We start from the raw sequence: 138,029 nt of genomic DNA, 5'->3' as shown, positions 1-138,029 counted from the left end.
CTATGGTGCATATAGTTACAGAAAATAACTAACAACCACCCGAATTGGGGATTTGGACATCATGCATTTTATGTTTCCGCTGCACACAATGAAAAAAGCTGCCTTGAAATAGTACACTGTTAACAGATAAGATGCATTTCCAGGCTACGTAAATAAATTAACTCCTAGTTCTCTCCATCAAAGGTTTGTTTGCCTGATAAAACTTGTATTCTATTTCAGTGTCAAACGTCCGTTTAATTCAATTAATTTTAATCGACTTACGCCAGTTCTGGGGCACACCGCTTACGTTGTCGTCGAGGTGTAGCATACACAGCTGAGCGTGTCACTTATCTTACACCAACAGTACGTGCAGCTTAAACCAACAATTAAGGTCGCTTTCTCTAAATTTCGTAATCCTTTTTAATCCTTAATAACGTATCATGTTTTAGTGTCTACAACTTCCGCAATACATACATGTAGGTAACACAGCGCCTCATTTAAATGTAGAACGTCTTCCATTAGGGCCTGCTTGAAGCACTATTGCATATAGAAGGTGACAACACCGCCGGTTTGTGCATGCAAAGGTTGGTTACTTGTGTGCAGGTAGGGCATAGGCAGCTAGCCGACTTCACTGTGAGTTAATCGCGGTCAGATCTGTGTAGGGTGTGAGTAAACAGGGCTGTGTGGTGTTGTCATACAATCAGCACGTAGATCAGTCATCAGTTAAACTGTGCCTAACCACAGGTGAACTATATATAATATTCAACCAATATAAAGTATTTGTGTTTAGTTCTAACTTCACAGATGCACTGTTTGTTACCTAATGTAATCTTTTGAAGTGAGTTCGGATCCCAGGTCGGTAACTTTGGTCTCGGTAACTAACATGTACTCCCTGGCTGGATCACCGAGTTTCCCATCTTGAATCCCACATAGTGCTAACCTACCGCCCTGGCTGGATCACCGAGTTTCCCATCTTGAATCCCACATAGTGCTAGCCTACCGCCCTGGCTGGATCACCGAGTTTCCCATCTTGAATCCCACATAGTGCTAACCTACCACCCTGGCTGGATCACCGAGTTTCCCATCTTGAATCCCACATAGTGCTAGCCTACCACCCTGGCTGGATCACCGAGTTTCCCATCTTGAATCCCACATAGTGCTAACCTACCACCCTGGCTGGATCACCGAGTTTCCCATCTTGAATCCCACATAGTGCTAACCTACCACCCTGGCTGGATCACCGAGTTTCCCATCTTGAATCCCACATAGTGCTAACCTACCGCCCTGGCTGGATCACCGAGTTTCCCATCTTGAATCCCACATAGTGCTAGCCTATCACCCTGGCTGGATCACCGAGTTTCCCATCTTGAATCCCACATAGTGCTAACCTACCGCCCTGGCTGGATCACCGAGTTTCCCATCTTGAATCCCACATAGTGCTAACCTACCACCCTGGCTGGATCACCGAGTTTCCCATCTTGAATCCCACATAGTGCTAACCTACCACCCTGGCTGGATCACCGAGTTTCCCATCTTGAATCCCACATAGTGCTAACCTACCACCCTGGCTGGATCACCGAGTTTCCCATCTTGAATCCCACATAGTGCTAGCCTACCGCCCTGGCTGGATCACCGAGTTTCCCATCTTGAATCCCACATAGTGCTAACCTACCACCCTGGCTGGATCACCGAGTTTCCCATCTTGAATCCCACATAGTGCTAACCTACCGCCCTGGCTGGATCACCGAGTTTCCCATCTTGAATCCCATAGTGCTAACCTATCACCCTGGCTGGATCACCGAGTTTCCCATCTTGAATCCCACATAGTGCTAGCCTACCGCCCTGGCTGGATCACCGAGTTTCCCATCTTGAATCCCACATAGTGCTAGCCTACCACCCTGGCTGGATCACCGAGTTTCCCATCTTGAATCCCACATAGTGCTAGCCTATCACCCTGGCTGGATCACCGAGTTTCCCATCTTGAATCCCACATAGTGCTAACCCGAGTACCGCCCTGGCTGGATCACCGAGTTTCCCATCTTGAATCCCACATAGTGCTAGCCTACCACCCTGGCTGGATCACCGAGTTTCCATCTTGAATCCCACATAGTGCTAACCTACCACCCTGGCTGGATCACCGAGTTTCCCATCTTGAATCCCACATAGTGCTAACCTACCGCCCTGGCTGGATCACCGAGTTTCCCATCTTGAATCCCACATAGTGCTAACCTACCGCCCTGGCTGGATCACCGAGTTTCCCATCTTGAATCCCACATAGTGCTAGCCTACCACCCTGGCTGGATCACCGAGTTTCCCATCTTGAATCCCACATAGTGCTAGCCTACCACCCTGGCTGGATCACCGAGTTTCCCATCTTGAATCCCACATAGTGCTAACCTACCGCCCTGGCTGGATCACCGAGTTTCCCATCTTGAATCCCACATAGTGCTAACCTACCATCCTGGCTGGATCACCGAGTTTCGCATCTTGAATCCCACATAGTGCTAGCCTACCATCCTGGCTGGATCACCGAGTTTCGCATCTTGAATCCCACATAGTGCTAACCTACCGCCCTGGCTGGATCACCGAGTTTCCCATCTTGAATCCCACATAGTGCTAGCCTACCACCCTGGCTGGATCACCGAGTTTCCCATCTTGAATCCCACATAGTGCTAACCTACCGCCCTGGCTGGATCACCGAGTTTCCCATCTTGAATCCCACATAGTGTTAACCTACCGCCCTGGCTGGATCACCGAGTTTCCCATCTTGAATCCCACATAGTGCTAACCTACCGCCCTGGCTGGATCACCGAGTTTCCCATCTTGAATCCCACATAGTGCTAATCTACCGCCCTGGCTGGATCACCGAGTTTCCCATCTTGAATCCCACATAGTGCTAACCTACCGCCCTGGCTGGATCACCGAGTTTCCATCTTGAATCCCACATAGTGCTTACTTACCGCCCTGGCTGGATCACCGAGTTTCCCATCTTGAATCCCACATAGTGCTTACTTACCGCCCTGGCTGGATCACCGAGTTTCCCATCTTGAATCCCACATAGTGCTTATCACCAGCCCAGGCTGGATCACCGAGTTTCCCATCTTGAATCACCACATAGTGCTTGAATCACCATACACCCACTGGCTGGATTGCATTTCACACATCACACTGTGCTACAGATATCTGTGGATCACCGAGTTCCATGAGACGGGCATGTCTGGAGCAAGGTGACTGAGTTTAGTTTTTACGCCGCACTCAGCAATATTCACGCTGTATGGCGGCAGTCTGTAAATAATCGGATCTGGACCAGATAATCCAGGGATCAACAGCATGAACATCACTCTACGCAGTTGGGATACGATGACATGTGTCAATCAAGTCAGCGAGCCTGACCACCCGATCCCGTTAGTCGCCTCTTACGACACGGATGGGTTACTGAAGATCCATTCTAACCTGGATCTTCACGGATCTGGAGCAGGGAAGGGTTTAGCGAGGTCGACCCACTGCCTGACCCAAACATGATCCAAACCACATTGTGTGGCGTTCATTACAACTTCACTGCAGATTATTAACGAGAAGGGCGTTTGCATGTAAGCATCCTGCATATAATGATGTCCCCGTAGGTTCATCTTAACTTGAAAACTCTGCATCCTTCATAGAGATCCGCCACGGATCATGTGGTGATAGCATGGTGCAGTGATAGATGATGACAAGATAGAAGATAGTAACGTGTTGACCAATTCCACCATGGATGTACGAATGACACTAGCCAAGTACACCCGCATGGAGTTGTTTGAGTAGATTGTGGCACGACACAGCTGAAGTAACAAATGGTGGACTGAACACATGACAGTGTTCATGGAGAATTACTTGGAAAGACGCCACAGATATCTACAGTTCTACCACACTTGTCTGACAACAGATATCTACAGTTCTACCACAACTGTCTGACAACAGATATCTACAGTTCTACCACCCTTGTCTGACAACAGATATCTACAGTTCTACCACACTGACAACAGATATCTACGGTTCTATCACACTTGTCTGACAATAGATATCTACAGTTATACCACACTTGTCTGACAACAGATATCTACAGTTTTACCACACTTGTCTGACAACAGATATCTACAGTTCTACCACACTTGTCTGACAACAGATATCTACAGTTTTGCCACACTTGTCTGACAACAGATATCTACAGTTCTATCACACTTGTCTGACAACAGATATCTACAGTTCTACCACACTTCTCTGACAACAGATATCTACAGTTCTACCACACTTGTCTGACAACAGATATCTACAGTTCTACCACACTTATCTGACAACAGATATCTACAGTTTTACCACACTTGTCTGACAACAGATATCTACGGTTCTACCACACTTGTCTGACAAACAGATATCTACAGTTCTACCACACTTGTCTGACAACAGATATCTACAGTTCTACCACACTTGTCTGACAACAGATATCTACAGTTCTACCACACTTGTCTGACAACTGATATCTACGGTTCTACCACACTTGTCTGACAACAGATATCTACGGTTCTACCACACTTGTCTGACAACATATATCTACAGTTCAACCACACTTGTCTGACAACAGATATCTACAGTTCTACCACACTTGTCTGACAACAGATATCTACGGTTCTACCACACTTGTCTGACAACAGATATCTACAGTTCTACCACACTGACAACAAAAAACAGACACGTGTTCCGTGTCTTCATCTACTTTCTCAGAATCTACAGGAGCTGTTATTGTTGTAGTCTTCACAACGTTTACAACACGGCGTCGTCGCGGACGTTGACATGGAGGAGCATAGCGCTGTAGATATGACTGACGGCCTGTCTGTAGCTACACAGCCCTGAGCGTGACGATGTTCTCCTGTGTGGGATTGTCGAGACAGATTGTTTTCACTTGCCCAATTAGCACCCTAACACTGGAATGTCTCCTGCCCTTACCTGTCTTCCATCGTGACATTTGACCTGGTAACCTTGCAGAATTGCAAGATGTTACCTGTCTCTGAGCTGTAATAGGTCAGTATGTTTTGGTCAAGTCACATTCTTCTCATATTCCTACCTGATGTAGCACCTTCCTACAGACACCTGGGCCATACATTCACCTCTTAAATAATAAAGCATTAAATAGAACAGGTCACAACAACGTTAGTACATGATCATCAGATATATAACCAGTGTGATTGTATTGAATAACAAGCCATCCCAGGGTTGTGTATAACTGATGTGATACTGTGTTGACCAAATGGAGGGACTTTTAAGCGTCTTAATCTACTGTGGACATACAAACATTTCCCAGTGAATTATTTTAAGCTGTTCTAATGCATAACCTCCTGGTTACATATACCTTGGGGACACATGTATGCTTTATCTCACCTAGTTACATAAGCATGGGGTTGGGGCGGGGGCACATCTTCGCTTTATCTCTCCTAGTTACATATTCATAGGGAATACATCTTCGCTCTATCTCTCCTAGTAACATATTCATGAGGGGACACATCTATGCTTTATCTCTCCTAGTAACATATTCTTTTGGGGACACATCTTAGCTTTATCTCTCGTTACATATTCATGGGGAACACAGCTATGCTTTATCTCTCCTAGTTACATATTCATGGGGGACACATCTATGCTTTATCTCTCCTAGTTACATATTCATGGGGAACACATCTATGCTTTATCTCTCCTGGTTACATATTCATGGGGGACACATCTATGCTTTATCTCTCCTGGTTACATATTCATGGGGACACATCTACGCTTTATCTCTCCTGGTTACATATTCATGGGGAACACATCTATGCTTTATCTCTCCTGGTTACATATTCATGGGGGACACATCTATGCTTTATCTCTCCTGGTTACATATTCATGGGGAACACATCTATGCTTTATCTCTCCTGGTTACATATTCATGGGGAACACATCTATGCTTTATCTCTCCTGGTTACATATTCATGGGGATGGGGACACATCTATGCTTTATCTCTCCTGGTTACATATTCATGGGGGGGACACATCTATGCTTTATCTCTCCTGGTTACATATTCATGGGGGACACATCTATCTATCTCTTTTATCTCTCCTGGTTACATATTCATGGGGGACACATCTATGCTTTATCTCTCCTGGTTACATATTGATGGGGGACACATCTATGCTTTATCTCTCCTGGTTACATATTCATGGGGAACACATCTATGCTTTATCTCTCCTGGTTACATATTCATGGGGAGACACATCTATGCTTTATCTCTCCTGGTTACATATTCATGGGGACACATCTATGCTTTATCTCTCCTGGTTACATATTCATGGGGGACACATCTATGCTTTATCTCTCCTGGTTACATATTCATGGGGAACACATCTATGCTTTATCTCTCCTGGTTACATATTCATGGGGACACATCTATGCTTTATCTCTCCTGGTTACATATTCATGGGGACACATCTATGCTTTATCTCTCCTGGTTACATATTCATGGGGAACACATCTATGCTTTATCTCTCCTGGTTACATATTCATGGGGAACACATCTATGCTTTATCTCTCCTGGTTACATATTCATGGGGAACACATCTATGCTTTATCTCTCCTGGTTACATATTCATGGGGACACATCTATGCTTTATCTCTCCTGGTTACATATTCATGGGGACACATCTATGCTTTATCTCTCCTGGTTACATATTCATGGGGACACATCTATGCTTTATCTCTCCTGGTTACATATTCATGGGGGACACATCTATGCTTTATCTCTCCTGGTTACATATTCATGGGGACACATCTATGCTTTATCTCTCCTGGTTACATATTCATGGGGACACATCTATGCTTTATCTCTCCTGGTTACATATTCATGGGGGACACATCTATGCTTTATCTCTCCTGGTTACATATTCATGGGGACACATCTATGCTTTATCTCTCCTGGTTACATATTCATGGGGGGACACATCTATGCTTTATCTCTCCTGGTTACATATTCATGGGGACACATCTATGCTTTATCTCTCCTGGTTACATATTCATGGGGACACATCTATGCTTTATCTCTCCTGGTTACATATTCATGGGGACACATCTATGCTTTATCTCTCCTGGTTACATATTCATGGGGACACACATCTATGCTTTATCTCTCCTGGTTACATATTCATGGGGACACATCTATGCTTTATCTCTCCTGGTTACATATTCATGGGGACACATCTATGCTTTATCTCTCCTGGTTACATATTCATGGGGACACATCTACATATTGCTTTATCTCTCCTGGTTACATATTCATGGGGGACACATCTATGCTTTATCTCTCCTGGTTACATATTCATGGGGGACACATCTATGCTTTATCTCTCCTGGTTACATATTCATGGGGAACACATCTATGCTTTATCTCTCCTGGTTACATATTCATGGGGACACATCTATGCTTTATCTCTCCTGGTTACATATTCATGGGGAACACATCTATGCTATGTTACTTTATCTCTCTGGTTACATATTCATGGGGGACACATCTATGCTTTATCTCTCCTGGTTACATATTGATGGGGGACACATCTATGCTTTACACATCTACGCTTTATCTCTCCTGGTTACATATTCATTGGGGACACATCTATGCTTTATCTCTCCTGGTTACATATTCATGGGGAACACATCTACGCTTTATCTCTCCTAGTGCTTTATCTCTCCTAGTTAACCTATTCATGGAGAACACATTATGCTTTATCTCTCCTAGTTACATATTCATGGAGAACACATTATGCTTTATCTCTCCTAGTTACAACTATGGGTACTGTTACAGCATTTATCGTTGGAGATGTTGCATCACCTGGTGAATCCAAAGCTGGGAGCTTCACCAGAGTGAGTGAGTGAGTTTATCTTTAACAGTTTGGCATATCGCAGCCATGCAGACAGACAAGACAGACCAAATAGTTTATTTATGTGTCACGTGAATGTACATGTCAAAATGGCAGTGGTAAAAGAACATAGAAAAATACAAACACCCTGCCAGATGGCCAATGAGACACACAAGACAATATGTTCATAAAATGTATAAAATATATAATTAAAACATGAAGGAGTATCACACATATGAAAAAAAAGTCATTGGGATGATAGCTTACGCCGATACATACGGTTAACTAAAGCGGCCAGTGGATTAACAATAGTTTCTGTTTGTAACAGGAATGTAGCTCGTTCAGTGTTTGATAACTGAGCAAAATTTGGGTGTAAGATACTAGATTTTCTAAACAAATCATACCGAACATCAGAATAATAATGACAGATAACTAAGAAATGGACTTCGTCTTCGACAGCCTGATCACTACAGTGACGACAAGGCCTGTCTGCAAGTGGCGTCGCAGGACGAGAAAATCTACCACGTTCTATTTCTAATGGAAGTGTACCACAGCGAAGTTTACCTAGAACGCTACGGTGCCATCAGGGCAGTATAGGAGTTACGTATGGTTCTGGAGTAACAGTGTACTTAAACTGTCTATATGTGCGTAGACAGCAGGTTTTGTCTTGAAATCACAATATAACTACACACTGAGATTAGCGGCGTGTTGGACCGACCTATAGCGTCTCACATTGCGTGTTTCCTGAACATGGTGTACTTTACATACCCCGACACCTATGTGATAAGATGGAGTTGACTTTCTGAAGCAACGTACACGTTCAACTAACGTGCACCAAACTCGCATCTATGAATGATAGATTAGTTCTACAATGTTGTTATTTAGTATTTATGTTCTGCAATGTTGTTATTTAGTATATATGTTCTACAATGTTGTTATTTAGTATATATGTAGTCGGCCATATATGTACAGGTTTACCAGCATGGGAATACCGAGCGCTGGTTGTACGTCGGCATTAAGCAGATCATATCAGTACTGTTATAGTCATCATATCGAACAACATCTCATGTTGACTGTGAAAGTTAGATCTTAAAGGATTGCTTATTAGTAATATTTACGAAACTACAACAAAAGGTAACTGGTTAAGTAAGGCAAGAGAGTGGAGATAAGTTCAGGTCACAGGAGCTTCACACAGCCAGGCCTATAACAAGTGTACGTCTCGGTATATCTCAACTGTGCACACATAATTAGGAGTAAAGTTAATTTTTGTAAAGTTTGTGTTTAACAAAACCCCAGTTTCACCGACTATTCAATGAGAACTCAATTAGAGACAGTTCATGATCATGTTACCATCATGTTAAATCAGTCTAATTATTTTGTTCCATAATTTGGTATGAATAAGTCGGGCAAATTACCCAAAACTATTTTCATCTCACAATAAACGTATGTATATGAAAACAATGCTACCTAATTATTCATTTTGACTGGTCATTTGTTTGTGTAGCGCTGTGTCCACACAGCTGAAGACTGCCACCACCAAACAAACATTTGCTTCAAATTACCACCGCCTTCATCGCCCAGGATGAAGTACAATATCCTTCAATACCGTTCTGTTACAACACGGTCAGCGCAGGACAAAGGTGGCAACACCAGCGGCGGACATGAAAGACTTCAAGCTTTATTGCCCTCCATTGATTGGTTGTAGAGGTTCCTGTAGGCATCGCCTGGGTGTGAACCACGACAAGCCCCCGAGGGTGTAACACTGTTCCAGACACCACGGAATCTACTTACCACTTATTGAACTCTTTAACCAGATTGTACGTCTTGAGAACAAAGGGGGGATCACAGTAGACCTCGAGGCCATTCTCACCACCGTCAGTTATGAAAAGTGCACGCCAAATGTTATTGTTTTACTTTGTGTATAATTTACAGCTCAGGACAACACGGAACTGTGTAGCGATCCAGTTTCTATTCATATACACAATGCCTTCAGAAAGTGGTCAAATGCAACATATGTTATATTTGGGATAATATCTCGGTAAAATACAGATTCTCGTTCGTTTTCGGTTTTAGTCACATCTGTGATTCGAATGCAAATTCTCAGATTCAGGAACCTAATCGCCAAGGACTATTTTACTGGTACTTTTTTTAGCGAGGATTTCTTTTACCGAACACCATGATGAATAGGACTGGCAAGTCACTGGCTTCAGTATTTCTACACATTTTATTGATATGTATTTCGTACATTTCGTAACTGCGAAACAGATTCCGGTACAACTTCCTTAAGTGGCATTTAGAAGCTGGGGTGATGAAGAGGAACACTTTTTATGGATAGACAACCTTTTTATTGCAACAGATGCGACGTTTCGGTGTAGATGCGACGTTTCGGTGTCGCATCCACCCCAATAAAGAAGTTGTCTGACAATAAAGTGTTCTTCATCTTCATGGATTCCGGTACAGTTGTCAAGCCTGAATGTTCAGTCGCTGCAACCTAATACGAGGCGGGGATGTATTGCTGCAATACTGCTGAAACAAATATATGCTGAAACAAATATATGCTGAAACAAATATATGCTAGAACACATATATGCTGAAACAAATATATGCTGAAACAAATATATGCTCATGATATGGCTACAATTGTTAAATCGACTCTGCTTTTAGCAGATATTTCTTATGAATGTGGAAAGCGATTTGTCTCTTTTATTAACAGAATCTTTTTAATTTTTTTATATCAAATGCACATTTATGTCTTAATATCATGTTGATCTCGACGTTACGTTAGCTTTTATATTCGGCTTTTCAGTCAAATCAATCCCGTATATTTTCTCCAGCCCCACAGTGTTTATGGTGAATAGAGAGAGCTGAAGTACTGTAGTGTGTTGATCATGTCATGTGTATAATGTTTCATACAGTAAGGGACGAGTCCTGACCGGCTGTCTGGAAGGATCATGCCCGACAACAGGGCCAACCACCCTCCTTCCTCTCTTCGTGATTGGCGTAGGGTTCTATTCAGTGATGGGAGTAGATTTTGTTTATACCATAACGACGGTAGAACACGTGTGTATCGCCGTCGTGGTGAACGTCATGCCCCGTCATGCGTTGTGGAGGTATAGGCTCATGGCGTTGGAAGTGTTATGGTTTGGGGAGGTATCTGTGGCGAAATGAAGACGCAATTGGTTACAGTTCAAGGCAACCTTGGCCGTCTCGTTCCCCTGACCTCTCATCCATAGAGCACCTCTGAGACTTTCTGGGCAGGAAAATCAGAATGACACTTAACCCTCCAGCAAACCTGAGACAAATGGAACAGGCCATTCATGAGGAATGGAGGAATATCCCAAATGCCTTCATCAGACGTCTCACAACGTCATTGAGACGTCGAGTAATTGCATGTATCAATGCAGAAGGAGGACACACAAGATACTAAGTAATGCACACCTAAACGTTGACAAATGCGTTTTAATCTGGAGTTCACAGATAGTGTTCAACACAACTGAAAACATGTAACTTTGCCTTTTGATACCAGTGTCATTTAATTCAATTTTGCTTGAACATTACTTCGTGTTTGACGTTGTAATAACCTCTAGATGTTTAGCAAGTGGCCTTACTATCAACAGAAACAGATATGAAGTCAATGTTTTGTCTGTGTTGATTTTTATTGAGATTTTTAGCACGGGCCACTTTCTTTTGGCCTTGAGTGTATATTGCAATATGTATTGCAATATATTGCAAGAAGTTTTTTTAACTAAAAACTAATTATCATCGAGTTAATGCTTGATTTATAAAGCAAAAAGACATCAAAATCACTGTGCTGGATTAAGTTTTAAAAATAAAACCTTTTAATCATGACAAAATAAAAATGTAAATAACATTTGGCACAAATGAAACAAGGAAATATCAGAAGATTTCCGAGTGTTACGAAGTTTCCGAATGCATGTCAAAATACCGGTTTTTGATCAGCGTATCGCAATAAGTATCGTTTTCATGTCTGAACCGGTAAATACCGGTAAACCGGTTATATTGCGCAGCCCTAGTAAAGGGTACTGACACAAGGGATGGAAGGGATTGACAGTGGAACCACATGAACGTGCCTTTAGTATGCTTCAAGTTGGCATGTCAAGTAGAGTTGTTGCGCAGCGGTTTCAATGCCACCATTCAACCCTCCCCAGACAGCAGATCAGACACCAGCAGACAGGAACAACCAGATATCGAATACGTCAACTGCGTGTAACGACAACTCGCCATGATCGCCATATGGTTCGTCGCCAACTTTCGGATGGAATGCTATCTCCCAGAACACTATTCATAGAACACTATTCAAAGACTCATTGGCTCAATGGGAAGACATTGCATGGCATGTGTTGCTGCCAATGGTCGACATACCCGATATTGACTTTTCATTTTCACACCATGTGTCTGCCATACACTAATGACGTAAATGTAATCAGTGTGTGGTATTATTTTGCCCCTTATCTTTCTTAATTATCCATATATTCCTGTTCTAAATAAAACTGGTTATTGCGCAAGCCGTTTTTGTGATATTTCAAGATTTCTTACTGGTGCGTTTTCAATGGTGTTCAGTATATTTATGTGATGTTGATGCATGTCAAGACTCACGATCAAAGCAAGGATTTACACAGCCATTTCAAGCGTGCCAAGGTTGCTGGACAGAATCTGAAGTTGATGTTGTTAATGGCGATGTACTGCGGTACAGCAATAGGAGTAAATTTAGGTGAAGTCCAAGTCTGCCAATAGTCATTTAGGTATAGGCTTTATGAGGTGCCTCTGCATCGTGTATATATGCAGTGTGTGGAATGCAAAAGCCATCCATCCGACCCCAGAATCGGTTGGTCTTAAAAGTGAAACAGAGGATTTTCCTGTTTGCTACAAGGACCAGTCATTTCCCACTCAACATGTGAACCATAAGGATGATGTTAACATGACATGTCGACTGCGTAATGAATTCAATGAGCCTGTTCAACTAGTCAGGTCCCTTTTCAGTATATCAATGTTGTTTGGGTTTTTGTTGTTGTTTGGGTTTTTGTTGTTGTTTGGGTTTTTGTTGTTGTTGTGTGTAAGCGTTTGTGCGTGCTCTCTCTCTCTCTCTCTCTCTCTCTCTCTCTCTCTCTCTCTCTCTCTCTCTCTCTGCGCTCGGTGCGTGCGTGCGTGCGTGCGTGTGTGCGTGTGTGTGTGTGTGTGTGTGTGTGTGTGTGTGTGTGTGTGTGTGTGTGAGAGACAAGTGTTCACGCCTCAGCACCTCGATGTGGTGTCAGAGCATGTGAGTCATTAAACTGTCATTGAACATTGACCAGTGGCCCCCCTGTCATACACTTCATTCACCATTCCTCGACCTTATACGTTGATTGAGTCTTTTATATTCTTGACCTGATCTTATCTAAGCTGGTGTCTTATGAAGGCAGGCTTGACCTTCAGCGTTCACCTTTGTCTACACAAGTAACATTTGTAGGACTGAGAGAGAAATGAGCCACACTTTCAAGTATGTTCACATGCATGAGAATAAATACTTGACATGTCAAACACTGTAGCATATGTTACATTTGGGATTACACTTTCTGAGTAAAATACAGATTCTAGACATTTTGGGCGGTTAAGTTCCATCACACAAATGAGGGGCGGTGGGGTAGCCTAGTGATTAAAGCGTCCGTTCGTCACGCCGAAGACCCGAGTTCGATTCCCCACTGTGTACAGTGTGTGAAGGCCATTTCTGGTGTCCCCCGCAGTGATATTGCTGGAATATTGCTAAATGCTGAAACTAAATCTCACTCCACTCACTCCAGACACGAAAGCCTAACAACTACTTGTCCAGACCTCGGACTTTATGTACCCCTCTGACAAGTGTAAAGTGGCACAGCTTCCACGGCCGAAAGTCATCAATGCACAAGCCATTTTAGAAAGTGGTCTAATGTAACCTTTAATTTCAGATACAACATATGTGAGATCTGACCACTTTCTGAGTGGCACTTTGTTTTCATAGCCAAGTTGGTATCTCAAATATAACATCTGTTATATTTGACCAAAATTTATACAATGGCCGTATGCATTCATTTCAAACACTTCCGGTTACACTGTGCCGATGTTTCCTGATTCGATGGGAGTGGCGCTGGTTATCAGTGTTAATCAGTTACCATGTGGCCTGATCTAAACGACCTCGTCACTCTCACGAAGTGACAGGTGACCAACACATGCATGTTGTCATTCTTGTTGTTACGTCACGCGATGTCACCTACATTGTGATGACCTAACGCCAGCTGACCCAACTGACCTTCCAGCGAGTCAGTAGATTAGTGCTGATCCCCAGTGTATGATGACAAATGTCCTCGTCTGGAGGACCCACGGCGTGCTGCAGCTGGTCATCAGAAGGTCACAGGGTCACAGCATCCAGGATTCTACACATATATACTGCAGGACACAGTATCACAGCATCCAGGATCCTACACATATATACTGCAGGACACAGGGACACAGCATCCAGGATCCTACACATATATACTGCAGGACACAGTATCACAGCATCCACGATCCTACACATATATACTGCAGGACACAGGGACACAGCAACCAGGATCCTAAACATATATACCGCAGGGCACAGGGACACAGCATCCAGGATCCTACACATATATACTGCAGGACACAGTATCACAGCATCCACGATCCTACACAGATCCTGCAGGACACAGGGACATCCACGATCCTGCACATACAGGACAGGGACACAGCATCCAGGATCCTACACATATATACTGCAGGACAAAGGGACACAGCATCGAGGATCCTACACATATATACTGCAGAACACAGTATCACAGCTTCCAGTATCCTACACATATATACTGCAGCACTAAGGGACACAGCATCCACGATCCTACACATATATACTGCAGGACACAGGGACACAGCATCCAGGATCCTATACAGATATACTGCAGGACACAGTATCACAGCATCCAGGATCCTACACATATATACTGCAGGACACAGGGACACAGCATCCAGGATTCTACACATATATACTGCAGGACACAGGGACACAGCAACCAGGATCCTACACATATATACTGCAGGACACAGGGACACAGCATCCAGGATCCTATACATATATACTGCAGGACACAGTATCACAGCATCCACGATCCTACACATATATACTGCAGGACACAGTATCACAGCATCCACGATCCTACACATATATACTGCAGGACACAGGGACACAGCATCCACGATCCTACACATATATACTGCAGGACACAGGGACACAGCATCCAGGATCCTACACATATATACTGCAGGACACAGTATCACAGCATCCAGGATCCTACACATATATACTGCAGGACACAGGGACACAGCATCCAGGATCCTACACATATATACTGCAGGACACAGTATCACAGCATCCAGGATCCTACACATATATACTGCAGGACACAGGGACACAGCATCCAGGATCCTACACATATATCCTGCAGGACACAGTATCACTGCAGGATCACAGTATCACAGCATCCAGCATCCAGGATCCTACACATATATACTGCAGGACACAGGGATCACAGCATCCAGGATCAGGGACACAGCATCCACGATCCTATATATACTGCAGGACACAGTATCACAGCATCCAGGATCCTACACATATATACTGCAGGACACAGTATCACAGCATCCAGGATCCTACACATATATACTGCAGGACACAGGGACACAGCATCCAGGATCCTACACAGATATACTGCAGGACACAGTATCACAGCATCCAGGATCCTATATATACTGCAGGACACAGGGACACAGCATCCAGGATCCTACACATATATACTGCAGGACACAGGGACACAGCATCCAGGATCCTACACATATATACTGCAGGACACAGTATCACAGCATCCAGGATCCTACACATATATACTGCAGGACACAGGGACACAGCATCCAGGATCCTACACATATATACTGCAGGACACAGTATCACAGCATCCAGGATCCTACACACATATACTGCACAGCATCCAGGATCCTACACATAGGGACACAGTATCACAGCATCCAGGATCCTACACATATATACTGCAGGACACAGGGACACAGCATCCAGGATCCTACACATATATACAGGACACAGTATCATAGCATCCAGGATCCTACACATATATACTGCAGGACACAGGGACACAGCATCCAGGATCCTACACATATATACTGCAGGACACAGTATCACAGCATCCAGGATCCTACACATATATACTGCAGGACACAGTATCACAGCATCCTCGATCCTACACATATATACTGCAGGACACAGGGACACAGCATCCAGGATCCTACACATATATACTGCAGGACACAGTATCACAGCATCCACGATCCTACACATATATGCTGCAGGACACAGGGACACAGCATCCAGGATCCTACACATATATACTGCAGGGCACAGGGACACAGCATCCAGGATCCTACACATATATACTGCAGGACACAGTATCACAGCATCCAGGATCCTACACAGATATACTGCAGGACACAGGGACACAGCATCCACGATCCTACACATATATACTGCAGGACACAGTATCACAGCATCCACGATCCTACACATATATACTGCAGGACACAGGGACACAGCATCCAGGATCCTACACATATATACTGCAGGACACAGGGACACAGCATCCAGGATCCTACACATATATACTGCAGAACACAGTATCACAGCATCCAGGATCCTACACATATATACTGCAGGACACAGGGACACAGCATCCAGGATCCTACACATATATACTGCAGGACACAGTATCACAGCATCCAGGATCCTACACATATATACTGCAGGACACAGTATCACAGCATCCAAGATCCTACACATATATACTGCAGGACACAGTATCACAGCATCCACGATCCTACACATATATACTGCAGGACACAGGGACACAGCATCCAGGATCCTACACATATATACTGCAGGACACAGTATCACAGCATCCACGATCCTACACATATATACTGCAGGACACAGTATCACAGCATCCAGGATCCTACACACATATACTGCAGGACACAGGGACACAGCATCCAGGATCCTACACATATATACTGCAGGACACAGTATCACAGCATCCAGGATCCTACACATATATACTGCAGGACACAGTACACAGCATCCAGGATCCTACACATATACTGCAGGACACAGGGACACAGCATCCAGGATCCTACACATATATACTGCAGGACACAGTATCACAGCATCCAGGATCCTACACATATATACTGCAGGACACAGTATCACAGCATCCAGGATCCTACACATATATACTGCAGGACACAGGGACACAGCATCCAGGATTCTACACATATATACTGCAGGACACAGGGACACAGCATCGAGGATCCTACACATATATACCGCAGGACACAGTATCACAGCATCCAGGATCCTACACATATATACTGCAGGACACAGTATCACAGCATCCACGATCCTACACATATATACTGCAGGACACAGTATCACAGCATCCAGGATCCTACACATATATACTGCAGGACACAGTATCACAGCATCCACGATCCTACACATATATACTGCAGGACACAGTATCACAGCATCCACGATCCTACACATATATCCTGCAGGACACAGTATCACAGCATCCAGGATCCTACACATATTTACTGCAGGACACAGTATCACAGCATCCAGGATCCTACACAGATATACTGCAGGACACAGCATCCATGATCCTATACAGATATACTGCAGGACACAGGGTCACAGCATCCAGGATCCTACACAGATATACTGCATGACACAGGGTTACTGCATCCAGGATCCTATACAGATATACTGCAGGACACAGCATCCAGGATGCTTTATAGATATACTGCATGACACAGCGTCACAGCATTCAGGATCCTAAACAGATATACTGCAGGACACAGGGTCACAGCATCCAGGATCCTATACAGATATACTGCAGGATACAGGGTCACAGCATCCAGGATGCTATACATATATACTGCAGGACACAGCATCCAGGATCCTATACAGACATACTGCAGGATACAGGGTCACAGCATTTCAGGATGCTATACAGATATACTGCAGGAGACAGTGGGGGAATGGTTTGGGTGTGTGAGAAACTGAATGTAGTATGGATGAATGGATGGATGGATGGGTGGATGTATTGGATAGGGTATAATAACTAGGTGCGTGAGTGATGTGGTCCAATAGAACTCTTGGAGGAACTGGGGTATATATTGTCCTGGAACCCCACAGGGAGACAAGCATGGACTATTGGGATGTTTCACAAAACGATGAAATCCTTCACCATAACACTGATTGGTATTGGGTGGTTGCAGTGCTTAAGTCTTTGGTCAGTCTCCGGCCTCACCCTCTGATTTCAATCTCTGGTCTCACCCTCTGGTCTCAATCTCTGGTCTCACCCTTTGGTCTCAACCTCGGATCTCAATCTCTGGTCTCCCTCGTCATACCCTCTGGTCTCACTCTCTGGTCTCACCTCTGGTCTCAATCTCTGGTTTCACCCTCTGGTGTCACCCTCTGGTCTCACCCTCTGGTCTCAGTCTCTGGTCTCACCCTCTGGTCTTCCCACATAACTGTGGAATATGAACTGACGCATAAAAGAACATTGGTGCACAGTAATGTCAGGGTGATATACAAGCACGTGCTAGGACGGAGCACATGCTGACAATATGGAACAGAGGGTATTTACTCACTTAGTATGTTGTTGTATCCTTTGTACAAAGTACAAAAGGTCTTTATTCCATCCGTTCCGTAGACTCCGCGTACACTGTACATTACATATATTTACATACCCTCGTTCATGCCGTGCGGCCACAAGACATGATTTACAGTGAAAACAAAAAACTGATCCGCTTGATCCGACCCCTGTCATGGTGAACACCGCTCATCCGGGTATTGTGCCAGTCAGGCGCATGCGTGCCGATATACATGGTGTCTGGTGATGGTGTCGTGTTCACAAACATTTACCGACGTCTGGCTGTGCTACCCCGTCAGTGATGTTATTGACGTGTTTGGGTTGTTTGGTTCGTAAAGTACAAATTGATGATGTACCGTAAAGAGTCATACACTTATAGTATCTGTAGACAGATTTGGAAATAGTCGACGATGTCAAGATCACAGATGACTTTGTCTATATTAAGCAGCTTATGGTATTTAAAATGGATGGAATGTGGTTTTGTTAAAGTGGGTTATTAAACTTTGAGGGTTTGGCGTTAGATTATATCCGGTAATACTATGGGAACAGGGTTGTATTTAGAGAAGCGTGACCAGGTATGACCGGAGAGCTGGGGAGTTAATTGATCAATAATGGGGAGTTGTAGAGTAGATTGGGTATGGGAGGTCAGTATATATTGTGGGATAGGGCAGTAATCGGTACAGCCAGCCAGAAGCACCTGTTCACCTGCATGGGTTCAAGTACTATATGCTGGATGCTAAATACAATTCTAAAAATTTATCCTTCTGCTGGGTTACTTTGGTATGTGACAGACGACAAATACACCGATAATATATGTTCATTAAGAATTTTTATTGATTTTAAATATTTGTCAAAACAAGAAAGATGATGTCTCCATTGTCAGCATGATGCTGACGTCGCCATGGTTACCCTGGCATCCCGCCAATCTTGACGTCACCATTAGCCTTTTCTGTGATCTGTTAATCGTTGATGATTCGATTCACCAGTAAACATGCTATCATCCATTGATGCAAACATCGTCCTAACTTGTTGCCTAGCCCGCCATAACGTCAACCGTCTCTGGACAGCGTCCGTCATCCATCTCGTCATCCATCTCGTCATCCATCTCGTCATCCATCTCCAGCCGGGTTGCTGGTTTGTGACTGTAGAGGTTGGCATTCCCCCTCCTGACAATGTATGGATCTCTCTAGTGTTAACAGATCTCAGTCTGTTGCCGGGAGCAAGTCATGTACTGATACGATCTTGTCTACTTGTTGTTTTTTGTAGACGTGCACCGTTTGATGTGAAATATCATTGGACTTAGATCTTGCCGTTAGATGCAACGCCATATATTTTAAACGGGCGTTGGGATGACCGATGCTCATGAAGTCAGTCACTGGATTGTCTGGGCCAGCCTCGAGACTTACAGGCCTTCGTCACATGGCTCTAGGTGAACAAGTAAACACTCCTGTAGACTGCGGCGACAAGTCTGTGAACCGTCAAACAATATCCGCCATCAACATGTGTGCCTAGAAAGCATACCTCCATCTGGTGACGTCAGACATTCCTACCACATAGAATGATGCAGGAAATTCACATACACAACCCATCATTTATCTTTATCTTGCATAAAACATTTTCTACGTCATGTTATCTTTTCATGTACTTCAATGTTTACATCAACTGCAGAATTTCTGTAAGCCTCCCCGTCGCGTGTAATGGGTGTATAAGAGCATCAAACGATATCGCCGTGTTCATCGAATCGGCGACAGTTGTTCCATTGCTTGGATCGGGGTAGTGCCAGCAGGGAATATCTTCATGAACACCTGGTGTTCTTCTTACAGCACAGAGGTGGGTAGCGTGGTGATTAACCTCGTGTTTTATATGATTAAATATATTCTAGTAAAGTACTAAGTCTAATTGAGTGTTGTTTTTGTGCGTGTGCGTGCGTGTGTGTTCCTGTATCTGATGAGTGTGTATTCTTTCTTTGTGTCTGTTCCAGAGTATGATCCACTATCTATATTCCCTCTTTACAGAGAACACACATCTCTAATGTAGACACAATACACGTATGTCCAGTGCCGTCCTCCACACAGACTACTATCCATACCAATGGTATACAAGATAGGGACCTGCCAAACAAGTCTCGTACATCATCAGTCACCCGGGTACCTGTAACTCTACCCGTGTCTGTGACCACCCCGGGGACCTGACTGGCCTTCACCCTGGACATGGGTGAGTGGAATGTACTTCATACAAGACAGAGTCAGCGTCGGAGGTTGGGGTGGATGACTGGGTAAATGGGGTCGTGGCCTAGTTTACATATACAGGACAATGTTTCAGTCTACGTTGTGTAAGCAGCTAAATAACAGTTGATACAAGATATGAGAACAGATTGTTTACTGATCGCTTCTGTTTACGAATATCACGCATGGTTTCAAACAACCTGTGCAGATCATGTTGACCTACATGTTTACTCTGGATCACGCATCCTGTGAGTGATCGAACAGTTATGGTTATGACAGCACCTGCACAAGTCAATGTCAACGTACCTCAGTTTATAAATAAGAGAGTTTTAAGAACAGTATGGTGTAATATCTTAGATTGAAACCTTTGTAATTTACTAGATTTTGTAAGTAACACGATCTGTTTCAAGAATTTTATACGTTTTAAAATGTTCCATCTGTTGAAATACTCACCCTTTATACCTCTACGAGAAGTGTGTTACAGCGTGGATCTGTTTGTTCTCGCTCCATTGTAAATCCAGGTTTTAGCACCTATGATAGCTACACCCCCTGTCACTTCTACATGAACTAACACTACAGTTGGGTGAACCCCATTCTTCCCGGACTCATGGTTCCAAGTGTAATGTAAAGAGTATGTCTTGTAAACAATAACGGTGTCCTCACTTTTGTTTAAGGTAAGTTAACATTTCTCTTCACTTACATTTATCACGATAATTTTTATTGTATCAACGATTGTCTGTACAGTCTCAAGTCTACGGAAACAAAAGCATTTCTAGTAACAAGGTAAATGTTTAAAATGAAACCTTAAATACAGCCCCTTATTGAACTGATTGATGTTGTTCCTCTGGCTGTAGAGGTGGGCTGGCGGGTGTGATTCAGGGTCTGTACACACGCACGCACGATCAGATGCGTCCTCAGGATAAATAATTACCATTCGAGTATAAAATGTCCTTGTATATTCGGCGGGAAATGGTGCCACAACAGGGCTTGGTACTTTAACGTCTGAGGCTAATGTAATTGAAACTATATATATATATAACACTTAGCGTTATCAGCTTGCATGCGTAACTGGTTTCAAAGTTGTATATTGTTGTGATAATCACGATATATTGCAGACACAATTTACACCGAACGCCCTGATCTGCATAGAAAACAGACAATATGACCAAGATTATCCGGGCAGGCCATGCATGCAAGACGTGATTAGGGGAGATAACTCTAGTCGTGTCAGACATGCAGCTAGGTGTATCATTACATCGAAGTCCTGAGCTCTATTTCTAAGTTGAGTGTTCATTTAAGATGTCTTCACTGACATTTCTGTCACAGCTCGTCCCGCTAGAAAGGCAGGTCACGTTTGCCAAAACATTTACCTCTGCATCTTAGATCATCTAAAATCATATATTTTAACTCTATCGTACAATCTCTTCCTAAATCCCGAAACTGATTCTTGAATTACCTTTCCAGATTGAAAACAAAACCCAGTTGTAATTTCTTAGGGTAAGCCATGTTGTTTTCCATTAGCCATTACAACAAAACCGTAGTTGTACAAATAAATCCCCCTGGACATTCCGATAGATCAGTTGCTGTCAGTACTGGTAGAGAGATCAGCTGTTATTAGACCGCGGAAGCACCCAGGGTTTGTTCATCCGGACGTTTGCTAACACGAAATACTCGAAGTCTTGTCTAAAATCACAAGAAATTGTTTTGAGCACAATGCCCGTCAAACGTGATCAATGGTAGAGCATGTAGAGCAATGGTAGAGCATGTAGAGTGGAAACCTGCTTCAGTTCTGATATATGGCTATTATTGTTATTCAAATCTTAAGACGTTTAATAGAAAGACCTTCCCTGAGTCTTATGATCCCTCTTAATTCCACTTTTGAATAATTGTAATATGATCCCTAGGTCCCTACCAAAAGTAACATTTTGCTGTCAGAGGTTTGTTAAATATTAAGAAAAGAAATAGTCGAAAATGATTTTTAGTGCACGGGCACTTGTACCTGTATCATCTCAATTGAAATATCGCTCGTCCCGATTGATCTTTACACCTGTTTATGTTGTCCATACACTGTATTCAACAACCTTTTCATCACCACCCGTGCATGGGACAGGTATCTGTTACAAAGCTGAAGTTTATGAAGAGATGAAGAATAACAAGTTTTGAGTTGTCCTTGGTTACAAACATGTATCCCGCAGCTGACACGGCGATGTATGATATACCGAGATGGCTGAAACTGAGGACGATAGGTACATATATGTTTACAGCTACTTTCAAAGGCGGGCGTTCCGCTTGAAGGCCATTTCTACCTTTGGAGAGTGATAGACTAGAGCTATATATTACTGTGTTTGAAATGAAAACCCTACAAGCATGTCAGTAAGGAGGTTTGTCTTAAGGGAGGGGCAGGACTTGGAGTGTGGAAGGCACAGTGAAATGTACATGGCAATATCTTGGTAAATATTAATGTTTGTTCTGTAGTATGACCAGAAATTATTGAGAAGTTTAGGAATATGTTTAATTGGATTTCTAGTATAAACAACCTTGACCAGCTATCAAGTGCTTGGTTTCATTCAAGAGAGACAACTCCGTTAATCCTTTTCATTAGTTTGTAAAGAGTTATCCCCATTGTTTACTTGCTAGCAGACGACATTTTCAGTGATCCTCAGTGTGGATGATTTAGTAAAGAGGAAGTTGATTTTAGAGTATTATAACAAGGACATCAGATCAGCTAAAGTGATTTCAAGTAGAACAGGCATCCCTTTGTCCACTGTTTATCGTGTTTTGAAAAATATTACAAATGGATATGGCACTGAGCACCAGGGAGGCGCAGGTAGGCCCAGAAAATTGACTGTCGGTGACAGGAGGCGGCTTGGTATTCTTGTTTCTACAAACAAACGAAGGCGTTTAGAAAACCTAAGGCTGGATATGATTGATAGAGGAACTGTGGCTGTCTGTAAGGAGACACTTAGAACTGAGCTGCATGCAATGGGTTGGCAGAAAAGTTGAGGAATTCCATCACCGATCATGAAACCTGAACAAAAGGAGCGAAGGTTGAACTGGTGCTTACAGCATAGAAATTTTAACTGGGACAATGTGATTTTCTCAGATGAAAGTTCTGTGTGGCTGTTCCTAAAACACTGAAATTCTGGACCAAACAAACTGAAAACCTTTGTATCAGCGCCCAAAGTACAGTGCGAAATTTAACGTGGGGGTGGCATATCTGTGTTAGGGGCAACTCCCCTCTGTGTATTTGGGAATATGAACAGTGAGCGGAACACAGATATTCTCGAGGGAAATTTACTTCCATCTGCTCACGTGTTCCATGGAAATTTTTTGATTTTCCAGCAGGACAACGACCCAAAACATCGTTCAAAGCATTCACAAGCCAGGTTTCGGACCCAAAATATGACATTATTAGATTGGCCAAGCTATAGCCCTGACCTAAATCCAATAGAAAATGTTTGGGGACTTATGAAGGAAAGTGTCAATAAGAAAAATCTGAGAAATATTGCCGAAATGAAAGAAGAGGTGGTCCGATATTGGGACAGCATGGACCACGACTTTCTAACTTCTTTGATCAGTAGTATGCCCCGCCGCATTGAAGCCTGCATTGCTGCCCATGGTGACTTGCCAAAATACTAACTGTTCCCCTGTCTTTGAATCTGGAGTTATGTTCTGCTAACATCCACATTTAATACGTGAGTAATGAGTGAAAAAAAAAAAAATACGATCTTTAAATTCTCAATAATTTCTGGTTGTACTGTATATCTGTGCTTTTATATGTGTGTACGAGGACGGCCATTGAGCAACGTTCTTCTACCGTACCGTACGGCATGCCGTACGAATACCCGATACGGGTGTTCGTATACGTACGTCTTGTCGAGACGCACCCAGTAGATACGTACTTGATTCCCCGGTTGCTGTGACGTAGTGAACGTATACCACTAGTGACAGTCAGTGACGTATCCAAACTAAACGCACAATGTCCATGCCTTACTGACACATATCAAACAAATAGTCTTTCAGTGGATGCTATAGTGTGTGGTGATGGTGTGTGGTGTGTTATGTGTGTGTGTGTGGTGTGGGGTGATATTGTGGGATGTGTCTATATCTACACGTCTATGAGTTCACGGATAGGTAGTAGTGTGTCTATATCCACAAGTGTATGTCTTTATAGATAGGTATTAGTGTGTGTATATCTACACGTGTATGTGTTCATGTATAGGTAGTAGTGTGTCTATATCTACACGTGTATGTGTTCATGTATAGGTAGTAGTGTCTCTATATCTACACGTGTATGTGTTCATGGATCAGTAGTAGTGTGTCTATATCTACACGTGTATGTGTTCATGGATAAGTAGTAGTGTGTGTATATCTACACGTGTATGTGTTCATGGATAGGTAGTAGTGTGTGTATATCTACACGTGTATGTGTTCATGGATAGGTATTAGTGTGTCTATATCTACACGTGTATGTGTTCATGGATAGGTAGTAGTGTGTGTATATCTACACGTGTATGTGTTCATGGATAGGTATTAGTGTGTCTATATCTACACGTGTATGTGTTCATGGATAGGTAGTAGTGTGTTTATATCTACAAGTGTATGTGTTCATGGATATGCATTAGTGTGTGTATATCTACACGTGTATGTGTTTATGGGTAGGTAGTAGTGTGTGTATATCTACACGTGTATGTGTGTATGGATAGGTATTAGTGTGTGTATATCTACAAGTGTATGTGTTCATGGATAGGTATTAGTGTGTCTATATCTACACGTGTATGTGTTCTTGGATAGGTATTAGTGTGTTTATATCTACAAGTGTATGTGTTCATGGATATGCATTAGTGTGTGTATATCTACACGTGTATGTGTTCATGGATAGGTAGTAGTGTGTGTATATCTACACGTGTATGTGTTCATGGATAGGTAGTAGTGTGTGTATATCTACACGTGTATGTGTTCATGGATAGGTAGTAGTGTGTGTATATCTACACGTGTATGTGTTCATGGATAGGTAGTAGTGTGTGTATATCTACACGTGTATGTGTTTATGGATAGGTAGTAGTGTGTCTATATCTACACGTGTATGTGTTCATGGATAGGTAGTAGTGTGTGTATATCTACACGTGTATGTGTTCATGGATAGGTAGTAGTGTGTGTATATCTACACGTGTATGTGTTTATGGGTAGGTAGTAGTGTATATATCTATCTACGTGTATGTGTTTATGGGTAGGTAGTAGTGTGAATATCTACACACGTATGTGTTTATGGGTAGGTAGTAGTGTGTGTATATCTACACGTGTATGTGTTTATGGGTAGGTAGTAGTGTGTGTATATCTACACGTGTATGTGTTTATGGGTAGGTAGTAGTGTGTGAATATCTACACGTGTATGTGTTTATGGGTAGGTAGTAGTGTGTGTATATCTACACGTGTATGTGTTTATGGGTAGGTAGTAGTGCGTATATATCTACACGTGTATGTGTGTTTATGGGTAGGTAGTAGTGTGTGTATATCTACACGTGTATGTGTTTATGGGTAGGTAGTAGTGTGTGTATATCTACACGTGTATGTGTTTATGGGTAGGTAGTAGTGTGTGTATATCTACACGTGTATGTGTGTATGGGTAGGTAGTAGTGTGTGTATATCTACACGTGTATGTGTGTATGGGTAGGTAGTAGTGTGTGTATATCTACACGTGTATGTGTTTATGGGTAGGTAGTAATAAGGTGAACCTTCTGTCGCTACAGGTAGGCTACGCGGAACTAAAATACACCACACCACAAGTACTCTTCCCTTATCACTCAGCAGGAAACACCGTTCATGTGAAGGAAGTTGAAAAAGGATCTGAAAGGAAATGTAGAAATTCAAACGCGATCGATAGACACACCCCGACACATACATCTCCCAACTTGCCCCATCGCTGTCAGCCTTTACTACCTGTACTTTTTACCTGTAAACTTTACGTGTAATAACAGGTGTGTGTGGTGTTCCTGTACTAATAGACATGCACTGTCTACATGCAATCACATAATAGGCGTGTGACGTAGTCCTGTAATAACAGGACTGCAGGATAGGCCTACCTGTAATAACAGGACTGCAGGATAGGCCTACCTGTAATAACAGGACTGCAGGATAGGCCTACCTGTAATACCAGGGTGCCGTTCCACTAACCGATCTTATCTAAGATCAATCTTAGCAAGTTACGCCAATTTTACAATCGTCTTAGCTAAAAGTTACACCCGTTCCACTAACCGATCTTAGGCCGATCGTAGCCGGTCCCGAGCTTACGATCCGATCCAAGCTTAGATCGAGACTCTTTCGTGCAAGAGATACAGGAATGCGAGGCACGAGTTATCTCCCTTTGCATAGTCTAGCAAATGATAGAAAGTAGTTTACGAAGTGAGTTTAGATTTACGCCGTACTCAGCAATAGTCCAGCTATATGGCGGTGGTCTGTAAATAATCTAGCGAAGATGCATAGCGTTCACTAACATGAGCGAAGACATGTGTCAACCAAGTCAGCGAGCCTGACCACCCGATCCCGTTAGTGGCCTCTTACGACAGGCATGGGTTATTGAAGTTCAATATTCTAACCCGGGCCTTCATGGGTATTTTTCCAACCAAGTGTAAACGTGGAGAAAAAACCTAGAGCAAAATATTAGGCTAGTGAGCACTTTGGTTTCAGGTGCAAGTGCGTGTGAACGCTGGGTATCAAGCATAATATAATAATAATAAATGCATATTTTTAGTGCGCCTATTCCACACCCTTGGGCATGCTCAAAGCGCTGTGTACAGATAATTTACTCGAGAATATTTACAGCCGAGATTATAAGTAATATACAGAGAACAGGTTTTAAGTCTGGACTTTAAAAATGTCAATTGTGTCAGAGCTTTTAATATGTGCCTTAACCTTGTCAATCAGAATAAACAAGGCGTGACGAGGCTATAACGTATGTAGAATCTGTCAGTGGTCTTGAATAACACGCGGCCTGCCTTTAGAATCCCCACCAAATATGCGCAGTGAAATCAAACACCAGGACTGTAAAGAATCGAATGTGTGAAGCCCATGTACATTGCCAACATTGTCTAAGTGTAAGAGGATATTGTCGGTATTGTTGGTAGACGTTGTTTATGCATGTCTTACAATTTTTAGCCAGAAATGAAAGCATCTAATTTGTGAAGCAATATATAGTGGATATCTACCACATTCACCATAAACCATAGAATTCGGCGTAGAGGGCCCGACCCAAAGGTATTGTTTACATGCCAAAAGGTGGTTGTGTTTGTAGTCTAAGAACAGGGTCTGATACTAACATTACATAATCAGCAAAGAGAAGTATTAGAAGTTCTGCTCAATTAGGGAACATTTGTACACCATATTCACCACAATTAAGAATTTGAAAGTACATTGATGAAAAAGGAAAACAGAATAGGACTAAACATGCAAACGCAGCCCATCAGGAAAATCTAAATAGTCTGTGATTTAACATTTGCGTGTATAGCGTTCAAGATGGAAGACATTTTACCCCCCAGGCCACCTTTTGTGATACACTGCCACAATTTAGAACGATCAACAGAGTTAAATGCTTCTTGTAAATCTACAAACGATACATGTATTTTATGGGGAGTTTTAATAACTGTTTGTAATCAATGCATATAAAGTAAAGATGTTGTCAGATGTGGTTTTGTAAAAGCCTTTCCCAAAATACTGATCAGTGATATACCCCTCTAGCTGTTTGGCCTTTTAGGGGCCATACTGAGCGACTGTGCTCACCATGGAAGAAGGCGCTTTTCATTAATGCTGTGTAAATCGCACCCAAATGGGTTTAGATTAGATGGATAATTATATAGATTTTGAAACTAAAAGCAACTGATGTCGCAACGAACTAAGAGGGTAAAGACTGTCTCAGATGTCGAGGGCTTCATCATGGTGGACCATCCTGAGAGAGACCCTAACTGGAGTATATTATACAGGCACGTCTGAGGCAGTTAGGATTAAAACTAAGAGACCTGGAAATCAGGGAAATGTTAGCTCTTCCATCAGGCCAATGCCCCAGACAACAAATCAGTCACCGCAATGGCTCCAATCCTAGTGTGGCATTGACCTCCTGTAGCACCCATGCTATTCTCCAGATGTGGCTCCGTGACACTTCCATCTGTTCCCCGACATGAGGGAATGATGTAACCGAACCCAGTGACTTCATCATAGCTACAGTGACATCATCATAGCTACAGTGACATCATCATAGCTACAGTGACATCATCATAGCTACAGTGACTTCATCATAGCTACAGTGACATCATCATAGCTACAGTGACATCATCATAGCTACAGTGACATCATCATAGCTACAGTGACATCATCATAGCTACAGTGACATCATCATAGCTACAGTGACATCATCATAGCTACAGTGACATCATCATAGCTACAGTGACATCATCATCATAGCTACAGTGACATCATCATAGCTACAGTGACATCATCATAGCTACAGTGACATCATCATAGCTACAGTGACATCATCATAGCTACAGTGACATCATCATAGCTACAGTGACATCATCATAGCTACAGTGACATCATCATAGCTACAGTGACATCATCATAGCTACAGTGACATCATCATAGCTACAGTGACATCATCATAGCTACAGTGACATCATCATAGCTACAGTGACATCATCATAGCTACAGTGACATCATCATAGCTACAGTGACATCATCATAGTAGCAGAAGGTCGTGTCGGAAAGCCAGAAGGACAACGAAATTGGAATGTAATCCCTCCAACATCGCTCGTATAAAGGGCATCAGTATGAACTATATTACAATGTCTTCATGTCAAGCCTGCCTGTCTGTGAACCTATGTTTTAACCTATTATCCAGTCGAAGCAGTCCTCGAACATTGTAAGAAATTCTGTTACTTGAGTGAAGAGATTGAGGACTGGCAGCAGCCACGGCCCGACTGCACGAAACCAAGTTAGCTCTGCGACTACTGGAGAGCAGAGAGACAAACACAATCATAAGACATCTGTGTAAAACCCAGCACCCACTGTGCGACACCGACTACATGCTAACAGCGTATTAATCATCACTTAATAGTGATGGCACAAGCTGTTGGTGAAAAGGGTCCCTTTCTGGGTTCTGACACATGATACTACAACAACGTATTCCTGTCCCGATTACGTCGAAAGTTAAACTGAAGTGAACGTCATCACCGTCCACGACCCACCCTGATTATCCACAGTAATATATTTCTATTCACATATTACAAATACAAATGACTATTTTCTCCTACATTCCTTTGGAGCCGATTAGAAAGCCACACTCAAACCGTTGGAGAATGTAGGAAACCTAAGACGGGATGGGTTAACGGTATTTATGGTAACAGAGACCCGTGAAGATCCGGGTTAGAATTGATCTTCAGTAAGCCATGATTGTCATAAGAGGCGACTAACGGGATCGGGTGGTCAGGCTCGCTGGCATGGTTGACACTTGTCATCGTATCCCAATTGCGTAGATCAATGCTCACGCTATTGATCACTAGACTGTCTGGTCCATGCTCGATTATTTACAGACCGCCGCCATATAGCTGTAATGTTGCTGAGTGCGGCCTAAAACTAAACTCACTCACTCATTGTCGTTATATAATTGGTTCGTGGTATTGGTTCGTGGTATTTGTCGTAATGTAATGGGAACATAAGACAGTAAATAAGCGAGGTTGGCCACGACCTCATTATAACAGATTATGTATGAACACCCTACCATACCTGCCATGATAAACAACTGCCATTCATCACTCCTCCACAGCCGTTCATCACAGTTACCCTACATCAACAGCGATTCCGCTGGTCCTCCACCATTACCCCTGCAGCTAGGGCCGAGTCACAACAGTAGGAGACACGATCTACATGGTCAGTTCTCGGTCAGGGGTGGTCACTGATCTGAGGGAGGTGTTTTCACCCTTGGCCCCACTGTTCACCTGTAGCACACGCCCACATTTACCCTCGTAAGTTACGAATAATGACCATTGGCCGTGACAATGGTGGTTTGACGACCTGTCCGGCCTCGGTGACCGCTGGGCGACATGCGTCGACCACGGTGACCGCTGTGCGGCATGTCGCTACAACAATGTCCTGACAATGTTTGATGTAGTTAAAGTGTTACCAAAGTGGGTGTACATATAACACTGGTTGCTTTACGACTGTTTGACAACAAATTAATGTTCCCTGAGCGTTACGCCAGGCTGTATGAGCTAGTAATAAGAGTGTCAGGAAGATTAACACTTGCATTGGGATTTACACTTCAGGACCTACACTTGGTGCGCAGAGTCACCCAGTTGAACGGTAGTTAAAACACCAGAACCAACGCTGTACTCGAGGCTTGATTGGGCCTTTTATAGTTATTAAATATCACATCAATATTATCTAGGATGTTTTCCAGAATCTTCTGCCTCTTCTTACACTAGAAAGCTAGTAAATATGATACTTTAACAACAGAAGCCTGGTTCAAACTGCCACACATTCTATAGATAGGTCTAACCAGTAGCCTGATACAACCTGCCACAAACTCGATAGACAGGTCTAACTAGTAGCCTCATGCAACCTACCACACTCTCGATAGACAGGTCCAACCAGTAGCCTCATACAACCTGCCACACCTCGATAGACAGGTCTAACCAGTAGCCTGATACAACCTGCCACACCCTCGATAGACAGGTCTAACCAGTAGCCTGATACAACCTGCCACACTCTCGATAGACAGGTCTAACCAGTAGCCTGATACAACCTGCCACACTCTCGATAGACAGGTCTAACCAGTAGCCTGATACAACCTGCCACACTCTCGATTGACAGGTCTAACCAGTAGCCTCATACAACCTGCCACGCTCTCGATAGACAGGTCTAACCAGTAGCCTGATACAACCTGCTACACTCTCGATAGACAGGTCTAACCAGTAGCCAGACACAACCTGCCACTCTCTCGATAGACAGGTCTAACCAGTAGCCTGATACAACCTGCCACACTCTCGATAGACAGGTCTAACCAGTAGCCTGATACAACCTGCCACACCCTCGATAGACAGGTCTAACCAGTAGCCTGATACAACCTGCTACACTCTCGATAGACAGGTCTAACCAGTAGCCTGATACAACCTGCCACACTCTCGATAGACAGGTCTAACCAGTAGCCTCATACAACCTGCCACACCCTCGATAGACAGGTCTAACCAGTAGCCTGATACAACCTGCCACACTCTCGATAGACAGGTCTAACCAGTAGCCTCATACAACCTGCTACACTCTCGATAGACAGGTCTAACTAGTAGCCTGATACAACCTGCTACGCTCTCGACAGACATGTCTAACTAGTAGCCTGATACAACCTGCTACACTCTCGATAGACAGGTCTAACTAGTAGCCTGATACAACCTGCTACACTCTCGATAGACAGGTCTAACCAGTAGCCTGATACAACCTGCCACACTCTCGATAGACAGGTCTAACCAGTAGCCTGATACAACCTGCCACACTCTCGATAGACAGGTCTAACCAGTAGCCTCATACAACCTGCCACACTCTCGATAGACAGGTCTAACCAGTAGCCTCATACAACCTGCCACACTCTCGATAGACAGGTCTAACCAGTAGCCTGATACAACCTGCCACACTCTCGATAGACAGGTCTAACCAGTAGCCTGATACAACCTGCCACACCCTCGATAGACAGGTCTAACCAGTAGCCTGATACAACCTGCCACACTCTCGATAGACAGGTCTAACCAGTAGCCTGATACAACCTGCCACACTCTCGATAGACAGGTCTAACCAGTAGCCTGATACAACCTGCCACACTCTCGATAGACAGGTCTAACCAGTAGCCTGATACAACCTGCCACACTCTCGATAGACAGGTCTAACTAGTAGCCAGATACAACCTGCCACACCCTCGATAGACAGGTCTAACCAGTAGCCAGACACAACCTGCCACTCTCTCGATAGACAGGTCTAACCAGTAGCCAGAAACAACCTGCCACACTCTCGATAGACAGGTCCAACCAGTAGCCAGATACAACCTGCCACACCCTCGATAGACAGGTCTAACCAGTAGCCTGATACAACCTGCTTCAACACAGCCTCAACACAACTTTAACACAGCTTCAACACAACTTAACCCGTGAAGATCCGGGTTAGAATATAGATCTTCAGTAACCCGTGCTTGTCTTAAGAGGCGACAATTGGTGGTAAGGCTTGCTGACTTGGTTGACACATGTCATCGGTTCCCAGTTGCATAGATCGATGCTCATGCTGTTGATCACTGGATTGTCTGGTTCAGACTTGATTATTTACAGACCGCCGCCATATAGCTTGAATATTGCTGTGTGCGGCGTAAAACTAAACTCACTCACTCAACACAGCTTAAACAGGGCCTCAACAGAGCTTCAACTCAGCTTTAACACGGCCTCAACACAAGTTGGGAAGTACAATATAAACTGTCTGTATTTCGTGAGTGAGACGCTTCCAGACAGATTATTTGACCGTCGTCGGGCAGGATGTGAGTCATGCGTTGCCCATAACGTTTGTCTATAATGTGACACAATCAACTAAGAGACATGGTTTGTTTTTGCCTCAGAATATAATGCCCGTTGAGTGAAATATATGTGTCATGGTTTTGACACTAAACACATCGACAGCGGGAGACTTGACGATGACACTGCCAGCTATACTGTCAGGTTAATGTACGTTGACTGGTGTGAGGATAGTCAGATGCAGATCTGGGTGTATTAATGGCGGTTTTATTTATCCACCCCGATGTGTGATGGTGGTGCTGGTGTCCAAGTTGTCCCCGACACAGACTGTTCAGGAGATAACACTGAGGGGAGTCAGCCCTCAAGCTGCTGGGTAGCTGTCATCTTCACGTACACTTGGGGACAGTGGTGTGCACAGTTTAGCCTATCATTTAAGGTGTAAGTGACTTTGGTTGATGCCTCTGATTGATTGAAACATATTTTATTCAATTAAGAAACGGATTGGGAACAAGTTATCCAACTTAAATAAGCCCTCTCCACATAGTTACAAGTGTATATTACAAAAAGGTTCAACAAGACGCAGACAAAGGGTATAGATATGTACAGACAGAGTTATTTAAATCGTTTAGTGTTATGGATGTAGATATGTACACTTTTAAAAACATTCTGATTTTCACTAAGCGAGAGACCTGCATTGCCATTTAAGATGAGATTAATATCAATACATGCTCTATTATTCACTATATTTTCTAAAGAGGTTAATATTTGTTCTCTTTGAATTATATACGGAGTCAAAAAAGAAACTTCACAAAATGTAATTTTTAAAAATAATGAAAAAAATTTCTCTGATGATACATCTATGTATCCGAAATGGGATCCATATCTTTCGACTCAAGAAAAACGTTAGCAAAACCCACTCAAACCCATCCATTCGTCGTGCAAATGACGTTAGTGCCAAATCAGGTTTTGCACGTGCAGTCGATCACGTGATCTTCGCATCGAAGTTTTCTTCATATGCACGTGTTTACATTGGCCTCAAGAATTGAAAAAACACTTTTAAACCACAGTTCTAACGGTACTTTAAATGCCACGATTGTCAAATGTGCAACGTGAACGTGCCGTTGGCATGTTGCAAGCTGGAAGATCAGTTATTGATGCCGCAAGAGCAATGGGATGCAGCCGTTGTACTGTTTATGACTTGCGAGGTCGTCTACAACAAACTGGCACCACTTCTGATCGCCCACGGTCGGGTCGTCCACGTGTGACGTCACGAGCAGAAGACCGTCAAATCGTCCTACGTCACCTACGTGACAGATTTCTGCCGGCTACACGAACCAGGGCTGAGATGTTTAGAGGTCGACTGTCCTCACAGACCATTCGAAATCGGTTGCGGGCTGCCAATCTCCATTCTTGACGTCCATATCGTGGGCCAATATTGACGCCGTTTCATCAACGTCAACGTCTGCTGTGGGCCCAACGTCACCTCCGATGGACCCAGAGAGACTGGAATCGAGTCGTCTTTAGCGATGAATCCTGGTTTACCCTCAGATTCGCGGACGGCAGGCATAGAGTCTGGAGACGACGTCTAGAACGGTATGCCCAATGTTGTGTACAGGATGTCGACAGATTCGTGGGCAAAAGTTGCATGGTGTGGGGTGCTTTCTGTGGCAACAACCGTTCCCGACTTCTGGTCATCCGTGGAAACCTCACAGCTGCTGCTTACCGCGACCAGATGCTCACCCCTGAACTCGTTCCTTTCATGGCGGCTCATGGCCCAGGTCTACAGTTCCAGCATGATAATGCTCGGCCGCATACCGCGATGTTGACACGAAATTTCCTTCAAAACGCTGGAATCAACGTCATGGACTGGCCATCGAGGTCCCCTGACCTTAATCCAATAGAGCACGTTTGGGATGCACTTGGGAGAAGGCTTCGTGGTCTTAGGAACCAACCTCAGAATTTGCAGGAACTTGGCGCTGCCTTGCAAGAGCAATGGCGCAGAATCCCCAACCACGTGTTCACAAGCATCAGGCAGTCGATCAGGAGACTGTGTTTGGCAGTGGTGAATGCGCGGGGCGGCCATACACAATATTGAACTGAGAAATTTCGAATTTTTATTCTTGTGACTTGACATTCTGTATACCCATGTTTTGGAACGGCGGTGTAGCCTAATGGAACTGATTATGGCACTGTCAGTGTATCGAGTACATCACACATATCTCAGCAATGAAATAATAACAATTTAACCATCTTACCATCTCTTGTTCTTTTATAGTGCCCTGAAGAAAGAATGTGAAGTTTCTTTTTTGACTCAGTATATATAATGGACATTCAAGAAGATAATGAAAAGCATTTTCACAATTATGGCCACACTGACAAAGTGCATCATTTCTAACATTAATTCTGAATAAATCATAATTAAGTGTACTTGTCATATATCTTAATCTTGTATGCAAAACATTTAGAGAAATATACGGGTGCACATTTTTGTTTCACATGAACTGCAGTTTTAAAAGACACAACAGATTTACAGTTTTTGATAGCTAAGGGGATGTTATTCCACAGTTTAATTGTTGATGGAAAAAAGGATAGAGTCGAATATCGTAGTCTTGTTCAGGGTTGATTGTAATTACTGGAATTTCTTAATTCATAATTCGTTCGACCACCTACTACAGGAGGGAGTAAATCATAAAGGAAACTTGGAGCAAGGCCTGTCTTATAAAATAACGATAATTTTTTCACCCTTCTTCTCTCAGATCCTGCATTGCCATGCCATCATGTACAACTATATTCATTGACATGCCTGCAAATAACCCGATCTTGTATCCGCACATTACCATCTATCAACACGAAGTAAACAAACCATATGGGTAATGACGTAACGCAATACCGTGCGGCGATCGGGTTGTTCAGACATCTCAAATGCTCTAGAAATCTCAAGAAATGTTTCAAAATCAGTATCCTACTTGTTAACAAAAATGTACTTTTCAGTTTACTACGTGTTGAAGCAGAGGCTATGTGCAATTTTATATTGTTAGAATTGAAAGCTTGCTGTGCGCTTACGTTTCTGTGTCTGCTTCAATCACAAGTTACAAATGTCAACATAACCTTGACTGTTCTATTGTTACTTCAGCTTGCTGGTGACGTAGAGCCTAACCCAGGTCCTATAGTACAGAAAGACAACATTTTTCACTTGAATGCACGAAGTATATGTAATAAGCAATCTTATCTGTCCGAATTTTTATCAGAATATGACATAGTATGCTTCTCTGAGACCCATCTACATGTACATATAAGTGTTGATAATGAAACTTAGCTTGGGAAAATTTTCACGACCCGATACGATGAGACAGAAATTCTTTTGGGGGTGGGGTGGGGGGGTGTAATGATGTATATCTCTAAGAATCTAAGCTTTGATATAATTTACAATCTAGAAAACATATTTGATGAGTCCATTTGGGTTAAATTATCGCTTCCACAAAAACCACTCGTCTTATGTACAGTTTATAGACCAGAAAGTAATACATCTAATTTTTGGGGCACCCTTGAAGAGCAACCTCCTCGTGGTGGGTGCTGGGTAACGCCAATGGCTCTTCGCCCCCGTGTGGACCCGAGGTCGAATAGGTCCTCAGCACCCCATTGCTGGTCGTAAGAGGCGACCAAATTGCCGTGGGTTGCATCCCTGTGTCGGCAGAGGAAGGGACTCTGGTGGTTGAGGATGACGGAACCGGCAATAGTGTTCAATAATCCAACACACCACTTCGACCCTAACTTTGCCTAGACGGGTGGTAGAATAGGCCCGATTCTACCAATCGGCTGGTCACGCCTTGCCCTGTGCATGGAATGTCTATACAAAATTTGGTATTACATAACACTTTTGGCCATGTTCAAAATGTTAACTAATATTCTACCAAAACAAATTAGCCTCGCAGACCCATGCACAGACGGCAGTGGCTCATGCGCCAATCTGGTGATGCTGACCTCCGATTTCTGTACGTCTCCAATTGATTGTCATGGACAGAACCATCCTGACCTTTAATCTGGTAGGCAGCTACAGCATTTCATGTCAAATTCGCTGGAGTATAACATCCCCTTATCCCTGGTCTTTGCAGCTTGGAGATCCGCTGCAATATAACATCCTCGTTGACACTCCACGGAGGGTGGGGAGAGGAGATGCCGAACCACATTACTCACGACATGGCTTCCCAATACCCCGGTTCAAAACGAAGACACATGGATACTGACAACTCCTCGTCTGACGAGAGTACGCCCCTCCGACCTGACTACTGGCCACGCTTCCTGATCATTGAGGCTTGTGACAAGCAACCTTTGCAATTGAATCCTTTTGCAATCTCCAAAGGTATCGCTGGTATCTGCGGAGAGGTTGCCAATGTTACAAAGCTCCGATCTGGCTCTCTCCTGATAGAATGTACCCGGAAACAACAATCCTTGAATCTCCTCAAAATACAAGAATTTGTCAATATCAAGGTCGCTGTCTCAGCACACAAAACACTTAACTCGTGTAGAGGCATTGTACGGGACAGAGCTCGATGCCTGTCTGACATGACTGAAGAACAAATTGTCAAGGAACTCTCTCAGCAATCCGTCACAGCCGTAAAACGATTCACCTTCAAAAAGGACGGTGTTGTTCAACCAACGAACACCTATCTCTTCACATTCGCGCGAGCAAACATTCCTGACTCGATTAGAGCTGGTTATTGTAGCATTGGTGTGGAGGTGTATGTCCCCAATCCACTCCGGTGCTACAACTGCCAAAAGTTCGGACATGGATCCAAGTCCTGTCGTTCCTCTGCTGTTTGTTATCGCTGTGGTGACAAGCATGAGGGCAACGACTGTACTAAGGAAGTGAAGTGCACAAACTGCGGGGGTAACCATATGGCCTCTTCCAAGTTTTGCCCAGTGTGGCAACGCGAATCCGAGATCCTAAAGATCAAGCACAAAGAAAATATCTCCTTTCATGAAGCAAAGAAGAGGGTTGCAAGTTTAACTGCAGCCCCTTCAACCATCACCTACTCTTCTGCTGTCTCCAGTCCTTCTATCACTACTGCAACTATCTCATGTCAGACCGACCTGACATGGATCATGTCTTCTCAGCCAACTCAACTCAACACAACTCAGCCCATCTCAGCCACTCCATCTCCAACGCCAAAAGTCAAAACCCCTGAATCACAAACACCAGAACAAATGCCAAAACCAGAAACAGAAACTGCGCGCAGAAAAAGGGAAAAAAAGAGGCTAGAGAGACTAAAGCAACTTGAACAAACGCCAAACACAAAATCAAAGGCCACCTCTCCCTCAGAGGTCCCCATCGAGGTCCATAACTCCTTTGGCCCTCTGGATATGGAGGTAACTCCATCTCCACAAGACACCAATAGGAGTTCATCAAACGCTTTCTCACGTTCACGTGACATGTCACCAGTGGAAGCACCATGAATCCACAAAACATGATCCAATGGAATTGCAGAGGACTTAAGAATAATTATAATGAATTACAGTTATTGATTCAAGACTTCAAACCATCCGCGATTTGTCTCCAAGAAACCTACCTAAAAAGGACTGATAAATTTGACATCCGTCGGTACAGTTCTTACCACTCCTTTTCTCCTCCCGGTGTAAAAGCTACAGGAGGCACTTCTATCCTGGTGAGGCAGGGCATCCTCCATAGCCCTGTTCCACTGAACACCAACCTACAAACTGTCGCTGTCCGCATGACTCTGAACATAGGGTTTACACTATGTTCCCTCTATCTCCCTCCCACCTCAACTTTTCGCCTATCAGATCTTCAGAACTTATACGATCAACTCCCAAAGCCCTGCATAATCATGGGCGACTTCAACGGCCATAACCCCCTATGGGGGAGTACTGATACAAATAGTAAGGGAAAGGTCCTTGAAGAGTTTCTCTCCAATTATGATGTATGCATCTTCAACGATGGATCAAACACCTACCTCCATCCTGCCACTGGATCATACTCTGCTCTCGATCTATCACTTACAGATTCTAATCTTTTAAATGAGTTTGAATGGTCGGTTTGAATTGTGGAAGCGACCACTTCCCAACAATTCTTACTCCTATCAACCCCACGGATGAACCACCATCAACAAGATGGAATTTTACTAAGGCCAACTGGCCTTTATTCCAAACCCTATGTTCAGAAAAACTTAAGCCAGACAACTTCAGGAATGTTCCTGACCCCATGGAACTATTTTCAGACGTCCTAAATGCCATCGGAGACAAAACTATTCCTAAGTCCTCTGCAAACCCGCACATACGCAAACCATGGTTTGATACAAACTGCAAACCAGCTAGGAAAAATAGGAAGAAGGCGGAAAATATTTCCGACAACATCCTACAGTGCATAACCTGAATGCTGTTAAAATGGCAAATGCCAGGGCAAAACGTACCTTCAAACAAACTAAACGCCGGTCATGGAGGAAATATGTGTCAAAAATCATCTCCCGCACACCCATGTCCAAGGTGTGGAACATGATTCAAAAGATTAAGGGCAAAGGGTCAAAATCAGGAGTTCACCACCTGAAAGATGGTGACTCTCTCCTAACAAATAAATCCGAAATTGCAAACAAACTTGGCGAAACTTTGGCAAACCACTCCGCCTCATCAAATTATAACCCTCAGTTCCAGAAATACCAAACCCAACAAGAAAAGAAATCAGTCAATTTTAACTCTGATAATGGGGAGGATTACAACGAAACGTTTTCCCTCCGTGAATTACGTACTGCCCTAGGACTGGCTCACGACACTCCGGCAGGAGCTGATGAAGTCCATTATCAAAACCATGGCAAAACCATGGGGCGCATGGTCAACAATCGATTAATCTGGTACTTGGAGACCAATAATCTCCTCAGTGACCTCCAATGTGGTTTCCGAAAAAACCGAAGTACCATTGACCATCTCGTGCGTCTGGAATCATTCATCAAAAACTCCATTGTCAACAAACAACATACAGTATCTATCTTTTTCGACTTAGAAAAAGCATATGATACAACGTGGAAACATGGTATCCTAAAAGATTTACACGAGTTTGGATTGAGGGGTAGACTACCTCAATTCATATCTCAGTTTTTAAACAACAGACAATTTCAAGTTCGGTTTGGTTCCACACTGTCTGACTATTTCCACCAAGATCAGGGCGTCCCCTAAGGCAGCATCCTGTCTGTCACACTTTTTAGCATAAAAATTAACAGCCTCACTAACGTTCTGAACAGTTGCGTTGATGGGTCCCTTTTCGTGGATGACTTCAATATTTCATGTCGTGGTAAGAACATGCACACAATAGAAAGGCAGCTACAACTCTGCCTTAACAAAATCCAAAAATGGGCCAATGAAAATGGTTTTAACTTTTCAAAATCCAAAACAAATTGTATTCACTTTTGTCGTAAATACAAACCACACAAGGATCCAGACCTAACTTTAGATGGTACTCCCATCAAGGTAGTAGAAGAGGCCAAATTCCTTGGACTCATATTCGACCGCCACCTGACATTCTTACCACACATAAAATATTTGAAAACAAAGTGCTTGAAGGCTCTAGACTTGCTAAAAGTAGTCTCAAATACAGAGTGGGAAGGGGATCAGACCACGTGCACCCTCCTTCACTTGTACAGATCATTAGTTCGCAGTAAACTAGATTATGGCTCCATTGTCTACGGTTGAGCCTGCAAAAGCAATTTAGAAAAATTAGACTCTATCCACCACCAAGGGCTGAGGCTCTGCCTGGGAGCTTTTAGGACCTCTCCGGTAGACAGTCTATATGCGGAGGCCAATGAACCTTCCCTTGAACAACGCCGCATTAAACTCTCACTGCAGTATATCACTAAATTACGTCCAAATGAGTCCAATCCAGCATACAATTGTGTTTTCAACCCGCTCTATGAAAACTTGTTTCCTAAACTGCCAAGCCTGGTTCCACCACTTGGAATCAGGATCAAACCACACATATCTGCAGCTAAAATTGATCTCAACATCATCGCACCTTACCGACTTCTGTCCTCACCACCATGGCAAATGGTGAAACCACAGGTCGATCTTACCCTCACCAAACTCAAAAAGTCTGAAACAAATCCTTTGGTGTTCCAACAGGAATACAACCAGTTACGTTCGAAGTATAACACCCATAGATCCATTTTCACAGACGGATCCAAGGACGATGGCCAAGTTGCCAGCGCTACAGTCATTGGATCCAAGACTGTTTCCTCTAGGATCCCCGACAACAGTTCCATTTTCACCGCTGAAGCCAAAGCTATCTTCTCAGCTTTGGCCTACATTCAACAATGTAACAACAATGTAACAACCATAAATTGTAACTATGAAATGTGACTAACAAATTGCCTGCCTTTAAATTTGATGCTATGAATTTCTCTGCTTTTAAATGACAATGTAATCAATATATGTCTTTGAAATAAAACTCATTCCGAGTATGTACTTACAATGTTTACTAATGCAAACTTGTTCTCGTCACTATATGGCTGGAAAAATGCCGATGTGACGTAAAGCCCAACTCAACTCAACTCAACTCAACTCAACTCAACTTTTTTGGGAAGATTTGATAATAGTATCGAGGGTGCTTTAGATATTTCAAGTAAAGTTACTATTGTTGGTGATTTGAATGAAAATCTACTTTCTGTATCTAAACTTAATTGATGCCTCTTTCAACCCTATGACAGTTAGATCACGTCGTGTTGGCCTGGTGCTGCAGCCCGAGGTGACACCGCTCAACTCGGGTATGGCTCTGACAAACCCACAGATACACAGTCAAACAGGACGACGCAGGCAGTGAAAACAAATAGCATTGGTTGGGGCAGCTTCGCACAGCGTACAGCCAGGCTGAGCCACGCCAGATTCCCCCAAACTATGACGCATCACAGTAATGGGGAGGTGGTTTTCTGTCTTCAGGGAACTATACACTTTGCTCTCTGCACTGTACTTTAGCTGTACCACAGTGGGCTGTACAAAACTAATCTGGGTCATATAAACACATGATTGATAGCATGACCACCAAGAGTGCACCAACGCAGTCACCTGACACATTGTAACCAATCAACATCGCAGTCTAGCTTGGGTTGTCCAATGTTCATGATGTCCAATATCATATGTTACGAGGAGATTGTCTCAATGAACGTACATCTTATTCAGAAATCGGTAAATAACAACACAAAGTCAGTTTATACTCAGCAAGATATGTTCATATACTCAGTGTTAGATTAACTGTGAAACAAGGCGATGCTGTGTGTCAGCAGGAAATACTTGTAATAACTTGTCACTGTCGACTGTGTTGAACAGGTCTATTTCCGTTCCTGATTCCTAAATAGTGTCGGAAGACAACAACAATGGTGAGTTTTTACTTGGCAAGTTGGATCAGGCTTCGAACTGTCCTCATTCAACACTCTTTAGAAACTCTCAAGCCTGAAACTTCTCTAGCCTGCCATGTTTGTTTACAACCACAAGGAGCAGGTAGCTTTAATCACTTCATGTCAACATCTGGCCACTACTGCACTCAACATTCAGCTGGTATTACAATGACGTGCTGTCGCTGACATTGACTAGATCTAAACATAGTACATTTTCTCTTGACACGAACATTACTTGCACAATACATACACATGGAAAGGGTATTTGAACTAGTAGTATTAAGATCGCACGTCACGGGTAACGGGTTTTCAATGATGTTATCTGTATGAAGCATGACGAAGCAGTACTGTCTACGACCTACCGCCATGGCAGGTGAGGTCTCCACAAGCTACAGATGACGTAGGCACTTTCCACGCTGAAACTCCGGCAGCGCAGTGATATCTCGTCAGAGGCACTTTAGAGGTTTCTTTATTCCCAGAGCATGTTTAATAGGTTTTCGGGAAGATATGATCAGATGGTTTGAGACATAAACGTTCCTTAGAGATTGTTTTATCTGTAGTGTGAAAGTGAAGTGGCTAGAGTTGCTACACTGATGGGTGTTATATGGTGTACTATAATTGACATCGCGTGGCGCGTAAAAAAAGACTACGTCGACAACGACGTCGTCCACGACGTCGTACAGAAATACACAAGAATGATCTACGACAAAAAAAACAAAATCGACGTCGCCAACGACCTGACATTGATGGAGAACCTGGACAATGCCGACTATTGTGTGAAGTTGTTGAGCTCGTGATTTTGGGTTCTGGTATATGTGTGTTGCCTGTATATTTTGCTTTCACCATATATGATTTGTATATATTTTATATTTTAAATCATAAGGAAATGGTCACTTTGTAGTGCTATTGTATGTTATGTTATTTAAAGTTGCTTATTTTAGTGCTATAAACCTTTTATGTATATATTATGTTATATGAATGTGTATTACCTATTATGTAGACAACAGAAATTACCGTCAGAATGAATGTTTAAATAAGAATGACATTTTACAGCGTCCACTTATTTTCGGTGAACATTTAAGCATTACACCCCGGCAAACCTACCAGTTTGTTTTACACCCATCCAAAGGTCGCACTTACGGGACCTAACCCTTTAGACTTACAGCTGATAAGGACATCTCTCCTGGGTCAGATGGTCTTAATTACTCTTATTCTGTTGTGGCAATATATAAGCGTGCCTGTCCCAGCTGTTTTCAGGGTTTGTTTCACACTAGCCATGGTTAGGTTATTTTGACCATTGGGAGAGGAGCTATTGTCAAAAGTGTGTGTGTTTGTATTCGGAAGGTTTACAGAACGGAAATCTCACTGAAACATTACAGATAAGTCATATCTGTAAATAGTAAATAAGTACTTGATAAATAACTCTTAAATATAGCACACATGAGATTTGCTGTGAGTATAAAAGTTATTTGGCAGCACTATTTAAAATTGAAACTAAATTGATTTAATTATTGAGTGTTATTATGATCAAATCTGGTTTTAGGTGTATGCAAGATGACTGAATTATGGTCCAACGCAGATGAAGATGAATTATTTTAATCTGACTTTGCCACATCTACAAGATGCCACTGATATATCAGACCATTCTAATTCTATTACACATAAACCAAACCCATGTGGGGTGTTCCTGGATACCCCAGCACAATCTGATACACCATGGGATATACCAATACAGTAGGACGCAAATGATGAAGAGGATGAGTGGATATACTAGCACCGGGTCATACCACTGAGGATAATCAAACCCAGTTTGTCAATACAGCCTGATGTGCCCTTGATTTATAGATACCGTCCAGGTATTTACCCAGTTTGACACGCCAGTACAACTGATGCGCCTATAGAAATACCTACAGACTGATGCCTCTTACCAGTACAGATTTACATACCAGGACAGACTGATGCGCCTAGAAACTACGTCCACGTATTTACCACAACAGATGGACACGCCAGTACAGACTGATGCGCATATGGACATACCAGTACAGACTGATGCGCCTATAGACAAATCAGTACAGACTGATGCGCCTATAGACATACCAGTACAGACTGATGCGCCTATAGACATACCAGTACAGACTGATGCGCCTATAGACATACCAGTACAGACTGATGCGCCTATAGACATACCAGTACAGACTGATGCGCCTATAGACATACCAGTACAGACTGATGCGCCTATAGACATACCAGTACAGACTGATGCGCCTATAGACATACCAGTACAGACTGATGCGCCTACAGACTTATTAGTACAGTCTTATGGGCGCGGAGGAACATCATCTCTGAGGTATAGTGTCAGTGACTTTGACAGTTCAGATAATGAACTATTGTCAACACTAAGGAGTAGAAAAGGACTGGTCCCTGACAACAACCCAGCATCATCTTCAGGTGAAGAATATGATCCAGATACAACCACACTCGACTCACCAGGCTACACTATACAACAGTGCATCGCGATGGTGACTGCTTCTTTACTGCGTCAGCGCTCCAACTATCAGGATGTATGACTGCCACTCAGCTGATAAAACAACTTTGTGATCATTTAGAAGAAAGGATGAATGAATACATTGACTTTTTCCTATCAAGGAGGACAGTAATCTAGAAAAATGGCATGATTATTTACTGGAAGTAGAAAAGTTGCGTGAGGCTGGCTACTTCTCCAACAGAGTTGCAGACTTCCTCTGGCTGTCACTGGCAAACTGGTCGGGCCAATGTGTTCGAATATTTTGCAGCAAAGCATCTATCCCTCTCATAGACATTACGCCAACAACCCAAGGAATTGAGAATACAAAAACGAATTATCTTGGCATATACATCGATTACAGGACTTCCCGACCACTCTAATTCATGTATGACTCCAGCAATGCCATCTACATCATCAACACACATTTGCCACGACAGTACTGCATTGACGTCAGCAACATCAGGTCACTCATTCGCCAATTCAGTCGCCAATTCTGACGACTCGTTACATTAAATTCTGAGAACGATGTTTTTGCTATATCACAATGTACTTCCATAAACGATTCTGATATTCCAACACCCACTCTTAACATTTCCAAACCACCAACACCAAGAAAGTCAGCAGCTTTCAACACGCCTCCAAATTAAAGAAGACATTATTCAGGATACGTCGGGCAAATCCTGAAACCTGGATTAAAAATCAAAGGAAGCAATTAAGACTCTCTGGACAAGAATATATGAATCAGGAAGAGAAAATTATGTGAGCTAGATCTGTACAAGCAGTCGACTGTTCTAACTGTAGGTACAAATGTTCTGCAAACATATCTGAAGAAACCCACCAAAGTATTTTCAAACCTTTTGGAACTTATCCTCATACACAAGACAGAAAGACTTCGTTTGCTCAAACACAACAGAAAAGAAGACTCGCACATACTTGGATGAAGAAGAAAATGTTGTACAGAAAATACGCCAAGTTCACCGAACGTACACTTTTCAACTTGATGGGGAACCACACAATGTCTGTAAAACATTTTTCAGAAAAATCTGTGGATGTTGGTGAATCCTATATCAATCATGCTCTACGAAATAAGAACCAGGGAATGTGTGCTGGAACTGAAAAGAGGGGACACCACGAGCCACATAACAAGACTGCCACCAGTACACTGAAAATGGTTCAAGACCACATAGAATTATTCCCAGCCGTTGATGCTTATTACACCCGTCGAGATACGAACAGAATGCGACATTAAATGTAAAGAAATGTACGAACTGTACAATGACAAGTGCACCAGTGATGCTACCAAAGCAGTGTTATCATCACTTTACAGGAAGGTGTTCACAGAGGAGTTTAACTGTTCTTTTCACGTACCAAAGAAGGATCAGTGTTCATTGTGCTAGAAGTACTACAGGGAAAAGGAGAGTGGGTCAGTTCAGCAAGAACTTGAAAGGAGCACACCCAACACCAAGAGAGAAAAATGAGAGCCCATGAAGAAAGGATAAAGGTAAAAGCCCTTGCTCTGATGGACAAATCCATTTTGTGGCAACATTTGATCTGCGGGCTGCATTATATACACCATGCTCACTTGTCAGTGAACGTTTCTACATGAAGAAATTGAACTGTTACAATTTTACTGCATACGATTTAGCCACGAAAGGAGGTACATGCTTTGTATGTCCGGAAGTGGATGCCCAGAGAGGATCATGTGAAGTTGGTACATGCTTTGAATGTCCGGAAGTGGATGCCCAGAGAAGATCATGTGAAGTTGGTACATGCTGTGTAAGTCCGGAAGTGGATGCCCAGAGAGGATCATGTGAAGTTGGTACATGCTTTGTATGTCCGGAAGTGGATGCCCAGAGAAGATCATGTGAATTTGGTACATGCTGTGTGTGTCCGGAAGTGGATGCCCAGAGAAGATCATGTGAATTTGGTACATGCTGTGTATGTCCGGAAGTGAATGCCCAGAGAAGATCATGTGAAGTTTGTACATGCTGTGTATGTCCGGAAGTGGATGCCGAGAGAAGATCATGTGAAGTTGGTACATGCTGTGTATGTCCGGAAGTGGATGCCCAGAGAGGATCATGTGAAGTTGGTACATGCTGTGTATGTCCGGAAGTGGATGCCCAGAGAGGATCATGTGAAGTTGGTACATGCTTTGTTTGTCCGGAAGGGGATGCCCAGAGAAGATCATGTGAAGTTGGTACATGCTTTGTATGTCCGGAAGTGGATGCCCAGAGAGGATCATGTGAAGTTGGTACATGCTGTGTATGTCCGGAAGTGGATGCCCAGAGAGGATCATGTGAAGTTGGTACATGCTTTGTTTGTCCGGAAGGGGATGCCCAGAGAAGATCATGTGAAGTTGGTACATGCTTTGTATGTCCGGAAGTGGATGCCCAGAGAGGATCATGTGAAGTTGGTACATGCTGTGTATGTCCGGAAGTGGATGCCCAGAGAGGATCATGTGAAGTTGGTACATGCTTTGTATGTCCGGAAGGGGATGCCCAGAGAAGATCATGTGAAGTTGGTACATGCTGTGTATGTCCAGAGAGGATCATGGGAAGTTGCGTCATGTCTGCAAGTTACCACCAACCGTCAAGCATGTACTTCTACTTCTGTGTTCAGGACAGAACAGGAACCAGTATGTCGCAGCCTCCATATGTGTGACCACTACTGAACACATCAATACAATTGACCACACATTTCTAGAGCCAAGCCACGTCTGTACACCCGCATTCAGTCGAAAATGCATGGAATTATGACAAAAATACTCTTTCTGTTTAAAGGGATTAGCATCAACACAGTACTATGAGGATGTGCATCGCTCACTAGCAATGATCTACACAAATTATTAAAATCTATTTCTGATTACATAATAAAATCTGATCGATTTGATGTTTCATAAATACTTTTTTATTGACTGGCAAACAAACAAATCGATATTCATGCATTACCCTTATCTTGATTGTTGATTGTTGAAGAATTGTGTCAGCACTGTGTCATCTGTTTCTGCATGTACTTGCACATGCAGTTGCATATGGGAGCGGCCTTCAAATAGGCTCCTCGGAGCTTGTTGGTCAATCCATTCATAACGCATATTTTCATGAATAAAATATGTTTAAATCAAGCATGTTAGATGTCACACAGGGAAGAATTTTCGAAGGTATAGTGACAAGATCCCTGTCAGGAGTCAAGTTCGCCTCATCTCCTCTGGGACAAGGGGAGGTTTAAGGTAGGAAACATCTTCATACTATATAACTGTTGAAGAAAGAAGAATCCCCCTTGAATGGGGATTGTTTCACGCACGAAGTCGTTATATACCCATCATAGTGGATGTGGCATGTTGTAAAACGTATTTTATGATTTGATTGCCCTAATCGGGTCAGCTCTGAATATTATCAGTTTTTTATCAAGTTTTGTGCACCCATTATAAACTGTGAAGCACAGTCTGACATGTGCGTGTAAACAAACAATTGCAAAGTAAGGTCACGTATACTCCAAAGCATTGTCAGAGGATATATTATTTTTGAGTTATTTCTATTTTCAGTTTTCAGCGGTTGGGAAAAGAATTGATGGATGCACATAATGTTTATATACTATGTTTGCACGGGGATGTTGTCCTTCTATCTGGTGTCACCCCACGGTACCGAAATAGATGGCAACAAGGCCGTGCAAACCATGATGCCCTGAACAAGAAGGCCTACACCCAGAACCAGAAACTGAAACACCTCTGCGCAGGGAATGGACTGACCTATGTAGACCATCCTCATTTCATGTATTCTTGGAGAGTAAGGCAGGACTTCATTGCATATGATGGGGTTCATCTGAGACCAGCAGGACAGAAACACCTGGCTTCAGATATTATCTGTGCTCTTTTGGTGGCATGTTATTCAGAAAGGAGTTATTGTTAAATACGTTTGCATTCATTCAATACAGCTTGTTCAGCTTGACCTGAGCTACTCTACATATGCATGACCCGGGAGGTCAAATGGCACAAAGGACAGGTCGAGTTAACTTCATTAAATAGGGGAGCAGAGAATGTTATTAATGTTGCGTTCGTGCGAAGCATGCATACATGGATTCGTTACAGAACTTGTCCCGGAAAACAACACTTCCGAAAAAACAATCATTTCATGTTTTAATTGAATTGTTTCTACAGTCATATGTTATCTAGTTTGGTTTGCTAACTTCACAACATACAGACGTCAGTTACTTTCACAATCTGATTCACTCTCGCTAGTTGCTGTTACTCGCTGCCTAAAAGCCCGAATAGGAAACATTAAACCATCTGTAGCTTGTTTTTTAAAGAAAGTTAGGACATTGCTGACGATTTCTCGACACTGAGATGTCAAACGGCGACCTTGTCTCGTCTGTTCGTACTGTTGACAATCAACTAACAAAGGTGCACCCCTTCACAATAATAGACCCAACCAGTTGTGACACGGTCACGCAATTCATTAGTATGCACTTGATCAGGTCAAGCTGAACAAGCTGTACGTACATCAGGTCTTGGCTCCGGTTTAATGCAGAACCTTCATTTACCGTTTACTTTGCATTAAAATCGGTACCTGCTCTTTTTTTTAATATTAATACTGTGTTATGTTGTTTCAGTTGTAACCCGTTATCTTTACATGTGGCATTTTGTAACATCACAATGTGGCGTTTAGGTAGACATGATACTCATCTATGGATTCAATCAAAATTCAGATACATATGTGAGGTGTAGATTGAGGTTGAGCCGGACCAAACGCTTGTGATATAGCAACTCTGTTGAGAATATAGAAAAGCGGGCTTCACTTTGAGCAACGTGTTTGCTTCAAATTCTACGTTTTGGAACTCTTTCAGTGACATGTAGGTAGATATAATGCTAATCTATGAATCTGGACACATTTCATGATACATGTGTGAGGTTTAAGTTGCTTTTGACAGCCCGGGCCAAGTGGGGCCAACAGAGACTTAACACTTTTGATTGAGGCTATGTTGAAAATGGAGAGAGAAAAGGGCTGGAAAAGTTATATATAGGGAGATATAATACTAATCTGTGAATTAAAACACAATTCAAGATACATGTGTGAGGTTTAAGCTGCTTTTGACGGCCCGAGGTATGCCGGACCGAGCAATAGAGGCGGTGATTATGTTGAGAGTGTGGGGAAGAGATCGTTTCATTTGCAGATGGGTATGCCTTACATACAATGAACAGTGGCCTTCTAGGGTGGTATTTGATTGGATATAGGTGTAAAAACATTTTCGGGTCGACAGAAAAGTTTATCGGGAGTGACTGAAGCATTTTTGCGTTTTAAATCCTGTTTCGTTTAACGATTCTTCTTTTAGACGTAACCTTGGTCAGCCACGTTCAGAGGCCGATAACCCCTCGATATTGTCAGACGTCACCCGTTATTTTTGTAGCCAAAAAATATTTACAAAGCGACGTCGCGCAAGACGTCGCGTTGTTTATGCGACGTCGTGGTCGACGTAGTTATTTTTTCACGCGCCACGCGATGGCAATTATAGGACACCATAGTGTTATGTATACACGCACTGGGGAGGGTGAACCTGGGGAGAAATATGCTTTCCTCTGCCACAAATCCTGAACCGGACAAGTTCCGGACTCCTGTTCTCCGTCCCTCTAGGCCAGTTTGTGTCTTTCCAGTCAGAATGGTTTGCATATTTTTTACGCGTTTCAACCAAGCAGGGCTGATGGAGTTATCTCCCTTGCCCTACGTCACTTGTCCTGTCCCTAGGGGGGTCACCCATTTTGATCTGGGGAGATAGGGGGGGTCATCAATTTTGTACACATGTTTGTAGGGGGTCAGCAATTTTGTACATAAAATATTTAAAACTTATGCTTAAAAAAATATTGGAAGGGAGGGGGGTCATTGATTTTGTACATGACATGCATGGGGGTCACTTACTTTGTACATCAATTTTTTTATTATTTTTATTTTTTTGGGGGTCATTCACATTGTACATGCTTCTCCATAAAAATCATCATTACCCTTCCTCTCCCCCTCCCCACCCCGGGGGCCATAAACTATGAACCACCCCCTAGTTGTCAAATGTTGTTCATTATCGACTTCGTGTTGGAAACGATAGGTTTACCCGGACACTTGTAGGCAAAACAATTCAGTGTGAAACTAACAGCCAATAAAGAAATGATTGACCCTGTTTACACATCAATACAGATAACTGGAAAATATACACAATGGCTTTACACGATAGAGTGGCAGTACAATATTCAGTTGCTATGTACAGGCAATATATCATACAAGTGGTACTAGCCAGAAATAATCATGTTCACCAGCATCAGATTTCAAGCCTACGAAATATGCCTAAGTTGGTTACCATGGTGACGATCCTCACCGCTGGTCTTGATGTAATGTGGGATGAAATGTGGTTTAAACATTTATATTTCATTAAAAAATTAAAAATTGTTCGGGAGAGTTCACTCAAACGCATCTCGTTCTGTTAGTGTTTATGGAATTTAAGAATATTCATGGAAACGCATAGACACTGACTGCACGAGATTTGCCTGCGAGTGAACTACACACGCTCCAAGATTTCATATATTAGAATTTTAATTCAACTCGGTTTTCAACTTCGCTGATACCAGACGTAAATTTAGAGTTAGGTAAGAAAGTCAGTCAGTTGTTAGATATTCATAAATTAGGTTAGACAATCAGTGGGGTTTAATTAGTAGAGAACGTTAGAGGTTAGATATTCAGGGTTAGACTAGTTTAGTATTAGTCGGGTTTTGAACATTAATAGAGTTAGAATTTAGATATTAGACGTTAGTAAATTTAGTTAAATTCTTAGAAATTCATCAACGCAAATGTTTACACATTCAGTTAGTTCTTCACACATTCGCTTTTTTACCCATAAGTGTTATCATATTTAGTTCTTCAGTTCCCCATTAGCATTGTAGCCAATAAGTGTTATCAGGTTTAGTTCCTCAGTTTTACATTGTAGACAATAAGTGTTATCACGTTTAGTTCATTAGATTAAATTAGCAAATTTACGTTTCCACAAAAAGCGTCAGAAGAATACATTTCATGACCTGGATTGTTCAGCAAGTTTAAGACCGCTCCAATATACATATACATATGAAACAGTATCATGACAATAAAAACTGATATCTAATGAAAACAGATGTAAGGACATGTAGTCAGGAGATGAAAATCAGGATGTTTGCAGTCGGGATCCATAGTACTATAGTTTTCAGAATTATAGGTTGTAGTATATGATTTGCGCAGTTAAAACGTCTAGTCTCAATTATAAATTGATGGACTGATTTTAAGATATAGGATTGAGTTTGTGGGTTCATGGTAGACGTTCCATATAAGATTGTTTCTAATGAAAAGCCATTGGTATAATAAAATTTATTTACTCTTATAGCATCAAATCTGGGATATACAAAGAAATAATGACGTGCATCTTCAGTAGGGTGGCCAAACAAACAATCTGCTCTCTCTGATATATGTCTGTTGTGTTTGTCAGCGTTGAGGTCGCTACATCCTAACCTTAAGCGACAGTGAAGGATTTGACAAACTCTTGAACCTATATTTGGATCGAAATGAATATCTTTAGCTCTGGGACTTAAGGCAGATTTGAAATCATTGAGGTCTGTAAGAGATTTAATATTTTGCGGTAAAGCATTCCCTAAACTTACAGCGTCCGGTAGAAAGGAATAGTCATATAGAGCAGTACGGTAGGCAACAGTTTGCAAATTTGATGTGTTGCGTAAGGGATGGCTACTGACTTGAGAGACAAAGGGAGGGACAAGTTCGTTTAGATAGTGGGGTAATCTGTTATGATACATTTTGAAAAATGTGACTAGGTTTATAATCCTTCTTCTTTCGCAAAGAGAAACAGAGGATGTTTCAGCGTAGATTGTATATTGTGACTGGTGCATATCGTACATAACGCGTCTAAGTGCATGTGTTCCAACATTGTTGCCTGAGTTTTGGTACAATTGTCATAAATATGGCTACAGTAGTCAAAGATAGGAGGAATAAACGACGCATAAACAGGGGCGGATACAGATTTTTGAGAGAGGTGGGGGTGCACACTCTCACTACACAAAATGACTGTATTGCCCAAATTTACTAATGTTAGGAAATATACGTTTCATCCGGCGGCCATATGAACAACGTTTGAAATCTACGTGTCATCTGGCTGTCAGATTTACACACGTTTAAAAGGGTGTTAAAATTAACGAACATTCAACTCTGTATTTACATGTATGTCATAGGTGTGTAAATCTGGCCATTGTTTTCATGTGTTTTCTAGCATGTGTAACATATGTAAATGCTGTGATTGTAGGACATGCATTTTAATACCTTTGAAATCTTGTATGACCAGGGTTAGGTTTGCCATATATCTAGTACACGCGTAAATGGTTGGTAATGGATAAATATAGTGTTACAAGATTAACACTACTTTAACATGTATTTCAATGGTTCTGTAATGTAACTGTCACATCGGTTCGTTAGCGCGTCGGACCACGCCATAATGCACGGAGATCATTAGAAACACATGGCGAACTGATACCCATGACTGAGCACCACTATTAACGTGCGTGTCTTTCTTGACATACACATGATGTCTGTTTAAAAGATTCAAATATTGGGTCTATGGGATAGAGCGATATGTATGTTAGGGAGTGTGTGTGTGTGTGTGCATGTGTGTGAGAGGGAGGGGTGTTTGATGGGGCAGGCCTATGGTGGGGTGATGGCTGTGGGGTACTGATAAGCCTTTCTGCAGCTGGTCAGTAGGTAATACCTTTAATACATTTTGTAATGGAAATTACATTACAGTTTAAGTTACTGATCTTAGGTACACTTCTTATATATAACATGCAATGATAGACTGCTTATTGCAATAAAACACGGACAGGTGTGTTCACACAGACATGAACCGGTAGGTCCCTAATTTTAGTGCACACTTGTATGAGTTATCAGACTGATCATAGCTGCACAAATTTTATTATCTATTCTTTCAAAAATGATGATTACAATGTATTAATGATTCCCGGTGTAAATTACTGTTGTAAATGTGTAAACATGCACATACGTACTTGGTATAACCTCTTTTTTATTCGGAATCTAGATATTATCCCATACGGACGTTTTCTAAAATGTCAGTTCCCTGACGGAATATACATAAGTGTACACCTATTTTGATCCCAGTTCTAGGGTAGATTATAGAAAATTCTTGTGATTACGATTAGTTCATAAGCTTGGGTAACTACGCAGTTTCGATAATTACTGGAAGTTTACCAACTGACAGCATTTGTTACTCATGCGTTTTCATTTTTGGTTTTTGCTCTCTGCTCTCTGATTTGTTATACATTACATAATTATGTTAATTATTTTTGCATCCCGATATCATGGAATAAATGTTTACTTATCAATCTATCAAAGTGCCGAAACTTATTGTCTGTATGCGTTACTGTTATTGAGTGAAACTGTTAAATGTACCTTCGTACAGAATTTCCAGGAAATAGAAACTGAAAATTGCTAAATAAATGGAAAACAAAATTTGGTAAAGATTGCAAACAATTATTATTCATATACCAGTTTTAAAGTATCAGTGTGCAGATGTTCAATGGCAAAAAAGACCAAGTAATTTGGAACATTCACAGACTAACAATATTTCTTTACAGTACTTTCTTACAGACATATATAGAACATTATTTTTACGGGCATGGAACGAGTGGTGAAAAACATCTGCAAAGCATCCGAGTCAGCTGAGATTACCCTTTTAAAACATCATATGTACATTTAACAATTACTTATCATTAATTGCATCCAAAGCCTTACATAAAGGTCATATTTCCAGACAGCATGACATCATCTTTAGCCGAAGTTCAAAGTATTTGACACCGAAACCTGTCAGTTAACGCAAAGGAAATAACCCTTGTGTTTTACAATGATGCCTTAATCATAGTCACAATGAAGTATGGGTTGCCATGTGTTTTCCAATATGACAATATGATTGAGTAAGGGAAATACTAATATTTACCAAATACAATTGTAATGAAGCCTTTTTCAAGCAGTGACTTAACGCCATACATAGCTATACTTGCTTAGATCATTAAACAAAACAAAACAAAACACACACAAAAAAAACTAACAACTTCATGTAAGGCATCATAGATATTTCACAAACATGGTACAGGACCTTCCCCTTACTAGCGTATTGCCTCACCACTTGCGAATTAAGCGTTGGCAGATATAAGGCGTTAGCATTACAGTAAGGGCTGGGGGGAAGGGGAAATAATATCGTTCTGTGACTGTGAGACAGACTGGGAAAATATGTGGAAAACCAAAAATTTGGGCAACAGACCACTGTTTGGGTATTTTAATTGTAAATATATTAGCCTAAATTTCCATATCCTTACATATAATTCAAAAGTATAACAGCACGAGTATTCATTTTTTCTTTTGTCTTCTACCCGTCCCTACTAGACTAACAACTAGTCTCTGAAATGAACATATTTTACAGAAAAAATGTTCATAGTAAAAAGGAAAAATATAATGAAAAGGTTCTCTGAGACATTCTCCTGAAGCTGTGGAAATCTACACTTGCCACATTTTCTAGACTTGCGTGGGCTTGGATATATTTGCTTCAGGGTCTGTATAACAGACTACGTCCCTACATACGCTCAATCACATGTGTCTCCAGGTCACGGAGAATCATTGGTGCAGGGGCCCGTATTGCAATTCTCGTGCGTTTGCATGTGTTGTTGACGCGGCTTGGGCGCCTTGTAACATCACTATTTGATTATGATTCACAAACACATGCTCATGATATGGTCGGAATCATGCCACGGATTAGCATATATTTATCATGAAAACAGGTTTTTATGTAGGTGGCTTGAAACTTGCTTTTACAAAGGCCAATACATTCGATCACAATACTTTTCGTTTTACAGCTTCTTTCATCTTAAAATGCTGACATCAAAACTGATTTAAATTCTAATCGCTGATTAAAGAGTAAGACAATAAATAGTATGTCAAATTATCGTTACTATGACAACCCTGTGATATTTTACCTTATGTAAGAGAGCTATAAATACCGGCGATGCTGGGTGTGGCAGTACTACTGCAGTTGATAGTGTCTGTCGTAAATGTTAATAAGTTGCTTCAACGCTATCACTAATCACTGGGTATCTATACAATTATACGTGTGATAATAATAATAATAATAAATGGATATTTTTTATGCGACCATAGTCCATCCAGAGCATGCTCAAAGCGCTACATATAAAAAGAGTCACTAGAGTTCAAGAGGAAGATATGACAATTAGCCAAAATGACCATGAGAATATTTCGCAGTTATAGGTTGTAGACTTTTTTGAAGAGGAAGGTTTTGAGTCCCGATTTGAATGCTTCTAAGGATGAAGCATTTTTTATGGGAGTAGGAAGACTGTTCCATAGGGTTGGTGCTGCAAATTTGAATGACCCATGGCCAAAGTGTTTGAGACGAACTTGGGGAACTGAGAGAAGATGTTGATTCTGGGAGCGGAGAGAACGGGCAGGCATATATGTTGACAACATCTCAGAGAGGTATGGAGGAGCTAGGCCGTGTTTGCAGCGGAAAACAAGAGTGCAGATCTTGAAATGAATTCTGGCTTCAACCGGCAGCCAATGCAGACTCTGGAGGATTGGGGTTATGTGAGTCCATTTGGATGTTTTAGTGACAACTCTGGCGGCAGCATTTTGAAGTTTTTGAAGTCTGAAGAGAAGATCATTGGAGATTCCAAACAGTAGGCTATTGCAATAGTCAATCCTGGAGAGAACAAGTGACTGAGTGAGAACTTTAGCAGCATCTGTGGTTACAAGATGGAGGATGTTACCAATAGAGTGGAGATGGAAGTAGCCTACTCTACAGAAATGGTTCACATGTTGCTCCATGGTGAGGCAAGGATCAAGATAAACACCTAGGTTTTTTTACACTGGATGAAAGTGGGATATCTGAGTTGGCTACTGTGATGTCCGTAGAGTTTACCCTTTTCAGACGTTGCGATGTGCCAATCAACATAGCCTCAGTCTTACCATCATTGAGCTTCTGCTCATTTGTCATCTTCCATGAACTAATTGCCTTCCTGCACTGACTGCGTGGTGATTCACATCAAAGTTATCAATGACCTTCTCCAAAGGGTTTGTATATAACACAAAGAGAAGCGGCCAAAGGACTGAGCCCTGGGGTACACCACACTCTAGGATCGTTGACTCAGACATGCTTTCAGAGACAAGAGCTGACTGACTCCTCGTGCTCAGATAGGAATGGAACCAGGCCAATGCATCCCCTTGTATGTTATAGTCATCCTGAAGACGGCTGAGGAGCTTCTGATGGTTGACCGTGTCGAACGCCGCCGAGAGATCAAGCAAGAGGAGAAGTGACACATTACCCAAGTCCGCATGGCATCTCAGGTCATTCAGAATTTGAAGTAAGGCGGTCTCAGATTTGAATCTATTAAGAAAATCATTTGAAGAGAGATAGGATGTGAGTCTGACATCAACTGCACGTTCAAGGATCTTGGAAAGGAAAGAAAGGTTGGAGACAGGTCTATAATTCTTGAGAGTATTGATATCCAAATTGTCTTTCTTAAGTAATGGCTTTACCACAGCTTGCTTGAACACCTCTGGAAAGACACCATTAACTAAGCTCAAGTTGATCAGTTTCGTGATAACTGGCAAAACGTCATCAAGGAGACGAGTTGGCATTGGATCGAGAAGACACAATGTCTTTTTTGACCGTTGGATGAGTGCAGCTATCTCACCCTCAGTGAAAGAATCAAAGGTGTCCAGGCAGATCCTATCATCGGGTGGACATGTTGAAGGATCCTGTGTGTCAAGAAATGTTTGGTCAAAGCTTTTCCTGATATTTTCAATTTTACTTGAGAAGTAGGCTGAAAAATTGTCTGCAAGATCCTTGTCATTAGTGGACGATGGTAATGGGGTATCATTCTTCTTGCCAGTAGAGATCCCATAAATTTGTGATAGAAGGAAGGATTTTTTCACATTGTCTCTCTGCAGCTCTGCGTTTCCGCTTGGCTAAGAGAACCTGCTCTTTGTACCAAGGAGTCCCTGATCTGACAATGATTTCCTTCAGAGCTGATGGAGCATGTTTATCTAAGAGAGATGACAATGTGGATGAATACAACTCAGCAAGTTGGTTTACATCATCCGGGGGGTCTTGGAGTAAGTCAGAGTTCACAAGATCTCTTCGAAACTCGTCATTATCAATAGACTTGAGATTACGACAGGATTGTTTGATAGTCTGACGCTGAGGTCTGTCCATACACCAGGTCATAGAAACCAGAAAGTGATCGGACAGTTGTATATCCTGCACATTGACTGAAGACACCAAGGAACTACTTTCAGAGGATATCACCCATTCAAGGATATGGCCTCCTTTATGTGTTGGAGCGTCAACATACTGACACAAACTATGTTGTTTGAGAAGATTTTTCGTCTTCTTTGTATCTGAGCACTGACTGTTATCGTAGTGAATATTAAAATCAACTAGCAAAATAGTGTTCAACTGATTGTACCTCTCAACGAGTACAGACAACACATCATGGAATACTCATGATGGAGAAGAACTTGCGTCGCTAGTTTTCTCAATAATCTGAATACATATATGTAGCGTGAAACCGACAGATACCTATAGAAGAAAGTGTTTGCCCTACCTGTAACAACGATGCCCCGTGTCTATAGAAGGGATATAATATGGGGATGAATGACATGTACCTTTATCTTGGCCCGTTTATGATGATACATACTGCGATCTTTCACAATAATCTCTCTGGCTATCAGATTGAGGGTACTTTTTAATCATAACCGGTATTTCAATAATTGTATTTATACAGTAACATTCTTCGAACATTCTCCATATACGTCCGTCAGATACATCGCGCACTACCCCTTTCTCTTTTGATCTTCTCAAGCGACTGTTACAAGTTCGAAGAATCCTGGTCAAAGTTGAAAAGTCTTAAGACTATTCCCTACTATTCTGTAACATACACATTGTACCTAAAATGGGTAGAGCTTCCGTTCGGGGGAATATCAGAAGGACAGCGATACACTTATCTCCAATGTTGTAGAAGGCACTCCACTTACTTAGGAAAACAATAACTTAATGAGATATTGCATTCATGTCGGAATCAATATTTTCGGCCCCAATCAGATGTGAACTTGAACATGCGAGGTCTGCGTCTATGTCAGACTTAAGGTCTGCGAGTTGTTTAGCAGCACTGGGGCGTAATCGTCATATAGGCCTGCTCCAAACAACGGAATATATATCTTTTGAGAAGGACTTCTCCGACGGGTAAAGGTACAGCAATGCAACATCACATTTACTTGTGTGACATTTGCTTTGGCAATCTGAGTTTATCGATCGTCAATTTAAACAGGACAATCAAGACGAATTTAAAAAAGGCACGGAGGTCCAACATGCTTGTGGTATACTCAGAGAACGCACCCGCCTGTGCTATCGGGTTATAATTGCTACACAAAGAAAATTATTTTTCATTTTATGTCTCACAGAATATATAATTTGATATGGCATTGTTTGTTGTCGCATACTTTTGCGTTAGTGAAACAAATGTGGACAACTTAAAGCTGATGTATGGCGTTATTACAGCAAAGGTTGAGCGGAAGGAGAAATAACATGGTTCAGGCACTGTGAGACTATTGAGAAAGGTCACATGCAGTGCAATAATTTTCCAATTATGTACTGCCAAAAAGTATTTTAATTAAAGTGAGCTGAATAGACTTAAGAAATTACGAGTTGGTACGTGTGGCATATTTGGCTGAGCTCTAAGAGAGATAAAGTGCTATTCTATTGGGACAGCTAGGGACACTTGAGAGGACAAAGAGGCACCTCATCGCCCTTTGTTCACCACTGAACCTTTTAATCCCTCGAAACAAGCACTTCACAAGATTTGCCAACACCGCAGACAAGACGTAACTGATACTGGTAGCAAGAGCGAATGCAGCTTAATAAGGCGTGTTAGCTTGCGTAATACTGCTTTCTTTGTCAGGCTCTTTTGGTAATAAGAATAATGAGGTCACGTGGATGTGCAGCACCATAAATACTCGGATGATATACTCCAGTAGAAAAACTATATAACTATACATAAATTATATGCATCAGGGACTGATTGTTTGCGTGTCTGGGGATTTAAGTCGACCATTTCAGATTAATGTCTATTAATATATCGCTCATCTCCTACGTATATACGAGATATTAAGTACTACGTAGGGGAAAATATGTCCTACGTCCTATGTCCTACGTAGGATAAAATATGTCTTACGTAGGAGATATTAAATGCTACGTATGAGATATTAAGTGCTACGTAGGAGATATTAAGTCCTACGTGGGAGATAGTGACACCAAACATTTTTTCACCGTGGCCCTACTACGCTTCCGTAGTACTAAACCCGAACTTGAAACTCTACATGTTACTGTAAGAGACAGTACTAGTTATCATGAACATAGAACCGTTCATAGAGAACCGTTCTCTGTCAAGTTTGTACAGGAGGTGGTGCGCGTGTAAACGTATGAAGTAATATCCGTTACATGTTCAACACGAATGGCGTTATGAATTAGCTTCACACTATCATCTGCGACTGAATATCTTCGATATTCATTGCGCGATCAAAGGTAACAAGAGTTTTTTAAACTCCCAGCGTTGTTGAGTGAGTGACTCAACATGGATTTATGCATAAACACCATACAGGGCATTGATTAGATTCATGTTCCCGTCATGTTCAGATATAACCACAAAGGAAAGACCAGCACGAACAAACACAGGCGTTCACTACACGCTCTCGCTTTATGAGATATACGACGACAGATGGTTGTTGTCACAACATGTAATCAGTGAGTGTTCAATAGCAAAACCAGTCAGTAGTTTACAAACTAAATAAAAAAGGCCAGGGTTTTTTTAATCCACTATTATGTATCATTTAGCATGTGATAAGTTGTAGAAACGCTACACTTCAAAGAGTAAATAAACACAAGAACTTCCATTTGTTTTCCGTTGTCAGATCACATAATGCCAATGTCATCGCTGGGCGTGGGACGTGAAGTGACTGAAAAGCAAATCAGCTTGGAATACATTCTGTGTTTCAAAGACAGCTATTTAACATGAAGGACTAGTGTAAATTTTGCAGTAATGACTTTTTAATTACGATCGAAATGGGTCGACCAATATCAATAATATCTCAAATCCATTATATGCCTATGAGTATGAAAGTCAAGTACATGCAATGCCTTGCAAATGGTATTATTGATAAACATAACTTGACAAACGTTCAGCCATTATAGGGGCGGTGGGGTAGCCAAGTGGTTAAAGCGTTCGCTCGTCACGCCGAAAACCCGGGTTCGATTCCCCCAATGGGTACAATGTGTGAAGCCCATTTTTGGTGTCCCCCGCCGTGATATTGCCGGAATATTGCTAAAAGCGGGTAAAACTAAACTCACCCACTCACTCCATTATAACCGACACTGTCCATGTATTTCATGCAGCCCCGACTATTTTGCCGTCGCCCATGTCCGTGTATGAACCATACAGAGACACATACAAATTGCATGTTACAATAATGTCAGTAAAAGCTGATATCACCTAACTGCGTTTTCGTGCAAGGTTAAGAAGTTACAATGCCTTTAAGGAGATATGCAAATAAACGATAAGAAGGAATCTCGTAGCATGCTGTTACTCTGTAATCAACGAGTGAGCGAGTGGGTATGGTTTGCGCCACTGTTAGCAATATTCCAGCAATATCGCGGGGCGGAGGTGGCCTCACACATTATGCAAATGTGGGAAACTGAACCCGGATCCACGAGCGAACGCTTTAACCACTAGGCCAGCAAACCGACCCGCCATGATCAACGAGGACACGTGACCAGGACAACCACATTCCTATGGTTGTTTTCATGTATGGACACAGCAGATAATTTCATACATGCTTTCATTCAGAAGTGAAATATGTGTATATATAAAATTTTATTTTCTAGCATTGCCATCGAAAAACATAGTTTTATTGCTTCCTTTCTAAAACTGTTTCTGAAGAGAGAATACAATACGACCATTCTGAATAACACATATAAGATTCAGATTTAAGATTCACAAATCGTAATCGAGACGGGAAGCTATATGAGGACCTTAGGAGAACGCATAACTTGTCAGTTGACACGAATTATTATCAGTGAAGATCTTACCGGACCCCGAGCAGCGCTAGCTCGAAGGGCCCGCCAACTTGTCTTGGATAAGAAAGTTGAGGCATCATGGGTGACCAGTGGGGTCATGCATCCTCATAAAGATGCTGGACCGGGACGGCGAGAAAGGTGGCCAACAGCACTTCGATGAAGTGTGCGAGTCTACTAAACTCAAGGTGGTGATTAGTCTGAGTCAGGACAAATGAACACTATTACAGTCATGAGATAACTTGTATGAGATACCCATAATGCCCTTGCACGATCTCATGAACAGTCACTGTCGATAGTCATCATGACTCCATGCTTTACATCAGTGTAACATCAGTGTAACTGTGCATAAAACTGTGTTGTTTACAGTAACATTGCGCTTTCGCAGAGCTTCACATGTGATGTAAATGAACAATTTATATGATTTAGATAAATATGATAATATGCGCTCATGAAGTTGTCAACGCCTCCCTTCACGTCTTCAGTCAGTGGGGGCGGTGGGGTAGACCTAGTGGTTAAAGCGTTGGCTCGTCACGCCGAAAACCCGGGTTCGAGTCCCCACATGGGTACAATGTGTGAAGCCCATTTCTGGTGTCCCCCGCCGTGATGTTGCTGGAATATTGCTAAAAGCGGCGTAAAACCAAACTCCGTCAGTCTTCAGTCAGTGACACTCACCGCTAGATCTTAACGGTAAACGGGCTGCGAATGTTGTGAAGCACGTGCAGTGTGTCCGTGCTCTACATGCTATGTAACGGGTTTGTCTACTACAGACAGACAATACGTACTTACAGTAGATCGTCCATACAGGTAAACTGTTAGCCGATGATAACGAGTCCCAATGTACCAACTTGATTTGTATGCATACTATGATTTTGCTTGCTTGTTCCTCATTTCATTACGATGCACATACGAATACACATTTGTTTGCATCTCCAACCAGGTGTAATCTGGAATACGAGTGGACGTTGCTTAGCATAGCATTGAATACATGCATAATACATTGTGTAGTATACGTGCAACATATACAGTATTGCAGTATACATATTACAGTAAGGGCTGGACAGAAGGGGAAATAATATCGTTCTGTGACTGTGAGGCAGACTGGGACAAGATATGGAAAACCTAAAATTTGGACAACAGACCATTGTTTGGGTCTTTTAATTGTAAATATAATTCAAATAGTTTAACCTAGATTTCGATATCCTTCGAATGTACATTTGGTTGAAACTGGAAAATATACTTTTATCCCGAGACAAGAACGAATGTTTACATATAATTCAAAAGTATAACAGCACGAGTATTCATTTTGTCTTTTGTCTTCTACGCGTCCCTACTAGACTAACAACTAGTCTCTGAAATGAACATATTTTACAGAAAAAAAGTTCATAGTAAAAAGGAAAAATATAATAAAAAGGAGCCCTGAGACATTCTCCTGAAGCTGTGGAAATCTACACTTGCCACATTTTCTAGACTTGCGTGGGCTTGGATATATTTGCTTCAGGGTCTGTATGACAGACTACGTCCCTACATACGCTCAATCACATGTGTCTCCAGGTCACAGAGAATCATTGGTGCAGGGGCCCGTATTGCAATTCTCGTGCGTTTGCATGTGTTGTTGACGCGGCGTGGGCGCCTTGTAACATCACTATTTGATTATGATTCACAAACACATGCTCATGATATGGTCGGAATCGTGCCACGGATTAGCAGATATTTATCATGAAAACAGGTTTTATGTAGGTGGCTTGAAACTTGCTGTTACAAAGGCCAATAGATTCGATCACAATACTTTTCGTTTTACAGCTTCTTTTCTCTTAGCATGCTGACCTCAAAACTGATTTAAATTCTAATCGCTGATTAAAGAGTAAGACAATAAATAGTATGTCAAATTATCGTTACTATGACAACTCTGTGATATTTTACCTTATGTAAGAGAGCCATAAATACCGGCGATGCTGGGCGTGGCAGTACTACTGCAGTTGTTAGTGTCTGTCGGATATTTTAATAAGTTGCTTCAACGCTATCACTAATCACTGGGTATCTATACAATTATACGTGTGATGGAGAAGCACTTGCGTCGCTAGTACATCTTGCACTAGCCCTTTCTCTTTTGATCTTCTCAAGCGACTGTTAGTTCGAAGAATCCTGGTCAAAGTTGAAAAGTCTTAAGACTATTCCCTACTATTCTGTAACATACACATTGTACCTAAAATGGGTAGAGCTTCCCTTCGGGGGAATATCAGGACAGCGATACACTTATCTCCAATGGGGTAGAAGGCGCACCACTTACTTAGGAAAACAATAACTTAATGAGATATTGCATTCATGTCGGAATCAATATTTTCGGCCCCAATCAGATGTGATCTTGAATATGCGAGGTCTGCGTCTATGTCAGACTTAAGGTCTGCGAGTTGTTTAGCAGCACTGGGACGTAATCGTCATATAGGCCTGCTCCAAACAACGGAATATATATCTTTTGAGAAGGACTTCTCCGACGGGTAAAGGTACAGCAATGCAACATCACATTTACTTGTGTGACATTTGCTTTGGCAATCTGAGTTTATCGATCGTCAATTTAAACAGGACAATCAAGACGAATTTAAAAAAGGCACGGAGATCCAACATGCTTGTGGTAAACTCAGAGAACGCACCCGCCTGTGCTATCCTGTCATAATCGCTACATGATAAAAACTATTTTTCATTTCATGTCTCACAGAATATATAATTTGATATGGCATTGTTTGTTGTCGCATACTTTTGCGTTAGTGAAACAAATGTGGACAACTTAAAGCTGATGTATGGCGTTATTACAGCAAAGGTTGAGCTAAAGGAGAAATTACATGGTTCAGGCACTGTGAGACTATTGAGAAAGGTCACATGCAGTGCAATCATATTCCAATTATGTACTGCCAAAAAGTATTTTAATTAAAGTGAGCTGAATAGACTTAAGAAATTACGAGTTGGTACGTGTGGCATATTTGGCTGAGCTCTAAGAGAGATAAAGTGCTATTCTATTGGGACAGCTAGGGACACTTGAGAGGACAAAGAGGCACCTCATCGCCCTTTGTTCACCACTGAACTTTTTAATCACTCGAAACATGCACCTCACAAGATATGCCAACACCACAGACAAGGCGTAACTGATACTGGTAGCAAGAGCGAATGCATCTTAATAAGACGTGTTAGCTTGCGTAAAACTGCTTTCTTTGTCAGGCTCTTTTGGTGATAAGAATAATGAGGTCACGTGAGCGTTGATTTCAAAAGTACAAAAATGTGTGAAAATAAAATTCCATGAACCAAGTAATTCAGATGATGGAAACATATCATCATCTTGCTTGAGCACAGGTAACATGACGATGTATGAACCGTCAATTACATACCTCAGATATCCGATATGATACATACATATCTAAGGTGTGTAAACATTTGCAAATTTCTAAATTTACATGCGTTTCCCCACCTAAGTAAATTTACATGTTTCCAACCCGAGTAAACCTAGAACGAAATCGGAAATTTCAGCACCCATTGAAATTCTATGGCTCGAAGTTTCTTCAATTCGCACGGCGTTGAAAAAAAGCTTGGATGAAGTTTTTAATTTGATTTCATACTGAATATGACTGTTAGTTATTGATAGGTTGGAATGGACTTTCCAGGTTTTTGCCCAGTTTGCTATTTTCAGTAGATCATTATTGAGACTCAACACCGCTACGTAATCGGCCATGTATTATTACATAGATAGAAGTATCATCGGCAAATAATCGTATATTACTGTCAATGCCCTCAGCAATACCATTAATGTAGACCAAAAACAGAAGTGGTCCTAGAACAGAACCCTGCGGGACGCCAGCTTTTACCAGTTGATATCAGAACTATAACCATTTATACTACACGCTGGGATCGATATTCTAAATGACTTTAAATGTGTGATGTTTAGTGGTGATTTTCACACTGTATGTGGAGGAACTGGTCGGTGGAGGTGTTCACACTGTATGTGGAGGAACTGGTCGGTGATGATATTCACACTGTATGTGGAGGAACTGGTCGGTGATGATGTTCATACTGTATGTGGAGGAACTGGTCGGTGGAGATGTTCACACTGTATGTGGAGGAACTGGTCGGTGGAGATGTTCACACTGTATGTGGAGGAACTGGTCGGTGGAGGTGTTCACACTGTATGTGGAGGAACTGGTCGGTGGTGATGTTCACACTGTATGTGGAGTAACTGGTCGGTGGAGGTGTTCACACTGTATGTGGAGGAACTGGTCGGTGGAGGTGTTCACACTGTATGTGGAGGAACTGGTCGGTGATGATGTTCACACTGTATGTGGAGGAACTGGTCGGTGGAGGTGTTCACACTGTATGTGGAGGAACTGGTCGGTGATGATGTTCACACTGTATGTGGAGGAACTGGTCGGTGATGATGTTCACACTGTATGTGGAGGAACTGGTCGGTGGAGATGTTCACACTGTATGTGGAGGAACTGATCGGTGATGATGTTCATACTGTATGTGGAGGAACTGGTCGGTGGAGGTGTTCACACTGTATGTGGAGGAACTGGTCGGTGATGATGTTCACACTGTATGTGGAGGAACTGGTCGGTGATGATGTTCATACTGTATGTGGAGGAACTGGTCGGTGGAGGTGTTCACACTGTATGTGGAGGAACTGGTCGGTGATGATGTTCATACTATATGTGGAGGAACTGGTCTGTGATGATGTTCATACACACTGTATGTGGAGGAACTGGTCTGTGATGATGTTCACACTGTATGTGGAGGAACTGGTCGGTGGAGGTGTTCACACTGTATGTGGAGGAACTGGTCGGTGGAGGTGTTCACACTGTATGTGGAGGAACTGGTCGGTGATGATGTTCACACTGTATGTGGAGGAACTGGTCGGTGATGATGTTCACACTGTATGTGGAGGAACTGGTCGGTGATGATGTTCATACTGTATGTGGAGGAACTGGTCGGTGGAGGTGTTCACACTGTATGTGGAGGAACTGGTCGGTGATGATGTTCACACTGTATGTGGAGGAACTGGTCGGTGATGATGTTCATACTGTATGTGGAGGAACTGGTCTGTGATGATGTTCATACTGTATGTGGAGGAACTGGTCGGTGGAGGTGTTCACACTGTATGTGGAGGAACTGGTCGGTGATGATGTTCACACTGTATGTGGAGGAACTGGTCGGTGGATGATGTTCACACTGTATGTGGAGGAACTGGTCGGTGGAGGTGTTCACACTGTATGTGGAGGAACTGGTCGGTGGAGGTGTTCACACTGTATGTGGAGGAACTGGTCGGTGATGATGTTCACACTGTATGTGGAGTAGCTGGTCGGTGGAGGTGTTCACACTGTATGTGGAGGAACTGGTCGGTGGAGGTGTTCACACTGTATGTGGAGGAACTGGTCGGTGGAGGTGTTCACACTGTATGTGGAGGAACTGGTCGGTGGAGATGTTCACACTGTATGTGGAGGAACTGGTCGGTGATGATGTTCACACTGTATGTGGAGGAACTGGTCGGTGGAGGTGTTCACACTGTATGTGGAGGAACTGGTCGGTGGAGATGTTCACACTGTATGTGGAGGAACTGGTCGGTGATGATGTTCACACTGTATGTGGAGGAACTGGTCGGTGATGATGTTCACACTGTATGTGGAGGAACTGGTCGGTGGATGTGTTCACACTGTATGTGGAGGAACTGGTCGGTGATGATGTTCACACTGTATGTGGAGTAACTGGTCGGTGATGATGTTCACACTGTATGTGGAGGAACTGGTCGGTGGAGGTGTTCACACTGTATGTGGAGGAACTGGTCGGTGGAGGTGTTCACACTGTATGTGGGGAACTGGTCGGTGATGATGTTCATACTGTATGTGGAGTAACTGGTCGGTGGAGGTGTTCACACTGTATGTGGAGGAACTGGTCGGTGGAGGATGTTCACACTGTATGTGGAGGAACTGGTCGGTGGAGGATGTTCACACTGTATGTGGAGGAACTGGTCGGTGATGATGTTCACACTGTATGTGGAGGAACTGGTCGGTGATGATGTTCACACTGTATGTGGAGGAACTGGTCGGTGGAGGTGTTCACACTGTATGTGGAGGAAATGGTCGGTGAGTATGTTCACACTGTATGTGGAGGAACTGGTCGGTGATGATGTTCATACTGTATGTGGAAGAACTGGTCGGTGATGATGTTCACACTGTATGTGGAGGGAACTGGTCGGTGGAGGTGTTCACACTGTATGTGGAGGAACTGGTCGGTGGAGGTGTTCACACTGTATGTGGAGGAACTGGTCGGTGATGATGTTCACATGTGGAGGAACTGTATGTGTGAGTAGCTGGTCGGTGGAGGTGTTCACACTGTATGTGGAGGAACTGGTCGGTGATGATGTTCACACTGTATGTGGAGGAACTGGTCGGTGATGATGTTCACACTGTATGTGGAGTAACTGGTCGGTGGAGGTGTTCACACTGTATGTGGAGGAACTGGTCGGTGATGATGTTCACACTGTATGTGGAGGAACTGGTCGGTGAGTATGATCACACTGTATGTGGAGTAGCTGGTCGGTGATGATGTTCACACTGTATGTGGAGTAGCTGGTCGGTGGAGGTGTTCACACTGTATGTGGAGTAGCTGGTCGGTGATGATGTTCACACTGTATGTGGAGGAACTGGTCGGTGGAGGTGTTCACACTGTATGTGGAGGAACTGGTCGGTGGAGGTGTTCACACTGTATGTGGAGGAACTGGTCGGTGATGATGTTCACACTGTATGTGGAGTAGCTGGTCGGTGGAGGTGTTCACACTGTATGTGGAGTAGCTGGTCGGTGATGATGTTCACACTGTATGTGGAGGAACTGGTCGGTGGAGGTGTTCACACTGTATGTGGAGGAACTGGTCGGTGATGATGTTCACACTGTATGTGGAGGAACTGGTCGGTGGAGGTGTTCACACTGTATGTGGAGTAGCTGGTCGGTGATGATGTTCACACTGTATGTGGAGGAACTGGTCGGTGGAGGTGTTCACACTGTATGTGGAGGAACTGGTCGGTGATGATGTTCACACTGTATGTGGAGGAACTGGTCGGTGGAGGTGTTCACACTGTATGTGGAGGAACTGGTCGGTGGAGGTGTTCACACTGTATGTGGAGGAACTGGTCGGTGATGATGTTCACACTGTATGTGGAGGAACTGGTCGGTGATGATGTTCACACTGTATGTGGAGGAACTGGTCGGTGGAGGTGTTCACACTGTATGTGGAGGAACTGGTCGGTGGAGGTGTTCACACTGTATGTGGAGGAACTGGTCGGTGATGATGTTCACACTGTATGTGGAGTAGCTGGTCGGTGGAGGTGTTCACACTGTATGTGGAGGAACTGGTCGGTGGAGGTGTTCACACTGTATGTGGAGGAACTGGTCGGTGATGATGTTCACACTGTATGTGGAGGAACTGGTCGGTGATGATGTTCACACTGTATGTGGAGGAACTGGTCGGTGATGATGTTCATACTGTATGTGGAGGAACTGGTCGGTGGAGGTGTTCACACTGTATGTGGAGGAACTGGTCGGTGATGATGTTCACACTGTATGTGGAGGAACTGGTCTGTGATGATGTTCATACTGTATGTGGAGGAACTGGTCTGTGATGATGTTCACACTGTATGTGGAGGAACTGGTCGGTGGAGGTGTTCACACTGTATGTGGAGGAACTGGTCGGTGATGATGTTCACACTGTATGTGGAGTAGCTGGTCGGTGGAGGTGTTCACACTATATGTGGAGGAACTGGTCAGTGGAGGTGTTCACACTGTATGTGGAGGAACTGGTCGGTGGAGGTGTTCACACTGTATGTGGAGGAACTGGTCGGTGATGATGTTCACACTGTATGTGGAGTAGCTGGTCGGTGGAGGTGTTCACACTATATGTGGAGGAACTGGTCGGTGGAGGTGTTCACACTGTATGTGGAGGAACTGGTCGGTGGAGGTGTTCACACTGTATGTGGAGGAACTGGTCGGTGATGATGTTCACACTGTATGTGGAGGAACTGGTCGGTGATGATGTTCACACTGTATGTGGAGGAACTGGTCGGTGGAGGTGTTCACACTGTATGTGGAGGAAATGGTCGGTGAGTATGATCACACTGTATGTGGAGGAACTGGTCGGTGATGATGTTCATACTGTATGTGGAGGAACTGGTCGGTGATGATGTTCACACTGTATGTGGAGGAACTGGTCGGTGGAGGTGTTCACACTGTATGTGGAGGAACTGGTCGGTGGAGGTGTTCACACTGTATGTGGAGGAACTGGTCGGTGATGATGTTCACACTGTATGTGGAGTAGCTGGTCGGTGGAGGTGTTCACACTGTATGTGGAGGAACTGGTCGGTGGAGGTGTTCACACTGTATGTGGAGGAACTGGTCGGTGATGATGTTCACACTGTATGTGGAGTAGCTGGTCGGTGGAGGTGTTCACACTGTATGTGGAGGAACTGGTCCGCGATGATGTTCACACTGTATGTGGAGGAACTGGTCGGTGAGATGTTCACACACTGTATGTGGAGGAACTGGTCGGTGATGATGTTCACACTGTATGTGGAGTAGCTGGTCGGTGGAGGTGTTCACACTGTATGTGGAGTAGCTGGTCGGTGATGATGTTCACACTGTATGTGGAGGAACTGGTCGGTGGAGGTGTTCACACTGTATGTGGAGGAACTGGTCGGTGATGATGTTCACACTGTATGTGGAGGAACTGGTCGGTGATGATGTTCATACTGTATGTGGAGTAACTGGTCGGTGGAGGTGTTCACACTGTATGTGGAGTAGCTGGTCGGTGATGATGTTCACACTGTATGTGGAGGAACTGGTCGGTGGAGGTGTTCACACTGTATGTGGAGGAACTGGTCGGTGATGATGTTCATACTATATGTGGAGGAACTGGTCGGTGGAGTGTTCACACTGTATGTGGAGGAGCTGGTCGGTGATGATGTTCACACTGTATGTGGAGGAACTGGTCGGTGGAGATGTTCACACTGTATGTGGAGGAACTGGTCGGTGATGATGTTCATACTGTATGTGGAGGAACTGGTCGGTGGAGGTGTTCACACTGTATGTGGAGGAACTGGTCGGTGATGATGTTCATACTGTATGTGGAGGAACTGGTCGGTGGAGGTGTTCACACTGTATGTGGAGTAACTGGTCGGTGATGATGTTCACACTGTATGTGGAGGAACTGGTCGGTGGAGGTGTTCACACTGTATGTGGAGGAACTGGTCGGTGATGATGTTCACACTGTATGTGGAGGAACTGGTCGGTGATGATGTTCACACTGTATGTGGAGGAACTGGTCGGTGGAGATGTTCACACTGTATGTGGAGGAACTGGTCGGTGATGATGTTCACACTGTATGTGGAGGAACTGGTCGGTGGAGGTGTTCACACTGTATGTGGAGGAACTGGTCGGTGATGATGTTCACACTGTATGTGGAGGAACTGGTCGGTGGAGGTGTTCACACTGTATGTGGAGGAACTGGTCGGTGATGATGTTCATACTGTATGTGGAGGAACTGGTCGGTGGAGATGTGTTCACACTGTATGTGGAGGAACTGGTCGGTGGAGATGTTCACACTGTATGTGGAGGAACTGGTCGGTGCAGATGTGCGGAAACTTGTATTGTCAGTACTCCTGTGACACCATTACTACACTGATGCCACTCGTCGACACTCGGAACTTCTCGGGTCCAGTGTCTCGGCATGTCCCGGAATGGCGCGAGTTGGTCATGGACGTTCATCATCAATGAAGCAAGTCGGAGGTTTATATCTACCCATGTGCTGACACCTTAGGTCTTCGAGCACGAGAAGTACATTCTGTAATGTTGCGTTATGCCGAATAAAACCTGACAACAACTCCCGCTTCTCATCACCCATCAGTCTCACGTGGGTGTTGCTCTTCACTGAATCGGTATTCGCTTCTCTTAAACCATCTGTGACTTTCACAAATAGATAGTTAGGGATGTGAAAACCTTATGCGGACATTATTTTGAAACCTTGAAACACTTGGAATTACCGACATTCAGGTGAAATATTTAAGGTATGTGGGAGAACAGTTTCTCACTTCTCATTGTTTGTAGAAGTCGACCTCTGACACATGACAAAAGCAGATCAAATTAACTGATAAATATTATAAAAAATCTGCGCCCTTCCTACAAAGCAATCGAAAGTCTGCATCAGTATCACCACAATGGGAAGTGTGTACTTTTTAGATATTTAAGACAAAATAATGTTTCATCGGGATGTAATGAGAAAGTATGGCAAATTAGACACCATACCCTTGCTGTCGGTTTGTGAACGAAAACACCGACAACAACGACAATGGGGTTTCTTCATGCGAATAAACCTAAACGACCATTTCATTAGTGACCATGTTTGCAACAATAACCCATGCGAAATTTTAAGGAATGTCAATAACGAGACTGTTTGATTGCTAGGCGAGTCCTCCTTTTAATCGACGTTGTCGCCAGTTTTAGTAGGAAGTAATGGAAGCGGTCGTAATATCTCCATGTGGTTATCTAATGTTATTGGTGTTTAAATGGATACAAGTTGTGTCGTGTGTGGTATGAATACAAGTTGTGTTGTGTGTGGTATAAATACAAGTTGTGTTGTGTGTGGTATAAATACAAGTTGTATTTTGTGTGGTATGAATACAAGTTGTGTTGTGTGTGGTATGAATACAAGTTGTGTTGTGTGTTGTATGAATACAAGTTGTGTTGTGTGTGGTATGAATACAAGTTGTGTTGTGTTTGTGGTATGAATACAAAAGGTTGGTATGAATACAAGTTGTATTTTGTGTGGTATGAATACAAGTTGTGTTGTGTGTGGTATGAATACAAGATGTGTTGTGTGTGTGGTATGAATACAAGTTGTGTTGTGTGTGTGGTATAAATACAAGTTGTATTTTGAGTGAATACAAGTATGATGAATACAAGTTGTGTTGTGTGTGGTATGAATACAAGTTGTGTGTGTATGAATACAAGTTGTGTTGTTAATACAAGTGTGGTATGAATACAAGTTGTGTTGTCTGTGTGGTATGAATACAATTTGTGTTTGTGTGGGTATGAATACAAGTTGTGTGTGTGTGTTGTGTGTGGGTATGAATACAAGTTGTGTGTTATCTATGAATACAAGTTGTGTTATGTGTGGTATGAATACAAGTTGTGTTGTGTGTGGTATGAATACAAGTTGTGTTGTGTGTGGTATGAATACAAGTTGTGTTATCTGTGGTATGAATACAAGTTGTGTTATCTCTGGTATGAATACAAGTTGTGTTATCTGTGGTATGAATACAAGTTGTGTTGTGTGTGTATGAATACAAAGTTGTATTTTTGTGTGGTATGAATTCAAGTTGTGTTGTGTTGTGTGGTATGAATACAAGTTGTGTTGTGTGTACAAAGTATGAATACAAGTTGTGTTGTATGAATGTTGGTATATGAATACAAGTTGTGTTGTATGGTGGTATAAATACAAGTTGTGTTGTGTGTGGTATGAATACAAGTTGTGTTGTGTGTGGTATGAATACAAGTTGTGTTGTGTGTGGTATGAATACAAGTTGTGTTGTAACTGTTATGAATACAAGTTGTGTTGTGTGTGGTATGAATACAAGTTGTGTTGTAACTGTTGTGGTATGAATACAAGTTGTGTTATCTTGTGTTGTGTATATGAATACAAGTTGTGTTGTGTGTGGTATGAATACAAGTTGTGTTGTGTGTATGGTATGAATACAAGTTGTGTTGTTGTGTGTGGTATGAATACAAGTTGTGTGTTGTAAATACAAGTTGTGTTGTTGTTATGAATACAAGTTGTGTTGTGTGTGGTATGAATACAAGTTGTGTTGTGTCTGGTATGAATACAAGTTGTGTTATCTGTGGTATGAATACAAGTTGTGTTGTGTGTGGTATGAATACAAGTTGTGTTGTGTGTGGTATGAATACAAGTTGTGTTGTGTGTGGTATGAATACAAGTTGTGTTATGTGTGGTATGAATACAAGTTGTGTTGTGTGTGGTATGAATACAAGTTGTGTTGTGTGTGGTATGAATACAAGTTGTGTTGTGTGTGGTATGAATACAAGTTGTGTTGTATCTGGTATGAATACAATTTGTGTTATCTGTGGTACATGTATTTGTCTTGCTCGTGTTTTGATATTGATTTCGTATTGTTGCTTGTTTTATGCATGGCATCTACGACATTTGTATTTTATCACTTGTGTGCTATCGGTGCTCTGTTTGCCGTCATCTCTGGAATTTATGTTACTTATTACCATTAATTATCTCATTGGTTAAATATATATGTAACTCGAGGAGCCAAAGACGTTGGTATCTTCCTCAGTCTACCTGCTTGGTGTCATACAATCCATGTGTGAGAAACTGGTGTCTCCCACAGTCTACCTAAGAACTTGGTGTCATACAATCCATGTATAAGAAGCTTGTGTCTCCCACAATCTACCTGCTTAGAGTCATACAATCCAAGTGTGAGTACCTGGTGTCTCCCACAGTCTACCTGCTTGGTGTCATACAATCCATGTGTCAGTACCTGGTATCTCCAGCCGTCTACCTGCTTGGTGTCATGCAATTTATGTGTGAGTTCCTTGTGTCTCCCGCAGTCTACCTAAGAATTTGGTGTCACACAATCCATGTGTGAGTTCCTGCTGTCTCCCACAGTCTACCTGCTTGGTGTCATACAATCCATGTGTGAGAAACTGGTGTCTCCCACAGTCTACCTAAGAACTTGGTGTCATACAATCCATGTATAAGAAGCTGGTGTCTCCCACAATCTACCTGCTTAGAGTCATACAATCCATGTGTGAGTACCTGGTCTCTCCCGCCATCTGCCTGCTTGGTGTCATACAATCCATGTGTGAGTACCTGGTGTATCCCGCAGACTGCCTGCTTGTGTCATACAATCCATGTGTGAGTACCTGGTGTATCCCGCAGTCTACCTGTTTGGTGTCATACAATCCATGTGTGAGTACCTGGTGTATCCCGCAGACTGCCTGCTTGTGTCGTCAACCATAATACCTGGTGTGTCCCGCAGTCTGCCTGCTTGTGTCATAGAACCTATGTGAGTACTGCCTCCCACAGACTGCCTTTGGTGTCATAGAACCTATGTGTGAGTACCTGGTGTCTCCCGCAGACTGCCTGCTTGGTGTCATACAATCCATGTGTGAGTACCTGGTGTCTCCCGCAGACTGCCTGCTTGTGTCATACAATCCATGTGTGAGTACCTGGTGTCTCCCGCAGACTGCCTGCTTGTGTCATACAACCCATGTGTGAGTACCTGGTGTCTCCCGCAGACTGCCTGCTTGTGTCATACAAATCGTGTGTCTCCTGCAGACTGCCTGCTTGGTGTCATACAATCGATGTGTGAGTACCTGGTGTCTCCCGCAGACTGCCTGCTTGGTGTCATACAACCTATGTGTGAGTACCTGGTGTCTCCCGCAGACTGCCTGCTTGTGTCATACAATCTATGTGTGAGTACCTGGTGTCTCCCGCAGACTGCCTGCTTGGTGTCATACAACCTATGTGTGAGTACCTGGTGTCTCCCGCAGACTGCCTGCTTGGTGTCATACAATCCATGTGTGAGTACCTGGTGTCTCCCGCAGACTGCCTGCTTGTGTCATAGAACCTATGTGTGAGTACCTGGTGTCTCCCGCAGACTGCCTGCTTGTGTCATACAATCCATGTGTGAGTACCTGGTGTCTCCCGCAGACTGCCTGCTTGTGTCATACAATCCATGTGTGAGTACCTGGTGTCTCCCGCAGACTGCCTGCTTGGTGTCATACAATCCATGTGTGAGTACCTGGTGTTTTCCGCAGACTGCCTGCTTGTGTCATACAACCTATGTGTGAGTACCTGGTGTCTTCCGCAGACTGCCTGCTTGGTGTCATACAATCCATGTGTGAGTACCTGGTGTCTCCCGCAGACTGCCTGCTTGTGTCATACAACCTATGTGTGAGTACCTGGTGTCTCCCGCAGACTGCCTGCTTGTGTCATACAACCTATGTGTGAGTACCTGGTGTCTCCCGCAGACTGCCTGCTTGTGTCATACAATCCATGTGTGAGTACCTGGTGTCTCCCGCAGACTGCCTGCTTGGTGTCATACAACCTATGTGTGAGTACCTGGTGTCTCCCGCAGACTGCCTGCTTGTGTTATACAATCCATGTGTGAGTACCTGGTGTCTCTCCGCAGACTGCCTGCTTGTGTCATACAATCCATGTGTGAGTACCTGGTGTCTCCCGCAGACTGCCTGCTTGGTGTCATACAATCCATGTGTGAGTACCTGGTGTCTCCCGCAGTCTGCCTGCTTGGTGTCATACAACCTATGTGTGAGTACCTGGTGTCTCCCGCAGACTGCCTGCTTGGTGTCATACAATCCATGTGTGAGTACCTGGTGTCTCCCGCAGACTGCCTGCTTGGTGTCATACAACCATGTGTGAGTACCTGGTGTCTCCCGCAGACTGCCTGCTTGTGTCATACAATCCATGTGTGAGTACCTGGTGTCTCCCGCAGACTGCCTGCTTGTGTCATACAACCTATGTGTGAGTACCTGGTGTCTCCCGCAGTCTGCCTGCTTGGTGTCATACAATCCATGTGTGAGTACCTAGTGTCTTCCGCAGTCTGCCTGCTTGGTGTTATACAATCCATGTGTGAGTACCTGGTGTCTTCCGCAGTCTACCTGCTTGGTGTCATACAATCCATGTGTCAGTACCTGGTGTCTCACACCGTCTGCCTGCTTGGTGTCATACAATCGATGGGTGAGTACCTAGTGTCTCCCGCAGTTTACCTGCTTGGTGTTATACAATCCATGTGTGAGTACCTAGTGTCTCCCGCAGTCTACCTGCTTGGTGTCATACAATCCATGTGTGAGTACCTGGTGTCTTCCGCAGTCTACCTGCTTGGTGTCATACAATCCATGTGTTAGTACCTGGTGTCTTCCGCAGTCTACCTGCTTGGTGTCATACAATCCATGTGAGAGTACCTGGTGTCTCACACCGTCTGCCTGCTTGGTGTCATACAATCGATGGGTGAGTACCTAGTGTCTCCCGCAGTGTACCTGCTTGGTGTCATACAATCCGTGTGTGAGTACCTGGTGTCTCCCGCAGTGTACCTGCTTGGTTTCATACAATCCACGTGCGAGTACCTGATAAGCTATAATAGATAAGCTATACCTCACGTCTGATTTAATCAGATGATTAATTTTCAATGTTCCCATCAGGTGGCTGGCTATCCACCCCCAGATGTGACGCTATATGATATTCAGAGATCGGTTGATACAAACACAAACTCGTCTGTCCAGCCTGGTTGATATCACTCCATAAGTTGTCTATCGTTACTTTAGTCTATGTCGTTACTGCCCGCATCAGGATAACAATTAATGGTCGCTGGTAGTTTCTTTGATCTGTTCACCTCATAATTACCAGAAAATGATTCACAAATCAAATCATTATTCTGCGAGGTGTATTATCAGATTGTCCTTAGTTCATGTTATTTATGCGCCGGCATCGTTCCATACGCCCCGTGAAATGACAATTTTAAGGTCACGTGATAACGTCCGTCTGGTATGAGGACTTAAAAGCGCCTGCGCAAGTCAACACCTACACTTGTGAACACACAGCTGTCATTAGAGTCTTCCTGCAGATTGTTGACAATATAACAATGGCCGATGTTGGCAAGCTTGAGGACAACTTCAAGGAGTACAACGATGCCTCTATTTTCACACAAGTCATGAGACGATTTGCCCTGGGTTTGCGAGAGTTGGTGCTGCTTGTCGTCGTCGCTGGTGTTGTGCTAATGTGTGTGGTGTTTGTCATTATGTTTGCCGTTACGAAGTCTGACGAGGTCGCAGCTCGGGTGGAAGCACAGAAAGGGCGCCAGTTTGACAACACGTGTTTCACTAAATCATGCCTTGATGCTACTAGCTACGCCCTCGACAACATGAACTTCACCGTCAACCCCTGTGACAACTTCTACGAGTACGCCTGTGGTAACTACCGTCGTAAACGCCCCTTAAACGCCGTCGACAAGGACCATAGTCCCCTCCGGGATTTATTCTACAGGAACCGGCAGAAGCTGCGGACACTTCTGGAGGCTCCAGTCAAGCGGAACACGGACTGGGCATCAGAGAGGAAGCTGAAGCACCTGTTCCAGTCGTGCATGGATGACTTCACCCTCGAGCAGTTGAAGGGACGCCGTTCCTGGAGCAGGTTCTGAAGCCTATCGGGGGATGGTATGTCCTCGGTACGTGGGAAGCTTCGACCTGGAATCTGAACGGGCTCTTGAAGAAGGTGCAGTCTGACTTCTGGGTGGATGCTCTGTGGGCTCCGAGAGTAGGGCAAGATTGGAATGAACCTAAAGAAAGATCGATTGAGGTACGAATAATGAACAATAACAGATATAGTTGTTGCTACAGAACATAGGTGAGAAGGTGCAGGGGCTAGTTGATGTATGGTTACCATGCATGTTGAATCCAATTACCACCAGTACTAGTTTAACAGCAGGAAATGTTTATTGTTGTTTTGTTTTGGCAGCTGATCTAGTTGAAATATTTATTTAAGAATGCATTATATATCACAGATAGGACATCATACCCTGACCTTGTCTCTCTTTATGTTGACTTTTCCAGATCTACCCTGCTGGGACTGGGATGTATATGAGATGGTATTACTACACCGACCCCAGTGCCGTGAAGGTATAGTTGTCACTGCTGTTGTTTATTTAGAGATACCTGTAAACTAAGCCATGGCTTGGAGTATCAGGCTGGGAACTGTAAGGTTGAATGTCACCTTACCCGCTATCATTCAGTTTGGCTGGTCCGGAGCAGATGTTTTCTTGATACCGTCTTCATATGGTTCACGGAACAACCATGGATCAATCTTATTGTTTATGTCCTTGTTTCTATTTTTGCTGTCTAGGGGTGTCCCTGACCTAGTGTTGCTATGATTGTTATTATCAGTGTTTATTATTCTGTGAAAGTAGAAAAGCAAACTATGGACTGGAACATACTTGGGGAGGTTTAAGAGGAGATGTAGATGCACAATGTCTTTCAGATCCAGAACGACTACAAAAAGTTTATGCGGCGTGTGGCGAACTTGATAATCAGGGACTCCAACATCACACTGTCTGTCCAGACACAGCAGGATAGAGTGGACCAGTTCGTCACAGACGCCTTCAGCGTGGAGACACACATAGCACGGGTGGGTACAGAAGCTAGCATATCTGCAGCAGTGAGGAGATGGCAGGGTCTCATTTGAAGCAAGTGATTGGTAAGAGTGGAAGAGTCAGAACACTTTCCACCAATAAACACTCAGTATAGGAGGAACTTTATCCGATAAACAGGCTCAGACGTGGATCTCGGACTCCTTCAACACAGTTGTGGTCCATTTCCTTAGCTGCCTCGTGTTGACGTGTACAACAATAACTTCCTTTACTATGTTAACTACACTGCAGGACCTCAGGGCTAGAACTGACCCCAAGCAGTCCATGTTGGTGGTGCGAAGCGACCTAATGGTGGTCAAGCTCCCTGTGGAGGTGGACTGTTGTTCACGATATCAGTCACTGGATTGTCTGGTTCAAACTTAAATATTTTCAGACATTCTTCATATTGCTGGGAAATTGCTGAGTGTGGCCTTAAGCAAAAACCTACAAACTGAATGGCCTGTGACTTGAGAGTAGTATATTCCCTGCGTAAAGACAGCTGCTAGCTACGTCTACACTGTGGTTAACGTTGTTGCAGATTGCGTCAGGGACGCAGTGGACATCGAACCCCTACCATGACACCAACAAGATCTCGCTGGACGACCTCACCACCAGAACAAGGAACGTGGTAAGCCGTCATCACGAAATGCCATATTGGAATCTCTTCCTGTCACGTGACTGTAACACGATTGTAGTCAAGACCTTCTTATCAAGGATGACAGATTTGTTTTGGTATTTTAGCCTTTTATCTGACATATAAATAGCTTATATTCATCTCCTGTTAATCCTTCATAAACGTACAAATATAAGTGTGTCTCAAGTTGAACGAAGTACACGTGGCGGGATATGGAGGAAACGGATTCCCCTGAAGTATGGGTATTCCGGCAATTCGTGTCTTAATCTGAATATAGTCGGCGTTCTTCATCTCCCGGGGATTAAGTATTTATTTTTGCGCGTCTTTTAACCATGGGCGTGCTTTCCCCAAAATGAAAGTAGAAATTTACATGACGGATGTTGCACGGATGTGGGGCTTGTCAAGGTAGATTAGGCATAACAAGACCGAATGTTTCTTCCATGAGAAAGGTGTCTTAATAGTACGTTGTCCCCCAAGAACATAATGTAGTTAAATACCAACATTCCGGTTGAGCGTTCGTCAATCATGCGGATATCTTTGTCAAAACAACAACCCGCGCTGTCGCCTCCCCAAACATCGTTGAGAAGTAGGAAGTAAACGTCGCTAGTACATGAACTGCTACTAGTTACTTCTCACCTGATGTCCCTTTATAGACATTCTCACTACGTCACTCATCAAAGCTAGAAATGTTTTTTGGGCTCATTTTCTTTGTTACTGGGTCCAATGTTACATAATGACTTGTGACATTTTGGTTTGTTGTTTGTTCTTACAGATTGACTGGAAACAACAGATGACGTATCTCTTCAACGACGCCGGGGTGACCGGCAGCACTAAAGTTGCCGTGTACAACTTCAACTACCTCTCACACATAGCTGACGTGATCAACAACATCAGCCAGGCTGACAGAGCTCGGTAAGGGCATGTAACGTCCCCTCAATACACTGTGTATAGTGGGCTGACAGAGCTCGGTAAGGGCATGTAACGTCCCCTCAATACACTGTGTATAGTGGGCTGACAGAGCTCGGTAAGGGCATGTAACGTCCCCTCAATACACCGTGTATAGCAGGCTGACAGAGCTCGGTAAGGGCATGTAACGTCCCCTCAATACACTGTGTATAGCGGGCTGACAGAGCTCGGTAAGGGCATGTAACGTCCCCTCAATACACTGTGTATAGCGGGCTGACAGAGCTCGGTAAGGGCATGTAACGTCCCCTCAATACACTGTGTATAGCGGGCTGACAGAGCAAGGTAAGGACATGTAACGTCCCCTCAATACACTGTGTATAGCGGGCTGACAGAGCTCGGTAAGGACATGTAACGTCCTCTCAATACACTGTGTATAGCGGGCTGACAGAGCTCGGTAAGGGCATGTAACGTCCCCTCAATACACTGTGTATAGCGGGCTGACAGAGCTCGGTAAGGGCATGTAACGTCCTTTCAATACACTGTGTATAGTATGACAGAGCGGTAAGGGCTGTAACGTCCTCTCACAGCCGTGTATAGTGGTGACAGAGCACGGTGTGTAACGTCCCTCTCAATACACTGTGTATAGCGGGCTGACAGAGCTCGGTAAGGGCATGTAACGTCCTTTCAATACACTGTGTATAGTGGGCTGACAGAGCACGGTAAGGGCATGTAACGTCCCCTCAATACACTGTGTATAGCGGGCTGACAGAGCACGGTAAGGGCATGTAACGTCCCCTCAATACACTGTGTATAGCAGGCTGACAGAGCAAGGTAAGGGCATGTAACGTCCCCTCAATACACTGTGTATAGCGGGCTGACAGAGCTCGGTAAGGGCATGTAACGTCCCCTCAATACACTGTGTATAGCGGGCTGACACAGCAAGGTAAGGGCATCTAACGTCCCCTCAATACACTGTGTATAGCGGGCTGACAGAGCAAGGTAAGGACATGTAACGTCCCCTCAATACACTGTGTATAGCAGGCTGACAAAGCAAGGTAAGGGCATGTAACGTCCCCTCAATACACTGTGTATAGCGGGCTGACAGAGCAAGGTAAGGGCATGTAACGTCCCCTCCATACACTGTGTATAGCAGGCTGACAGAGCTCAGTAAGGACATGTAACGTCCCCTCCATACACTGTGTATAGCAGGCTGAGAGAGCTTATAACATACAATCCTGATAAAACGGAGGCAATCTTTTTCTCCTTGCAAAAGAATGTTGATGCACTAAATCTCTACTTTAGCGGGGTTTGTGTCAAAACAGTTAATAATCATAAACATTTGGGATTAACATTTTCAAAAGATTGTAAATGGTCTGACCATATTGATAATAATGTAAAAATAACTTCAAAAATGATATCTTCTCTACGTAAACTCAAATTTTTATTACCGCGCTCTGTATTGAATAGAATGTACGTAATGTTCATAAGACCCCATTTCGAATATGCGTGTGAAGTATGGGGATGGATGTGCTCAATATCAAGCAAATAAATTAGAACAACTGTAATTAGAAGCAGCAAGAATTGTAACAGGTTTACCTAAATATACTCATCATGAACATCTGTATTATGAAACTGGTTGGGAATCTTTTAGCAGAACGTAGGAGAAAGCGTAAACTTCGCCTTTTTTGCAAAATACAGAATAATATGGCACCATCGTACCTTATTGATGTTGTTCCTGGGGACGTAGCATCTAAATGTAGCTATAATCTTCGCAACTCTGATGATGTCTCACTTCCTTTCTCGCGATTAAAATTTTCGTATGATTCTTATTTTTCATCCACAATTAGAATGTGGAATGAACTTCCAGTTGAAGTGAGAAAAAGCGAATCATTGAATTCTTTTATATCGAATATTGTTATAAAACATAAAACTGCTCCTCAATACTTTGATTCTGGACAGAGAATCACTAACATCATCCTTACAAAACTACGTTACATGTGTAGTCAGTTGAATTATGATCTATTCCGTGCTGGTTTAAGAGATAACCCAAGTTGTTCTTGTGGAAATGTTTGTGAAAATTCTTATCATTACTTATTTGACTGTCAATTATATACAGTACAGAGAACTACCATGATGACTAATTTACGCAGTGTTACCAATGTGGATATAACCTATGAGTTACTATTACATGACAATGCAGATCTGACTGTTCACATAAATCAAAACATATTTAAAATTGTTCAAACATATATTTGTCATTCAAAACGATTTTCTTAATTCTTGCAATTGTTCCTCTTTTTCCCATATTTCTGTTCTGTTCTTCTCTGTCCATCTTGTAGAATGTAAATAATACTATGTAAATACTACGGAGAGGGTGTCCTAAGTTGTATAACTTGTACCTAATCCTTTTCTCATGAATAAAATATGTTTAAAACAAAACAAAACAAACAGAGCTCGGTAAGGGCATGTAACGTCCCCTCCATACACTGTGTATAGCGGGCTGTCAGAGCTCGGTAAGGACATGTAACGTCCCCTCCATACACTGTGTACAGCGGGCTGACAGAGCAAGGTAAGGGCATGTAATGTCCCCTCCATACACTGTGTGTAACAGGCTGACAGAGCTCAGTAAGGACATTTAACGTCCCCTCCATACACTGTGTATAGCAGGCTGACAGAGCAAGGTAAGGGCATGTAACGTCCCCTCAATGCACTGTGTATAGCAGGCTGACAGAGCTCAGTAAGGACATGTAACGTCCAATCAATACACTGTGTATAGCGGGCTGACAGAGCAAGGTAAGGACATGTAACGTCCCCTCAATACACTGTGTATAGCGGGCTGACAGAGCAAGGTAAGGACATGTAACGTCCCCTCAATACACTGTGTATAGCGGGCTGACAGAGCAAGGTAAGGGCATGTAACGTCCTCTCAATACACTGTGTATAGCGGGCTGACACAGAAAGGTAAGGGCATGTAACGTCCCCTCCATACACTGTGTATAGCAGGCTCACACAGCAAGGTAAGGGCATCTAATGTCCCCTCAATACACTGTGTATAGCGGGCTGACACAGCAAGGTAAGGGCATGTAACGTCCCCTCCATACACTGTGTATAGCAGGCTGACACAGCAAGGTAAGGGCATCTAATTTCCCTCAATACATTACAGAGCAAGGTAAGGACATGTAACGTACCCTCCATACACTGTGTATAGCGGGCTGACAGAGCAAGGTAAGGACATGTAACGTCCCCTCCATACACTGTGTATAGCGGCCTGACAGAGCTCGGTAAGGGCATCTAACGTCCACTCAATACACCGTGTATAGCGGGCTGACACAGCAAGGTAAGGGCATGTAACGTCCCCTCAATACACTGTGTATAGCGGGTTGACAGAGCTCGGTAAGGGCATGTAACGTCCCCTCAATACACCGTGTATAGCGGGCTGACAGAGCTCGGTAAGGGCATGTAACGTCCCCTCAATACACCGTGTATAGCGGGCTGACAGAGCTCGGTAAGGGCATGTAACGTCCCTCAATACACCGTGTATAGTGGGCTGACAGAGCAAGGTAAGGGCATGTAACGTCCCCTCAATACACTGTGTATAGCGGGCTGACAGAGCTCGGTAAGGACATGTAACGTCCCCTCAATACACTGTGTATAGCAGGCTGACAGAGCTCGGTAAGGGCATGTAACGTCCCCTCAATACACCGTGTATAGTGGGCTGACAGAGCACGGTAAGGGCATGTAACGTCCCCTCAATACACCGTGTATAGCAGCGCTGACAGAGCTCGGTAAGGGCATGTAACGTCCTCTCAATACACTGTGTATAGTGGGCTGACAGAGCTCGGTAAGGGCATGTAACGTCCCCTCAATACACTGTGTATAGTGGGCTGACAGAGCTCGGTAAGGGCATGTAACGTCCCCTCAATACACTGTGTATAGCGCGCTGACAGAGCTCGGTAAGGGCATGTAACGTCCTCTCAATAGACCGTGTATAGCAGGCTGACAGAGCTCGGTAAGGGTATGTAACGTCCTTTCAATACACTGTGTATAGTGGGCTGACAGAGCACGGTAAGGGCATGTAACGTCCCCTCAATACACCGTGTATAGTGGGCTGACAGAGCACGGTAAGGGCATGTAACGTCCTTTCAATACACTGTTTATAGCGGGCTGACAGAGCTCGGTAAGGGCATGTAACGTCCTCTCAATACACCGTGTATAGTGGGCTGACAGAGCACGGTAAGGGCATGTAACGTCCTCTCAATACACTGTGTATAGTGGGCTGACAGAGCACGGTAAGGACATGTAACGTCCTTACAATACACTGTGTATAGCAGGCCACAACTTCGTCCTACAACAGACCCCTCAATACACTGTGTATAGCAGGCCACAACTTCGTCCTACAACAGACCCCTGAATACACTGTGTGTAGCACCTGAATACACTGTGTATAGCAGGCCACAACTTCGTCCTACAACAGACCCCTCAATACACTGTGTATAGCAGGCCACAACTTCGTCCTACAACAGACCCCTCAATACACTGTGTATAGCAGGCCACAACCTCGTCCTACAACAGACCCCTCAATACACTGTGTATAGCCGGCCACAACCTCGTCCTACAACAGACCCCATTGGGTTCCTCGTAACAAGAACTGCACTGATAACAGTCAGTGAATAAATAGGTTCTCGGGTGCTTTGGGTCCCGTATGAGCGGCAGTATTCAGTGGGTGAGTGAGTGAATGAGTGTGTCAGGTTTTGAGTCATCCTAACAGTGACACCTATAACTCCAATATTGCTGTTTGTAATGTTTGGTTTGGTCAAAGCCCAATTCTTTTTGCGGTGATGGTGACATCTGCACAACTACACGTCTGTTTCACGCCTATAAGTTACACAACACCAAATGTTTTCCCATAGATTTCTATATTAACTTTATAAAAAATATTTAGTTATCCAGGCTTGCAATGTCACCTAGGGGGATTGTATACGATGTGAATAGCACAGGGCCTATAACAGATCCCTGGGGTACACCGAATGAGAGACCAGTCTTTTCTGACACAGCTGGCCGTTGATACACACCGACTGCTGTCTACCTGACATGTATGATCTGATCCACTCAAGTGAAGCTCCTGTGACACCGATTTTGTTCTCTAGAACTCTGTCATTCTGCAGGTTATACAGCAGGTCATTCAGCAGGTCATTCAGCAGGTCATTCTGCAGGTTATACAGCAGGTCATTCAGCAGGTCATTCTGCAGGTCATTCAGCAGGTCATTCAGCAGGTCATTCTGCACTACTCAATGCTGTTGAGTGCTGTGACTAGACCGATAGGCAGATTGAAAGGGTTCGTAGCAGTTGTGGAAGTCATGTGCTCCTTGAGACGTGGAGTAACAACTTTTTCAGTCAGTTTGGAAATGTAAGACAGGACGATAGTGTTTCGGGATTTCCTTGTCTAGATTAGGTTTCTGCAAGAGAGGTGTGAAAAGTGCTTCTTTCATGGGCAGTGGTATACACAACAAGGACCCGTTAACCATATAGGTTAGGAAAAGTAGAGATCCATCCATTCTTCAGAAGCCAAGTTGGCCTCGGATCCAGGATACAGGATTTATAAGGAGTCAAGGATTTTACAGTTGAGTTTCAGATGTTTCCTGAAAGTGTGAAAGGACTTTGGAACATGCAAGCACGTCTGGTTACTGTTGTTCTGTGACTTGGTTCAGGGATGTTCTGATGTTAACGATCCTTTCTTGGAAGAACTGAGAATCTGTTACACAGTTCGGATGTTGTTGAACAGAATAGAAGTTTGGTTCTCTTCTACTTGTACAGGAGTCTGTTTGAAATGTTGAATACTAGTACTTCTTTCTGACCATTGGCATCTTTCAAGGCATTGTTGAAAGTTTTTACCTTGTCAGTTAATGAAGACACATCATTCCTCTGCTTGTCGCGGATCTCCCTGTGAATAATCTAGCCCGTCTTTCTATATTGTTTCTCCAACTTCCTATGCTTGCCTTTTTCTTTTCTGATGCATTCGTTATAGGTGCGCTAGAATGGAGAGTTATCTTACAGGTGATCAAAGGGATTAGCCTTATGTTCATTGAATCAGTGACTGTCTTGTCACAGACGGAGATTATTGCTAACTGTTGCGTTCAACTATAACTGTTTCAGGACGCTGCACAACTACTTGGTCTGGCGAGTGTTGGAGACGTACGCGCAGGATCTGTCCATGGAGTACGTGCACGCCAACAGAGAGGTGTACGTCGACATCACCGGCTACAAAGAGTTCCTGGGCAAGTGGAGGTACTGCTTCTACTACAGCAACGGCAGACTCCCTGATGCCATGTCGGCTCTGTTTGTAGCCGATCACTTCGCAGACCAGAACAAAGCAAAGGTGCAAGCACTTACTGTGTACTTCTATGACAGTAGTAGTAGTAGTCGTCCTAGTAGTCGTCCTAGTAGTAGTAGTCGTCCTAGTAGTCGTCCTAGTAGTCGTCCTAGTAGTCGTGGTCGTATACCTGTATATGATATATCATTTGTGTTTGTCAGGTCATTGACATCACGGACACTACCAAGCAGGCGTTGGCTGATCTTCTCCGGACCACGCCCTGGCTGGATGACAAGACCCGGGCCTATGCTGAGAGTAAGGTAGGTTGCATGACAAGACCCGGGCCTATGCTGAGAGTAAGGTAGGTTGCAAGACCCGGGCCGGATGACAAGACCCGGGCCTATGCTGAGAGTAAGGTAGGTTGCATGACAAGACCCGGGCCAATGCTGAGAGTAAGGTAGGTTGCATGACAAGACCCGGGCCTATGCTGAGAGTAAGGTAGGTTGCATGACAAGACCCGGGCCTATGCTGAGAGTAAGGTAGGTTGCATGACAAGACCCGGGCCTATGCTGCATGACAAGACCCGTAAGGTAGGTTGCATGACAAGACCCGGGCCTATGCTGAGAGTAAGGTAGGTTGCATGACAAGACCCGGGCCTATGCTGAGAGTAAGGTAGGGTTGCATGACAAGACCCGGGCCTATGCTGAGTAAGGTAGGTTGCATGAGGTAGGTTGCATGACAAGACCCGACCAATGTTGATGAGTAAGGTAGGTTGCATGACAAGACCCGGGCCTATGCTGAGAGTAAGGTAGGTAGGTTGCATGACAAGACCCGGAGAGTAGGTATGCTGAGAGAAGACCCGTAAAGGTAGGTTGCATGACAAGACCCGGGCCTATGCTGAGAAGTAAGGTAGGTTGCATGACAAGACCCGGGCCTATGCTGAGAGTAAGGTAGGTTGCATGACAAGACCCGGGCCTATGCTGAGAGTAAGGTAGGTTGCATGACAAGACCCGGGCCTATGCTGAGAGTAAGGTAGGTTGCATGACAAGACCCGGGCCTATGCTGAGAGTAAGGTAGGTTGCATGACAAGACCCGGGCCTATGCTGAGAGTAAGGTAGGTTGCATGACAAGACCCGGGCCTATGCTGAGAGTAAGGTAGGTTGCATGACAAGACCCGGGCCTATGCTGAGAGTAAGGTAGGTTGCATGACAAGACCCGGGCCTATGCTGAGAGTAAGGTAGGTTGCATGACAAGACCCGGGCCTATGCTGAGAGTAAGGTAGGTTGCATGACAAGACCCGGGCCTATGCTGAGAAGGTAGGTAAAGACCCGGGCCTATGCTGAGAGTAGGTAGGTTGCATGACAAGACCCGGGCCTATGCTGAGAGTAAGGTAGGTTGCATGACAAGACGAGCGATTGGATGACAAGACGAGCGCCAATGTTGAGAGTAAGGTAGGTTGCATGACAGGGCCGGGCTTGCTATTCTCGAAACGTTCGTAGCCCTACGAACTTCTTAAGCCCATTCTTAACACATTGGCTACGATCAAAATTAAGAATTCTTATGGCTACGAACGTTTCGAGAATAGGTGCCCAGGGTCTATGTTGAGAGTAAGGAAGGTTGGATGACGAGACCATGGCCATTGTTGAGAGTAAGGTAGGTCGTATGTTATGACCAGGGTCTTTGCTAAGAATAAGTTAGGTTAGATGACAAGATCAAGGCTATCGGTATGGTTACAGCAAACATCATGCACTGTAACTCACTCCATTATCATTTACTTCGGTGTAATCGATTGTATTATAACCTACTTCACTATTACCGAGTTCAGTTGCTATGTTTGAAGGTGAAGGCCACGACGTTCAAGCTCGGCTATCCTGATTACATCGCCAACCAGGACGCGGTGGACACGATATACGACCAGGTACTGCTCCAGCGAGTGAATGAATGTTGTTGTAGGCAAGTGTCACCAGTCCCCTGTGTATATAACTGAATCTGACCTCACAGGCTTATGTTTCCCCAGCAAACATAGAACTTTGGGGTATATGAACATAATGGAGATTGGTCATTTACTCTTTCTAGCTACATATGTTGCAGAATTCGATATAACCTGTCTGTCATGTTGTAGCTGCAATGTCTGTCATGTTGTAGCTGCAATGTCTGTCATGTTGTAGCTGCAATGTCTGTCATGTTGTAGCTGCAATGTCTGTCATGTTGTAGCTGCAATGTCTGTCATGTTGTAGCTGCAAATCAATGGGTCCGACTGGTTTGGGAACATCCTGCGGATCAACCAGTTCCACAAGGTCCGCTGGAACAAGGAGGAACTGCGGGAGGAGAGGACCGGAAACAGTGGTATTTTCGGGCGTTTGACACCAACATGGCGGTGTGGTGGTACTCTAACCAAGTCATAGCACCAGCGGGGCTCCTCCAATTCCCCATCTATGACTACCATATGCCCCATTTCTTTACGTTTGGGTCCTTTGGGACACTGCTGGGTCATTTTGTGCTGCACATCGTTGATGAATGGGGTTTGTACTCATTCAGCCGAAACGTATTGTTTTTAATTTAGGCATTCATAAGGATGTGCAGAGTTGTCTCCCTTGAGATGAACCAGCCTCCTCTTGAGGTCGATCCCAGATTACCTGAGATTACAATACTTGTTTTGTTAGCAAAAATATGTACTCATGACTCATGAAAGAGGTGGGCCTTTGTTTCCTTTACTTCAACAATAACCTGACTCTCTCTGGCAGACATATAAAGCCTTCAAGCAGCGTCAAACCAGTCACTCACTCACATAACTCACATCTCTATATTCTGATTATTTACTTAGTAACTATATGCATATGTAGACCTGTATATGTTTGGAGTGAAGGTCGAGCCTGGGACAAAGATGGCGAATATATGGGCACCAATAAAGAATGGTGGACCAACGCCACCATGACGTCATACGGCGACGTCAAACAGTGCATGATTGACGTCCTCACCAACAAAACACAAGGCCCTGTAGTCAGACCCGATGGGAAAAAGGTCGATGTACGTACAGCTAAGTTGTGTCGTGAGGTGTTTGGCGTAGAAGGTCTGCATTGTGTGTCGATGTGGTGTCTAGTATGGGGGTGCGTCGCATCTTAAGGTAAAGTGTGGTGTGGTGTGATGTGGTGTGATGTGGTGATGTGATGTGGTGAGGTGATGTGGTGAGGTGTGTGATGTGTGTGGCGTGGCGTGATGATGAGAGGTGGTGAGATGTGTGGTGTATGGTGTATGTGTAGTGTGTGTGTGGTGTGTGTATTGTGTGTGGTGTGGCTTGATGTGAGGTGTGTGATGTGTGGTGTATGGTGTGTGGTGTGGTGTGGTGATGTGTGTGATGTGTGGGTGTGGTGTGGTGGTGTGGTGTGGTGTGGCTTGATGTGATGTGGTGAGGTGTGTGATGTGGTGTATTGTGTGTGTATGGTGTGGTGTGTGGTGTGGTGTATTGTGTGTGGTGTGGCTTGATGTGAGGTGGTGGGATATTGTGTGATGTGTGTGTATGGTGTGTGGTGTGGTGTGGTGTGATGTGTGGTGTGGATATTTGATGGTGTGGTGTATTGTGTGTGTGATTGTGGTGTGGTGTATGTGTGTGGTGTGGTGTATTGTGTGTGTGTGTGGCTTGATGTGAGGTGGTAGGTGTGTGATGTGTGGTGTGTGGTGTGGGGTTGTGGTGTGGTGGTGGTGTGTGTGGTGTATTGTAGGTGTGGTGTATTGTGTTGTGTGGTGTGGCTTGATGTGATGTGGTGATATGTGTGGTGTGTGGTGTGGTGTATTGTGTGTGGTGTGTGGTGTGGTGTATTGTGTGTGGTGTGGCTTGATGTGATGTGGTGAGGTGTGTGGTGTGGTGCATGGTGTGTGGTGTTGTTTGATGTGATGTGATGGGGTGAGGTGAGGTGTGGTGAGGTGTGGTGTGATGCAGTTGTGTGGTGTGGTGTGATGTTGTGTTGTGTGGTGTGGTATGGTGTACGGTGAAGGTGTGGCACTGTAAGGTAAGATGATGTGATGTGGTGTGGTGGTGAGGGGCAGGTGTGGTGTGATACGGTGAGGCAAGGCGTGGCACTGTAAGGTAAGATGTGAATTGGTGTGGTGTGGTGTGGTGTGGTGGTGTGGCAAGGCCTGGCACTGTAAGTAATGATGTGGTGTTGGTGAGGTGTGGTGTGTTATGGTGTGGCAAAGGCGTGGCACAAGGCGTGGCACTGTAAGGTAAGATGTGATGTGGTGTGGTGAGGTGAGGGGAGGTGTGGTACGGTGAGGCAAGGCGTGGCACTGTGAGGTAAGATGTGATGTGGTGTGGGCAAATGCGGCGATACGTGGCACCTTAAGCTTTGATGTGTGAAGGAAAGGACCTTAAATTGCATTAATGTGTTGTATCTTCGTCATGCTCCTAGTCATGTGTATGTGTCTTTGTTTTCACGGATGGATAGCCCGAAAACGATAAAGCAAGTTCAGGAAGTTCATGAATGTCTCTGATAATTCAGTTGGTTGTCTCACCTCCAGATGCCTCTTAACGCCGCGGGAGTGGCAGCAGAAGCCATCGCCATCACGTCGGGTGCCCATCTCGCTTATAAGGTAAATCACGAGTTTATCTAGTCCTTACAGTGATAGTAACGCGTTGTGTGGGTGTTAAACTATAATATACCACTGTACACCTGACAGCAGTCGAGTCTATTCCAGGCATACAAGCTATGGCTGCAACAGAAGGGTATGGAGAAGACCGCGCCCACCGGTATGAACCTCAGCAATGAGAAGCTGTTCTTCGTTTCGTTTGCCCAGGTAACGTTCACCATAGTCGTCAGGTAACGGGTGTTCAGAGACGTCATTACCAATTCGACGTTTGAGTAAGACATGTCAGAAATCAACATCGATAATTGAAATATGCAAATCTCTGAAGCACAGGGTTTGTCGGCTGTAAAGTGTCACCGGTTCGAAAGCCACGTGACTGATTATGTTATATTGAGAGGGACGAGAGCGGAGTTTTGTTTATTGAAAACAAACCCAACATATTTGTCCTTGACAGAAATAGGTTCTACCAGCATTCCAGACTCCGGTCGTCTAGGTTCCACCACCACGTCCTCTTGAAGGACTTATTCTGTTGGCGTGTAGAGAAATGTGTCCACTCGAACTCCCTGTTTCAGATGTACTGCTACAACACAGACAACGAGCTGATGTACAGGAGACTGAGGTTCGGGTACTACCTGTTGGGAGACACGAAGTACGTCTATACCACATATCATCGTCACGTTATGTAAAGCATCACTTCACGGTGGACGTTGTCCGAAACACCATTTCTTTGAAAATAATAGTATCGGTAGATAGATAGACGGATGGAAGGATGGATGGACAGAGCGATAAACTTTTGTTAATGTATGTTTCAGAGTGAACACAGCTTTGCGTCAACTGAAAGAATTCAGTCAAACATTTGGCTGCAGTCCAACGTCTCCCATGAACCAGCCTGACAAGTGCACCCTCTACTGAAGCCCTACATGAACCAGCCTGACAAGTGCACCTCTACTGACGTGTTAGATGACCCCACCCCACGCCTTCTCAACCTATACCGCCAAATGCACATTGTACTGATGTCTCGTGACATTCTGTGTTCATATGGAGCTGTATACATCATGGTGACGTCACAGTGACTCTGGCTTACGTCATCACAACAATATGTTCACGGAGTTATACAACATCTAAGAAGCCGTGCTCCTTCCAGTGTCTCTATGCACCTATGGACAACTCAGTAACCTGTATCCGACACCGGTGTACAACTTCGGTGCAGTATACAACAATAACACCATCCTACCACATAACTTCCGCATCTACGCAGACAAGCTATAATGTATCGTGTATGCCTGATAGTGCATGGTCTGACTATGATCATGGACCCCTGTAATTCATTTGTGATATGATTGACTCTGACATCGAGGTACTTCGTGGTACAGAAATATGTAATGTGTCAAATTATTTGTTCCTTCATTTTTAAATATTTTTCTACCATAAAGACAATAAAATTTGTCCCCTGACATGTGCTGCACAGTCTTATTAAAATCGTTGCTTAAGCTAAATTTTATATTTACATTTTAAATGCAATATCACTTTGTTGTGGGCATTCAGAAACTGGTCAAATGTAACACATGTTAGAGCCTGACTCCCAGATTGGAGATGCGCATCCTGGACAGGACTCGGCCAAATAAAGTACTAGAATCTGTACATTACTGAGAAAGTGTAATCCCAAATATAACATATGTTACAATTGACCTCTTTCTAAATGGCATTGTGTATTCATAACACACACAATTCCTAGCTAACAATGTATGTTCGATGTGTAATGTTCGTTATTCAGCTGACAGGGTTTCGTCAAGGGTGTCACATTACACCTTTACTATTGTGTCCAATCGAAGGTATGTGATATTGTCTAGAGTTATCAGCCAAACAATGTTCCACCTATGTTAGTGTTCTGACTTCTCTACAGAAGGTCGTCACACAGCAATCCATGCATTTGTAATTTTTGAGCTTGTTCGTAGAAAATGCGGTTTGTTGTATGTGGCGATTATGGCAAGAGCTGCATTTAAAACTAAAGCGATAATCGCGCATTTTTCTTGTGTTTTTGTGTATCAACGAAGCATTTACTTGACAGACAATGACAAAAGTTCGAGATATTACAAGCGTCTCGGTATTTTTGTACCTCTAACACATGAGAAGGAATTTCATATTTTACCATCTTCTATGGAATGACAATAACATTACACGATAACAACAGGAATAATTCCCCATAACGCAGATTGTGAATGAAGACATTTTCAATGCGGTTTGATACGTTTATATTTAATTGCAAATCTTTGATAATGAAAATACGTCCTTCGTGAACTGCACATATTAATGTCTACGTCAAAGAATGGCGGACGAATAATCATCATCGTTATAACAATATCGATAATATTATTGTGTCTGTTTGTAAAGCGACAAATCCACACATTATAGCAAACCTTTGAGCGCTACCTGTGGAACGCCTCTTTCCTGCCTAACAGTGTATCAGGTGAATATATGAAAGAGAGCATGTTAAGTGTTAGGCTATATATTACATTCTTGACTAATGTGGCGTAAACAAATAGTTACTGAGTAAACATGTCAAGTTGTATTAACTGACGTTGGGGGGAGATTTGGATTCACTGATCGTCACCGGCATGTTAAATCTGTTTCTATAAGTTACTGTACGAAAAGACGATATTCTAGCTCTTTAAGGGGTAATTTGGCGTGTTTTGCAAGATATTTTGCGTTGTCAACATCCTGATAATATTCTCTTGGCGCTGATCCCTACTGGCTGTGTATTATACTTATTGTAACTGGACATTTGTAGTGCGGTGTTTAGTATTCTCACTCTTCCAGCTCATGCAGTTGTTATTGGGTTAACTTATATGCATTCTTTACCTTAATTACAATCATGTATATGCCTATATTTCTACAGCAAAAGTTATGGTTCACATGTATGTTTATGGAAAATTATATAGAAACATAATCATTATTATGTATGAGATAGATTTTGTTGGCATCCACACCTCCCAAGGCTGTCAGTTATTCAATTCAGTTTATAGTTTCACATACACATCACGTGACTTTCATACGCCCCTCGATCAAGAGGTCACCCACAACGTAACAGAATAGGGAAAGGTGATTCGACAAGGAGATCTTCTTTCCCCTGTACTATTGTGTTCACTTTCACAGGACACTACGTGAATATTCATATCCTGTGTACGTGTTGTCTTCGGTACAGCGCTGTATCTGCATAGTGGTGATGGGGCCTAGTATTACATGTATGCAAGGTTATTGTAAGCGAGACATTGTGGCAACCGATGTACATAGGTCACTACATGTACGTCGACCAATCAAGGCTTACTCCACTCGTAACCAGATATGTGTCTTTATCCGATTACAGAGTAACACTGTGACATTAACAGGCTGATACAAACATTCTTTTAACATTTTTCATTAAATTATATTTTTAGTGTGTATTTGTTACAGGACTGTAGACTGAACATTCTCCAACACATGATACCACTGCACTAGAGGAAAATGGACATGACGGTATTTACACAGATATACGAGTGTATATATACAAAGTGTAAATATAGACATTTTACTACACAGATATACGAGAATGTATATATACAACGTGTAAACATAGACATTTTACTACACAGATATACAAGTGTGTATATACAAAGTGTAAACATAGACATTTTATGCAGATATTATTTTTAGATATTATTTTCATGGGATCATGAAGTGAGTCGCACTGTATGTTTATGTAATTCTGTACACCTCGGCTCTGTGGTCCGAGGAGTAGTTAGACGACATCCAGGTCCAAGCGAGATATTTGTGTCCAGCTCCTGCATGAGTCTTGCCCTCCCCCCCTCCGACAATAGAGTCACAACCTACATCTCTTGATGTCTCCACATTTCTTCCAATGTTTCACGTCTTCCTTCACTTTTCTAGGTTTTCTGTTAATACTTGTTCCAACTGTCGAGTACTGGCCATAGTATCAGTGTCCTCTAGAGGTCAGCCAGAGGTCAGTACAGGCCACACTTGGTAGAAGGGTTCAGTTTGGCGTTCGCCGGACACTTAAAGGCTTTGTTAAACTCGTCAAGTTGACTGACTGCCAAGTTTACACTGCGGAAATCAAACAATATAAGCATGATATATTTATTGAAGAAATAGTATATGAATAGATGCAGAAGAATATTGAAACTAACACTGAAGACTGGACGTTAAACAGAATACATGTACTACTACGCCGCACTTTTCAAATACATCTGTTGTCAACATTTTCTAAAACATTTTCTTAAAAACAAGTAGAAACACGGCCAATACCAGTCAGTCAGCCTCAGTTCTGCGAATTTGAACATAATAACCCCTTTTTGAACACGGAAACTTAAAATGAACACGCTGTCCTCTAATGAACGTAATGACCCCAATTTGAACAATGATCACTATTTGTACAAAGTCCATTGAACAATGTTTACTATCGTAACCACAGTCCACAAATCGACAGTATGTCCCGAGTTCGAACGCGATGTGTACTGAAAAATACAGGTTTGGGTTCATTTTCACCGAGTTTCAAGGGTCATTTAATAAACTTTCATGACAAAGGGGTGGGGGGCCACACCCCCTCTGGATCCGCCTATGGAATATAACCATGAATATTTTTTATTATTGAACCAGAGTGGTGGGCACTATTTAAACCTCTACTGGAGTAAACTGATGAGAGAGTCTCACCTGTAATCCTCCCTGATGTTGTACCTGCCCAGGCGGTAGGCCACGTTAGGGTCGCGATTGAAACAGTACGTCTGGAAAATAACACATTGTTGTTGTGTACTTCTCGAGACAAATGTCACTGGTGTTCCAAAAACTGAACGTGTATTATAAGAATTATTTCAGGCATGAAAGTTACGTAGTTTATAAGAAAATTGAATTCTTTTGGCACTTTGCTAGGCATTGCATCAATTCAATCAGTCATGGGTTGCCGTTTTTTCAAGTGACTTTGAATGAATTTATTTCTAGAAATATACTTGTGGCACGAGAGGGCCTGTTGTATAAGGCGCCGCAATTCGTTATGCAGGGTGAAGTCCCACAGGTGTGCCACAAATGGGCAGTGGGTACAATCGTCAGTTCCATGTAATATTGTTTTTGCCTTACCTGGGCGTATGAAATGAAGAAGAGCTGGTCGTTTGTGAGACCTTGACCCGATGGCGCCAACTTCTCCACGCCATATTTGGACTCCCACTTGTGATAGGCCTGTGTGAGAAATGACTCCATCAGTACTCAATACGTTCAGTCAGCTTGTTGCACGTGTAGGAATAACATGTTGATGTGGAGCAGTGCACTATAAGTGGTTACTTTTTCCGGAGTGTGACGTAGTGTATCATGGCAGCACAAGGACTACACTTAAAGGCGGGCTAGCATCCAGTCAAATAGACTGGACCAGTAAGTTATATTTACCGGTAAAGATCATCCAACACCAACATAGCAATGGCAACATATACACATTAGATAAGTGGTATTTGTACTATGTAACTGTGGTTTATACTGTTGCAACTGATAACACTACAAGAATTTAAGATAAACTACCATACCCGGTCAATGTTTAAATGAAAATAAAAACATGATTTGGTTTGTTGTTATTTTCCTGTATGTCTTTAAGTGATGAATATTTCCAAGGGAACTCTTGTTATGGATGTTGTATGTTCTGCTCACATTGTAGGCAAGCCGCACACCCGTGACCTTTGCTATGTTGTCGGTGGCTGTCCTAGAGGAGCGTATCGGGAACTGTGAAAAGATGCACCATACCAGCAGAACACATAAGTGGATGTACGCACAAAACAGTCTAGATATGCATAATGCAGCCAGCAGCTTGGTGGCTTTCAAAAACATAAAATCAAACTATATCCGGAGAAACATTAAAATTCAACATAATTCACCTCTAGGGCAGTGTATCATCACTACAAGGCCTGCGTCAACATCTCTAGGGATGTGTGTCAACATCTCTAGGCAGTGTGTCAACATCTCTAGGCAGTGTGTCAACATCTCTAGGCAGTGTGTCAACACCTCTAAGCAGTGTGTCAACATCTCTAGGCAGTGTGTCAACACCACTAGGCAGTGTGTCAACATTTCTAGGCAGTGTGTCAACATCTCTAGGCAATGTGTCAACATTTTTAGGCCTTGTATCAACACCTCTAGGCAGTGTATCAACACCGCTTGGCAGAGTGTCAACATTTCTAGGCATTGTATTAACACCTCTAGTCAGTGTGTCAACATCTCTAGGCAATGTGTCAACATCTCTAGGTAGTGTGTCAACATCTCTAGGCAGTGTGTCAACAACTCTAGGCAGTGGGTCAACATTTCTAGGCAGTGTGTCAACATCTCCAGGCAGTGATTCATCATCTTAAGGCAGTGTGTCAACATTTCTATGCAATGTATCGACACCTCTAGGCAGTGTTTCATCATCTTGAGGCAGTGTGTCAACAACTCTAGGCAGTGTGTCAACATTTCTAGGCCTTGTATCAACATCTCAAGGCAGTGTGTCAACATCTCTAGGAGTGTGTCAACATCTCAAGGCAATGTATCAGCATTTGTAGGCAGTGTGTCAACATTTCAAGGTAGTGTGTCCACATCCCTAGGTAGTGTGTCAAAAACTCTAGGCAGTGTGTCAACACCCCTAGGCAGTGTGTCAACACCCCTAGGCAGTGTGTCAACATTCCTAGGCAGTATGTCAACACCCATAGGCAGTGTGTCAACATCTCTAGGCAGTGTGTCAACATTTCTAGGCAGTATGTCAACACTTCTAGCAGTGTGTCAACACCCCTAGACAGTGTGTCAACATCTCTAGGCAGTGTGTCAACATTTCTAGGCAGTGTGTCAACATCTCTAGGCAGTGTGTTAACATCTCTAGGCAGTGTGTCAACATTTCTAGGCAGTGTGTTAACATATCTAGGCAGTGTGTCAACATCTGTAGGCAGTGTCAACATTTCTAGGCAGTGTGTCCACATTTCTAGGCAGTGTGTCAACATCTTTAGGCCTTGTATCAACATATCTAGGCAGTGTGTCAACATCTCTATGCAATGTGTCAACATCTCTAGGCCTTGTGTCAACATTTCTAGGCCTTGTATCAACATTTTTAGGCCTTGTATCAACATTTCTAGGCCTTGTATCAACATTTCTAGGCCTTGTATCAACATTTCTAGGTAGTGTGTCAACAATTCTAGGCAGTGTTTCATCATCTTTAGGCATTGTATTAACACCTCTAGTCAGTGTGTCAACATCTCTAGGCAATGTGTCAACATCTCTAGGCAGTGTGTCAACATCTCTAGGCAGTGTGTCAACAACTGTGTGGGTCAACATCTCTAGGCAGTGTGTCAACATCTCTAGGCAGTGTGTCAACAACTCTAGGCAGTGGGTCAACATTTCTAGGCAGTGTGTCAACATCTCCAGGCAGTGATTCATCATCTTTAGGCAGTGTGTCAACATTTCTATGCAATGTATCGACACCTCTAGGCAGTGTTTCATCATCTTTAGGCAGTGTGTCAACAACTCTAGGCAGTGTGTCAACATTTCTAGGCCTTGTATCAACATCTCAAGGCAGTGTGTCGACATCTCTAGGCAATGTGTCAACATCTCTAGGCAGTGTGTCAACCTTTCTAGGCAGTGTTACATCATCTTTAGGCAGCGTGCCAACATTTCTACGCAGTGTGTCAACATCTCTAGGCAGTGTGTCAACATTTCTAGGCAGTGTGTCAACATCTCTAGGCAGTGTGTCAACATTTCTAGGCCTTGTATCAACATTTCTAGGCATTGTATCAACACCTCTAGTCAGTGTGTCAACATCTCTAGGCAATGTGTCAACATCTCTAGGCAGTGTGTCAACATTTCTAGGCAGTGTGTCAACAACTCTAGGCAGTGTGTCAACATTTCTAGGCAGTGTGTAAACATCTCTAGGCAGTGTTTCATCATCTTTAGGCAGTGTGTCAACATTTCTAGGCAGTGTATCGACACCTCTAGGCAGTGTTTCATCATCTTTAGGCAGTGTGTCAACATCTCTAGGCAATGAATCAACATCTCTAGGCCTTGTATCAACATCTCTAGGCAGTGTGTCAACATCTCTAGGCAATGTGTCAACATCTCTAGGCAATGTGTCAACATTTCTAGACAGTGTATCAACACCTCTAGGCAGTGTGTCAACATCTCTAGGCAATGTGTCTGCCGACGTCAGTTTCTCTACAGAGACAAAGAGGAAGTGTGACCAATGTATTGTATGATGCTGCGCTGAAACCAAGTGTTAACGTGAGATTTGTGCAGTGTGCAGTCTGGATGTTCACTTACATACACTTGCTTGCCATCTGGTTGAGTGAACGGCCCCTGGGTCGTGTTGTAGGCGTCAATCATGCATTTCTTCACGTCCCCGTATGACGTCACAGTAGCGTTGGTCCACCACGAGTTCTGAGATCCCAGGTACCTTCCTGTTGTGTCCCAATTTTTCCCTAGAAGAAGAAAAGGCTTTAACAGTAGGTCGGTTATATCTCTTGACGTCGACACTAGCCCTTGTTAATTACTCTAGGACCGTTAGGTCACTAGGTCTTCGTACTAGGACCGTTGTGTCTCAGGTAGGTCTTAGGTAGGCCCATCGGCCTTATCACAAGTTACCTTATATCTCCAGCCCTTGTCTTTGGGTTTTAACACGAAATCCCCTGTATCCAGGTCTTGGCTCCAGGTCCGCTATGAACCCAGGCTTTGGCACGAGGAACGTTAAGACGCAAGGTGTGTTAAGTGTCGTTGTTTTGACACAGGTTACATTATGTCTCTTGACATTATGTCCCGTTGAAACGGTCCCTTATGTCTCTAGGTTTTGACACTGGGTCCGTTATATCCCTGGGTCTTGACACAGGATCTTTTAGGGCAATAACTATTGACACTAGGTCCGTTATGCCCCTGCTTCATGACACAGGATCATTTAGGGCCCTAACTATTGACAATAAGTCCGTTATATCCCTGGGTCTTGACACAGGATCTTTTAGGGCAATAACTATTGACAGTAAGTCCGTTATATCCCTGGGTCTTAAGGCAGGATCTTTTAGGGCCCTAACTATTGACAGTAAGTCCGTTATATCCCTGGGTCTTAAGGCAGGATCTTTTAGGACAATAACTATTTACAGTAAGTCCGTTATATCCCTGGGTCTTGAGTCAGGATCTTTTAGGGCCCTAACTATTGACAATAAGTCCGTTATATCCCTGGGTGTTGAGGCAAGATCTTTTAGGGCCCTAACTATTGACACTAGGTCCGTTATATCCCTGGGTCTTGAGGCAGGATCTTTTAGGGCCCTAACTATTGACAATAAGTCCGTTATATCCCTGGGTCTTGAGGCAGGATCTCTTAGGACAATAACTATTGACAATAATTCCGTTATATCCCTGGGTCTTGACGCAGGATCTTTTAGGACAATAACTATTGACAATAAGTCCGTTATGCCCCCTGCTTCATGACACAGGATCTTTTGGGGCCCTAACTATTGACAATAAGTCCGTTATATCCCTGGGTCTTGAGTCAGGATCTTTTGGGGCCCTAACTCTTGACAATAAGTCCCTTATATCCCTGGATCTTGAGGCAGGATCTCTTAGGACAATAACTATTGACAATAAGTCCGTTATATCCCTGGGTCTTGAGTCAGGATCTTTTAGGACAATAACTATTGACAGTAAGTCCGTTATATCCCTGGGTCTTGACGCAGGATCTTTTAGGACAATAACTTTTGGCAGTTATTCCGTTATATCCCTGGGTCTTGAGGCAGAATCTTATAGACAGTAAGTCCGTTATATCCCTGGGTCTTGACACAGGATCATTTAGGACACTAACTATTGACCGGTCCGTTATATCCCTGGGTCTTGAGGCAGAATCTTTTGGGCCCTAACTATTTGACAATAAGTCCGTTATATCCCTGGGTCTTGACGGATCTTTTGGGGCCCTAACTGTTGATAAGTCTTATATCCCTGGGTCTTGAGGAGGATTTCTTAGGACAATAACTATTGACAATAAGTCCGTTATATCCCTGGGTCTTGAGGCAGGATCTCTTAGGACAATAACTATTGACAATAAGTCCGTTATATCCCTGGGTCTTGACGCAGGATCTTTTAGGACAATAGCTATTGACAGTAAGTCCGTTATATCCCTGGGTCTTGACGCAGGATCTTTTAGGACAATAACTTTTGGCAGTTATTCCGTTATATCCCTGGGTCTTGAGGCAAAATCTTATAGGGCCCTAACTATTGACAGTAAGTCCGTTATATCCCTGGGTCTTGACACAGGATCATTTAGGACACTAACTATTGACCGTAAGTCCGTTATATCCCTGGGTCTTGAGGCAGAATCTTTTTGGGCCCTAACTATTGACAGTAAGTCCGTTATATCCCTGGGTCTTGACGCAGGATCTTTTAGGACAATAACCATTGACAGTAAGTCCGTTATATCCCTGGGTCTTGAGTCAGGATCTTTTAGGACAATAACTATTGACAGTAAGTCCGTTATATCCCTGGGTCTTGAGTCAGGATCTTTTGGGGCCCTAACTATTGACAGTAAGTCCATTATATCCCTGGGTGTTGAGGCAGGATCTTTTGGGGTCCTAACTATTGACAATAAGTCCGTTATATCCCTGGGTCTTGAGGCAGGATCTTTTAGGGCCCAAACTATTGACAGTAAGTCCGTTATATCCCTGGGTCTTGAGGCAGGATCTACTGACTATTTGACACTATGTCTCCTAAAATTCCTTATTTGTTTACATGTTGGGTTATCATGATAATAATAATAATAAGTACATTTATAATGCGGCAAATCCAGACACAAAGTGTCTGCTCATAGTGCTACATGAGGGATTCTGACATCACCAGGTTAAGAGAAATGTTTTGAGACTGTCTTTGAACATTTGGAGAGTAAGGATTCCTCTAAGATGATCTGGGAGTTTATTCCAGAGAGTGGTGGCATTGTAAGTAAATGATCTCTCACCAAATCGTCTCAGACGTGGGGTTGGAACAGAGAAGGGATGTTGTTGGGCAGATCGGAGGACTCTAGATAGGTGGTAGACTTGTGTGAGTTCTGACAGGTAGGAAGGTGCTGACACGTGATAACACTGATAGGCCAGAGCAAGCACTTTATACTGAATACGTGCATCAATAGGTAGCCAGTTCAGTTTCATCAGTATGGGCGTGATGTGCACAGATTTCTTTGATCGTGTAACTATCCTTGCGGCAGAATTCTTAATGCGCTGAAGCCTGGACATTTGTTCATTGGTGATGTTACATAAAAGACTATTACAGTAGTCCAGCTTGGATAGCACTAAACTCCTGACAAGCATATGTGCAGTATCTCTAGACAGCAGGTGCCGGATGCTGCCGATGTTCCTGAGATGATAGTGACAAGCTCTGCAGGTCATAGTGATGTGCTGATCCATCGCCAGGTCATTGTCTAGCATAACTCTAAGATTTCTAACACAGTCAGTGAGAAGAACCTGAGACTGTCCAACACTAAGAGATGAAACATTTGCTTTGTTCCGCTTATCACGTGTACCAATCAACATGGTAACATGGGTTATCATGACGGGTAACACGGGTTATCATGACGGGTAACACGGGTCATCATGATGGGTAACATGGGTCATCATGACAGGTAGCACGGGTGATCATGACGGGTAACACGAGTCATCATGATGGTTGACACGGGTTATCATGATGGTTGACACGGGTCATTATGACGGGTAGCACGAGTTATCCTGATGCGTAGCATGGGTTATCATGACAAGTAACATGGGTTATCATGACGGTTAACACTCTTATCATCACGGGTAACATGGGTTATCATGACGAGTAACACGGGTTATCATGGCGGGTAACACTCTTATCATCACGGGTAACATGGGTTATCATGACGAGTAACATGGGTTATCATGACGGGTAACACTCTTATCATCAACGGTAACATGGGTTATCATGACGAGTAACACGGGTTATCATGACGGGTAACACTCTTATCATCATGTGTAACATGGGTTATCATGACGGGTGACATGGTTATCATGACGGGTAACATGAGTCATTATGATGGGTAGGACGGGTTATCATGGCGGTTAGCACGGGTTATCATGACAAGTAACACGGGTTATCATGATGGGTAACATGGATCATCATGACAAGTGACCCGGGTTATCATGACGGGTAACACGGACTCGTGTCCACATAAGTAAGAGAAACGATTGAGAACCCTGCTCGCTAAGAAACCACATCGACATCTGTTGGGCAGCCTACCGTACTCGTCGACGAGGTGGATGACGAAGTGTCCGAGGATTGTGCCGAACGAACCAAATGTGAAGTAGTGAGGGAGTTTGAAGTCGTAGATGGGGAACTGCAGCAGCCCCGCGGGGACGATCACTTCGTTCCAGTACCATAGCACGGCCATGTTGGTGTCGAACGTGCTGAAGTACCACTGGTTCCTGTCCTCGCCTTTCACCAGTTCCTTGCTCCAGGCCAGTTTGTGGTAGTTGTTCATGCTCAGGATGTTCCCAAAGAAATCCGATGCGTTTATGTTGATCTGGGGGGTAGATTTGAGGCAACTTAGTGGTGTTAATACATTGTCTCCGAGACCTAACCATTTAGTCCAGGTACCGGTCAGGAGAGAATGTGGCATACAAAAGACTCTCCTCCATATAAATGTCTACAGGAGACTGAGACTTTTAACTGAACACACTCTTGTGTACATCGCCCGTGCTACACCTGTTGATCTCCAACACAATGGAGCTTCAGGATATTACCAGAACATGTGGAAAGTCGTGTAACAACGTGATCCGTGACATACACTTGTATTTCAAAAAGAAAAAAGTTTGATTCTAAACAGCATAGTAAGAAGATAATATTGACTTTCAATATAGTTTTATCAAACATTATATACGTAAAGCACGCACACACACTTTAAGAGCAACAACACAGATTGATTGTCATATCGATGACAACAGATTCAACACTGTATGTGTCTGTGTGTGGTCAGTAGCCTTCCTGTGGTGCTAATGCTTGCATGTGTGTGTGGTCGGTAGCCTTTCTGCGGTGCTAATGCTGGCATGTGTGTGTGGTCAGTAACCTTCCTGTGGTGCTAATGTTTGTTTGTGTGTGGTCAGTAGCCTTCCTGTGATACTAATACATGCTTCTGTGTGGTCAGTAGCCTTCCTGTGGTGCTAATGTTTGTTTGTGTGTGGTCAGTAGCCTTCCAATGGTACTAATACATGCTTGTGGGTGGTCGGTAGCCTTCCTGTGGTGCTTATGGTTGCTTGTGTGTGGTCAGTAGCCTTCCTGTGGTACTAATACATGCTTGTGTGTGGCCAGTAGCCTTCCTGTGGTACTAACACATGCTTGTGTGTGGTCAGTAGCCTTCCTGTGGTACTAATGCTTGCTTGTGTGTGGTCGGTTGCCTACCTGTGATACTACTTAATGACCGTGCATGGTCGGATGCCTTGATTATACTTACTGGTTGATAGAGGACATCGATATTGTCTTTGTTTTTCAGCAAGTCTGAGTAACCGAGTTTGTAAGAGGCTCCTTTTATCTGGAAAACATCAAATATGATAACATACTGATTGCGTTGATGACTTTGGTTAAGTAGTTGAAGTTATGGGATGGGAGATGGGATGGGAGATGTGATGTGATGAAAGAACCGTGATAATGTCCTAGGTTATAGTAAGGGTTGTCTTGCTGACCTTGGCTAGACAAATGGGATGTGAGATGGGATGTGAGATGGGATGTAATGAAAGAACCATGATAATGTCTTAAGATAATAAGGGTTGTCTTGCTGACCTTGGCTCCCCCAGATGGGATTAATGAAAGAACCGTGATAATGTGCTAGGTTATAGTAAGCATTGTCTTGCTGACCATTGCTAGACAGATGGGATGTAATGAAAGAACCGTGATAATGTCCTAGGTTATAGTACGCATTGTCTTGCTGACCTTGGCTAGACAGATGGGATTAATGAAAGAATCGTGACAATGCCCTTGGTTATAGTACGCATTGTCTTGCTGACCTTGGCTCCCCCAGATGGGATTAATGAAAGAACCCTGATAATGTGCTAGGTTATAGTAAGGATTGTCTTGCTGACCATTGCTAGACAGATGGGATGTAAACAAAAGAGAACCCTGACAATGTAATATATTGAAGTAAGGACAGACAGATGGGATGTAATGAAAGAACCATGACAATGCCCTTGGTTATAGTAAGCATTGTCTTGCTGACCTTGGCTCCCCCAGATCGGATTAATGAAAGAACCCTGATAATGTGCTAGGTTATAGTAAGCATTGTCTTGCTGACCATTGCTAGACAGATGGGATGTAATGAAAGAACCGTGATAATGTCCTAGGTTATAGTAAGGATTGTCTTGCTGACCTTGGCTAGACAGATGGGATGTAATGAAAGAACCGTGATAATGTCCTAGGTTATAGTAAGCATTGTCTTGCTGACCTTGGCTAGACAGATGGGATGTAATGAAAGAATCGTGACAATGCCCTTGGTTATAGTACGCATTGTCTTGCTGACCTTGGCTCCCCCAGATGGGATTAATGAAAGAACCGTGATAATGTCCTAGGTTATAGTAAGCATTGTCTTGATGACCTTGGTTCCCCCAGATGGGATTAATGAAAGAACCTTGATAATGTCCTAGGTTATAGTAAGGGTTGTCTTGCTGACCTTGGCTAGACAGATGGGATGTAATGAAAGAATCGTGATAATGTCCTAGGTTATAGTACGCATTGTCTTGATGACCTTGGCTCCCCCAGATGGGATTAATGAAAGAACCGTGATAATGTCCTAGGTTATAGTAAGGGTTGTCTTGCTGACCTTGGCTAGACAGATGGGATGTAATGAAAGAATCGTGACAATGCCCTTGGTTATAGTACGCATTGTCTTGCTGACCTTGGCTCCCCCAGATGGGATTAATGAAAGAACCGTGATAATGTGCTAGGTTATAGTAAGCATTGTCTTGCTGACCATTGCTAGACAGATTGGATTAATGAAAGAACCGTGATAATGTCCTAGGTTATAGTAAGCATTGTCTTGCTGACCTTGGCTAGACAGATGGGATTAATGAAAGAACCGTGCGTTGATGACTTTGGTTAAGTAGTTGTAGTTATGAGAGATGGGATGTGAGATGGGATGTAATGAAAGAACCATGATAAGGTCTTAAGATAATAAGGGTTGTCTTGCTGACCTTGGCTCCCCCAGATGGGATTAATGAAAGAACCCTGATAATGTCCTTGGTTAAAGTAAGGATTGTCTTGCTGACCATTGCTAGACAGATGGGATGTAACAAAAGAACCCTGACAATGTAATATATTGAAGTAAGGATTGTCTTGTTGGCCTTGGCTAGACAGATGTGTTGAAATAAAAGAACCATGACAATGTGATATACTAAAGTTAAGTTGATCTTAATGACCTTAGCCTCAGCCTTGGCTCTTGTGGCGGCGTCCATCCATCGAGTCTGTCTTAGAAGGTCAGCCAGTGCTTGCTTTGTCGTTTCAGTAATATCTGTCACCTAAAAGTTTAAAATGTGTTCCTTTTTAAGATATATCACATAAACGGATCAGTGACGACAACGGGGATTCATAGAAAGGGTTTGAAAACACATTTATTCGCATTATGATCACAATTACTCATATCATTTACGTGGGAAATGTGACGGGAAAATGTCCCACAATGGAACGTAGCTGAAGTAAATCACATTTATTCTTGTGGGGCACGCTGTTGTTAAACAACTGGCTATTGAAGTAGTTTTCTGTGTTGGTTGCACATCAAGCTATCACGTCATGTGCTACCTTTTCTTTATTCTGGTCTGCAAAATGGTCGACGATGTACAGCTGGCCCAGGGCTTCAGGCATGACGTAGCTGACGTAGCCGAAGCAGTATTCCCATCTGCCCGGGAACTCCGTCCTCCCCGACGTGTCGAACAACACCTCCCTGTTGGCGTGGATATATTCCGTCGACAAGTCCTCGACATATACCTCCATCACCCGCCAGATCAGGTAGTTGTGAAGCATCCTGGGAAATACCAGTACTTTATGGCTTCATCATTGCTTGACAAACCGTAATATAAATACGTTGTAAACGTCTCTCGAGGGTGATACGGCCTGGTGTCCGCCTTTTTGTAGCAGTTTCACTCCGAGCCGGTGTAAGTTTACATTGTATTTAATTTACCGCCATGTTAAATGTACAAAACATCATCTTATTTCATTTTGAAGACCGATAAGCTCACTACCGACTATATGACATGTAAACAAAATGGCGTCTCTCGACAGGATTTTTAAAATCAGTGAAACATATTCTGACAAGCTTAAAACTGCTATAAAAAAGGTAATTATGTTTAAGATGAGTGTGCAAACGATACGATGTATGAAACAGTTTAAGAAAGCAGTGATACTCGGTAAAATATATGTATACATAGTGAACTCAAAAACAGCTAATCGAACGTTTTTTTAACTCTGTGCACTGCATGCGTCATATTATGACGTCATGCGATTGTTAGCGATACAGCTTCTCGGCGGAGAGTTTGGCGGTTACCGTGGCAGCGGGTGATATTTTTTCCAGTTGCCACCCTCCTTGAGGGCTGACACGAAAACTTGTTAAAAGCGTCATTGACCAGTGAAGGGTAAAAGATAAGTACAACTAAGATAAGCCTACAACCTATAATACATTCATGTAAAACATACATAACAGCACCATGTTCTTTGCGAAATCCGAATTGTAGAGCGTCAAGAAAGGATGGACAGTATATGGTGCACCATTTTTCCAATCTATGTAAGTTACTTCTTCAAGTAATTTCCCCATACATGGTGTTAGAGTAATGACGCTGTAGTTTTATGGATTTGGTTTGTCTTGTTTACCTTTATATAGAGAGATTACAATTTCAACTCCATTGTTCTTTGGAAGAATGTTTCGAGAATCATGTCAAATAGAAAGGTGATTAAGTTTCTCGAGAAGGCTACTGCTTGCAAACAACAAAGTGTCATTGCATCATTATCTGGCCCCTTATTCTTACACAGAATGCGTATTTGTAAAGACACTTCTCAGTGACCTACAGTTTTGTACAGCCTTCATCTGTTTCTGTTTCATCGTTTTTGTATCCTTGATTGCCTTCAGCCTTTTGCTTATGTGACGTTTGAAATTATCATTAAACCTTTCAGAGTAGTAGGGCTGCGATATGTCAGCAGAGTAATCGGCCCAGAGTTTGTATAGTCAGAGCATATTACAGAAGTAGATCACAGTCACGGACCTTAGTCACATATATTTTGACATTTCTAGCTGGATCAGCTGAGCTTGTATGTCCTGTGTGATGACCAAGGGGACATAACTCATACCTTGCTTGGTCTCCCGAAGATAGGCTCTTTATCATGGCGACAAGCCCCTTCAGGTATTCCAGATTGAAGACGACGGTGCTTTTTCTTCCATTTACTCCTGCTGTGCTGAAGAGGTATGCGGACTGCTGGAGGAAGTCTATCTGGAAAGGGAACAGGACAGGGACAGTGTATCGTGTTGTCATTGAAGACAGTCTATGGATAATGTAAAGGTAGGCGGACTGCTGGAGGAAGTCTATCTGGAAAGGGAACAGGACAGGGACAGTGTATCGTGTTGTCATTGAAGACAGTCTGTGGATAATGTAAAGGTAGGCGGACTGCTGGAGGAAGTCTATCTGGAAAGGGAACAGGACAGGGACAGTGTATCGTGTTGTCATTGAAGACAGTCTGTGGATAATGTAAAGGTAGGCGGACTGCTGGAGGAAGTCTATCTGGAAAGGGGACGAGACAGGGACAGTGTATCTGTTGTCATTGAAGACAGTCTGTGGATAATGTAAAGGTAGGCGGACTGCTGGAGGAAGTCTATCTGGAAAGGGGACGAGACAGGGACAGTGTATCGTGTTGTCATTGAAGACAGTCTGTGGATAATGTAAAGGTAGGCGGACTGCTGGAGGAAGTCTATCTGGAAAGGGGACGAGACAGGGACAGTGTATCGTGTTGTCATTGAAGACAGTCTGTGGATAACGTAAAGGTAGGCGGACTGCTGGAGGAAGTCTATCTGGAAAGGAACGAGACAGGGACAGTGTATCGTGTTGTCATTGAAGACAGTCTGTGGATAACGTAAATGTATGCGGACTGCTGGAGGAAGTCTATCTGGAAAGGGGACGAGACAGGGACAGTGTATCTGTTGTCATTGAAGACAGTCTGTGGATAATGTAAAGGTAGGCGGACTGCTGGAGGAAGTCTGTCTGGAAAGGGAACGAGACAGGGACAGTGTATCGTGTTGTCATTGAAGACAGTCTGTGGATAATGTAAAGGTAGGCGGACTGCTGGAGGAAGTCTGTCTGGAAAGGGAACGAGACAGGGACAGTGTATCGTGTTGTCATTGAAGACAGTCTGTGGATAATGTAAAGGTAGGCGGACTGCTGGAGGAAGTCTATCTGGAAAGGGGACGAGACAGGGACAGTGTATCGTGTTGTCATTGAAGACAGTCTGTGGATAACGTAAAGGTAGGCGGACTGCTGGAGGAAGTCTGTCTGGAAAGGGAACGAGACAGGGACAGTGTATCGTGTTGTCATTGAAGACAGTCTGTGGATAATGTAAAGGTAGGCGGACTGCTGGAGGAAGTCTATCTGGAAAGGGAACGAGACAGGGACAGTGTATCGTGTTGTCATTGAAGACAGTCTGTGGATAACGTAAAGGTAGGCGGACTGCTGGAGGAAGTCTATCTGGAAAGGGAACAGAGACAGGGACAGTGTATCGTGTTGTCATTGAAGACAGTCTGTGGATAACGTAAATGCATGCGGACTGCTGGAGGAAGTCTATCTGGAAAGGGGACGAGACAGGGACAGTGTATCGTGTTGTCATTGAAGACAGTCTGTGGATAACGTAAAGGTAGGCGGACTGCTGGAGGAAGTCTATCTGGAAAGGAACAGGACAGGGACAGTGTATCGTGTTGTCATTGAAGACAGTCTGTGGATAATGTAAAGGTAGGCGGACTGCTGGAGGAAGTCTATCTGAAAGGAACAGGACAGGGACAGTGTATCGTGTTGTCATTGAAGACAGTCTGTGGATAACGTAAAGGTAGGCGGACTGCTGGAGGAAGTCTATCTGGAAAGGGAACGAGACAGGGACAGTGTATCGTGTTGTCATTGAAGACAGTCTGTGGATAACGTAAAGGTAGGCGGACTGCTGGAGGAAGTCTATCTGGAAAGGGAACAGGACAGGGACAGTGTATCGTGTTGTCATTGAAGACAGTCTGTGGATAACGTAAAGGTAGGAGGACTGCTGGAGGAAGTCTATCTGGAAAGGGAACGAGACAGGGACAGTGTATCGTGTTTTGTTATTGAAGACAAACTGTGAATAACGTAAATCCTTCGTGCTTCAATTTCTTTCTCACTAAGCTAGGTTTAATTTTCCTCAGCCAGCAATACTTACCAGTCCTCCAGTGACCGTGGTCAGTTCATCCAGGGTCAGCTGGTTGGAGTAAGCGTAAGGGTTGATTTGCCATGGCGATTTCAGCGCCAACTACAACAACGATACAAGGATCACATTTCAGGAAGTGACGTTCACAGTCATGGAAGGGAAAAACCACAAATACATAATGTATACATATTGCCACTGATCTAGTGTTTACGGGTCTTTATACAGATAATGGTAAGGATTGGGTAAGGATAAAATACCGTTCGCGTTAAGTCTTAACCTTTTTTTTATATAAGGGGCCCAGAAGTCATATTCGCCGTAATTTGTCCTGCAGAGTTGCCTTAGATGTACATAAACCATGTTGTCCTTCCTTAGATGTACATAAACCATGTTGTCCTGCCTTAGATGTACATAAACCATGTTGTCCTGCCTTAGATGTACATAAACCATGTTGTCCTGCCTTAGATGTACATAAACCATGTTGTCGGGGGTTTGAATTCGTCCAGATTCTTCTTCTCTATATTCTCTATATTCCCGCACCATACACCTAGTCAAGTGGTAAACGTCGTGTGTCACCTTCACTACTCTTCAAGTTGACACGCCGTGGAACAACTGAAAACTTATCAAAGCGGCTTGAAACTCACTCACTCACTCACTCACTCACTCTCACACTCACTCACTCACTCACTCACTCACTCACTCACACACTCACTCACTCACTCACTCACTCACACTCACTCACTCACTCACTCACTCACACACTCACTCACACACTCACTCACTCACTCACTCACACACTCACTCACTCACTCACTAGTAGGTAATTGTGACACACCTCAGCTATCTTGGCTTCTATGGTAAAGGCGTCATCTACAAACGTGCTGACTCGCTCCTGCTGCGTTGTGGCGTCGATACTGACATTAGAGTCTCTCACGACCAGGTTGGCGACTCGTGCAATGAACGTCTTATAATCATCCTGGATCTGCACAAACATTACAAACAATCAGCTCAGGTAAACAATGCTGTATGAGGATCGTGACTGACTTATTACCACCATAGACATTACCGCCATGGACAGTACCGTCATGGACATTACCGTCATGGACATTACTGCCATGGACAGTACCGCCATGGACATACCCGCCATGGACATTACTGTCATGGACATTACCACTATGGACATTACCGTCATGGACATTACCATCATGGACATTACCGTCATGGACATTACCACTATGGACATTACCATCATGGACATTACCGCCATGGACATTACCGTCATGGACATTACCGCCATGAACATTACCATCATGGACATTACCGCCATGAACATTACCATCATGGACACTACCGTCATGGACATTACCATCATGGACATTACCATCATGGACATTACCATCATGGACATTACCACCATGGACATTACCATCATGGACATTACTGCTATGGACATTACCGTCATGGACATTACCGGCATGAACATTACCATCATGAACATTACCACTATGGACATTACCATCATGGACATTACTGCTATGGACATTACCGTCATGGACATTACCATCATGGACATTACTGCTATGGACATTACCGGCATGAACATTACCATCATGAACATTACCATCATGAACATTACCGTCATGGACATTACCGTCATGGACATTACCGGCATGGACATTACCATCATGGACATTACCGTCATGGACATTACCGTCATGGACATTACCGTCATGGACATTACCATCATGGACATTACTCCTATGGACATTACCGTCATGGACATTACCGGCATGAACATTACCATCATGAACATTACCGTCATGGACATTACCGTCATGGACATTACCGGCATGAACAATACCATCATGGACATTACCGTCATGGACATTACCGTCATGGACATTACCGTCATGGACATTACCATCATGAACATTACCGTCATGGACATTACCGTCATGGACATTACCATCATGAACAATACCATCATGGACATTACCGTCATGGACATTACCGTCATGGACATTACCGTCATGGACATTACCGTCATGGACATTACCATCATGAACATTACCGTCATGGACATTACCGTCATGGACATTACCGGCATGGACATTACCATCATGGACATTACCGTCATGGACATTACCACTATGGACATTACCATCATGGACATTACTGCTATGGACATTACCGTCATGGACATTACCGGCATGAACATTACCATCATGAACATTACCGTCATGGACATTACCACTATGGACATTACCATCATGGACATCACCGGCATGAACTTTACCATCATGGACATTACCGCTATGGACATTACCACTATGGACATTACCATCATGGACATTACCGTCATGGACATTACCACTATGGACGTTCATCATGGACATTCCCACTATGGACATTACCACTATGGACATTACCATCATGGACATTACCGTCATGGACATTACCGTCATGGACATTACCAGCATGAACAATACCATCATGAACATTACCGTCATGGACATTACCACTATGGACATTACCATCATGGACATTACCATCATGAACATTACCGTCATGGACATTACCACTATGGACATTACCGGCATGAACATTACCATCATGAACATTACCATCATGGACATTACCACTATGGACATTACTGCCATGGACAGTACCGCCATGGACATACCCGCCATGGACATTACCGTCATGGACATTACCGGCATGAACATTACCATCATGGACATTACCATCATGGACATTACCGTCATGAACATTACCATCATGGACATTACCGCTATGGACATCACCGCTATGGACATTACCGCTATGGACATTACCATCATGGACATCACCGGCATGAACATTACCATCATGGACATTACCGCTATGGACATTACCATCATGGACATTACCGCTATGGACAGTACCGCCATGGACATACCCGCCATGGACATTCATCATGGACATTACCATGGACATTACCATGGACATTACCATCATGAACATTACCATCATGGACATTACCATCATGGACATCACCGGCATGAACTTTACCATCATGGACATTACCGCTATGGACATTACCACTATGGACATTACCATCATGGACATTACCGTCATGGACATTACCACTATGGACGTTCATCATGGACATTACCACCATGGACTTTACCGCCATGGACATTACCGTCATGGACATAACCACATTGGACATTACCGTCATGGACATTACCATCATGGACATTACCACCATGGACATTACTGTCATGGACATTACCACCATGGACATTACCGTCATGGACATTACCATCATGGACATTACCGCCAAGGACATCACCAGCATGAACATTACCATCATGGACATTACCACTATGGACATTACCACTATGGACATTACCATCGTGGACATTACCGTCATGGACATTACCACTATGTACGTTCATCATGGACATTACCACCATGGACATTACCGTCATGGACATAACCACATTGGACAATACCGTCATGGACATTACCATCATGGACATTACCATTATGGACATTACCGTCATGGACATTACCACCATGGACATTACCGTCATGGACATTACTGCCTTGGACATTACCACCATGGACATTACCGTCATGGACATTACCATCATGGACATTACCGCCATGGACATTACCGTCATGGACATTACCACCATGGACATTACCGCATTGGACGTTACCGTCATGGACATTACCGTCATGGACATTACCGCTATGGACATTACCACCAAGGACATTACCGCATTGGACATTGCCGCATTGGGACATTACCGTTATGGACATTATCGTCATGGACATTACGGCCATGGACATTACCGTTATGGACATTACTGTCATGGACATTGCCGTAATGGACATTACTGTCATGGACATTACCGTCATGGACATTACCGCCATGGACACTACCATCATGGACATTACTGCCATGGACATTACCGTTATGGACATTACCGTCATGGACATTACCGTTATGGACATTACTGTCATGGACATTACCGTCATGGACATTACCGTTATGGACATTACTGTCATGGATATTACCGTTATGGACATTACTGTCATGGACATTACCGTCATGGACATTACTGTCGTGAACGTTACCACCATGGACATTACCGTTATGGACATTACCGTCATGGACATTACCGTTATGGACATTACCGTCATGGACATTACCGTTATGGACATTACTGTCATGGACATTACCGTCATGGACATTACCATCATGGACATTACTGTCATGGACATTTCTGTTATGGACATTACTGTCATGGACATTACCGTCATGGACATTACTGTCATGGACAGTACCGTTATGGACATTACCGCCATGGACATTACCGTTATGGACATTACTGTCATGGACATTACCGTTATGGACATTACTGTCATGACATTACCGTCATGGACATTACCGCCATGGACATTACCGCCATGGACATTACCGTTATGGACATTACTGCCATGGACATTACCGTTATGGACATTACTGTCATGGACATTACCGTTATGGACATTACTGTCATGGACATTACCGTTATGGACATTACTGCCATGGACATTACCATCATGGACATTACCGCCAAGGACATTACCATCATGGACATTACTGTCATGGACATTACCGTCATGGACATTACCGTCATGGACATTACCGCCATGGACATTACCGTTATGGACATTACTGCCATGGACATTACCGTTATGGACATTACTGTCATGGACATTACCGTCATGGACATTACCGTTATGGACATTACTGTCATGGACATTACCGTTATGGACATTACTGCTATGGACATTACCGTCATGGACATTACCGCCAAGGACATTACCATCATGGACATTACTGTCATGGACATTACCGTCATGGACATTACCGTCATTGACATTACCGTTATGGACATTACTGTCATGGACATTACCGTTATGGACATTACTGTCATGGACATTACCGTCATGGACATTACCGTTATGGACATAACTGTTATGGACATAACTTCCATGGCCAGTTCCGCCTGTAATTTGACAGACGGCTTGTCATAATTTTCAATAAATGTTCCATTTGGCATAACACTTGAAACTCAAAGTATAAACCTGAGTTCGAACCCACACTCTAGAGTAATCGCCACCACACACAATGCTTTCTCTAACAAGTGTTGGCGCGGCTCACATGGCGGACTGGCTTTGTACACTAAAAAAAAAAAAACGCACAGGCGTTTTCAGCAGTTCAGTTCGATATATTTTGACAGCAATCGTCATTAAGACAATTTCTTTGTTTGAATATCGTTGTTGGGAACTGTGCGGCATCCCAACATGTGTTTGTAAACGTTGGCCATAAAAGATAAAAACGATACATGAAAAGTGCACAAACAGTTTTCCAAGCAATACACGTGCAATGTGTAGAGACATCGACTAAGTGCATTCACAAACAGTTTTCCAAGCAATACACGTGCAATGTGTAGTGACATCGACTATAAAAGGCCAAACCAAATTCATCATTTCATTACAAAATTTACGACTGAATGACTGACTGAGTTTGGTTTTACGCCGCTTTTAGCAATCCAGCAACATCACGGCGGGGGACACCAGAAATGGGCTTCACACATTGTACCCATGTGGGGATTCGAACCCGGGTCTTCGGCGTGACGAGCCAACGCTTTAACCATTCGGGTACCCAACCGCCCCATAATATTTACGACGTACACGAAGATCAACAATGCCAAGATTGAATGCTACTGACCGAAAATCGCCATTGGACGTTTGGAAGCAGGGAAGGCCCAGTCTGCCGTTGCAAGACACTTCACCGTCAACCACAGAATCATATCTCGCTATACCCACTTCACCGTCAACCACAGTACCATATCTGGCTATACCCACTTGACCGTCAACCACAGCACCATATCTCACTATACCCACTTGACCGTCAACCACAGCACCATATCTCGCTATACCCATTTGACCGTCAACCACAGCACCATATCTCGCTATACCCACTTGACCGTCAACCACAGTACCATATCTCGCTATACCCACTTGACCGTCAACCACAGCACCATATCTCGCTATACCCACTTCACCACAACCACAGCACCATATCTCGCTATACCCACTTGACCGTCAACCACAGCACCATATCTCGCTATACCCACTTCACCGTCAACCACAGTACCATATCTCGCTATACCCACTTGACCGTCCAACCACAGCACCATATCTCGCTATACCCACTTCACCGTCAACCACAGTACCATATATCGCTATACCCACTTGACCGTCAACCACAGTACCATATCTCGCTATACCCACTTGACCGTCAACCACAGTACCATATCTCGCTATACCCACTTTCACCGTCAACCACAGTACCATATCTCGCTATACCCATACCCACTTCACCGCTCCACCACAGTACCATATCTCGCTATACCCACTTCACCGTCAACCACAGTACCATATCTCGCTATACCCACTTGACCGTCAACCACCAGTACCATATCTCGCTATACCCACTTCACCGTCAACGACAGCACCATATTCTCGCTATACCCACTTCACCGTCAACCACAGTACCATATCTCGCTTATACCCACTTCACCGTCAACCACAGTACCATATCTCGCTATACCCACTTCACCCGTCAACCACAGCACCATATCTTGCTATACCCACTTCACCGTCAACCACAGCACCATATCTCGCTATACCCACTTGACCGTCAACCACAGCACCATATCTCGCTATACCCACTTCACCGTCAACCACAGTACCATATCTCGCTATACCCACTTCACCGTCAACCACTGTACCATATGTCGCTATACCCACTTGACCGTCAACCACAGTACCATATCTCGCTATACCCACTTGACCGTCAACCACAGTACCATATCTCGCTATACCCACTTGACCGTCAACCACAGTACCATATCTCGCTATACCCACTTGACCGTCAACCACAGTACCATATCTCGCTATACCCACTTGACTATCAACCACAGTACCATATCTCCTCGCTATACCCACTTGACCGTCAACCACAGTACCATATCTCGCTATACCCACTTGACCATCAACCACAGTACCATATCTCGCTATACCCACTTGACCACAACCACAGTACCATATCTCGCTATACCCACTTCACCGTCAACCACAGCACCATATCTCGCTATACCCACTTGACCGTCCAACCACAGCACCATATCTCGCTATACCCACTTCACCGTCAACCACAGCACCATATCTCGCTATACCCACTTCACCGCCAACCACAGCACCATATCTCTCGCTATACCCACTTGATCCGTCAACCACAGCACCATATCTCGCTATACCCACTTGACCGTCAACCACAGTACCATATCTCGCTATACTCACTTCACCGTCAACCACAGTACCATATCTCGCTATACCCACTTCACCGTCAACCACAGTACCATATCTCTCGCTATACCCACTTTGACCGTCAACCACAGCACCATATCTCAGCTATACCCACTTCACTGTCAACCACAGTACCATATATCTCACTATACCCACTTCACTGCGTCAACCACAGTACCATATCTCGCTATACCCACTTCACCGTCAACCACAGTACCATATCTCGCTATACCCACTTCACCGTCAACCACAGTACCATATCTCGCTATACCCACTTGACCGTCAACCACAGTACCATATCTCGCTATACCCACTTCACCACCATCCACAGCACTAACGACAGCACCATATCTCGCTATACCCACTTCACCGTCAACCACAGTACCATATCTCTTTATACCCACTTCACCGTCAACCACAACTACAGTATATATTCTCGCTATACCCACTTCACCGTCCAACCACAGCACCATATCTCGCTATACCCACTTCACTGTCAACCACAGCACCATATCTCGCTATACCCACTTGACCGTCAACCACAGCACTATATCTCGCTATACCCACTTGACCATCAACCACAGTACCATATCTCGCTATACCCACTTCACCGTCAAACCACAGTACCATATCTCGCTATACCCACTTGACCATCAACCACAGTACCATATCTCGCTATACCCACTTGACCGCCAACCACAGTACCATATCTCGCTATACCCACTTCAATTCACAACCACAGTACCATATCTCGCTATACCCACTTGACTGTCAACCACAGCACCATATCTCGCTATACCCACTTCACCGCCAACCACAGCACCATATCTCGCTATACCCACTTCACCGTCAACCACAGCACCATATCTCGCTATACCCACTTGACCGTCAACCACAGCACCATATCTCGCTATACCCACTTGACCGTCAACCACAGTACCATATATCTCGCTATACTCACTTCACCGTCAACCACAGTACCATATCTCGCTATACCCACTTCACCGTCAACCACAGTACCATATCTCGCTATACCCACTTGACTGTCCAACCACAGCACCATATCTCGCTATACCCACTTCACCGTCAACCACAGTACCATATCTCGCTATACCCACTTCACCGTCAACCACAGTACCATATCTCGCTATACCCACTTCACCGTCAACCACAGTACCATATCTCGCTATACCCACTTCACCGTCAACCACAGTACCATATCTCGCTATACCCACTTGACCGTCAACCACAGTACCATATCTCGCTATACCCACTTCACCGTCAACGACAGCACCATATCTCGCTATACCCACTTCACCGTCAACCACAGTACCATATCTCGCTATACCCACTTCACCGTCAACCACAGTACCATATCTCGCTATACCCACTTCACCGTCCACCACAGCACCATATCTCGCTATACCCACTTCACCGTCCCACCACAGTACCATATCTCGCTATACCCACTTCACCGTCAACCACAGTACCATATCTCGCTATACCCACTTGACCGTCAACCACGGTACCATATCTCGCTATACCCACTTCACCGTCAACCACAGTAGTACCATATCTCGATTGTGGCATCGATATGTCCGCTTCATTTCAACCCAAGATCGAACCCAGATAAGGAAGACCAAGGTGACCACTCCAGCTCAGGACTGATTCATCCGGGTGTTTCCCCTACGTCACCGATTTGCTACAGCAACGGACACTGCAGGACAGGTGCCTGGTCTTCGGAGAATTTCCGACCAAACCATCAGAAATTGTCTGAGAGAAGTGGAAATTCGAGCATATCGACCAAAGGTTGGACCTGTCCTGACACGACCACATAGACAATGACTCAACAGGGAACAGGCATGGAACCTGGAGAGCTGGCGTTTTGTTCAGCGATGAATCGCGTTTCCTCCTGCCACGACGGGATGGAAGACAACGTGTCTATCGACGTCGACACGAAGATTTTGCGAAGAAATGCGATCAACAGGTAGACATGCAGATTTGGTGTAGAAAGCGTCATGGTGTGGGGGGCCATGTTCTACGCGGGTAGTGGTTCAAGGCAATCTTACAGCAAATTTCTACATCGACCAAATCCTGCGACCTCACCTACTCCCACATTTTAACCGCCAGAGGGAGCTGTTTCAATACGCAACGCTCGACCCAACAGAGCTCGTAACAGGTGCCTATCTCGCCAATGTAAACGTCAATGTCCTTCCCTGGCCTTCCTAATCGCTAGATATGAACCCGATCGAGCCTCTATGGGACGAACTTGATCGATCTATTTACAGTGTCAATAAGCATAAATATAGGCAATGACCGCCGCCAATCTAGTAACATAAAGTCACCTGTATATAAAATGTCAGTTTTTTAACGCTGCCAACACGTAACAGAGGCGTGGACTCGACGCAACACATGGAGGGGCCGCCCCTCACTCGCTCTGTGTCGGTCTACTGCACGAATCGGCAATCAGTTGAGGTTGATCAGCTGAGGCTGGAGGTTGGTCATCTGATGCCCATGCTTCGATATGTTTACATAGCCATTTATTGTGTTGTGTAACAGGGTACTAGAAAAACAACCTTCTTTAGCCATGAAGTAGTTCCGGCAAGTGATATTTTCACTGCAGCGAACAATATATATACTCATGCAAACGAATAAGGGAAAACATGAAAGTATAAGTGTTCCTTTAGTTATTTCCAGATTTGCACTCACAGTGCAATATATAATTTGTTTGATTGGCATTTCTTATTAGTGAAATATATAGCATGGCAAGAACCCCAGAAAAGAGTATAGGAACATTTGCACTTTTGTGTGTTCCTTTATTCGTTTCCATGAGTATATGTCACTTTTCAGAACCCTCTGCCTTTGCCATAAAGTATATTATGCAAATACATGCACCTGTATGTCTATCACCGGATTGTGGCCCCAGACCCGATTATTTACAGTTAACTTTGCACACAACCAACAGTAATTATGAAATTACATCATACTATTGCTCCCATCCATGAATGATCCTACCTTCTTTGCATACGGGCTGACGTAGTAGTACCAGTACATGTGCCGACTGGTTCCTGCCGGGTAGATCTGGAACAGTCAGTTGAGATCTCAGGCGCAGCAATATGGCGGACACAACTAGGCTTCACACACACTGCTCGTCTCAACCCAAGATTGTCCATACCGATAGCAAGGCATGTATGTGTTTTAGGCTGGCGTTGTATAAGTTGTGTTGTGTTGGTGTGGGTGTGTCAATGTGGCTGTCAGTATAGGTGCCAGTGTGGGTGTCACAATGGATGTCAGTATAGGTGCCAGTGTGGGTGTCACAATGGATGTCAATATAGGTGTCAACCACAGTACCATATCTCGCTATACCCACTTGACCGTCAACCACAGTACCATATCTCGCTATACCCACTTGACCATCAACCACAGTACCATATCTCGCTATACCCACTTGACCGTCAACCACAGTACCATATCTCGCTATACCCACTTGACCATCAACCACAGTACCATATCTCGCTATACCCACTTGACCGTCAACCACAGTACCATATCTCGCTATACCCACTTCACCGTCAACCACAGTACCATATCTCGCTATACCCACTTGACCGTCAACCACAGCACCATATCTCGCTATACCCACTTCACCGTCAACCACAGCACCATATCTCGCTATACCCACTTCACCGTCAACCACAGCACCATATCTCGCTATACCCACTTGACCGTCAACCACAGCACCATATCTCGCTATACCCACTTGACCGTCAACCACAGTACCATATCTCGCTATACTCACTTCACCGTCAACCACAGTACCATATCTCGCTATACCCACTTCACCGTCAACCACAGTACCATATCTCGCTATACCCACTTGACCGTCAACCACAGCACCATATCTCGCTATACCCACTTCACCGTCAACCACAGTACCATATCTCGCTATACCCACTTCACCGTCAACCACAGTACCATATCTCGCTATACCCACTTCACCGTCAACCACAGTACCATATCTCGCTATACCCACTTCACCGTCAACCACAGTACCATATCTCGCTATACCCACTTGACCGTCCAACCACAGTACCATATCTCTCGCTATACCCACTTCACCGTCAACGACAGCACCATATCTCGCTATACCCACTTCACCGTCCAACCACAGTACCATATCTCGCTATACCCACTTCACCGTCCAACCACAGTACCATATCTCGCTATACCCACTTCACCGTCAACCACAGCACCATATCTCGCTATACCCACTTTCACCGTCAACCACAGCACCATATCTCGCTATACCCACTTGACCGTCAACCACAGCACCATATCTCGCTATACCCACTTCACCGTCAACCACAGTACCATATCTCGCTATACCTACTTCACCGTCAACCACTGTACCATATCTGTCGCTATACCCACTTCGACCGTCAACCACAGTACCATATCTCGCTATACCCACTTGACCGTCAACCACAGTACCATATTCGCTATACCCACTTGACCGTCAACCACAGTACCATATCTCGCTATACCCACTTGACCGTCAACCACAGTACCATATCTCGCTATACCCACTTCTGACCATCAACCACGGTACCATATCTCGCTATACCCACTTGACCGTCAACCACAGTACCATATCTCGCTATACCCACTTGACCATCAACCACAGTACCATATCTCATTTATACCCACTTTGACCGTCAACCACAGTACCATATCTGCGCTATACCCACTTCACCGTCAACCACAGTACCATATCTCGCTATACCCATTGACCGTCAACCACAGGCACCATATCTCGCTATACCCACTTCACCGTCAACCACAGCACCATATCTCGCTATACCCACTTCACCGTCAACCACAGCACCATATCTCGCTATACCCACTTTGACCGTCAGCCACAGCACCATATCTCGCTATACCCACTTGACCGTCAACCACAGTACCATATCTCGCTATACCCACTTCACCGTCAACCACAGTACCATATCTCGCTATACCCACTTCACCGTCAACCACAGTACCATATCTCGCTATACCCACTTCACCGTCAACCACAGCACCATATCTCGCTATACCCACTTGACCGTCAACCACAGTACCATATCTCGCTATACCCACTTCACCGTCAACCACAGTACCATATCTCGCTATACCCACTTCAACGTCCACCACAGCACCATATCTCGCTATACCCACTTCACCGTCCACCACAGTACCATATCTCGCTATACCCACTTCACCGTCAACCACAGTACCATATCTCGCTATACCCACTTGACCGTCAACCACAGTACCATATCTCGCTATACCCACTTCACCGTCAACCACAGTACCATATCTCGATTGTGGCATCGATATGTCCGCTTCATTTCAACCCAAGATCGAACCCAGATAAGGAAGACCAAGAGTGACCACTCCAGCTCAGGACTGATTCATCCGGGTGTTTCCCCTACGTCACCGATTTGCTACAGCAACGGACACTGCAGGACAGGTGCCTGGTCTTCGGAGAATTTCCGACCAAACCATCAGAAATTGTCTGAGAGAAGTGGAAATTCGAGCATATCGACCAAAGGTTGGACCTGTCCTGACACGACCACATAGACAATGACTCAACAGGGAACAGGCATGGAACCTGGAGAGCTGGCGTTTTGTTCAGCGATGAATCGCGTTTCCTCCTGCCACGACGGGATGGAAGACAACGTGTCTATCGACGTCGACACGAAGATTTTGCGAAGAAATGCGATCAACAGGTAGACATGCAGATTTGGTGAAAGCGTCATGGTGTGGGGGCCATGTTCTACGCGGGTAGTGGTTCAAGGCAATCTTACAGCAAATTTCTACATCGACCAAATCCTGCGACCTCACCTACTCCCACATTTTAACCGCCAGAGGGAGCTGTTTCAATACGCAACGCTCGACCCAACAGAGCTCGTAACAGGTGCCTATCTCGCCAATGTAAACGTCAATGTCCTTCCTGGCCTTCCTAATCGCTAGATATGAACCCGATCGAGCCTCTATGGGACGAACTTGATCGATCTATTTACAGTGTCAATAAGCATAAATATAGGCAATGACCGCCGCCAATCTAGTAACATAAAGTCACCTGTATATAAAATGTCAGTTTTTTAACGCTGCCAACACGTAACAGAGGCGTGGACTCGACGCAACACATGGAGGGGCCGCCCCTCACTCGCTCTGTGTCGGTCTACTGCACGAATCGGCAATCAGTTGAGGTTGATCAGCTGAGGCTGGAGGTTGGTCATCTGATGCCCATGCTTCGATATGTTTACATAGCCATTTATTGTGTTGTGTAACAGGGTACTAGAAAAACAACCTTCTTTAGCCATGAAGTAGTTCCGGCAAGTGATATTTTCACTGCAGCGAACAATATATATACTCATGCAAACGAATAAGGGAAAACATGAAAGTATAAGTGTTCCTTTAGTTATTTCCAGATTTGCACTCACAGTGCAATATATAATTTGTTTGATTGGCATTTCTTATTAGTGAAATATATAGCATGGCAAGAACCCCAGAAAAGAGTATAGGAACATTTGCACTTTTGTGTGTTCCTTTATTCGTTTCCATGAGTATATGTCACTTTTCAGAACCCTCTGCCTTTGCCATAAAGTATATTATGCAAATACATGCACCTGTATGTCTATCACCGGATTGTGTGGCCCAGACCCGATTATTTACAGTTAACTTTGCACACAACCAACAGTAATTATGAAATTACATCATACTATTGCTCCCATCCATGAATGATCCTACCTTCTTTGCATACGGGCTGACGTAGTAGTACCAGTACATGTGCCGACTGGTTCCTGCCGGGTAGATCTGGAACAGTCAGTTGAGATCTCAGGCGCAGCAATATGGCGGACACAACTAGGCTTCACACACACTGCTCGTCTCAACCCAAGATTGTCCATACCGATAGCAAGGCATGTATGTGTTTTAGGCTGGCGTTGTATAAGTTGTGTTGTGTTGGTGTGGGTGTGTCAATGTGGCTGTCAGTATAGGTGCCAGTGTGGGTGTCACAATGGATGTCAATATAGGTGTCAGTGTGGGTGTCACAATGGATGTCAATATAGGTGTCAGTGTGGGTGTCACAATGGATGTCAATATAGGTGTCAGTGTGGGTGTCACAATGGATGTCAATATGGGTGTCAGTGTGGGTGTCACAATGGATGCCAATATGGGTGTCAGTGTGGGTGTCACTATGGATGTCAATATAGGTGTCAGTGTGGGTGTCACAATGGATGTCAATATGGGTGTCAGTGTGGGGAGTCAATACAGGTGCCAATGGATGTCAATATAGATGTCAATATGGGTGTCAGTGTGGGTGTCTCACAATGGATGTCAATATGGGTGTCACTGTGGGTGTCAATATAGGTGCCGGTGTGGGTGTCACAATGGATGTCAATATAGGTGTCAGTGTGGGTGTCACAATGGATGTCAATATGGGTGTCAGTGTGGGTGTCACAATGGATGTCACTATGGGTGTCAGTGTGGGTGTCACAATGGATGTCAATATAGGTGTCAGTGTGGGTGTCACAATGGATGTCAATATAGGTGTTAGTGTGGGAGTCACAATGGATGTCAATATAGGTGTCAGTGTGGGTGTCACAATGGATGTCAATATGGGTGTCAGTGTGGGTGTCAATATAGGTGCCAGTGTGGGTGTCACAATGGATGTCAATATGGGTGTCAGTGTGGGTGTCAATATGGGTGTCAGTGTGGCTGTCGATATGGGTGCCAGTGTGGTTGTCAATATAGGTGTAAGTGTGGTTCTCAATATGGGTGTAAGTGTGCGTGTCAATATGGGTGTAAATGTGGTTGTCAATATAGGTGTAAGTGTGGTTCTCAATATGGGTGTAAGTGTGCGTGTCAATATGGGTGTAAGTGTGGGTGTCAATATGGGTGTAAATGTGGATGTCAATATGGGTGTAAGTGTGGATGTGAATATGGGTGTCAATGTGTTTATCAGTATGGGTGTAAGGGTGGGTGTCAGTATAGGTGTGATTGTGGTTCTCAATATGGGTGTAAGTGTGGGTGTCAATATGGGTGTAAGTGTGGGTGTCAATATAGGTGTAAGTGTGGTTGTTAATATAGGTGTAAGTGTGGTTCGCAATATGGGTGTAAGTGTGCGTGTCAATATGGGTGTAAGTGTGCGTGTCAATATGGGTGTAAGTGTGGTTGTCAATATAGGTGTAAGTGTGGTTCTCAATATGGGTGTAAGTGTGCGTGTCAATATGGGTGTAAGTGTGGGTGTCAATATGGGTGTAAGTGTGGTTGTCAATATAGGTGTAAATGTGGTTGTCAATATGGGTGTAAGTGTGCGTATCAATATGGGTGTAAGTGTGGGTGTCAATATGGGTGTAAGTGTGGATGTCAATATGGGTGTAAGTGTGGATGTGAATATGGGTGTCAATGTGTTTATCAGTATGGGTGTCAGTGTGGGTGTCAGTATGGGTGTAAGTGTGGGTGTCAGTATAGGTGTGATTGTGGTTCTCAATATGGGTGTAAGTGTGGGTGTCAATATGGGTGTAAGTGTGGGTGTCAATATAGGTGTAAGTGTGGTTGTCAATATAGGTGTAAGTGTGGTTGTCAATATGGGTGTAAGTGTGGGTGTCAGTATGGGTGTAAGTGTGGATGTCAATATGGGTGTAAGTGTGGTTGTTAATATAGGTGTAAGTGTGGTTGTCAATATTGGTGTAAGTGTGGGTGTCAATATGGGTGTAAGTGTGGGTGTCAATATGGGTGTAAGGGTGGGTGTCAATAGGTGTGTGATTGTGGTTCTCAATATGGGTGTAAGTGTGGGTGTCAATATGGGTGTAAGTGTGGGTGTCAATATAGGTGTAAAAGTGTGGTTGTTAATATAGGTGTAAGTGTGGTTCGCAATATGGGTGTAAGTGTGGATGTCAATATGGGTGTAAGTGTGTGTGTCAATATGGGTGTAAGTGTGGTTGTCAATATAGGTGTAAGTGTGGTTCTCAATATGGGTGTAAGTGTGCGTGTCAATATGGGTGTAAGTGTGATGGTGTCAGTATGGAGTGTAAGTGTGGTTGTCAATATAGGTGTAAATGTGGTTGTCAATATGGGTGTAAGTGTGCGTATCAATATGGGTGTAAGTGTGGGTGTCAATATGGGTGTAAGTGTGGATGTCAATATGGGTGTAAGTGTGGATGGGAGTCAATGTGTTTATCAATATGGGTGTCAGTGTGGGTGTCAGTATGGGTGTAAGTGTGGGTGTCAGTATGGGTGTAAGTGTGGATGTCAATATGGGTGTAAGTGTGGTTGTTAATATAGGTGTAAGTGTGGTTGTCAATATTGGTGTAAGTGTGGGTGTCAATATGGGTGTAAGTGTGGTTCTCAATATGGGTGTAAGTGTGGGTGTCACAATGGATGTCAATATGGGTGTCAGTGTGGGTGTCACTATGGATGTCAATAGAGGTGTCAGTGTGGGTGTCACAATGGATCTCAATATAGGTGTCAGTGTGGGAGTCACAATGGATGTCAATATAGGTGTCAGTATGGGTGTCTCACAATGGATGTCAATATGGGTGTCAGTGTGGGTGTCAATACAGGTGCCAGTGTGGGTGTCACAATGGATGTCAATATGGGTGTCAGTGTGGGTGTCAATATGGGTGCCAGTGTGGGTGTCACAATGGATGTCAATATAGGTGTCAGTGTGGGTGTCACAATGGATGTCAATATGGGTGTCAGTGTGGGTGTCAATATAGGTGCCAGTGTGGGTGTCACAATGGATGTCAATATGGGTGTCAGTGTGGGTGTCAATATGGGTGTCAGTGTGGCTGTCGATATGGGTGCCAGTGTGGTTGTCAATATAGGTGTAAGTGTGGTTCTCAATATGGGTGTAAGTGTGCGTGTCAATATGGGTGTAAATGTGGTTGTCAATATAGGTGTAAGTGTGGTTCTCAATATGGGTGTAAGTGTGCGTGTCAATATGGGTGTAAGTGTGGGTGTCAATATGGGTGTAAGTGTGGGTGTCAATATGGGTGTAAGTGTGGATGTGAATATGGGTGTCAATGTGTTTATCAGTATGGGTGTAAGGGTGGGTGTCAGTATAGGTGTGATTGTGGTTCTCAATATGGGTGTAAGTGTGGGTGTCAATATGGGGTGTAAGTGTGGGTGTAGTGTGTCAATATAGGTGTAAGTGTGGTTGTCAATATAGGTGTAAGTGTGGTTCACTCAATATGGGTGTAAGTGTGCGTGTCAATATGGGTGTAAGTGTGCGTGTCAATATGGGTGTAAGTGTGGTTGTCAATATAGGTGTAAGTGTGGTTGTCAATATGGGTGTAAGTGTGCGTGTCAATATGGGTGTAAGTGTGGGTGTCAATATGGGTGTAAGTGTGGTCAATATAGGTGTAAATGTGGTTGTCAATATGGGTGTAAGTGTGCGTATCAATATGGGTGTAAGTGTGGGTGTCAATATGGGTGTAAGTGTGGATGTCAATATGGGTGTAAAGTGTGGATGTGAATATATATGGTGTCAATGTGTTTTATCAGTATGGGTGTCAGTGTGGGTGTCAATATATGGGTGTAGTGTGGGTGTCAGTATAGGTGTAAGATGTGTGGTTCCTCAATATGGGTGTAAGTGTGGGTGTCAATATGGGTGTAAGTGTGGGTGTCAATATAGGTGTAAGTGTGGTTGTCAATATAGGTGTAAGTGTGGTTGTCAATATGGGTGTAAGTGTGTGCGTGTCAATATGGGTGTAAGTGTGGATGTCAATATGGGTGTAAGTGTGGTTGTCAATATAGGTGTAAGTGTGGTTCTCAATATTGGTGTAAGTGTGCGTGTCAATATGGGTGTAAGTGTGGGTGTCAATATGGGTGTAAGTGTGGTTGTCAATATAGGTGTAAGTGTGGTTCTCAATATGGGTGTAAGTGTGTGGTATCAATATGGGTGTCAATATAGGTGTCAGTGTAGGTGTGTCAATATGGATGTCAATATAGGTGTGTCAATATGGGTGTGGCTCATGGATGTGAATATAGGTGTCAATGTGTTTATCAGTATGGGTGTCAGTGTGGGTGTCAGTGGTGTGGTGTGGTTCTCAATACAGGTGTAAGTGTGGGTGTCAATATGGGTAAGTAGTGTCAGTGTGGGTGTCAATATAGGGTGCCAGTGTGGGTGTCACATATGGATGTGTAGAATATAGGTTCTCAGTGTGGGTGTACAATGGCGTGTCAATATTGGTGTCAATGTGGGTGTCACAATGGATGTCACTCATTTGGTGTAAGTGTGGGTGTCAATATGGATGTCAATATAGGTGTCAGTGTGGGTGTCAAATGTGGATGTCAATATAGGTGTTAGTGTTTTATCAGTATGGATGTCAATATAGGTGTCAGTGTGGGTGTCACAATGGATGTCAATATAGGTGTCAGTGTGGGTGTCACAATGGATGTCAATATGGGTGTCAGTGTGGGTGTCAATATAGGTGTAAGTGTGCATATCAATATGGGTGTAAGTGTGGGTGTCAATATGGGTGTAAGTGTGGTTGTCAATATAGGTGTAAGTGTGGTTCTCAATATGGGTGTAAGTGTGGGTGTCAATATGGGTGTAAGTGTGGGTGTCAGTATGGGTGTCAGTGTGGGTGTCAGTATAAGTGTGATTGTGGTTCTCAATATGGGTGTAAATGTGGGTGTCAATATGGGTGTAAGTGTGGGTGTCAATATAGGTGTAAGTGTGGTTGTCAATATGGGTGTAAGTGTGGTTCTCAAAATGGGTGTAAGTGTGTGTGCCAATATGGGTGTAAGTGTGGTTGTCAGTATAGGTGTAAGTGTGGTTGTCAATATGGGTGTAAGTGTGCGTGTCAATATGGGTGTCAGTGTGGATGTCAGTGTGGGTGTCAATATAGCTGCCAGTGTGGGTGTCACAATGGATGTCAATATAAGTGTCAGTGTGGGTGTCACAATGGATGTCAATATAGGTGTCAGTGTGGGTGTCACAATGGATGTCAATATGGGTGTCAGTGTGGGTGTCACAATGGATGTCAATATGGGTGTAAGTGTGCGTGTCAATATGGGTGTAAATGTGGTTGTCAATATGGGTGTAAGTGTGGTTCTCAATATGGGTGTATGTGTGGATGTCAATATGGGTGTAAGTGTGGATGTAAATATGGGTGAAAGTGTGGATGTGAATATGGGCGTCAATGTGTTTATCAGTATGGATGTCAGTGTGGTTGTCAGTATGGGTGTCAGTGTGGGTGTCAGTATAGGTGTGAGTGTGGGCGTCAATGTGTTTATCAGTATGGGTGTCAGTGTGGGTGTCAGTATGGCTGTCAGTGTGGTGTCAGCATGGCTGTCAGTGTGGTGTCAGTATGGTTGTCAGTATGCGTATCAGTATGGTTGTCAGTGTGTGTATCAGTATGGCTGTCAGTGTGGTGTCAGTATGGTTGTCAGTGTGAGTATCGGTATGGCTGCCAGTGTGTGTATCAGTATGCCTGTCAGTGTGTGTATCAGTATGGGTGTCAGTGTGGGTGTCAGTATGACTGTCAGTATGGGTGTCAGTATGGTTGTCAGTGTGTGTATCAGTATGGTTGTCAGTGTGTGTATCAGTATGGGTGTCAGTGTGTGTGTCAGTATGGTTGTCAGTGTTTGTATCAGTATGGGTGTCAGTGTGTGTCAGTGTTTGTATCATGGTTGTCAGTGTGTGGTTGTCAGTATGTATGGGTGTCAGTGTGTGTATCAGTATGGTTGTCAGTGTTTGTATCAGTATGGTTGTCAGTGTGTGTATCATGTGGTTGTCAGTGTTTGTATCAGTATGGTTGTCCAGTGTGTATCAGCGGGTGTTGTCAGTGTATGTATCAGCATCAGTATGGTTGTCAGTGTGTGTATCAGTATGGTTGTCAGTGTGTGTATCAGTATGGTTGTCAGTGTGTGTATCAGTATGGTTGTCAGTGTGTGTATCAGTATGGTTGTCAGTGTGTGTATCAGTATGGGTGTCAGTGTGTGTATCAGTATGGAGTGTCAGTCAGTATGGTTGTCAGTGTGTGTATCCGTATGGTTGTCAGTGTGTGTATCAGTATGGGTGTCAGTGTGGGTGTCAGTATGGCTGTCAGTGTGTGTATCAGTGTGGCTGTCAGTGTGTGTATCAGGTTGGCTGTCTGGCTGTCAGTGTGTGTATCAGTATGGGTGTCAGTATGGCTGTCAGTGTGTGTATCAGTATGGTTGTCAGTGTGTGTATCAGTATGGGTGTCAGTGTGGGTGTAAATGTGGGTGTCGATTAGGAAGTCGGTGTGGCTGTTGGTGTAGAAGTCGCTGCGGCAATGTATGTGCGTAAGCCTCTCTGTGTTTCACGTATCTTTTTAAGAGAAGCAGTAAGTTAAATTATTCCCTTCCGTGTGGTAGTATCTTACTTCAAGAGCACATTATATTTGTGTAAGGAGACTATTGCTGATCTAGACAAAAGGAGGACATATGTGACACATGGTGGGCTGAACATCAGCTAGCAGTGCACTCACTCACTCACTCACTCACCTCAATGACTGTCCTGGATGGGTTGTAGTCGTCAATTCCGACCCTCGGGGCCCACATGGCGTCCACCCAGAAGTCAGTCTGCACCTTCTTCAGTACCTCGTTCAGGTTCCAGTTGGACGCCCCCCACGTGCCCAGGACGTACCATCCTCCTAGAGGCTGCAGTACCTGCTGGATGAACGGCGTCCCCTTCAGCCTCTCTCGGCTGAAGTCATCCATGCACGACTGGAACAGGTGCTTCAGCTTCCTCTCCGACGCCCAGTCCGTGTTCCGCTTCACTGGTCTTTCCAATAATGTCTTGAGTTTCTCTTCATTTGAATCTAACATGTCTGTCAAGAAGGTGTGTGACGAGTGGTCGGCGTCCAGCTTGTGGAACACCTTGTAGTTGCCGCATGCGTAGTTGTAGAAGTTGTCGCAGGGTTTGGCGCTGAGGTTCATGCTTGACAGCGTGTAGCCTGTGCTCTCCAGACAGAGTTTGGTAAAACAGGTTTTGTCCACTTGATCTCCTTTGAGAGCCTGCACCTGAGCTCTCTCCTCGCTCTTTTTTGTACTTCCATACATCCCCGCGAATATCACAAACATCAGTACCGTCACAATCAATATACCTATGAGAACAACTTCACGGAAACCAAGTGAAAACCTCCTGACGAGGCCACCAATTCCCGGGACACCCTCTAACTTCTTCACATCCATCGTGAACAGGGCCACTGCAAGCACTGTGGATACCGATGCTGCTGTTTCGCAACGTCGACACGTCAGATGATGAAGTCGTACGCGAAGACACTGTCGTTCCTGTGCACGGGGTGGTGGAGCAGGTTACATTTCACGTGGGATGGGCGGTGTTGACTACAGCGACGTATTCAAAGTCCGGTTGTGGATGTATCGAGTAACCTTCTCTGCACATTGTCCTGACATTGTCGTACGATCTCAGGTATCGGATTCCGTCCAGGTACAATGTGAAGACTGTGGACACTAGACCGTGTACAAAAACGTTATCATATCATAATTGAAATATTTCTTTATTAATTTATTTCCGTCAAACATAATACATTGCAAATTGATTTTCACGATTTAACGATTGTACGGATTACATTTTCTAAGTACATTACAATTTCTAGTACTGTTTGGGTTTAGTTCCACCCTGGAGTCGAACTCCCCCATCGTCACATTGACCGCTCAGCCACCGCGGCTTCCACAGATATGGAAGCTCGAAACCTGGTAGTCTGGGCCATGTACTTTGTGCCTCTTCCTGACAGGTGAAAGTACTGAGTAGGCAAGGCTCCAACTGCCCAACGATATGATCTCATAACGCGTTCCAGAAAGTGGTCAAATGTAGAATAATGACTGTGGAAATTTATTCTGTGGAGGCGACGTTTCGACATAGATTCTAATGTGGTTGTCAAGCAAGTGACACATGAGTAACAAATTGAGAGAATATATGCATGAGTTGTTATTACATTGGATTGTAAAAACAACGCATTCCCTATCTAATGTAATAACAACTCAGGTATATATTCAACTCAACTTCTAAAATGAAGATGTTCAAATGTAGCAGATCCATTTGACCAGCTTCTAAAAGGCATCATCTGTTCATTTCTTATCTGAAGCAATGGTTGGTAGCAGTAAACACGTGGAGTGAAACAATAGACCTTTTTTATGTTTTTCACCGCAAGGATTCTGGCTTGTCTGAAGACACCTGTCTGTTGACTGCCGTGAGAGGTGCCATCAGAAGGGGTTTAACGTTCAACTACGGCTTCTTACCCCGACTGTCGCTGGCAGAGCATATTCAGTCGTATGCTCCGATGCTAAAATAGATACACCACTCAGACACCTCGATGTATCTCTGCTTAGTCCTTGGCCAAATATAAGAAATGTGCCTATCTTTTAGGATCTCACAGAAACGGTGAAAGTGTCATCCAGTAATATGGCAAAATACTTTACCTTAGATCTGAGTAAAACGGACTCTGTAATAAGAAATGAAACTCAGATTATTGCATGGGTACAGAATGGACATCATCTGGTGTTATATACAGAATGGACATCATCTGGTGTTATATACAGAATGGACATCATCTGGTGTTATATTATACTTCCTACCAAGTTCAATCATTAGATTAAATAGGATTGGAGCAATGGAATTTACAATGAGCAATGCGATAAGCATACACATTTTCCGATGATAGGTAGTTTTCATACATATGAAATTTGTTAGTGTGTCTATAAAACTTTAACTTAGAATACTGCCTAGGTTATCCAGTCCATGAATGTTTATGAATACCCACACATAATTGTTTGAACATGTTTCGACATCTTGCACTATCCAAGACAATCCAAATCCCATACTGAATAATAACTCCTTCATGTTAAGAGCCCACCAATCTATTACCTTATCTGCCAACTTATATTGATAAGAATATATGTAGCACTATCCTGCTGGTCAAGTATTACTGGTTAGTATAAATCTGGACTGTGAAACATGAATACATTTCTCCTGATTTTATTAGCCTATATTTCATGTCCTTTTATACTATTCTCCTTTTCTTTGGTAATATTACTGAGCTTTTTAGCAGACAATGTACATATTACTTTTATCATAACCTAACAAACTTTTAACACCCTTTCATACACTTAATGACTTTGTTTATTGTGTTCCTAGTATGTTTGTACTTTGTATATTGTCATTGTTTGTACATGGAATGAGAAGGGTTTCTTGTTCTAACGAGCTAAGTATGTACAAATATAACACAAACATGCCTGTTATATCAAACAATATTCAACACAACTCATGTTGAAAACAACACGTACATACTATGATTAAACTGTTATGAAACAGCGTTTGTAAAACGATTAACAGTGTCATTCAGTTTTGTGAATATTTCCTATAATAACTAGCATTCTGCTCCTCACTTTCTTTCCCAACTTCCAGTAGAGCTCAGCCTCTACACTGACTATCTGCTAAATATATATAGTCCACATTGTCTAATGGAGGGTGACAGGCACGGTGTCCTACACAGTTCAGCTATGCAGTGTGGGTGATAAGGCTCGGGGTATCATATTTCCTGATTTTGATGGCATCTCTAAATTTGGCCTAGGAGTATGAACTAGTACAAGGAAGTTCACACGCACGCACGCACGCACGCACGCACGCACGCACACGCACGCACGCACGCACGCACGCACACGGATGGTTAGTTTTTGCTGGTAATATGATTAACACCTTGTCCAATCCACACGCTCTGAATTGATATACACACCGTCCGTCTTGTTGACACGTGTATCCGGGCTCAGTTTGATACATTGTAAACAGAGTGACCGAACAACGTCCAAGTATTGTTTGTGTCTGCGTGTTTCAGTAGAAACATGTGGCGATCAGGTAGCCTGGTGGTTAGGGCGTGGTAGCCTGGTGGTTAGGGCCTGGTAGCCTGGTGGTTAGGGCGTGGTAGCCTAGTGTTTCAGGCGTGGTAGCCTGGTGGTTAGGGCGTGGTAGCCTGGTGGTTAGGGCGTGGTAGCCTGGTGGTTAGGGCGTGGTAGCCTGGTGGTTGGTGGTTCAGGCGTGGTAGCCTGGTAGCCTGGTAGCCTGGTTTTAGGGCGTGGTAGCCTGGTGGTTAGGGCGTGGTAGCCTGGTGTTTAGGGGCGGTAGCCTGGTGCTTAGAGGCGGTAGCCTGGCGTGGTAGCCTGGTGTTTTGGGGCGTGGTAGCCTGGTGGTTAGGGGCGTGGTAGCCTGGTGTTTCAGGCTGGTGCCTGGTGGTTAGGTGGGTAGCCTGGTGTTTCAGGGCGTGGTAGCCTGGTGTTTAGGGCGTGGTAGCCTGGTGGTTAGGGCGTGGTAGCCTGGTGGTTAGGGCGTGGTAGCCTGGTGTTTAGGGCGTGGTAGCCTGGTGGTTAGGGCGTGGTAGCCTGGTGTTTAGGGCGTGGTAGCCTGGTGGTTAGGGCGTGGTAGCCTGGTGCTTAGGGCGTGGTAGCCTGGTGGTTAGGGCGCGTGGGTAGGCGTGGTAGCCTGGTGGTTAGGGCGTGGTAGCCTGGTGGTTTAGGGCGTGGTAGCCTGGTGCCAGGTGGGCGTGGTAGCCTGGTGGTTAGGCGCGTGGTAGCCTGGTGGTAGCCTGGGCAGGGGTGGTAGCCTGGTGGTTAGGGCGTGGTAGCCTGGTGCTTGGTGGGCGTGGTAGCCTGGTGGTTAGGGGCGTGGTAGCCTGGTGGTTAGGGCGTGGTAGCCTGGCCTGGGGCGTGGTAGCCTGGTGCTTAGGGCGTGGTAGCCTGGTGCTTAAGGCGTGGTAGCCTGGTGGTTAGGGCGTGGTAGCCTGGTGGTTAGGGCGTGGTAGCCTGGTGCTTTAGGGCGTGGTAGCCTGGTGCTTAGGGCGTGGTAGCCTGGTGGTTAGGCGGTAGCCTGGTGGTTAGGGCGTGGTAGCCTGGTGCTTAGGGCGTGGTAGCCTGGTGCTTAGGGCGTGGTAGCCTGGTGGTTAGGGCGTGGTAGCCTGGTGGTTAGGGCATGGCAGCCTGGTGCTTAGGGCGTGGTAGCCTGGTGCTAAGGGCCTGGTAGCCTGTTGGTTAGGGCGTGGTAGCCTGTTGGTTAGGGCGTGGTAGCCTGGTGCTTAGGGCGTGGTAGTCTGGTGCTTAGGGCGTTGTAGCCTGGTGCTTAGGGCGTGGTAGCCTGGTGCTTAGGGCGTGGTAGCCTGGTTGTTGGGCGTGGTAGCCTGGTTTTTAGGGCGAGGTAGCCTGGTGCTTAGAGGCGGTAGCCTGTTGGTTAAGGTGTGGTAGCTGGGCTTTAGGGTGTGGTAGCCTAGTGGTTAGGCCGTGGTAACTGGCTGTCAAGGCGTAGTAGCTGATGGTTAGGGCATTGTAGCCGGTGGTTTGGATGTGGTAGTTGGTAGTTATGGTGTGGTAACTGGTGGTTAGGGTGTGGTAGTCTGTTTGGTAGAGCGTGGTAGTCTGGTAGTTAGGGCGTGGTAGTCTGGTGGTTAGGGCGTGGTAGTCTGGTAGTTAGAGCGTGATAGTTTGTGGTTAGGGCGTGGTAGACTGGTGGTTAAGGCATGGTAGTCTGGTGGTTAGGGCGTGGTAGTCTGGTGGTTAGGGCGTGGTAGCCTGGTAGTTAGAGCGTGATAGTTGGTAGTTAGGGCGTGGTAGTCTGATGGATAAGACATGGTAGTCTGGTAGTTAGAGCATGATAGTTGGTGGTTAGGGCGTGGTAGACTGGTGGTTAAGGCATGGTAGTCTGGTGGTTAGGGCGTGGTAGTCTGGTGGTTAGGGCGTGGTACACTGGTAGTTAGAGCGTTATAGTTGGTTGTTAGGGCGTGGTAGTCTGGTAGTTAGTAGTGGGGCGGTAGCGTGATAGGCAGTAGACTGGTGGTTAGGGCGTAGTAGACTGGTTAGGGCGTGGTTAAGGGCATGGTAGTCTGGTTAGGCGTGGTAGACTGGTGGTTAGGGCGTAGACTGTAGTCTGGTAGTTAGGGCGTGG

General features: G+C 43.9%; 2 protein-coding genes across 2 annotated transcripts; one reads left to right on the top strand and one right to left on the bottom strand.

The window, feature by feature from the left end:
* The first annotated feature begins 78,141 nt into the window (after nt 1-78,141).
* On the top strand, nt 78,142-93,672 carry LOC124267715 (endothelin-converting enzyme homolog). Its single transcript, XM_046702698.1, is given in 15 exon segments — nt 78,142-78,785; nt 78,788-78,961; nt 79,216-79,281; nt 79,640-79,786; nt 80,326-80,415; nt 81,194-81,333; nt 87,481-87,703; nt 87,859-87,957; nt 89,478-89,555; nt 89,875-90,035; nt 90,319-90,664; nt 92,153-92,224; nt 92,330-92,428; nt 92,791-92,867; nt 93,031-93,672. Coding segments are annotated over 15 exon segments (2,409 nt in total). The 5' UTR covers nt 78,142-78,248; the 3' UTR covers nt 93,131-93,672.
* A 2,150-nt stretch (nt 93,673-95,822) lies between these two features.
* On the bottom strand, nt 95,823-133,339 carry LOC124267714 (neprilysin-2-like). Its single transcript, XM_046702696.1, has 15 exons — nt 132,587-133,339; nt 125,858-125,923; nt 122,078-122,152; nt 112,485-112,631; nt 111,665-111,754; nt 109,571-109,710; nt 108,032-108,254; nt 107,653-107,751; nt 105,699-105,776; nt 104,489-104,771; nt 100,523-100,680; nt 97,901-97,972; nt 97,343-97,441; nt 96,923-96,993; nt 95,823-96,316 (listed from the first exon to the last, which is right to left on the bottom strand). The coding sequence occupies exons 1-15, from the start codon at nt 133,274-133,276 to the stop codon at nt 96,217-96,219; spliced, it is 2,391 nt and encodes a 796-aa protein (XP_046558652.1). The 5' UTR covers nt 133,277-133,339; the 3' UTR covers nt 95,823-96,216.
* Between the last annotated feature and the right edge of the window lie 4,690 nt (nt 133,340-138,029).

Source organism: Haliotis rubra, unplaced genomic scaffold (assembly GCF_003918875.1).
Source record: "Haliotis rubra isolate DU_JTF1 unplaced genomic scaffold, ASM391887v1 Scf133, whole genome shotgun sequence".
NCBI classification, from domain to species: Eukaryota; Metazoa; Mollusca; class Gastropoda; order Lepetellida; family Haliotidae; genus Haliotis; species Haliotis rubra.
The sequence above is the reverse complement of the archived record's forward strand: the minus strand, read 5'-3'. Positions and strand labels throughout refer to the sequence as shown.

Bases quoted from the DNA above. Each gene is read 5' to 3' on its own strand.
- LOC124267714 (XM_046702696.1), bottom strand. From the start codon at position 133,276: ATGGATGTGAAGAAGTTAGAGGGTGTCCCGGGAATTGGTGGCCTCGTC. The intron at 107,752-108,031 runs GTAGCACATGAC...TTAAACTTTTAG, and splicing joins CAGACCAGAATAAAGAAAAG to GTGACAGATATTACTGAAAC. The intron at 96,317-96,922 runs GTGAGACTCTCT...TGATTTCCGCAG, and splicing joins AACATCAGGGAGGATTACAG to TGTAAACTTGGCAGTCAGTC.